A 127,071-nucleotide genomic window follows, 5' to 3' on the forward strand; every position below is an offset into this window, starting at 1 on the left:
CAGGAAACCGCACAAATATCGTGTCCAATTTGCACGTTATTTAAAACCGGCTCCTCCCCCGCCCCCCTGCGCGACCCTGTCATTATCCCGGTGACACCGGCCCGGAGGTCACGGCACGGGGCAGCTGCCGCAGCAGGGGCACCCGGGCGGCTGGGGGGGCACCCCCAGGGCCACGTCACCCCATGTGTCCCCTGTCCTGGCGCGTGGCCAGGGTGGCACCGAAATCCCTCACCTGGGTCTGGCCTGAGACACGACAGCATCATGGCACAGCCGTGCTCCTGCACACAGTGGCACCTGGCACGGCTCGGCATGGCCTGGCATGCCATAGGAGGGTTGGCAAAGTGTGGTGTGATCCGCATGGCTTGTCATGGATTGTCGTGGCACGGTTCAGTCTGCCACAGCCTGGCACAGTTTGGCACACGGCTTGGTATGACCCAGCACAGCTTTATAGTTTGGCATGGCCTGGCACGGCTTGGCACAGCTTGGCACATCTTAGCACGGGTCAGCTCTGCACAAAGCCCAGAACAGCCAAGCACAACTCAGCAGCCTTGCACAGCTTGGCATGGTTTTGCATGGCAAAGGGCAGCTCAGAGCAGCCCAGAACAGCTCAGTGCAGCCGGGCAGAGCTTGGCACAGCCTGGTACCACCTGACATGGCTTGGCACAGCTCAGCACGGCTCGGCAAAGCCTTGAACAGCTCGGCACAGCCTGCTCGGTGCAGCTCATCACGGCTTGGCACGATTGGCACATGGCTTGGCACATCTTAGCACAGCCAATACAGCCTGGCACGGCTCAGCTTGGCACAACACAGCACGGCATGGCCAGGCAGCCTCGCAAAGCCCGGAACAGCTCATTGCAGCTTGGCACGGCTCGGAACATGTTGGCACAGGCTGGTATAGCCTGGCACGGCTCAGCACAGCCTGGCATAACCCAGCACAGCACGTCACGCCTCGGCTCGGCGCGCTGCCCGGCGTGGCGCGGGGTGTCCCAGACGCGGGGGCAGCGGCGCGGCCCTTCCCGTGGGATCAGCTCTGCCCAAACCCGCTCCCCGCCGGGAAAATCACCTTCTAATTCGGGCTGCGCCGGCGCCAGCACCTTCCCCCGGCACCCCCGGGGCACCCGCCGGCCCCCGAAACTCGCCCGGTCTGGGGTCCCCCGGGGCCAGGGGTGGCTCAGCCCATGGGGGTGCCAGGGCTAGGGACGGGGGAGTCCCGCCCGGTACCGGGGACCCCGGACAGGGGCGCGTTGTCGCCTGCAGCCGCCAGATGTCGCCGCGCAGCCGGTGGCCGATCGCACCGGGGGGGCGCCGGGGGTCCTGCCCCGGGAGCGGCGTCGGGAGAGGTCCCGGTGTCCCCAAACATCCCTGACCCACGTGTGTCATCCTTGCCGGTGCTGTCTGAGAGTCGCGGCAGCCCTGTGTGTCACTGGTGACAGTGGTGTCCCCAGCGAGCTGTGATCCTCATGTGTCACCGGGGCTGGTGATGTCCCCAGGGACCTGTGACCCTCGTGTGTCACTGGTGACAGTGGTGTCCCTAGACGGCTGTGTCCGTCTGTGTGCCAGTGCTGGCTGTGTTCCCAGAGAGCCGCGACCCACATGTGTCATGGATGCTGGTGGTGTCTGACAGCCACGACCCTTGTGTGTCACTGGTGACACTGATGTCGTCGGAGAGCTGTGTCCATGTATGTGCTGATGCTGTCCCCAGACAATCGTGACCCTCGTGTGTCACTGGTGGTAACCGGTGTCCTCAGAGAGCTGTGACGCTCATGTGTCACTGAGGCTGGCGATGTCCCAAAGAAGCCATGCCCATGTATGTGCCAGTGCTGGCGGTGTCCCCAGAGTGCTGTGACCTTCGTGTGTCACTTGTGACAGTGGTGTCCCCAGAGATCTGCGTCCCTGTATGGGCTGCTGTTGGCAGTGTCCCCGCAGAGCCACGACCCACACGTACAGCTAGCCCTGGCCATGCCTCAACCCTCGTGTGCCAGCAGTGCTGTCCGTGTCCCCACAGTGCCGTGTCACCTGGTTACACGCGGTGCCAGCCACGCCACGTTCCTGACCATCCCCATCCCACCGTCCCCACCGTGTCCCTGCATCCCAGCGCTCCTGCCCGCTCTGCAGGCTCTCCCAGGCCGCGCGAGGAGCCGGTGGGAAGGGTCCGGTGAATGCGGCATTGTTGCGCGGGGTTGGAGTCACAGATAATTACCTCAATTAGTTACAATGGCAGAGTAATAAATACAGGCTTAGCGGCTCCTTCCCCACTGCGGCTTCTCAGATTAATCCAGCCCGGGCGAGCGGAGCTGAAAGGATTGATGGACAATTCATTAAACCCGCCGAATGCCGCACAAGGCACCCGTGAAGGCCGGCGTTAGCCCCCGGCGGCTCCGCTTTGTCCCTAATTGTTCGTCTCGGGCATTGGTCACCTATCAGGGAGTGGGTGACGGCGACGGTCCCCCCGGGGCTGGCATGCCCGGGGATTAGAGGCCAGCGCTGCCACCGTTGCTGGGCGCGTTGGCCCCGCGCCGGAGGAATGCGGCGGATGGGAGGGGGCGGCCGGACAAGCCGGGAGCTGGCGGGACGTGGGTCCGCATCGACCGGAGGCGAGGGGAGCCGGGACGGGGCTGTGCCGCTGGCGACAGTGACAGGGGATGGGATGGGCACGGTGCCGCAGGTGGAATGGAGCCACCTGAGAGTCTGGGCAGGTGGGCACAGCTCTGTCTGTCCTGCACCTCTGGGTGCTGTCCTGTCCTTCTGTCCCGAATTTCTGGGAATGACACAATCCTTCTGTCCCACACCTCTGGGTGCTGTCCTGTCCTTCTGTCCTGCATTTCTGGGAATGACACAATTCTTCTGTCCCACACCTCTGGGTGCTGTCCTGTCCTGCACCGCTGGGAATGACACAATTCCTCTGTCCTGCACTTCTGGGCACCGTTCTGTCCCTCTGTCTAGCTTCTGGGAATGACACCATCCCTCTGTCCTACACCTCTGGGCATGGCTCTGCCCACCTCTCTGTGTCATCCTGTCCCTCTATCCTGAAACTTTGGGCACTGTCCTGTCCCTCTGCCCTATGCTTCTGTGTGGCAACGTGTCCTGTCCTGAAAGTTTGGACAGTGTCCTGTCCATTTATCCTGCACCTCCGGGCATGGCTCTGTCCCTCTATCCTGCACCTCTGTATGTCATTCTGTCCTTCTGTCCCACACCTCTGGGTACTGTCCTGTCCCAGTGCCCTGCATTTCTGGGAATGACAACATCCCTCTGTCCTGGAGGCACCCCTGTCCCTCTGTCCCGTACTCCTGTGTGTCATCCTGTCTCTCTCTCCCAGGACAGAGCCTCTCTGCACCCCATGCTTGAAGAGGATTGTCTCAGCCCTCATCAGGCCCAGTTTATGGCCACCATCCAGCTGTTAGCCTGCTTCCCAGATGTGACAGCCTGGTGTGGGATGGGACCGCCCTGTCCCTGTTGCTTTCCCTGTCCCAGCTGCTGTCCCTGTCCCTGCGCTGGCCCACAGCAGTTATTTCCAGCACCCAGGAATATTTGTTCAAGCCGGGGAGGTCTGTGCCAGTGCCCGGGGTGCCCCTGCCCGCCCGGGGGTCGCGGCTGCCCGAGGTGCCCAGCAGGACACACAGGAAAAGCTGAGTAACAGAGGTGACTTATAAGAATGTCATTATCTATATTCCTGACTCCTACCGCAGGAAAACAGGCTATTTTCATGCTGGAGCAGGAGCAGAATTTAGCAGGCAGATAACCCGGCAGGCGGGAGATGCTCGGAGGGTTATTTCGGGCTGTGTTCCTTTCCAGGCGTTTTCCTTGCATTTTGGTATTTTACTCTCCACGCTGGGCTGTGTTTTGACCTTGGCGCGGGCAGCGGGGGCCCCCAGGGTGTTTTTCCCCCCCTCCTCTGCGTCTAAACATCAACTTTTCCACTATCGGCTCCGCGGGATATTTCGGGTCGTGGCAGCGTCATCCCACAGCCTTTGATGCGGCAGAGCCCCAGGGGCCCCGAGAGGTTCCCGGCTCTGGGGGAGGAGCCCAGGCTGTGGGGACCCCTGTGACAGGTGGGCACCAGGCTGGGGATCCCCCAGACACAGAGATGGAGGTTTTGATGTCCCCAGGTGTGAAGTCACGGTGCGGGGGGGGGCATATGTGCACCCTGTGCCCACCCCAGGGGTGCCTGTCACAGCGGGATGCCCACCTTGGTGGGAAACGCGTCCCAGTGGGATATTTATCCCAGAAGGATGCCCTTCCCAGGGATGCCATCCTGGGGCTATGCCCACCCCTGTGGGATGCTTATCCCTGGGAAAAACCCATCTCAGGGCATGTCCTGCGTGCAGAATTCCCCTCCCGGTGGGGTGCCCCACTCCAGTGGGAGGACTGTCCCAGGAGGATGCCCATTCTGGTGGGATGCCCATTCCAGAGGGATGCCCATTCCTGAGGGATGCCTAACCCAGGGGGATAACCATGCCGGCAGAACACCTGCCAACCGCGGAGCTGCACCCCACCTTTGCCACGGCCTTTCTCCAGTTGCGGTCAGACCCCACGCATGGATGTGGGGCTTTCTGTGGGGCCAGTGGCCATCCCTGTCCCCTCTGGCCCCTGCCCCGGTAACCCCGCTGCCCTTCCCGGCCCCCCTTTTCCCCCGGAGCCAAGGGGAGCCGTCAGCCCCGGCCGGGAGCGGTGATGGACGATGCTCATTCCCTGTCTGTCGTCTTGTACCTCCCGGGGCCGCTCCCAACGCCCGGCCTCGGCGGCACCAGCCCCACCGCCCCGGCGAATTCCAGCGTCGGAGATGCCGCAGTCAAGGTGCCATGGTGATGGGCGCTGCAGCCGTGGGGATGGACGTCCCGGCCGGGAGCGGCGGCAGGAATGGCTGGGATGGAGACGAGCACAGCGGGAGGAAGAAGAGGGTCTGAGGGGAGGGGATGGCAGAGAGTGGAGGGAAGGGGGAGAAAGATGGACAGACAGCAGCTGGAGGGGCTGATGGACGTGGGATGGGGAGGTGAGGGGATGGAGAGGTGATGGGTGGACAGATGGACATGGGCAGCGCATCCCACAGTTTGGGAGACATTGATGTCCTCCCACAGCTCATCCCCTCCTTCCCCCAGCCCCTCCCCAGACAAGAATTGGGGCAGGACTGATAAAAATATATTCTTTATTCTTCTCTAAAGGCTATCAGTGACACCTGTAACAAAGCATCATTATTATTAATTATTATTAATTATTATTATTATCTTTAATTATAAAAAACAGGGCCTGGGGCCAGCGAAGCAGAGGGTGGGGGCGGCGGCAAAAAACCGTCCACAATAAATATTTTATTTACAGTGAGAAGGGACCCCGTGGAGCCGGGGGGTGGCCGGGAAGGTGCGTGGCACTGAGCCCACCCGTGGCGGGATGGGGGTCCCTAGGACACATCCATACCCCCACCCATGGGCGCCTCCAATCCAGCCAGGCACCCGTCATGGGGGGTGGGTGGCGCAGACCCCCTCCGGGGCTGGGCAGGGTGGTCCCGGGGCAGCTCACAGACACTCGTGCAGCACCTGGGTGTTGGTGCAGTTGAGGCAGCTGACGTGGCAGCACCAGTGGAAGGTGCAGTTGCAGCGCTCGGTGACGCGCTGGGTGCGAGTGCGATACCCCCGCCCGCAGCACAGCAGCTCACACCCGTCCAGCCCCGGAGAGGAGCTGTTGCAGAACCGCCCGGCAGTGCCCGCTGTGCCCGTCTTCCCGCTGTAGGTGCAGAAATTGGGGGATTTCTCGAAGTAGACGAGGTCGTGGGGTGAGGGGGGCTTGTGGGCCGGGTTCTCGGGCTCCAAGTGGTGCAGCTCCACCCGCGACGCCCGGTTGCTGCCCTTGTTGCCATAGATGACGCGGGAAGCGCCGTCGAAGCGATCCTTCAGGACGTCGCCCACGGCACGGAAGGTGGGCAGCCGCATCCAGCAGGTGCGGACGGTGCAGGAGCCTGACATGCCGTGGCACTTGCACTCCTGGCGCATCTCTGAGAAGACCGTCTGGAAGGAAGTGGGAATTTGGAGCCCCGTGAGCAGCCCGGGACCCCCCTGGGGACCACCGTGCTCCTACAGCCCTTTTCTGCAGCATCACATCACGCTCAGATATTGCTTGTCCCAAAGACAAGTGCAAAACCCATCTACAACGGTTCCCAACCCACACATGGCTACAGGCTGAGGGTCTTGGTGGCCATGCTCATGTCCATGCCCACCCCAGTGCTGCCCACAGCCCCCAGTGCCCTCACCATTCCCCCCCAGTGCCCTCACCATGCGCCCGGCCTCGTTGTTGTGCAGGTTCATGAGGAAACGCAGGTCTCGGCCCTTCTCACTGGAGTCCACAAACTCCCTCCCAAAGAGGCGACCGAAGTCAATGTTGTCACTGCAGCCCCCCCAGTGCCAGTCAGGCCCCCCAGGGCCACGGCGCCGGTAGTCACAGGTGCAGGACTCGATGGATCCCTCTGAGCACGATCGAGCCACCGAGTGTGTCACTCCGGCACTGGTGATGGCAAAGATGAATGCCGTCTCCCGGCAGCCTGCGGAGGGGAGCGAGGCTTCAGGATGCTGCCGGGATGGGGAGGGGGCACCCACCAGCACCCCCAACCCTCCACCACGGAGGGCTGATGATGGCCCATGGCAAACCAGGGGCACTTTGCTGAGCATCCCAACTCGGGTGTGCATGGAGGGGGTTTAGGGACCCCTGCGCTGCCCCCCAGCCTCACCCCGGTTGACGATTTTGCCGAAGATGTTGGGGCCCTGGGAGGTGGGACAGTTCCAGCGGCGGTTGCGGAACTGCCACTTGCACTCCTTGATGGCTGTCTGGAGGCCGGAGCTGACGCTGTGCAGGATGCCGGGGTTCTGCCGGATCAGCTTGCGCTGCTTTCGGCTCAGCAGCTGCAGGCTGGGGTCCAGCACCAGCTGCACGTTCTTGGAGTCCGTCAGCAGGTTGGTGGATGAGGCCACGTTGATGATGCCCCTGTGGCACAGGTGGGGATGGTGACCACAGGTGGGGGGTCCCCCGGCACCTCCCTCCTCACCTCAACCTCCCTGCAGGCTCCTCGAGGTGGCCGGAGCATCTTCCTCCCTGGTATCCCTGTAGGGATCCCAACCGGGGGTCACAGCCCTGTGTCCCCCCACGTGTCCCATCCCTGGGGACAGGGCAATCTCTGCTGTGCCAGTGCCAGCCCCGCCCTCCCGCCCCACCACCCCGGTGCCGGTACCGGTGCCGGTGCCGTCCGACTCACCACCACCGCCCGCTGTTGTTCACTGCCAGCGTGTTGGAGAGGGAGGAGAGGGCCAGAGCCCAGAGTGCCCGGAGCGCCAGCCCGAGCGCGGCGGCGCGCATGGCTCCGGCCCCGGGAGCCCCGGCAGAGTGCGCGGGCGAGCGGCCGTCCCGGTATTTATGGTGCCGCAGAGCCCCCGGCCCGGCCGCTACATCCACGCGTGTTTCCGGACGCGCGGGGCGGCTCCGAGATGAGGACGGCCGCGGGGGGACCCGGGGAGCGCCGGGCGGGCGGGCGGGCCGGCACCGCCACCGACACCGGACTGCAGCCGGTGGCCGGGGCGCGGCGTCGGGGGTGCGGTGCCCAGCGCGCACTGACCGGGCCCTGGAGCGCGGCGTCGGGCGCTCCGTTCGCGGTGCCGGTGCTGGGGACGCGGTGCTCCGTGTCCGGTGCTCGGCACTCTGTGCGCGGTACCCGGTGTCAGGACCGGTGCTGGTTCTCGGCGGTCCGTGCGACGTACCCGGTGCCGGTGCTCGGTCCGGGCAGCTCCCCGGGGAGCCGGCACGGCTGGACTCGGCTCGGCGCGGCGGGTGCACAGCGCTCAGCACCCGGGAGCATCTTCCAGCCCCTTCCCTCTTATAGGGGCGGCGCGGAGGGTCCCCGTGGGCCGGTCCCGCCGCGCGGGGCCTCCCCGCGTCCTCGCCCTAACAATGGGGAGCGGCGGAGCTGCGGCACCTCTTACGGGGCGGCGGGAGCGGCGGCGCCGGGGCTGTCCGTCACGGCCGGGATTAGCCCGGCGGGTGGCTGCGCCCCGGCCCCGTGCCCAGAGCTCCCGGCTGCCGCCCCCCGCCTTCCCCGCCGTTCCGCGCACACGTTCTGCAGGCACCGGCACTGGCGGGGGGAGCCCGGCACGGCCCGCGACAGCTCCCGCAGCAAGGAGGAGCTGGTCTCGGAATCACCTGGGACGGCCCCGGACAGCTCCGGGCGCAGGGAGGGAGCGGGGAACGGGGATAGCCCGGGATGTCCCGGGACAGCCCGGGTACACAGGGGCAGGGGTGACGGGATGTCTCGGGCGCACGGGGGAGGCAGAGTTCCTTGACAGCCCAAGGCGCACGGGGACCACGGTGCCGGGAAAGCCCGGGGACACCGTCCCGGAGCCGTTGCCTTTCCGGGGGACACGACGTGCTGTCCCCCGGGAAGGGGACCGTCGAGGCTGCGTCGGTGCCCGTCCGGAGCCCCTCTCGCGTGCTGGTCCGTGTCCGGCGGGACGGAGTGACAGCCTCTTCTAGCCACTCGGGCCCGGGTTGTCACTGGCTGTCCCCGCTGCACCCCGCTGCACCCCGGTCCCCGAACGTACCCGTGGACACCCACGGTGTCCAGAACCCGCGTGGGCGCGGCACGGCTCCCGCTGCCCCGGGGTGCCCGGTCTGGGCCAGTACCGGGTGTCGGAGGTAGGGATGGACCGGCGGGTGGAGGGATTGTGGGATGGGGGCATAGACGGAAGGGCAGGGGGTGCTCAGACGCTGGCGGGGGGCGGCCTGACGTGCCCATGGCCAGAACACGGTCACGCAGGGCCGGTGCTGGCCCGGTCTCCGCTGGGACAAGACTCTGTCCCCATCATCCCCCGCCCGGGCCGGGTGTGGGTGGGTGTGAAGCCCCCAGTGCGGGGCCCGACAGGCCAGGGGGCCTGAGCTGAGCCCCCCGTTGGGGCGGGGACCGGGGGGGGTAATCCCCCTGCCGCGGTTTCCCCGGACCAGTCATGCGGGGCCGGATTAGCCCCGCTCGCCCGTCACGGCCCGGGGCCGCCGCTCACCAGTTCAATTCAAGGACGGACAAAGCCCGGGACGGCGGCGGGGGTGGGGGGCTCACACCGGCACCCCCTTCACCCCTTCCCCCGGCCCGGGAGGAGCCCAGGGCCGACCCGGGGTCTGCTCCAGCACGGCACTCCCGCCCCCCCCGCCTCGGTTCCCGGCCGGGCCGGGCCGTGTCCACGCCCTCGGGCCTCCGCCCCGTCGGGGCTCCCGGGGCTGAGGTCAGCGGCCGCGGGGAGGCCCCGGGGCGCGGCTGGGAGGGCCCTGCCCGGGGTTGTGCCACCAGCGGAGGGACGCAACCACGGCCCTCGCCTCCCCCGCTCCATCCCGGGACTCTCCGGCCCTCGCACCCCCTGCCCGCTGCCACGAGCCACCGTTTCCCCCATCCCCTCTGCTGCAGCCGACGGCTGCTCGGCTGCCCGATGCTCGAGATCCCCCCCAGTCCCGAGGTGTCGGTAGAACCGTTCCCGCAGCCGTCGGGGCGGCCGGTGCTGCCCGGTGCCCCCGGGGTGGCTGCCGGCAGCTGCCTGGGGGCGAGGGGCATCAGTCCTGTCCCGTCGCACCAAGCAGAGACGGACAGACGGACAACGGGGTCAGACGGACGTGGGAAGCAGCCGGGGCTCCCCCGCGCTCGGTGCCGACCCCTGCCCTGCGTGCGAGCATCGCGACGGCCTCGGTACCGACGATACCGGGACGGGGCAGGGGTGCTCCACCTGTTCCCCCGTGCCGGTGTTGGGGTCCCACCCGTGAAGCATAGCGACCCCCCGGTCGGGACTCTGCCTCCCCAGTGCTCATGGCAGTGGGGAAGAACAGGAACCCCTCTCTCCCCGTATCCCCATCCCGCCCCGCCGGTGCAGCCCCTCTTTGGACGAGGCTCTGCCCCCCCGGTGCGGGTCCCGGTGCCCCGGTCCCCCTCACGGCGGGGGGGACACGCACGGGGACTCCCCCTCACAGCGTCCCCCCCCGCACTGCTGCAGCCGTTGCCATGGTAACGCCTGGTGGCTCTCGCGATTGCACCCCCCCCGTTCCCCCCCCACCCGCCGCTCCCCGCGCGCGCCCCCGGTCCCGGGGGGGGTGTGCGGGAAGCGGTGCGGGGCGGCGGGGGGGGGCACCGGGCGCTCTCGCGAGATCGGCGCGATCGGGGCCTCCGCTTCCGGCGGCGGGAGCGGTGCAGAGTCAGCGGCGGCGGGGGCGGCACCGGCACCGGCACCGGCACCAGGTGCGGGGGGCCGCACCGCTCGGGGATGCGGGCCGCGGGCACCGCTGGGGGGTTTGTGGGGGTACACGGGGGGGGTCGGCACCGCACCGGCGCGGGGGGGCTGCAGCGCGTGCGGGGGTGCCCGGTGCGCCGGGGGCGCGGAGCCCCGGGGGTAAGGGGTCGTACCGGGGGGAGGAGGGGGAGATGCGGTGCGGTGCGGCGGACGGGGGCGGGGGGCAATGCGGAGGGGGGGGCGGCGCAGTGCGGGGTGGAGAGGCGGCGATTTGGGGGCGCGCTGTGATGCGGGGGGTGGTAAAGGGGAGGAACGGTGAATTCGGGGCTCCCGGGGGCGCGGGGGCTGCGCACGCTGGGGGGGAAGGGGCGCGCTGCGGTGCGGGGGGGGCGATGGGGGCTTCCCCCTCCGGCGAGGCTGCGGTGATGGGGGGGTCATGCGGAGGTTGGGGGTGCAGTGGAGGGGTCGGATCCGGGGGGGGACTGCTCCCCTCGAGGAGGGTGGCAGCCTTGCCTCAGTTTCCCCAAGTGCAGCGCCCTGGGCTGTCCTCTGGCAGGGTGCAGCGGGGGGGGTGCACAGCATCCCCATGTTCGCGGCCCCCCATATCGAGCCGCACACAGGGACACCCCCATGCAGTGCGTGGTCCCCTCCCCAACCCCTTGCCTGGGGTCCCCCAAGTCCTGCATCCCCCCAAGACATGAGGATCCCCGATCCCCGCAGTCCCCCCGCGAGCACAGGGGTTCCCCTCAGCCCCACCCCTGCAGATTTCAGGGCCTCCCCCAGCCTGCCCCATGCCCCCGCAGGATCCGGCCTCGGAGCCAGCGCCGCCGTCACCATGGGCAACATCTTCGGGAACCTGCTGAAGAGCCTGATCGGGAAGAAGGAGATGCGGATCCTGATGGTGGGGCTGGACGCTGCTGGGAAGACCACCATCCTCTACAAGCTCAAACTGGGGGAGATCGTCACCACCATCCCCACCATCGGTGGGTGGGGTTGGGGGGGCACTGAGCAGAGACCACTCCCCATCAGGGCTCCTTTGAAGGGGCTCACAGCTCCCCGTGCCTCAGTTTCCCTCCGCTGTCGCTCCCTGCAGGGTTCAATGTGGAGACAGTGGAGTACAAGAACATCAGCTTCACCGTGTGGGATGTGGGTGGGCAGGACAAGATCCGGCCCCTCTGGAGGCATTACTTCCAAAACACCCAGGGTAGGTGTCTCAGGGGACACGGTGGGGGGACTCGGGGAGCAGGGTGGCTGTGGAGACCCTGTCAATGCCCACTGCTGTCCCCAGGGCTGATCTTCGTGGTGGACAGCAACGACCGGGAGCGGGTGAACGAGGCGCGGGAGGAGCTGATGCGGATGCTGGCGGAGGATGAGCTGCGGGACGCCGTCCTCCTCGTCTTCGCCAACAAGCAGGTGGGTCTGGGGGTGGGGAGAGCCCTGTGGTGGGGCTGAGATCATCCCCAGGGTGTCAGGGCAGGTGTCCTGTGGGTGGATTTCCAGTGCCTGTGGCATCAAGGCTGGTGTCAGAGGGACCATGTGGCAGGACCATGTCCATCCTCGTGGTATCAGGGATGGTGGTGGCCCCCAGGGCCATCCCTATAGCACCAGGGCTGGTGTTTAACACTCTCTCTGGCTGGACTGTGATCACCTCTGTGGTGCCAGGGCTGGTGTCTCACATGCCTGTGGCAGATTCCTGCTTCTTCCTGTAGCATCAGGGCTGCCGATGATCCCCTGTGGCAGGGTTGTGCCCACTCCCATGGCATCAGGGCTGGTGCCAGCCCCCATGGAGGGGTCGTGTCCATTCCCGGGCCCCCCATGTGACCTCCCTTCTCTGCTCCAGGACCTGCCCAATGCCATGAATGCAGCAGAGATCACGGACAAGCTGGGGCTGCACTCCCTGCGCCACCGTAACTGGTACATCCAGGCCACCTGTGCCACCAGCGGCGATGGGCTCTACGAGGGCCTCGACTGGCTCGCCAATCAGCTCAAGAACAAGAAGTGAGGGGGGGGGCCCCCTGTGCCCCCCCGGCCCCCCTGGGCCGTGCCAGGGCCCCCCCCGGCCGCCCCCTCCCTGCCCTGGTTGGGTTTTGCTTTCTTCTGGCACCGGTTGCTGTGGGGTTTTTCGCCTTTTTTGGGGTCCCCCTGGTTCCCCTCGGATCTCGTGTGTGCGTGCGTGGAATTAGAGCTCTATATAACGCCCAGGGGGGCAGGGGCAGAGCCCCGGGAGGGTGGGATGGGGGCTGGGGAGGCCACCTCGGCCCTGCTCTGCCCGAGAGGGCTGGGGACACCCCGTCCCCATGCATGTCCCTGCACCCCTCGCCTTCCTCTGGACCAAATGTGGGGGCAGCAGGGCCATGGGGGGGATTTGGGATTATACACTTCCCCTCCCTCCCAGCACCCCCTCCCGGCCCCACGTGCCCCCCCGGGGGTCCCACACGTCCCCGGCCCCCCCATGTCACTTCGAGGCAGGTCTCCTCCCCGCAGCGTGACCCCTGCAGAGGGTGGGGCACGGGGCTGCCAGGACCCCTGCGGTCCCCCTGGCCATGCCCCCCCCTCGCCCTGGCCGCCTGCCCCCCCATGCCAGCATAGTGATTGTATGTCCCTGCCCCTCACGGACAGACGGTGTCCCCCCACCCCGTACTGTGCCCCCCTCCCCCAGCACCGTATTTATACCCCCGGTCTGTGCTTGGTGTGACGTGTCGCTGCGGCTCTGCCCTGTCCAGGGACGTGTGTTCTCACCCCCCCCTTCCCCAGCCCCCTGCGCCTGAGACGGTGGGTGACCTCCCCTGACCCCCCCCTTGGATATTAAACATGTTTTATGTAGTGCTGTCCCTCGCCTCTTCTTCCGCAGCCCCCCCAGTGTGGGGGTCCCGCAGAGGGGACAGTGATGGACAGCCCTGGGCTGCCTTTAATTAGAAAGAGCTTAACGGGGCAGGGGGGTTGAGGTGGGGCTGGCAGGGGGTGAGGGGGGCCCCCCCTTCCCAGGCTCATCTTTAGGAGAATATTGGATGAAATGGTAAATCCCATTAGCGCTAATCCCAGCTGGGGCGTGGGGACGGTGCCATTGCTGGGATGGGCGCGAGTGGGGCTCAGCCCCCCCCGTGCCACCCCTACCCCGTGTCACCCCCCCGCATAGATTAAGGGGGACTGAGTTGCATTTGGGGCCAGCACTGCCATCCCATCCTCGTGTCCCCTCTGGACTGGTGGCCGTGGGGTTGTTGGCAGTGTTAGTGACACCAGGGGGCTGTGGTGGGGGTGTCCGGGTTCCCTGGTGGGTGGGAGCTGCAGAGCCAGCACCAGGGCTGGAATGGGGGTGACCAGAGTTCCGCAGTGGGCTAGGGCCGTGGAGATGACATGGGGGGGACTTCAGTGTGAGTGACGGTGGCTACCCAGTGGGTGGGAGCCATGAAGATGATACCGGGAAGCTGAAGTGAGGATGAGCAGATCTCTGGGAGCCGCAGAGCTGCCATCGGGGGGCTGCAGTGTGGATGACCGGGGCTCCCCGGTGGGTGGGAGCAGCGGAGCCGGCACCGATGCGTTCCCACCGGCTGTACCGATGGCTTTGTGTGGCAAGGGCTGACCCGGCGGCCCTAATCCCATTAACGCCCCGGTCCCAGCCGCCAGCCCGGCTTCCCCACCTCTCGGCAACCGAGGCTGGTATGTGGGTGCGCCGGTGGGGCCGGCGTGCCGATGCCGTCGTCCGGGAGCTGCACCGGGGCCACCACCGGCGTCAGCGTGGTCACCATCCTGGAGCTGCACCGGGGCCGGTGACATCACTGAGGCTGACACGGGAGGAGAGATCCAGGCTGCCCACCGTGTGCCGGTGTGACCCCCACAAACCGGGGCTATTCCCTGTGTCCCCAGCTCTGCCCTAGGGGCTGGGTATCCCCAGGCACAGGGATGGGGGATTCCGGAATAGATTAGGTCCCATCGGGCTCCAGTCAGCCCCCCAGTCCGGTCTCGGGGCTCGGCTTCCTCTGTCCTGCACAGCCGGGGCTGGAAGCGCTGCTGAAGTGCCAGGAGAAGGAATGACCTGCACCCGCGGGGTGCTGGAGAAGTATTCCGGACCCGTGCGGGCGGCGGGGAGGGGTCCCGGGCCCCGGTGGGTGCCGGTTTCCCCGGGCTGTGCTGCCGCCTGCTGGCACCGGCGGCGCCAGGACACCGGGGGCTGCCCCCAGCCGGTGCCTGGGACGGATCCCCCGGCCCGGACCCCCGCCCAGACCCTCCGCCTTGCCCCCCACTCTCGCCCTCACCCGGAGCCCCCGCTCGGTGTGGCTCGAAGCCGCCGGGACAGTCCCCGGGCAGGGGTGCACCAGTGCCAGCCGGGCGGGGTCCCCACGGAGCGCGGGCGCACGCGTGGCACCGGTGCAGGGCCGGTCCCGAGAATCCTTCTGTCCCCCGACTCCGCTGAGGCCCGGAGTGGCTGCCGGTGCCCGTCCCGGGGCCGGTCTCGGTGTGGGGGCGGTCCCGGGGGAGGGGCCCGAGGTGGGGGGCGGTGCCGGTCCCGGTCCCCGTTCCTCCGCCGCCAGCCCAGCCATGCCGTTCCCCGCCGCGCTGCTGTTCCTGGCACTGCTGCTGCCGCCGCCGCCGCTCTCCCTCGCCGCCGAGAGCGAAACCGAAACCGGCGCCCGGGAGCTGAAGCTGGAGACGATCGTGAGCCCGGGGGGCCGGGGGAAGCGGGGCTGCGCGGGAGGCACCGGGCACCGGGGACACACGCGGCCCCCTTGGGCAGGGAGCAGAGACCGGGGCGGGACCAGCGGGGAACGGGGGCACCGGCGGGACACGGGGCACCGGCGGGATGGTGTTGCTCGGGTGGCACCGGGGAGCCCGGCCTGGGCACGAGGGGGGAGCACGGGGCACCGGGAGGACCAGGCTGCGGCGGGGGTGTGGGGGGAGCCACGGGGCACCGGGAGGACCAGGCTGCGATGTGGGGACACCGGGAGGACCGGGCTGTGGCGGAGGAACACGGCGCACCGAGGGCGGGGGCCCGGGTGAGACTTCGGCTCTCGGAGCGCTCGGGGGACCCGTGGGCACGGGGGGTGCCTGGAGCCCAAGGCGAAGGGGTCCCGTCCCAGCTCCCCGTGACCTCTCCGTTACAGGTGGCTCCCCCCGAGGGCTGCACGGAGCTGTCGGCGCAGGGGGACACGGTGCACATCCACTACACGGTGCGGGCGGGCGGCGGGAGGAACACGTCAGCACTGAGCTCCGGCGGGCGGGGCGGGGGGCACCGGCAACGGCACCGGCGGGGGAGCCTCGGCCGGCACCGGGGCGGCACCGGGGCGGTACCGGGGGTGGTACCGGGGTGGGCAATGGGGCGGTACCGGGGTGGGCAATGGGATGATAGCGCGGTGGAACTGGAGTGAGCGTAGGGGTGGCGCTGGGGTGAGCAAGGGGATGGTGCCAAGCTGGCACGGGGACTGGAATGGGGACAGTCCCGGGATGGGCTCTGGGTGGCACCTGGAGTGGCAACAGGAGTGGCATTGGGGCTGGCATGGGAGAACCCCAGTATGGGCATGGCTGGCGCTGGGATTAGCCTGCGGATTGCCTTGGGATGGCCCTGGCACTGGGAATGGTGAGGATGTCCCACAGTGGCGCAGAGTGTTCCGGGACTGGGATCAGCACAGGGATCAGCACCAGAGCAGCACTGGGAACACGCTGGCATCCACATAGACGAAATGCCAGGGCTGTGTCCCCAGGGGTGACCGTGGCAGTGACTGTGGCCGTGTCTCCCACAGGGCAGCCTGGAGGATGGCCGGATCATCGACTCCTCACTGAGCCGGGACCCCCTCCAGGTGGAGCTGGGCAAGCATCAAGTCATTCCTGGTGAGTGAGGGGATCAGGGGGAGCAGGGTTGGGGTTAGGGTTACCAGGGTAATCCTGGCCAGCCCCACTCACCCTTGCCTCACTCTGTTACAGGTCTGGAGCAGAGTCTGCTGGACATGTGTGTGGGGTAAGTGCAGACAGGGGACACGGGGATGGGCAGTGTCCCCCCCATCAGTGTCCCTGCCACAATTTGGCACCAACGGTCTCGCCGTGGCAGGGAGAAGCGCAGAGCCATCATTCCCCCTCACTTAGCCTATGGCAAGCGGGGCTCCCCCCCGACTATCCCAGGTGAGAACAGCCCTCAGGGTCCCTGTGGGGTCTCTGTGGGGTCCCCGCTCAGGCTGTGCCCCCCTTGCAGGTGACGCGGTGCTGCGGTTCGAGGTGGAGCTGGTGGGGTTGTCCCGGGCCAGTTACTGGCAGAAAGTGGTGAACGGGGTGGTGCCACTGCTGTGCCTGGGGCTGGTGCCAGCACTGCTGGGGCTCATCGGGTTCCACCTGTACCGCAAGGCCAGCAGCCCCAAGCTCTCCAAGAAAAAGCAGAAGGAGGAGAAGAGGAACAAAGCCAAAAAGAAATAAAACCTTCCCCTCGGCATCTGTGGCTGCTCTTCCTGGGACAGTGATGGGGACAGAGTAGTGGGAAAGGGCTGTGCACCCATCAGTTCCCTGACTGCTGCAGGGCCTTGAGGGGTTGTGTCAGACCTGAGCAGGAGGTGACATATACCCCCTGCTTAATGAATCCCAGAAATAAGACTCTGGAGCACATTTTTGGGCAGTTTTGCTCTTCTAAGCCATACCCAGGCAGTGACAGACCCTGGTGTCCCCAGGCACCCAGGAGGTCTCTGGTCTGCCAGGGATCCTCAGCTGGAGCCAGTGGAGGCAGGAATGGGGTCCAAGTGGTTGACCCCTCCCCAGAGGCTCTTGGCCCTGACGTCCCTGAGAACAGCACCCCCCACAATGTGGGGCTCATTTCTCGGGTTGTGGATCTTCCATGGTGGGGAGGAAAGTATGGAAGTCTCTGATCATCTTCTGGTTGAGTGCAACCCCCTGCAGGTACTGCTGCAGCAGCTGTCGCAGCTGATGGTTCTTGTTCACCAGAGCTGCCAGCGCTCGCTCCAGAGCCTTCTCCTCCAGCTTCGCCTTGTTGAACCTCTGCCAGAAGCGCTCCAGCCCCACGTAGTCCTGCATGGCCTGGGGGGAGGCAGCGGGGAGAGTTGGGGTTTCCAACCTGCCCAAGCATCAGCTGGGTGATCCCCAGGGCCGAATCACAACCCTTGTTCCCTGTGGATGGCAGTGGTGCCCCCTCACCTGTGCCAGGGGCTCAGTGGGGGTCTCCTCCAGGACCCTGCGGGCATCTTGCTGCTCCCACTCAGCCAGTGAGGAGGCGTAGAAGGGCAGCACCTTCTCGTCCTCTGTCTCCAGCCTGTGGCACATCTCGGCCAGGCGCAGGATGCGCTGGGACTGAGGGGGGACGCCAGAAGGGCAGGTGGGAAGGGACAGCAGGACACAGGGCACAGGGACACCCCCACTCAGCGCTGCCCAACTCACCCTCTCCACCAGCTGCTGCAGCGCCTTGAGAGTGGCATTGCACTGGCAGGTGAGTGTGACCAGGTTGGTGTGAGCTGTGGCCCCAGCCTGCATCATCTCATTCCGGAGCTTGTGGAGCTTTTGGAGGACCAGGTCCTTCTCGTCCCTCACACGCTGGATGTACTCCTCACTCTCCCGCAGGTGAGCCGCGATCTGGGCCTTAGTGGTTGCAACCATGTCCTGGTGAAACAGCAGGCTGGATATTGAGGAAAATTTCTTCTTGGAAAGGGTGGCCCAGCATTGGAATGGGCTGTTCAGGGCAGTGGTGGAGGCACCACCCCTGGGAGGGCTCAAAAAACGTGTGGATGTGGCACATGGGGACATGGTTTAGTGGTGGCCTTGGCAGCGCTGAGTGAACAGTTGGACTTGATGGTTTTAGAGACTTTTCCAACCTCAGTAATTCCATGATTTCATGGCTCAGGCACTGCTCCATGAACTCTTGGGGGGCCCCTGCTTAGCTTGCTTAGCCCGTTGTCACCTCTTTGGCAGTGTCGGGTTGGACTTGACGGTCTCAGAGGCTTTTCCAAACTCAACAATTTCATGATCCCATGGAAAATGAGAGGGGAATGCAAGTGACCCCACTCCCACAACCACCCAGCTCCCTGCCAAAACCTGGAGCTTCTGCAGCTTCTTCGCCCGTGTTCCAATCTCCCAGGAGCTCTTCTCACACTTCCTCCTCAGCTCCTCGAACTCCACCTTCTTCTTGTCGGTGGCCTCAGTGTAGCTCCGCCGGGCCTTCTGGATCTGCTCCCACAGCCCCTGCAGCCTGGCGACGAGCTGCAGCCGGCTGTACTGCTGCTCCTGCCAGCTCTGGGGACACACAGGTTACACCCCCAAGCCTCCCTTGCCAGCCCCAAAAGCCCCTCGATGCTCCCTCGTGCCCCTGCCTGGTTTTTGATTTCGTCCCGGGCGCTCTGGAAGTTCAGTAAGGCCTCGTGGTTATTCCTGGCGTGATCCTGCTCCATGGCCAGCGCCAGATCCTGCAGGCAGCAGCTTTCCCAGTCGTTCTGCTCCAGAATGGTCTTTCTGTGGGGACACATAGTGGGCAAAGGAGGTCCCTCCCTGACAGAGGAGCTGCGGGGCTCCCGGTGGGGCCATGAGAGGCTCAGCTCCATCCCAGGAAAGCCCATGGGTGCCACTGCTGCCCTATTCCCCTTAAATTCCTCACCTCTCAGTCTCAAACTCGGTCTTCACGGCGCCCACCTGGGCATTAAACCCCTCCTCCAGGTAGCCCAGGCGGCAGCGCTGGAGCTGCAGCAGTTGGTCTGTGAGGTGCAGGTGGCTGCGCAGGGCTCGGTTTCGCTGCTCGTCCGCCTCCTCCAGGTCCCTGACCAGCGCCTGTGGAGTTTTGAGAGGTCATGGGTGTCCCCTGGCCACCCTCCTGCCCCACCACCCCCGCAGGGACCTGAATGACGCCATCCTTGCAGTTCATGACCCGCGTGAAGGTCTCACTGAGGATCTCGATGTCCTGGCGCAGCTCTTGGTCCTTGGCCTTGCGCATCGCCAAGCGCCAGAGCGTGCGGACCTTGTGCAGACCCCACATGCTGCTCTGCTCCTCCCGGGATAACTTCACCTGTGGGGGAGGAGGGAAAGGGGCAGGAGTGGGGTTGGAGGGACTCTGGTACCAGGGGGTGCAGCAGAACAGGGGCAGCCCCAGCCCTGGTGGGGGTGATGGGGGCATTTGCTGGGGGAAGGTGGTTTGGGGGCTCAGGAGGGTGGGGTTTGGAGGTGATCAGGGGAGGCTGCAGTGGGAGGGTTGCTGCAGTGGGGTACCAAACCTGCAGGAAGTGAGAGAGCAGTTCGTGCTTGGCTTTGGCCGCCTCCTCCTCAGCCAGCGCTTGCCTCTGCAGCAGCAGCAGCTCGGCCTCGGCCGCCGAGGGGGCGGTGGAACGGGATCCCGCCATGGCTGGAGAAGGGGACACGGAGGGAGGGGTCGGGGGATGCCCAGGGTCTGTGTAGCAGCCCCTCCAGAGCCACCCCAAAGCCCGTCCCCCCTGCCCATCCCCATCTCCCCCTCCAGCCCCCCTGCACTATGGGGTACCCCCAGACGGCATCACCTTCTGCCCACCCCCATCCCCCTCCCCAGGCTCCCCCAGGCCCGTTTCCCCTTGCTCACCCCTAATTTCCCGTCCAGAATCCCACCCCCCCACAGGATTACCCCCAGACCCCATCAACCCCTGCCCATCCCCATCTCCCCTTCCAGTGACCCCCAAACCTGTTTCCCATCTCCCTCCTCAGGCCTCCCCCAAGGCGCATTTCCCGCTGCCCATCCCCACCTCCAGAGCCCTACCAGGTTCACCCCCCCTCCCCAGCCCCCCCAACGCCCACCACCCCCTGCCCATCCCCATTTCCCCCTCCAGGCCTCTCTCCCCCCATTTTGGGGTCCCGCCGCCCCCCGTACCGACCCGCTCCCGCGTCCCTCCGGTCTCCTAGCAACGGCCACTTCTGGTCGGGGGCGGAGCCTCCGCGACACTTCCGCCCTGACCCACACAGGCGCCCCCTGGCGGGCGAGAGGGCGCTCTCACCCCCAAGGGGCGGGTCCCGCCGGTTCTGCCTCTTCGCTATTGGCCGGCGCTCCGGGAGTCCCAGCGATGATTGGTGGGTAAGCGCCGCCGTGGGCGGGCCCTGGAGCCGGCGGGGTATATAAGGGCGCTGCGGCGGCGGGGCGCAGGGCGGTGGGCGGGCGAGAGTACGGGGTGTCCCTGCGCGCCGCCGCCATGCGGGAGCGGAGGCCGGCAGCGGCCGCTCCGGCCCGGTGCAAGCTGGTGCTGGTGGGCGACGTGCAGTGCGGCAAGACGGCCATGCTGCAGGTGCTGGCCAAGGATTGCTACCCCGAGGTGAGCCCAGACCGGCACCGGGCATGGCCATCGGGAGCAGCTACCGGCAGCGGGACCGGGCTCTGACCCTCTCCGTGCCATTGCAGACATACGTGCCCACCGTGTTTGAGAACTACACGGCGTGTCTGGCCAGCGAGGAGCAGCGGGTGGAACTGAGCCTCTGGGACACCTCCGGTACCGGGGGGAGACGCGCGCGGTGCATGTTCGGGGGGCTGGTGGGGTACCGGTGGAGTGGGGCGGCGACAGCCTCAGCTCCGGAGGGGTGATCGGGTTGTTTGCTGGGGAAGGTGGTTTGGGGACTCGGGGGTGGTGGCAGGGTTAGGGCTGGGAGGGTGCAGTGAGCCGGGGGGTCGCTGCAGTGGGGTGCATTGGCGTCCCGGGGGTGTTTGGGGCACCTGCGGCGCGGGGGGAAGAGGCGTTGGTGGCCATAGTGGGGTCTCGGGGGTGTATTGGGACCCCGGGGGTGTTCGGTGGTCCCTGCGGCGGCGCGGGGAGGCTCGGTGGCCGCCCTGGGGGGGCTTCAGGTCTAGGGTCGTATCCCTGAGTGTGGGGGGCTCTGGTACTCCCCACGGACCGACCTCACGGTGGGAGGCACAGACACACTGCGGGGGGGTCACAGAGAGCTGACCCCCCTCCTTGGGGACATCCCCACACCGTTGAGCCCCCCGGGGTGGGGGGTTGTGAATTGGGAGGATTATGGGAGATCCCTGTGTTGCCCTTCCCTGGACACCCCGAAGAGTTCGGGGGGTTGGGAGGGCCGGGGCAGCCCTGCCCGGTGCTGCAGTGTCCCCCCCGGCGGGGGGGTCCCCGCCGGTCCCCGGTTGCCATGGCGATGCGCTGGCGCAGCCTCTTTGCTATTCTGTGCACGGAGCGTCTGGGCTGCGAAACCCCTCCGAGGCCTTTGGGGGGTCGGGGGGGGGGAGGAAGGGGACGAACATCCCGGGTCCCCCCACCCCGCTGTCCCCCTCCCTCACTCCCCCGCGCCGCGTCCCCCGCAGTCCCGGGTGCGGTGCTGGTGGCTCCTTGTCCCCGAGGACCCCGAGGGGGTGGCAGCGTGTCCCACCCCCCTCCTCCGGCTACCTGCCGACACCCCTCGATGCTGCCGGGGCTCCCCAAAATAGGGGGCGGGGGGGGGTTGTTACATAAACACCGCGGGAACCATTTCCCGCTGCCTCGTGAAGGCGCGATGCGACGTTAATGGGCTGCGGGGACGGAGGTGGCTTTTTGGGGGGACTCCAGAGCTGTACCCCTCACCCTGGCAGGAGGGGGGGCTGTGTCCGTTTTGGGGAGCCCTAGAGCTGTGTGTCCGCATGTCCCTTTTGGGGAGCTGTGTCTGTTTTGGGGGGCTCTGTGTCGTTTGGGGGCTCTGGAGCTCGGTGCAGCCACCCCAGGCAGGAACAGGGCTTGTCTTTTTAGTGGGGCTCTAGGTCTGTGTGTCCCCCTGTCCCTTTTGAGGTGCTGGGTCTGTTTTTGGGGGTTCTAGAGCTGTGTTCCCCTGTCCCTTTTGGGGTTCTCTGGAGCTGTGAACCGCCATGCTGGGCAGGAGGGGGGCTGTGTCTGTTTTTGGGGGCTTTGTCCATTTTGGGAGGCTCCAGACCTGAGCCCCCCCCCCTTCCCCACAGACAGGGGGTAGGTCTGTGTGTTTTAGGGGGCTGTGTCCCTTTTGAGGGCCTCTAGAGCTGTGTCCCCATGTCCTTTTTGGGGTTCTCTAGAGCAGTGTCCCACCACCCTGGGCAGGAGGGGAGCTGTGTCTCTTTTAGGGGCTGTGTCTGTTTTGGGGGGATCTGTGTCCCTTTTGGGGGCTCTAGAGCTGTGCCTCCCACCTCAGGCAGGAATGGGGCTGTGTTAGTTTTGGGGGGCTCTAGAGCTGTGTGACCCCCACGTTAGGTGGGATGGATCGCTGTATCTGTTTTGGGGATCTCTGTCCGTTTTGGGGAGCTCAAGAGCTCTGTATCCCCCCAGACCTTTTGGGGAACTCTGGACCTGTGTCCCCACTCCAAGCAGGAATGGGGCTGTGTCTGTTTTGGGGGGGCTCTAGACCTGTGTCCCCCACCCCAAGCAGGAGCGGGGCTGTATCTATTTTGGGTTCTCTGTCCCTTTTGGGGGTCTCTAGAGCTGTGCCCCCATGCTGGGCAGGACAGGTGGCTGTGTCCCTTTGCCAGGACCCCTTGCCCGTGTACCTGGGTCCCTAGGGTGGGAGGGCTGACTGGTGACACCCCCTTTTCCCCAGGCTCTCCCTACTATGACAACGTGCGTCCCCTCTGCTACAGCGACTCGGACGCTGTCCTGCTCTGCTTCGATGTCAGCCGCCCCGAGACCCTTGACAGTGCAGCCAAGAAGGTGGGGAGGGGGGTCAGTCCCCAAGACAGGGTCCCTGTGGGGTTTGGGGGGCTCAAGGATGTGGAGATACCGATGTTGGGGGATCCCTAGAAGGTCTGGGGGACTTGGGGACACGGGGAGACTGACCCAGGGGAGTTCCTGTGGGGTCTGGAGAGTCTCAGAGATGTGGGGGTGCCGATCCAGGCAGGTCCCTGTGAGGTTTGGGGGACACAGAGACACTGACCTGTAGGGGTTTGGGGGGCTCAGAATGTGGGGACACTAGCCCAGGGGGTCCCTGTGGGGATTGGGGGTTGTAGGGACAGGGGAACAACAATGTGGGGTGGTTGCTGCAGGGTTAGGAGTGCAGAGCGACATTGTCCTAGGAGGTCCCTGTGGGGTTTGGGATGCAGGGACACTGTACTGAGGGAGTTCTGTGAGGTTTGGAGAGCACAGGGAGACTGAGCCAGGGGGTTCCTGTGGGGTTTGGGGGGTGCAGGGCCATGTGGATACTGATCCAGGGGGTCTCTGTGGGGTCTGTGCTGGGACATGGGGACACCAACCCTCTGGGGTGACTGGGAGAGGGGTTTGGGGTCTCCTGTCCCTGAGAGCAGCTCCGTGCCCCACACCCCACAGTGGAAGACAGAAATCCTGGATTATTGCCCCAACACACGGGTGCTGCTCATCGGGTGCAAGACAGACCTTCGGACAGACCTGAGCACCCTCCTGGAGCTCTCGCACCAGAAACAGGCACCCATCTCCTACGAGCAGGTCGGGGGGACCCTGGGGTGGATTTGAGTGGGCTCTACTGGTCTGATTCGGGGGTGGGTTTGGGGGCATCAGGGTGGCTACAGGGGAGTGGGTTTGGGGGGTCCCAGTGGTCACAGGGGGAAGGTTTGGGGGTGATCATGGGGAGCAGGTTTCGAGGGTCCTGGTGGGCAGGTTTAGGGGTGTTCTGGTGATCTGACGTGGGGGTGAGTTTGGGATGTCCCAGTGGTCGTGGGAGGGGTGGGTTTGGAGATATCACAGGGGAATGGGTTTGGGGGTGGTTTTTGGGGTCCTGGTGGTCTGACATGGGGGTGGGTTTGGGGGGTCCTGCAGGTGGGTGGGTTTGGGGTGTCCCAGTAGTCTGACATAGGGGTGGTGTTTGGGATCCTGGTGGTCTTACATGGGGGTGGGTTTGGGGGTGTCCTGCAGGTGGGTGGTTTTTGGGGTCCTGGTGGTCTGACATAGGGATCAGTTTGGGGTGTCCTGATGATCTGATATGGGTCTGGTTGCAGGGCTGTGCGGCCGCCAGGCAGCTGGGAGCCGAGGGATACCTGGAATGCTCAGCCTTCACCTCGGAAAAGAGCGTCCACAGCATCTTCCGGACCGTGTCCGGCATCTGCCTCAGCAAAGCCCCCCAGCAGCCCCCCCGCAGCCCCCCACGCAGCCTCTCCAAGAGACTTCTGCACCTCCCCAGCCGCTCCGAGCTCATCTCCTCCACCTTCAAGAAGGAAAAGGCAAAAAGCTGCTCCGTCATGTGAAGGGGGGACGGGAATGACCCCACACACGCACCTTTCGGCCCGCCCCCCAAGTCCCAGGCGTGGGGTGGTGGGGCTGGACAGGGCTCTGGAGCCCCCCTGAGGAACGTGGGGGGCTGCTGCCCTCCCATCACACCATTGCCCTGCCAGCCCCATGGGAAAGGGGGGCCTGGGGGGGTGTCTTCACCTGGTCCCCAACCCTGAGGGAGTCCCTGGGAGGTTTGGGGCGCACAGGAACCTGGGGACATCAACCCGGGGAGATCCCTGTGGGATTTGGGGTGCCCAGACCCTTAGGGACATTAACCCCGGGGGTTCACTGAGGGGTTTGGGGGGCACAGGGACACTGTCCTGGGGATCCCTGTGGGATTTGGGGTGCACATCATGGGACTCATCCATGGACTCATCCTGTTTTCTCCCCCTTTACCCCATCCCTCATCTGCTGCTTGGCCCTGGGGGACCCCGTGGGTTGGGGGGAAGGGGGGTTGTTTTATGGACTATATTTGTGGGGGGGGTGTCTCTGTTCCATGTCCGTGTTATTAAAAAGCTTATTTATTATCAGAAATATAACACCTTACCTACGTGCAGCTCTGCCTGGCCTTGTGTTTTGGGCAGGGATCCTGGTTTTTGGAGGGTGTTGGGAGCTGCGGGGGGTGTAGGTGTCACTGGTGATGGTGACACCGATGTGGGGCTGTGCTCCACCCCTGGGTGCAGGTGCAGAAGGCAAAATCCCTTTTTTGGGCTGGGTTGGGGTGTCTTTATGGGGGTACCAAAAAGTCCCCCAGCTCTTTTGCCGCCCCCAGACTCTGCCTGGGACCCCCGGGGATGCAGTGGGGGGCTGGGCCTCCTGCGGGGACACTGATCTGAGGGTCCCTAGGGGTTTGGGGTGCACAGGGCTGTGGGGACACTGACTCGGGAAGGTCTCCCCAGGATTTGGGGTGTTCAGGGCCGTAGGTGATCAGGGCCTCCTTCGGGAGGTCCCTTCGGGATGGGCAGGGCTCAGGGACGCGGGGACACCGTCCCGGGAGACTCGTTGCGGTGCTGGGGGACTCATTGCTGCGCGGCGGAAGGATCGCGGGGCGCGGCGGTTCACCCATAGCGCAGGAACGCTGATAAGGCGCGGGGGGTGCTGGGACTTGTATGCCAATGCCGCGAGGGCTGCCGGGAGCTGTAGTCCCGCGCCGTCCCGTCGTGCCCCGCGGGCCCGGCAGATATGGCGGCGGCGGCAGGGCGACGGCGTTGAACCCGGGGCTGCGGCGGTGAGCGGGGAGCGGCGGGAGGGGACAGAGGGGCACCGCGGGAAGCCCCGGGGCACCTCCTCGGGGCCAAGGGGCTGGAAGGCCCTGCTACCGCGGCACCGGGCAGAGCCCCGCTACTGGGCACCACGGGCCGGGCCTGGAGCGCCGTTACGCCGCGTCCCCCGGGCCTCCCGGAGCACTTTGGGGATCCCCCAGGCTTCACTGCACCCATCCCCGGGCATCTCCGTGCCTTCTCAGGGTCCCCCCTTCCCTCCACGTTCTCTCCTCGGAGCCCCGCAGCCCTTCCCGCTCCTTTCTGGTGTCCCTCTGTGTCCTGTCAAGGGTCCCCCAGGCCTCCCCACTCCCTCCTCAGGGTCTCTCTGCACTCTCCCCGGGTTCCCCAGCTCCCCCTGCTCCTTTCTGGCGTCTCTCTGTTCTCTCCCCGGGTCCTTCAGCGCCTCTCCACTTCCTCTCGGGGGTCTTTCAGACCTCCCCACACCATTTTAGGGTCCCTCTGTGGCCCCTCTGGTTCTCCCTTGCACCCCAAGTCCCCTCCCAGCCCTCCGCGCTCCTTTCTTCTGCACCCCCCGAGTCCCGCCGGTGTCTGACCCCTGCCCACAGATGGCCGGAGAACTGGCAGACAAAAAGGATCGGGATGCATCCCCGGTGAAGGAGGAGAGGAAACGTTCCCGCTCCCCGGACCGGGAGAGGGAGCGAGACCGGGACCGCAAGAGCTCCCCGGCCAAGGACCGGAAGCGACACAGATCCCGGGACCGGAGACGGAGCCGCTCGCGCTCCCGGTCCCGCTCCAAGTCCACAGAGAGGTGAGGGGGGTCCGGGGCTCCCTGGCTTTTTGGGAAAAGCTGTGGTGGCCCCGTGGGGATTCTGGGGTCATGCTGTGATCCCCACATGCCACAGGGATCGGCGGCACAAGGAGCGGGACCGTGACCGCAGCAAGAAGGATCGGGACAGGGACAAGGATGGGCACCGGCGGGACAAGGATCGGAAGCGATCCAGGTGGATTTTGTTGCTGTTTTGAGGGATTCCTGCTCTCCCCTAAACCCCCTGGAGGTTGGGGATTCCCCAGGGCTGTGTTCAGTGTCTGATTCCATGCTGTTTTCCTTGGAAGTTTGTCCCCTGGCAGGGGGAAGGACTCCAAGTCTCGGAAGGATCGGGATGCACGGAAAGCAGAGGAAGAGGAGGAGAATGCCCTGAAGAAGGAGAAGGTGAGGAGGGGGTGGAGGGAGCTTGGCTGGGAGTGGCTCCAGGGGGATCCAGGTCCCTGGGGAATGGCTCCAGGGGGATCCAGGTACCTGGGAGTGGTGCTGACATCTGGGTCTACTTCCAGGCACAGCCACTGTCCTTGGAGGAGCTGCTGGCAAAGAAGAAGGCAGAAGAGGAGGCAGAAGCCAAGGTGGGAACAGGAACAGGAGTGTCTTCTCTCTGGTGGGGGATATGGGTGTTTGGGGGGACACCACAGTGGGGCATCCAAAGAGGGAGCAGGCTGAAAAACTTGGGGATGCAGAGGGACCCCAGAAGGAAGCAGGGAGTGCCAGGAGACACAGGGTGGGACTGTGCAGGGGGTTAAGGGAGGGAACATGGGGGGCTGTGGAGACCTAGGAGGGAGAGGGGTGGTGTGGTATACCCTCAGGAGGGAGCAGAAGGACCTTGGGAGGGAATAGGAAAGGCTGAGGGGTCCGGTGAGGGGCACAGAGGGACCCCAGGAAAGAAAGAAGGAGGACTGGGGGCACAAGAAGGGAGCAGAGAGACCCCTGGGAGGGGGTGGAGAGGTTTGGGGCATCTAGGGAGAGAGAAGAGGAACCCAGGAGGGAGAGGGGAGGCCTGGGGGACCCTGGGAAGGAGCAGAGAAGGCTGAGGGGATCCCCAGCAGCACAGGGGGGACAGTCAGGCCCAGTGTGACCCTTCCTCTCTCCCTCCCAGCCCAAGTTCCTGTCCAAGGCAGAGCGAGAGGCCGAGGCCCTGCGGCGGCGGCAGCAGGAGGTGGAGGAGCGGCAGCGGCTGCTGGAGGAGGAGAGGAAGAAGAGAAAACAATTCCAGGAGATGGGCAGGAAGATGCTGGGTAAGGCATCATCCCTAGAGCCCCCCAGCCCTCGGGGTGAGTGCTGGCTCTGAGCCCCTTCCCCTGCTCCCCAGAAGACCCCCAGGAGCGCGAGCGCCGGGAACGCCGAGAGCGCATGGAGCGGGAAACCAACGGCACTGAGGACGAGGAGGGTAGGCAGAAGATCCGGGAGGAGAAGGACAAGAGTAAAGAGCTTCACGCCATCAAGGTGGGGCTGGGGGCTGGTCTGGGGGGCCTAGGGGAAGATGAGGGAGTCCCACTGAGTCTGGGGTCCTGCAGGAGCGATACCTGGGCGGGGTGAAGAAGCGCCGGCGCACGCGGCACCTCAACGACCGCAAGTTCGTGTTCGAGTGGGATGCGTCAGAGGACACGTCCATCGACTACAACCCCCTGTGAGTGCTGGGATGCCCCCCTAGGGCTGGGGGTATCCCTGAGGGGTGCCAGGCAGCCCCCAGCCCTGCTCCTGATGCTCCCACCCTGCTCCAGGTACAAGGAGAGGCACCAGGTGCAGCTGCTGGGCCGCGGCTTCATCGCTGGCATTGACCTGAAGCAGCAGAAACGGGAGCAGTCACGGTTCTACGGGGACCTGATGGAGAAGAGGCGGACGCTGGAGGAGAAGGAGCAGGAGGAGTGAGATTTTGGGGAAGCTGGGAGGGTGCTGAGGGGTGTGTGGGGTCCTGCTTGGCTTGGCTTGGCTGGGTTGTGGAGCTGGGTTGCAGAAGGTTCTGCAGGAAGTTGACAGAAGAGTTCTAGAGGCATAGGATGAGCCCTATCCCTTTCCTCTTCCTCATCTCCTTCCTTGCTCCCTTTCCTCACCCTGCCCTTGTCTCCCTCTCATTCCTCTATCTTCATCTCTATTTCTCCCATCCTCTTTTCCCTCATGTCATTCCTAATCCCCCTTTCCTTCTCCCTTTTTCCCCATCTCCCTTTTCTCTCCCCCTTTCCCTATCCCCTTTCCCTCACATCATTCCCAATTCCCTTTCTCTCATCTCCTTTCTCTCTCCTCTTTTCTCCATTCCCTTTCCTCCATCCATTTCCCTTTCCCTATCCCATTTTCCCAATCCCTTCCCTGCCTCTGGCCAGGGCGCGGCTGCGGAAGCTGCGGAAGAAGGAGGCCAAGCAGCGCTGGGATGACCGGCACTGGTCCCAGAAGAAGCTGGACGAGATGACAGACAGGGACTGGCGTATCTTCCGTGAGGATTACAGCATCACCACCAAGGGAGGCAAGATCCCAAATCCCATCCGCTCCTGGAAGGACTCCTCCCTGCCGCCTCACATCCTGGAGGTCATTGACAAGTGTGGATACAAGGTGGGCACAGGAGAGGAGGGCTGGGGAAGGTGGAAAAGGGATCATCAGGGATTTGGAGAGGGGGAAGAGGGGAAGCTCTGCTCTGCTCTGCTCTCAACCTTCTCCCCCTGGCAGGAGCCAACCCCGATCCAGCGGCAGGCCATCCCCATCGGGCTGCAGAACCGCGACATCATCGGTGTGGCTGAGACTGGCAGCGGCAAGACGGCAGCATTCCTGATCCCGCTGCTCGTGTGGATCACCACCCTGCCCAAGATCGACCGGTGCGGGGTGGGGACACTGCCTGTGGGTGGAGTGGTGGGGTCAGGACAGGGTGACACTGTGGAGGTGACAGGATGGGCTGACAGGGTGACACTGTTGAGGGATTGAGGCAGGGTTATAGAGTGACATGGTGGAAGGGATGGGGTGACACTAGAGGGCACACACATGGCACTGTAGGTGACACAGCCGTGTCCCACCATGCTGCAGCATCGAGGAGTCAGACCAGGGACCTTATGCCATCATCCTGGCCCCGACGCGTGAGCTGGCTCAGCAGATTGAGGAGGAAACCATCAAATTTGGGAAACCCCTGGGCATCCGAACTGTGGCCGTGATCGGTGGCATCTCCCGCGAGGACCAGGGCTTCCGCCTCCGCATGGGCTGCGAGGTGAGCAGGGGGGTTTTGGAGGGTCCCATGGGGGTGGCTTAGCCCCAGGCTGTGCCCACCAACCCCTGTGCCCCCCCCAGATTGTCATCGCCACGCCAGGTCGGCTCATCGACGTGCTGGAGAACAGATACCTGGTGCTGAGCCGCTGCACCTACGTGGTGCTGGACGAGGCTGATCGCATGATCGACATGGGCTTTGAGCCTGATGTGCAGAAGATCCTGGAGCACATGCCTGTCACCAACCAAAAACCCGACACTGACGAGGCTGAGGACCCCGAGAAGATGTTAGCCAACTTTGAGTCCGGCAAGCACAAATACAGACAGGTGGGTATGGACAAGGAGGGGCCTAGGAAGGCTCCTGTGGGGCTGGGAGGGTATCCATGGGGTGGGGAGGGACAATTTGGGTGTTCAGGGAAGGGGTTGAGGGAATGGGAGTCACATTCCTGCCCTGTGGAGGGATATTCTTGCCCCATGAGTGGATGTTCTTGCCCCACAAGGGGACATTTTTGCCCTGTGGGGGATATTTCTGCTCCATGGAGGACAATCCTACCCCACAGGGAGATGTCACTGCTCTATGGGGATTGTTTCTGCTCCATGGGGGGACATTCCTATGCTGCTCGGGTCATTCCTACCTCATTGGGGGCTGCTTCTGCTCTGTGGGGGATGTTCCTGCCACACCAGGGTCATCCCTACTTCATTGTGGGATGTTCCCTGCCCCACCAGGGTCATTCCTACTTCACTGGGGGGTGTTCTTGCCCCATGGAGGGACATTCCCACCTCACAGAGGACATCACCATCCTGTTCCCTTGCAGACTGTCATGTTCACAGCCACCATGCCACCAGCAGTGGAGCGCCTGGCCCGCAGTTACCTCCGGCGTCCGGCTGTGGTCTACATTGGCTCTGCTGGCAAACCCCATGAGAGGGTGGAACAGAAGGTTTTCCTCATGTCCGAGTCAGAGAAGAGGTGGGGAGCACAGGATTTGGGGGTGGCCTGGGAGTTGGAGGGTGAGGGCGACTTTGTGGGATGCCTCAGCCTCTCTTTGCTCAACTGTCTCTTCCTCCTCCTCTACAGGAAGAAGCTCTTGGCCATCCTGGAGCAAGGCTTCGACCCACCCATCATCATCTTCGTCAACCAGAAGAAGGGCTGCGATGTGCTGGCCAAGTCACTGGAGAAGATGGGAGTGAGTCTGGGTTGGGGGGTCACCCTGAGCCCTGTCCCCCTTGTCCCCACATGGGGACCCCCTGATGTGCCCCCCATTAACCCCTCTCTTCCCACAGTACAACGCCTGCACCCTGCACGGTGGGAAGGGCCAGGAGCAGCGAGAGTTTGCCCTCTCCAACCTCAAGGCTGGGGCCAAGGACATCCTGGTGGCAACAGACGTGGCTGGACGTGGTATCGACATCCACGACGTCTCTATGGTGGTCAACTACGACATGGCCAAGAACATCGAGGGTGAGGGGGCTGGGGGGCACTGAGGGGGCTTTGGGGGGTTGCCCAGCCCTGGTGCTGCCAGTCTGAAGAAGTTGTGAGGTTGCCCAGCCTTGGTACTGGGTGTGCAGGAGGTGCCTGGCCCTGGCACAGCCCTCACTGAGTGGCTGTGGAGGTGCCCAGCTCTGGTTTTTGGGGTGCAGAGGGCACCCAGCCCCAGTGCTGCCACACCCAGGGGGTTGTGGGATGCCCACCCCTGGTACTGGGAGGGCAAAGGGGGTGCCTGATCATGGTTCTGGGGGTGCAGGGTGTGTCTGGTCCTGGTACTGGGAGCGCTGTAGATGCCCAGCCTTGGTACTGGGGGTGTGTGGGGTGCCCAGCCTCAGTGCCACCACTTCAGGGGGACTGTGGAATGTGCATCTCTGGTACTGAGGGTGAAGGGGGAAGCACAGGGTGTGCCCAGCCCTGGCACTGCCCACACTGAGCCCTTCATGCCCCCGCAGATTACATCCACCGCATCGGGCGGACAGGCCGAGCAGGGAAGAGCGGTGTGGCCATCACCTTCCTCACCAAGGAGGACTCCACGGTGTTCTACGACCTCAAACAGGCCATCCTGGAGAGCCCTGTGTCCTCCTGCCCCCCCGAGCTGGCCAACCACCCCGATGCCCAGCACAAGCCCGGCACCATCCTCACCAAAAAGCGGCGGGAGGAGACCATCTTCGCCTGAGGCCCCACTGGCCCCTCTTCATCACCCCTCCAGGGACACTAGGACCAGCAAGGCTGCCAGGACTGCTCTGGCTGTTCTTTTCCCAGCTCCTTGTGCAGCCAGGACTGCCCACAAGCAGAGACTGGGGCTGGGATTATCCCAAAATATCCCCCGTTCTCCTGGTCCCCCTCCCCACTTTCCCCATGGAGCGGAGGAGCTGCTGGAGGCTGTTTGGGGGCCAGTTCCTCCCTGCTGCCGGGGTGGGGCTGGTTTTTGGGCTGTCCTGGGAACTGTCTGCACCTCATCCTTTGGGTTTTTTGGGGTTTTTTTTTGTAGCTGAAGCTCCAGGCTGCAGGAATAAACCGGCAGCGGCGTTACCAGCGTCACCTCCTCGTCCTCTCCCTTCCCTGGGTGACATTGCCTAGCCCCTGGTGCCACCTCCCATGGAGAGAGAAGCCAGCAGTGGCCAAAAGGAGGACTTTCAGGCCCTCAACACCCACCAGCATTGTCCCTCCCCCAGACCTGGTTCCCCCATGTCCCCTCCACAAACACAGACACCACCACCTCTGAGCACTCTTGTGTTTCTGAAACCAATTACAGGGAAATCAGTGCTTTCTACAAAAGAAATTATAACAAATCTGTGGCCCCCACCCCATTCCCCCCCCCACCAGTGCTGGCCCCGGGGGGGGCTCAGCCCACGCCAGGACCCCCTGGCCGAGGGCAGTGGGTGCCGTATTTACAGGACTCTGGTGACGTGCGGTGACAGCGTGGGCAGGGGACATTGGGAACAGGGCGGTGGGTGCAAGCGTGGAGCAACCCCCACACCCCATACAGCCTCCCCACCCTGTCCTCCCCGTGCTGGGGGGCAAGAGCAGTTTGGCTGCAGTGACCGGGGCTGGGGGAATCGGTGTGGAGCAAAGCGAGTGGTGTCACCCACTCCTCCCGGGGGTCCCATGCAGGGGTGGGGAGGGGGCAGGCCAGGTCCCGGGGGGGAGCAGGCACCTTCCCTTTCTTCCTCGGATCTGTGTGGGGTGGGGGACGCTGCTACAACTGCGCCCCCTCCTTACCTCCACTTTTTGGAGGGGGGCACCCACTGTCCATGGCAGCTGCCCTGCAGAGAATGAGCCAACCTGCGATGGCCCGGGGGGGAAACTGAGGCAGGGCGAAGGCGTGTGTCTGTCCCCAGGTTCCCCAAAACGTTAACGGGGTGTCCCAGGGCATTCTGGCCGCCGGCCCCCCCGCCCTGTGCTTATGGCTGAAGACGTGCCCGGGGCCCGGGCGAGAGGAAGCTGCCGGTGCGGAGTTCGATTGTCTGAGCACCCCCAGCGCGGGGCTGGGGCGAGGCAGGGAGCGCCCAGGGTTTGGGGAGGGCCGGTTCCCAGCCGTGCCCCCCCTCCCCACCCCTAATAGCTGTCCTTAGCCCAGGGCCGACTGCGCTGCCAGTTCCTGTCGTGGTTGCGCTCGCTCGGGCGCTCCGGCGTGCCGGGACCGCTGCCGTGGTGCCGGTGGGGCTGGTACAGGTCGGGGTAGGGATCCCCGTACTCCTCCTCCTCCTCCAGGTGTCGGGAGCTGCGCTGGGATGTGGCCCCCCAAGGCTGGGGCGAGGTGTCCCCTGCCTCATCCGATGGCATCAGGCTGTCGTGCTCCAGCGGCGAGTGCTCGCCCCGCTCCCCCAGCAGCTGCTGGCTCTGCGAGGCAGGGAGGGGCTGCGGGGGCGGCGCGGTGCGGGCTGCGTGTGCCCCCCGACCCTGGGACCCTGTGACCCTGTGCTGGGTCCCGGCAGGAAGCAGGGAGGGGTTCGGGGAGCTGCATGTCCTCCCCAGCCTGGACACCCCTGTGTTGGGTCCCCAACAGGAGCGGGGAGTGGGGCTGTGTCCCCAGTCTTGACCTGTGCACCCCACCCTGGTGTGTCGACCCCCATGGATCCCCATAGGGGTAGTGAGGAGGCTCTGGGGACAGCGTGGGGGGCTGCATGTCCCCCCCAGCCCTGGCACCCTGTGCTGGGTACCTCATGGGAAGCAGGGAGAGGCTGCATGTCCCCCCAAGCCTGGACACCCCAGCGCTGAGTCCCCATAAGGAGCCTGGAATGGGACTGTTTGTCCCCAGTTCTGACCTGTACACTCCCACCCTGTTCTGTGGACCCCTGTGCCAACTGCCCGTGGGGACAGTGTGAGAGGTTGTGTGGCCTCCCTGGCCCCAGCATCCTTGTGCTGAGTCCCCATGGGGACAGTGGGGGATTTTGTGTCCCCCCCCACCCCATCTCCCCCTGTCACAGTTGCCAGTGGGGAGCAGTGAGGAGACCACGGGGTTACCTGCAGGCCCGGGAGTCCGGTGGGCGAGGGGACAGCATGGGGGGCGTGTGGTGGGTGGTGTGTGGCACGCCAGTAAACCTCCAGGTACTCAGCCAGGTGCTCACAGGCATCCTCCAGCTGGTTCTCATCCAGGATCACATCGAAGAGTTCCTGGGGGGGCAGGTGAGGGAGGTCAGGAGGGGCTCGGGAATCCCCCCAGGCATCCTGAGGGTGGGGGGACTTGCTGGCTCACCGGGGGACACTGCACCAGCTTGTCAGCTGCCATCATCTGCACATTGAGATGCTTCACCTGCGACTTGCCCCTGGACTTGATGAGCCGCTGCAGGACCTGGGGAGGGGAGAGGGGAGTGATGGCACCACGGCGGGCAGCCAGGTCCCCCCCAGAGCCATGGTCACCCCTCACCTTGGGCGAGGACACCTTGACGTAGACGATGATGGGTGCCAGGGAGGTCTTGGCCAGCTGGGCTGGGTGGTTGATGGTGTCAGCATCCAGCACCACCAGCTGCAGGGACTTGGCCAGCTCGAAGATGCGCTCGATCTCACTCTGCACCTCGGCTGGGGGAATATAAGGGGGTCATGTCAGGCTGGGCTGACCCCTGGGAGGGGTCCCTGCACCCCCGGGGTGAGCCTGGCCCCTCACCAATGCTGGAGCGGGTGGTGGAGCGCTCCAGGATCGCCTGCTTGCCCAGGTTGTTGAGGATGGAGCGCTTGGCCAGGGACAGGTCAGCTGTGATGTGGGTGATGGAGATCCTGGGGGGCACAGGGACACGGTGGGCACCTGGGACCCCCAGGCCAGGGAGAAAGGGGTGTTCTGGGTGGGGTGATGGTCTAACCTGCCATCGAATCTGTGCTTGAGGAAGTCGAAGAGGGCTTTCTGCATCATGTCGGTGACCTGCCACGGGGCCGCCAGCCCGGTGAGCCACGGCAGATGGCACCGGCAGGGAGGTGGCAGCCGCGCAGCACCCTGCCAGCCACCCTCGGCCCCACCATCTGCCCGCCGCCGGCACGGGATGGGCAGGGAGGGGACAAGGGGTACAGGGCACCACCCCGAGGACACAACGAGGCCACCCCACAGGCCCTCCCTACCTCGTATCCTTTCAGTGAAGGCCCCACCAGCACCACGGGCCGCATGGAGGGGACCACGTCGTAGGGTGGAATGTGCTGCGTCTGCAGGGGGACGTGAGGGTGTGTCAGTGTCCTGTGCTGCCACCCCCAGCCAGGAAGGGTCAATGAGCCTATTCCAGAGAGTCACGGCATCCTGGAGCCCTCCCAGCCCCACAATGAGGGAAGAGAGAGGGTCTGCTCCCACCCCACCCCAGAAGCTCGTTGCCCTACCTGCAGCCCCCTCCCCACCTCCCCCTGCCCAGGGCACAGCCCTGCACCTGGGACTCACCTGCTTCTGCTTCTGCTTGGCTTGGGGAGAGAAGAGACAGAGGTTGGTGACAGTAAGGTGGGGACTCCCAGGGACCCCTCCCGACTCGCCTGGGCCAAGATCTGCCCTTACCTAAGGAGGGGGGAGGCGATCGCCGGCTCCCGCTGTCGCCGAGGCCCGAGGCATTGCCAGCTCTCCTGGGGAAGAAGGGAGTGAGAGAGTGTTGAGGCCCCCAGAGTAGGGCCAGGGGGTTCCATCCCTACCTGGCTTTCTGCTCCTGCTTGAGCCTCATGGCTTCCAGGCGCTGGGGGCTGGGGATGAAGGCGATGTCCCCCCCCTCCTTCACTAGGCGCCCGATCCACCAGTCATTGCTGTATTTCTGGGAGAGGACAGGGCAGAAGTGAGATCAGGGGAGATCACTGGCCCTGAACAGACCCTCCAGCACCCCAGCTGACCTCCTTGATGTGCAGGAAATCTTTGGCTTCGAAGTTGATGGCGGCTCCCTGCACTGGGCACTCCTCATCCAGCGCCCCACAGTAGCTGACATTGGTGCGGACAGCGAAGGCGACTGGCTTGTGCTGGGGGTTTTTAGGGGGTGATCAGCACCCCAGGTGCTGGCAGCAAGCCCGGGCCGTGCCCTGGGTGTCTCCCCATCCATACCTTGGCCCTCTCGAGCTGCTGCTGGGCCTGGCTCTCCACCTCGCGCCGGGCACCCTCACGGTCCTCTTCCAGGGACACGTCGGAGTCCAGGGATGGGCGGCTGGTGTAGGAGTCCGCCGAGCCCTGGGGGAACGGGGCTGAGTGCCGGGGGGCTGTGAGGGGAACCCCCACAAAGAGGGACCGCGGGCTGAGGCAGTGCCAGCCCCGGGAGGGGACCCTCCTGACCCCCTTTCAGCTCTTGGGGGTCCACGGTGGCATCAAGCCTAGTGTGTCAGGTGGCATCACCCAGCACGGCTGCCCTGGGCTGCAGCCGCCACGTGCTGCGGGCTCACGGGGGAGACCCCGCAGCCTCAGGGATGGAGAGATGACCCCTGTCACCCTGGGCATGTGGGTCTCGCCGCTGCCGCCCCCCACGCCGGGGTGCTCAGGGCAGCACCCCTGGCTCCCTCTCCCCGCCGCGCCGGTATTTACCCACCGCCCGCTGCGCCTGGAACCGGCGCAGAAGCTGCGGTGAAATATTTATAGGTGCCTGGATGTGGCTGAGCCCCCCCCGAGGCCCCCCGGGCTCTGCCGGGCTGAGCTCAGCGCCGCTGCCCAGCACCGCCCCCTCGCTAACCTGCACATCCCACCCCGCTCACATCGAGGGGGGGCTGGACACCCCCTCCAGCCCCCCCCGCAGGCAATATGGTTTCCCAGCATAGCCCCCCCCAACATGGCCTCCCCAGCACGGCCCCCCCAGCATCGTCACCGCCCCCCGCGCCCCGAATATCCCCCACCCCCGAGCATCCCCAGTATGGCTCCGCAGCATTCCAGTGCGGCCCCCCAGTACGACCCCCCATCGTCTCCAGTGTGGCCCCCCAGTACAGCATCTCCAGCCCCCCCTCTAGCGCGACCCCCCATGCAGCCCCCCCGGAACGGAGCATGAGCCCCCGCGGGGTCCCCGGCCGTGGGGATCGGGATTCTCTTCCCGCCTGGTCCCGGTCCCGGCGGAACCTGCCGCGGGGGACGAGAACGGTGGCGGCGGCGAGGAACAAAGGGCCGGGGGTCGGCGCAGCACCCCCCGCACCGGGCACGAACCCCGCACTGGGCACGGCCCCCCCCGAGGCACAGCCCCCTCGTGCGCCATCACCACCCCGCCGGGAAGAGCTCCCCCCCAACCCGACCGCGGCCCCCCTGGCACGGCCCCCCCGGTACCGGAGCCGGTACCGGAACCGGTACCTCGTTGAGCAGGAAGGTAGCGCTGGAGTCAGAAAACGACATAGACGGGGCGAGCCGAGCCGAGCCGCCCGCGCCCCCCCGCCCCGCTCCACCGGCACCGGCTCCGGTTCCGGCTGCGGCTCGGGCTCCGGCTGGCCCTGCCCGCTCCGCCGCCACCGCCCCTCCCCGCCCCTCCCCGCCCCCGCCTCCCACCGCCCCCCCGGGGCGCACGGAGCCGCCCCCGCCGCTCAGCCCGGGGGGGGTTGGGTGCGTTGGGGGTCGCCGTTCCCCCTTCCCGGTGCTGGCGGTGGGTTCCGGCCCCTCTCCGCTGGGGACCGCCGCGGGGCTGCGCTGGCAGCCGCGAGTCCCGAGCGGTGCCGGTGAGCTGCACCCGGACGAGTCACCGGTGCAGCTCCCGGTGGAGCGGGGTGGGGGGGATAGTTTGCCAAGAGGGCAGCTCTCGTGAGGGGGGAGTCCCGGGGCAGCGGCGGAGGGGCTGTGCAGCCTCCCGCAGCGCGCAGCTCGGGGTTCCGGGCGGCGATGGGGGGTCCCGGTGGGTACCTCCATGCTCCGGTGAGGCGGCTCCGGTCCTGCCCCGAGCCGGCAGCAGCCCCGTCTGCAGGGCGAGCCCTGCGGCGGGGCCGGAGCCGCTCCCGCCCCCCCGCCGCGCCCCCCCCCGCCCCCGAGGAGGGGGGCAGCGACGGGCCCCGGGGGACCGGCCCGGCCCGCCCCGTTACCGCGCAGCGGGACAGGCCCCAGCGGGACCGGCCCGAAACGACTCGCCGGCCGGCCCGAGGACGTCGGGGCAGCGGTCGGCGGGGTGGGGGCTTCGGACAGCGGCGGGACAGACCGCGGACACTTGCACCGAGCACCAGGCAACGGGCACCGGTACCGGGCACCAGGCAATGGGCGCTGGCCCCGGTACCGGGTACCAGGCAATGGGCACCGGCCCCGGTACCGAGCACATGGCGGGGCCCAGCCGGGCCCTCTCCGAGGTGCTGAAGGGGCCGCGCCGGATGCTGGGCCAGGTCAGGGGGTCCCTGGGGGTACCGGGGAGTACCGGAACAGCAGGTGCTATCCCGGGAGGGAAGCGGGATGCTCAGTCCTCTCTGAGCCTCCTGGGGCCGCCCCGACAGGATCCCCCCGCCCTCCGCGGGGCCTCCCAGGTATCCGCTCACCCTCCGGCGGCCGGGGAGGGGGCGCAGCTCGGGGCCGAAGGCAACCGGAGCACCGGGTGGGGAGCGGAGAATCCGTGCCTCTCCCCGGCAGCGCGAGGAGGCGGGCCGGTGCCGGTTGAGAGAACGGGCGGGGAGCCACGCGGACCCCTCTATACTCCCCCCCCAGCCCGTTTCCCTTCCGCTGCCTCAGTTTCCCGGGGCCGCCCCCCGCGCCGCAGTGCCGGTGCCCGCCGCCGGCCCGGCCCTGACGCAGCACTCGCTATTTTTAGCCGCGGGGAGCGGCTGTTGCGATGCCACCGGCGCCCGGTGCCGGCGCCCAGCCCCGGTCCCGCGGGAGCGGTGGGGCGGAGGCGGCCACCCAGCTCCCTCCAGTGCGGAGGTTGGGGCGGGAGATGCTCGGCCGCTCCCCGCTCCCCACCCCAGGTCCACGCTTTAATGCGGAGCCGCAGCAGCGGCGGGCCCGGGGCTGGCGGAGCTGCCCTGCCCCGGTGCCGGTGCTGGTGTCGTTGCCGGTGTAGGTGCCGGTGTTGGTGCCGGTGCCGGCCCGCTCACCTGCCTGCGGAGGATGCTGGAGGTGGTGTCGGACGAGGTGCTGCCGTCCGAGCGCTTGAAGCGGCTCTTGCGCTTCGGGAGCCTCCGGGGGCTCTGCGGCGAGAGCAGGCGGTGAGCACCGGGCGGCCCCGGGCGACGCGCCCCCGCCGCGGCGCTGCCACCGGCGGTCCCCGGCTCGGCGGGCAGAACCGAACCGGGCCGCGCGGGGCCCGCGACGGCCGGGAGGGTTCCGGTCTGCTCACCTGGAAGGAGCCGGCAGCGTCAGGCTGCGCCGGGGCGGACATCCCCGGCAGCACCCACCGGAGCCCCGGGGATCCCGGCGGGGCAGCCCCACACCGGACCGCGGCGCTCCGCGGGGAAGGGCCGCGCCGCCGCCACTGCCGCGCTCCGCATCACACGGGGCCGCCGGGGCGTCCCGGCCGTCCCCGCCCCCGCCTGCCCGCCCCCGCGCCCATCCCCGTAGCGGCCGGTCCGCGCCCCCGCAGCTGGGCAGCCACCGGGAGGCACCGGCAACGGACCCTCCCCGCAACCCGCAGTGCTGCGGGGACCGGCCGAGCGATACCGGGGAAGAGGAGTCCCCCGGGGCCGCCGCGGCCCTGCCCACGCTTTTGCGGGGATGCGGGAGACCGCCGCCCGCATCCCCACAGGGACGGCTCCCCCAGTCGCCGTGCCCCCCGCCACAGATTTTTTTGGTCACCCCCCCTCCGGGACATCGTCCCCCTCCACGGGGTTACGCTCCCAAAGACCCCCGCGTGGGGCAGGCGGAGGCGTGGGGGGGACGCAGCCCACCCACCCCACGCCCCGTGTCACCGCCGTGCCCACTGTGGCAGCCGGTTCCGGTGCTGTAGCATCACCGGACCGGAGCGGCGGATGGGGACCGCGGGCCGGGAGTGCACCGGGAGCCCCACGGAGCCCCAGCACGGGCCCCCCACACCCCGCGCGCCGAGACTTCCGCGTGGGGCCGCAGGGACACGGCCCCGCCGGCGGCTGCTAATTAATGATTAATCAGCGCTCCCCGGGGCCCGGCGCCGGGGCGGGGGGAGGGAAGGGGGAGCACGGGGAGGTTCTGCCACGGGGGAAGGGCAGGGCTTGTCCCACGCACACTCGTGGGGTACAGGGGGGGTGGGCTGGTGGGGACCGCAGTGAGGGGGTGCCCTGTGCCGAGCTGGGCATGAGGGCACGGCGAACTCTGTGTGTGTGTAAGGGGTGTGTGTGTGTGTGTGTGTGCATGCAAGGGGGCTGTGAGTGTGTAAGGGGTGTGTAAGGGTGAGGGTCCGTGCAAGGGGGATGTGATTATGTAAGGGGTGTATTAACAGGGTGTGTGCAAGGACTGTGTGTAGGAAGGTGGGGGGCAGTGTGTGTAAAGGCTGTGTGTGTGTTAAGGTGTGTGTGCAAGGGGTGTGTGTTCGTGTGTGTGCAAAGGAGTGTGTATAGAATGTGTGGGGTGTGGATAAGGGGTGTGTGTGCCCTTGTGTGTGTATATGTGTGAGCAAAGGATGTGTGTGCAAAGGATGTGTGTGCAAGCTGTGTGTGCAAGCTGTGTGTGCACGCCCACTGTACCTAAGGGGTGTACAGGTGTTTGTAGATGGGGATTCGTGTGTTTGCACACACACGTATAGGGGTTTATGTGTGAGTGTGTAACGGGGCTGCATGCGTGTGCAAGGGGGTGTAAATGTGCAAGGAGGGTGTGTATGGGCAATGTGTATGTGGCATGGAAAACCTGTGCGCAGGGGGATTGTTCTCATGTGTGTGCGTGTGCAAGGGGATGTGTGCGCGTGTACGTGCGTGTGCAAGGGCGTGGGTGCATGCCACGGGTGTGCAGGGGGATCCGTGAGCTTGTGAATACAAATGTGCGTGCAACACGCGTGTGCCGGGGTGTGCAACGGGTGCGTGTGCAAGAGGGACACGGGGATGTGCACGGGGCGGGTGTGCAACGGGAAGGCACTGGGGCACTGGGGTGGGTGTGCAAGGGACACACTCAGAGGGTTGTGCGGACACGGGGGGCTTGGGGGGTGCGGACACGGGGGGGCCCAGCCGCGCGTGTCCCCGCTGTCCCCGCCATGTCGGTGCGTGTGTTCGTGTCCGTGTCGGTGCGCGTGTGCGCAGCCCCCGGGGTGCGAGTCCGCCCCCGCCGCTCCGGGCCGTACCGGGCCGTTCCCGCCGCCGCCGCTGCGCCTTTAAGGCCGCCGGCCGGGAGCGCCCGGGAGCGGATCCGGGCGGGGGGGGGGAGGGGGGGCGGGCACCGGCCGGGGCGGGCCGGGGCTGCGCGGCCGCGACCGGGACCGGGGCCGCCACCGCCACCGGGGGCCCGGCCTGGGCGCGGGATGGGGCGGCGGGGACGCGGCGCGGCCGCCGTGTAGGAGCGGGAGGCGGCGGGGCCGTGGCGGGGCGCGGGGCCCCGCGGGCGGCAGCGCCGGAGGCGGAGGTGAGCGGGGCCGACCGGGCGCACCGGGAGCGGCGGTAGGGGAGGGGGGGCGGATCGGGGCGGCGGCGGCGTCGGGGATCGGGACCGGGACCGGGATCGGGACTGGGACTGGAACTGGGATCTGGGCGGGGGGGCGACACCGGGCTGGGCCCCCGGGCGGCGGGAGCTGTGCGGCCCCGGGGGGGCTGCGCGGTGCTCGGAGGGGGTCCGGCGCGGCGGGAGCTGCCGGTGCGGTGGGAGCGTACGGTGCGGCGGCCGGAGGGCGCTGGTGGGTCCCGGTGAACGGGCCGGGCTCGGCGGGGCTCCCGTGCCCGGAGCGGGGAGGGAGCCAGGGAGGGAGGCGGCCGCCGCCACCGGGGCCGGCCCTTCCCGGTGGCCGTTCTCCACCGCCGCTCGCCCGGGGCAGGGAGAGCTGCGGCCACGTCCCGGCTGGTTCCCGGTGCCCCGGGGCTGCCATGCCCGGTACAGCCCGTTGGCCGCCGTTCAAGACAAACAGGGCCAGGACGCCCGGGTCCGTCCCAGCTTTGTCGCAGGTCGCTGCACCGGGAAGGGCGGGCTCGGGGCGGCCTCGACAGGCCACGCACTGGGCACCAGGACACTGGGCACCGGGACAACGGGAACCCAGCACCGTGCACCGGGATTCTGGCACCGGGCACCCAGCACCGCGACACTGGGGCACCGGGAACCCGGCACTGGCCGTTTCCACAGGGGCCATGGGAGTGGTGGGAGAGCTGGGACTTGGAGTCTGCATCTCCCAGGGTGGCGGTGGGGACACCAGGACCCTCCACCCCTTCTTGCACGGCCTTGCACCCCCGTGGACACCAGGGCCCCTCTTGGGGTGGCAGGGTGGGGGACCAAGCGCTGACCCCTCCTCGGTGCCCACAGCATGTCGTGGTTCAGCGGCATCCTGGTGCCCAAGGTGGATGAGCGGAAGACGGCATGGGGGGAGCGCAACGGCAAGAAGGGTCCCCGGCCCCGAGCCGGCCTCTGTGGCCCCCGCTACATGAGCTGCCTGCAGGACCCTGAGATGGAGCGGGGTGCGGGACCCCCCCGGGGGCTGCGCTGCACCTGGCAGGAGGATCATTACGGCAAGAAGGGGCCCGCGGGCGACCTGGGACTCAAATCGGTGGACGCGAGCTTGGAGGACGGCGAGGCCAAGGGGCCGAAGGGCGCCGGAGGACATGGGGGGCGACCGTCGGCCGGCGAGTGCTGGCGGCGGCTGCTCCAGGTTTTTCGCTCCAAACGCTTCCAGTCGGCCAAACTGGAGCGGCTTTACCAGCGCTACTTCTTCCAGATGAACCAGAGCAGCCTGACGGTGCTGATGGGAGTGCTGGTGCTGGTTTGTGGGGTGATGCTGCTCTTCCTCTGCCTGCCCGGCACCCCGCACTTGCCGGCCGCCGCCGCTCTGGCCGGTGCCACGGCCCTGTTCCTGCTCCTCATGGTGCTGTGCAGTCGCAGCGCCTTCCCCCAGGACTACATGTGGGTGGTGAGCTACGTGGTGCTGGGGCTGCTGGCCGGGGTGCAGGCGCTGGGGACGGTGGCCGTGGCTCCCCGAAGCGCAGCCGAGGGTGTTTGGTGGAGCGTCTTTTTCATCTACATCACCTACACGCTGCTGCCCGTGCGGATGAGGGCGGCCGTGCTGGCCGGGGTCCTGCTGTCCGCCCTGCACCTCGCCATCGCCTGGCACCGCAACGCTGCCGACCCTTTCCTCTGGAAGCAGGTAGGGCTGGAGGGACACACCCGAGAGGGGCTGAGCCTGGGGGATCCCACCCACTTGCAGGTGGGACGCTCCCGTCCCTGAATCCCGCTCTGCAAAATTGGGATGTTTTTTGCACTCGATGTTATGTGCTGGTGGAAAATTCTGGATGCAGGAGTGGCCCCTTGGCTGCCTGGGGATAGGGGGGCGCCAGGGAAGGTCCCATGCTGGGGTCCCGTGATGGGGCGGGGGGTCTCTGCAGTGCCGCAGCCTCCAGGGGACAGGATGGGCCCCTCATCCCGACACAGACCCACCATTGTGGGCTGCACCGGGGGGAAGGAGCACCCACAAAGCCCCCGTTGTAGGGCTGGCAGAAACCCCCGAGGGGGGACGCGAGTCCAGGGCACCAGGGCAGGGGAGTGGCTGCCACCCAGGGGGCTGGGACACTGGCAGTGTCCCTTGTCCTGCCCCTCTGAGGTGGTGGGTGCTCCCAGTGGGGTGCTGCTTGTGCCGGGGGTGCAGGGGGGGCTCATCCCTAGGGCTGCGTGTTCCCAGCCCCAGCAGCTCCCCCTCCTCGCGCTGGGCCACTCGTCACCCGTCACCCTCGCCCTGCCTGGCTAGGGCCAGGGCCAGGGCCACGTGCTGTCCCCGCGGGGCACAGGGCGAGGAACACAATGACATCCGAAGCCAGCAGGGTCACGGGAGGGGCCTCCCCGACTGGGTAGGGTTCACCCTCTGCGGGTAGGAGCCATGGGGCTCCGGGTGGATGCGATGGGGTCGGGGGGGCTGTGAGGCCTCTGCTCCCCGTGTCCCAGTGTGTTGGAGTGCTATAAATAGCCCTGGCCCCGGTCCCGGGGGACAGGGACGGGGGAAACCGCAGCTCCCACTGCAGTCATCTCCGCTTTCCGACTTCCTCTGCTGCCCGAGGGCGTCCCCATGACCCCCATGCCCCAGGTTCCCATGTCCCCCTGGCCTCAGGACCCTGTATCCTCATATCCCCCCTGCTCTGGTTTTCTACCTCCCAACATCCCCGTATTCCCCCTGTCCTGGCTCTCCAGGTCCTCCACATTCACCCTCCACATGTCCCCTGTGTCCCCAAGTCCCCTCTGCCACGCTTACCCTGTGTCCCCAGGTCCCTGCATTGTTCCCTGGTTTCCTGCAGCCTCAATTCCCCATGTCCCTGCAGCCCCCTTGCCCTGTTTTCCCATGTCCTTTGGTGCCCCACATGCCCCCAACCCTGTCCTCTGCATCCCCAGGTCCCTGCATCCTCCCTGCTCTGTGTCCCAGCGTCCCCATGTCCCCCTGCCTCGAGACCCCATGTTCCCACACCCACACCCCCCTCCTTGCAGCCCCCTCTTCTCCCCTTAACAGCACCCACCATACCAAAGCCAAGGTTCTGTGCTGCAGAGGAGGGTGGCAGAGCTGGCTGGGGGTCCCTGGGTGGTCACACTGAGCCTGTTTTCCCTCCCAGCTCAGTGCCAATGCCCTGATCTTCCTCTGCACCAACGTGGTGGGGGTCTGCACCCACTACCCGGCCGAGGTGTCGCAGCGTCAGGCCTTCCAGGAGACCCGTGGCTACATCCAGGCACGCCTGCACCTCCAGCGGGAGAACCGTCAGCAGGTGGGACAGGGGAACCTGAGGGTCCCCGTGCCAGGCTGGGGGTCTGTCAGCACCCCAGCCGTGCTCACGGGACTGCTCTGGGTGCAGGAGAGGCTGCTGCTCTCGGTGCTGCCGCAGCACGTGGCCATGGAGATGAAGGAGGACATCAACACCAAGAAGGAGGACATGATGTTCCACAAGATCTACATCCAGAAGCATGACAATGTCAGGTACTGGGGGGACAGGGGTGCAGGTGGGGTTTGGGAGAGCTGTCACCGGGGGCGGGTGTCTGGGGCAGGGTGTGGGCCACCCCCAGCCCATGCTCTTCCTCCCGGCAGCATCCTCTTCGCGGACATCGAGGGCTTCACCAGCCTGGCCTCGCAGTGCACAGCCCAGGAGCTGGTGATGACACTCAACGAGCTCTTCGCCCGCTTTGACAAGCTGGCGGCGGTGAGTTGAGGGGCTGGGGGAGTTTGGGGGGTCCTGGAACCCTCCTAACCTGGTCGTGCCCCCCAGGAGAACCACTGCCTGCGCATCAAGATCCTGGGGGATTGCTACTACTGCGTGTCAGGGCTGCCGGAGGCGCGCGGAGACCACGCGCACTGCTGTGTGGAGATGGGAGTCGACATGATCGAGGCCATCTCGTGAGTGGGGCTGTCCCTGTCCCCAGTGCCATCACAGCTTGGGGGGCTGCATCTGACCCTGCTGTTGGGAGATGCCCTTGGGGAGCTGTGTCCACCCCCTGGGATGGGACATCTGCAGTGCCACCACGGTTTGGGGGGCTGCGCCCAGCCCTGGTGCTGGTGTGTCCCCAGTGCCACCACAGTGCCACCCCTGTGTCCCTAGTGCTACCACAACCCTGAGGGGCTCTGTCTGGTACTGGTGTGTCCCTGGTGCCACTGCGGCTTGGGGGAGCTGCAATTTCCCCAGATTTGGCAAGTCCCAAGTGCTACCACAGCTTGGGCATGGTTCCCATTTCTGGTGCTGGCACATCCCCAGTACTCGCCAGTCTGGGGCACAGTGTCTAGGGGTGCTGTGGGGTGTTTGGGGGTGACATGGAGTACTTGGAGGTGCCATGGGATGCTTGGCATTGCCACAGTGCCTGAGTGTGCTGTGGTGCCTCAGCTGCCTGTAAGTCCAACAGTACTTCAGGGTGCCTTGGGGTGCTGTGGTGCCTGGGAATCCCAAAAGGCCATGGGGTGCTGTGGGGTGCCTGGGAGTGCTGTGAGGTGTCTGGAGATGCCAATGGGGTGCCATGAGGTGCTCTGATGCCTGGGAATCCTGCAAGGCCAAGGGTTACTTGGGGATGCCTCAGGGCACCTGGGGGTGCCATGGAGCACCCGAAGGTGACATGGTGACATTACCACCCACAGGCTGGTGCGTGAGGTGACCGGGGTTAATGTGAACATGCGTGTGGGCATCCACAGCGGGAGGGTTCACTGCGGCGTCCTGGGACTGCGCAAGTGGCAGTTTGACGTCTGGTCCAACGATGTCACCCTCGCCAACCACATGGAAGCTGGCGGCAAAGCCGGGTGAGCTGGAGCAGGGGGGCTGGGTTGGGGTCTGGGGTGGGGGGCACTGGGCAGGGAGGGCTCAGCACCTTCATCCCCCTGTCCCCAGACGCATCCACATCACCTGGGCAACGCTGCAGTACCTGAACGGGGACTATGAGGTGGAGCCTGGCCACGGGGGTGAGCGCAACGCCTACCTCAAGGAGCACAACATCGAGACCTTCCTTATCGTCGGCTGCAGCCAGAAGCGCGTGAGTTGGGGGTCGTCTTGGGGGCAGCTGGGACAGCTGGGGTCACCCCTCATGGCCGTGTCACCCTGCAGAAGGAGGAGAAAGCCATCCTGGCCAAGCTGCAGCGCACTCGTGCCAACTCCACCGAGGGGCTGGTGCCGCGCTGGGTGCCCGAGCGCTCCTTCTCCCGCACCAAGGACTCCAAGGCCTTCCGGCAGATGGTGAGCAGCCCCGGGGAGGGCATTGGGCACGGGGAGCCCCCACCGCGGTGCTATCAGCCACTCGCTGCCTTTCCGTGGCTGTTGGTGGCTTCCCCTGCCCTGCCCGCAGCCCTCGTGGTTTCCTCCTGCTGCCCGCAGGACTCAAGGAGCTCCTGGTGACCCCTGGTGCTCAGCAGACCTTGGGGATCCTCCTCACCAGTCCTGGGAACCCTCGGGGGTCTCCCATCCTCCCTGGTGTTAGATGTCCCCTCTAGACACCTCCCTCCTCCCTTTGCAGACCCCTGGGGACCCTCTTGTCCTTGCCAAGAACCCTTGGGGATCCCCGAGCTCATTCACCCCTGGAACTCTGTCCCACATCCTGGGTGACCCTGGGGGATGTCCCATGTCCTTGTCATTCATGAGTGTCCCCCCCATCCGTGCCAGTGTCTCTGACACCTCCATCTCCCTTGTGTCTCCCAGGGCATCGATGACTCCAGCAAGGACAAGTAAGTGTTCCCATGCTGGGCTTTCGGGGGGTCGTGCCCAACCCCTCCCAGGAGCAGAGCTGGGAGCCTGGAGGGGTCCTGACCCCCCTATTTCCCAGCCGTGGTGCCCAGGAAGCCCTCAACCCCGAGGACGAGGTGGATGAGTTCCTGAGCCGGGCCATCGATGCCCGCAGCATCGACCAGCTCCGCAAGGACCACGTCAAGAAGTTCCTGCTCACCTTCCAGACCCCTGAGCTGGAGAAGAAGGTGGGGAGCTCTCTGATTCCTTTGTTCTGGACCTGCCATTCCCTCTGTCTCCTGAAGTCCCTTCTGTCCTGACCCCATCAGCACCTTTGTCCCTCCCATCTCTTCTCCATCCCTTGGGGTCCTGTCTGTGCTGATTTCATGGTCCCTCCACCTTCTCACCCTTATCCCCTGTCCCCTTCCATTCCATCCTCTGGGGTCCTCCCTGTCGCCTCCCATCCCCTGGGGCTCCCTCCTCCCCCATCATTCCATCCCCTGGGGTCCCCCATGTCCCATCCTGTCCCCTGCAGTCCCCTCCATCCCATTCCCTGCATCCCCTGGGGTTCCTCCATTCCACTCCATCCCTCCCGTTGGTGTTGCCCCTGTCTCCTTGCATCCCATCCTCTGGGATGTCCCCAGTCCCCTCCAACCACATCCCTTGGGGTTTTCCCATTTCCCTCCATCCCATCCCCCAAATTCCCCCCATTCCCCTCCATCCCACTCACTGCTGTCCCCCCAGTCCCCCCTCTACTCTTGCCCTGAGTTTCCCCTGTCCAACTCCATCCCCCTGGAGTTCCTGGGGTTCCCCCTGTCCCCTCCATCCATCTATCCCACCTCCTCCTGTCTCCTCAGTACTCCAAGAAGGTTGATGACCGTTTTGGTGGCTACGTGGCCTGTACCCTCCTCGTCTTCTGCTTCATCTGCTGCCTCCAGATCCTGGTGTTCCCCCAGTGAGTGCCACAGTCCCCCCAAACATTGGCCCTGATCCCCCAACCCCGTCACTCACCTCCCACCTCTCCCCAGCTCCTCGCTGATGCTCGGAGTCTACGTCAGCATCTTCATCCTCCTGGCCACCATTCTCTTCATCTGTGCCATCTACTCCTGCGTCACTGTGAGTACCTGAGGGCTGGGAGGGTTTTGGGGGGACTTGGCCACGCCTGACAGTGTTCTTGTTGTTCCCCCAGCTCTTCCCCACCGCCCTGCAGCAGCTCTCCCGGGGCATCGTCCAGTCCCGTGCCCGCAGCACTGGCATTGCCGTCTTCACCATCCTCCTCGTCTTCATCGCTGCCTTTGTCAACATGGTAGGGTTATGGGGGGCTGGGGGAGGGTTTTGGGGGGCTGTGGGGAGCTGCAGGGCACTGGCTCACCCCTCTGGCCCCTCCAGTTCTCCTGCAGCCGCGTGGCCCTGCAGGACTGCGCTGCCCGTGAGCTCAACGTCACCCCCGGGGCTGTGGGGCCCTGCCAGCTTCGTGCCCTCAACTTCTCCCTGGGGACACCCATGGGCTCCTGCCATGGTGACGGGCTGGTCTGCGACTTCCCCGAGGTGAGTGGGGACCCCCTGTGGGTGCCAAGTCCTCCCTGAGTGCTGACACAGGGTCCTCGAGGGTGCTGGGTGCTGGCAGAGGGTCCCCATGGGTGTAGTGTCCCCAGGAATGCTGGCATGGATCTCTGTAGGCATTGTGTCCCCATGGGTGCAGATGTCCCCCAGGGGTGCTGGCACATGGTTCCTACAGGTTGTGTCCCCAGACATGCTGGCCCTGAGGGTGCTGGGTGCTGGAATGGGGTCCCTGCAGGGACTGTGACCCTAAAGATGCTGGCACAGGGTCACAGAGGGTGCAGTGCCTCCCAGGATGCTGCTACTGGGTCCCCATGGGTGCAGTGTCCCCCGGGGTGCTGGCAGGAGGTCCCCATGGGTGCAGGTGCCACCAGGGCTGGCACCCCACAGACACGGGGTGCTGGCACAGGTCGCTCGGGTCCAAGGTCCTCAGCAGGTGCTGGCACTGAGCCCTTGAGGTTGCTGGGTGCTGGCATGGTGTCTCCAAGGGTGCAAGGTCCCCATGGGCGTGGGGAGGTGCTGGGGTTCTGCTGAGGTTCCTGGGGTGCTGCAGGAGTTCCAGGGGTGCTGCAGGGTTCCCAAGGGTGCTTCAGAGTTCCTGAGGGTGCCATCCAGTGTTCCCAAAGGTCCCTGGAATGCTCTCCAGGGTCCCTGGAGTGCTGCAGGAATTCCAGGGGTCCCAGCTGGTGTTCCCAAGGTGGCAGAGGGTTCCCCAGGGTACCAGTCAGGGGTCCTGGGGTACCACCTGGGCTTCTTGGGGTGCTTCAGTGGTTCCCACAGTGCCAGTTGGTGTTCTCAAGGGTGCCATTTGGGGCTCCCAGCATGCCACAGAGGTTACTGGGGTGTCATCAGGGATTCCCAGGTGCCCACCAGTATTCCCAGGGGCGCCTGCCAGTGTTCCCAGGGTGCTACAGGGGTTTGTGGGGTGCCATTTCTGGTTCCTGGGGTGCCACCTGGTGTTCCAGGAGTGCCTGCTGGTATTCCCAGGGTGCTACAGGGGTTTGTGGGGTGCCATTTGTGGTTCCTGGGGTGCCACCTGGTGTTCCAGGAGTGCCTGCTGGTATTCCCAGGGTGCTACAGGGGTTCCTGGGGTGCCATCCAGTGTCCTCAGGGTTGCTATCCAGTGTTCCCAGGGTGCTACAGGGGCTCCTAAAATGTCAGTTCCGATTCCTGAGGTGCCATCCAGTGTTCCCAGGGTGATACAGGGGTTCCTGCAACGCCCATTCTGGCTCCTGGGATGCTATCCAGTGATCCTGGGGTGCCATCTGGGGTTCCCAGGGGAATCTGCCAGTGTTCCCAGGGTGATACAGGGGGTCCTGGGATGCAATCTGGGGTTCCCAGGGGTGCCTGCCAGTGTTCCAGGGGTGCCTGCCAGTGTTCCCAGGGTGCTATAGGGGTTCCTGGAATGCCATTTCTGGTTCCTGTGGTGCCACCCGGGGTTCCCAGGGTGCCACAAAGACCCCAGGGGTGCCATCTGGTGTTCTTGGGCACCATCCAGTGTTCCTGGGCACCATCCAGTGCTCCTGGGTACCACCTGGTGCTCCTGGGTTGCCCGTGCATCCCACCATGTCCCCCCCAGTACTTCAGCTACAGCGTGGTGCTGAGCCTGCTCGCCTGCTCCGTCTTCCTGCACATCAGTAGCATCGGGAAGCTGCTGCTCATGGTGGCCATCGAGGCCACATTCCTGCTGCTGGTGGAAGGACCTCACGCTGCCCTCTTTGACAACGCCGACATGCTCATCCTGGCCAACGCCCTGTGAGTTGGTGTCCCCCGGGGTCCCCACCTGCGAGTTGTGTCCCCACCCCACTAACTCCTGGCTCCTCTCCCCACAGGCCCTCCTTCAATGTGACCCAGGGAGAGTGGTGAGTGGGAAACTGGGGCCTGTGGGGTCCTGGGAGTAGGGGGGTGAGGGTGGACAGGAGAAGGAAGGTCCCCTGGGGGGGTCTGTGCACCCTTTGTGGGGTGGATGCAGCTTCGGGGTCTCTGATGTGAGTTCAACTTTGGGGTCTGGGTGAAAATTTGGGACTCCTTTGGGGTCTAGGTGCCCATTTAGGATCCCTGGGGTAGGCAGGTGAACATTTGGGATTTTATTCCCAAAATTCTGGGTGCAGAACCCTGAAGTGGGTGAGTCAGCCTTGGGGGTCCAGGTGGATCTTTGGGATCTGGGTGTAGGCTTTGGGTCTCCTGGGTGAGTAGGTGAATCTTTGAGGTTGGCTGCATGTTTGGTGATCCCCTGGGTGGGTGAGTGGAACTCTGGGGTCTGGGTGCAGATTTAGTATCCCTGGAGTGGGTGGGTGGATCTTTGGGGTCCTGGATGCATCTTTGGGGTCTGGGTGCAGATTTGGTATCCCTGGAGCGAGTGAGTGGGTCTTTGGGGCTCTGGGTGCATCTTTGGGGTTCTGGGTGCAGATTTGGGGTCTGGGTGCAGATTTGGTGTCCCTGGAGTGGGTGGATGGATCTCTGGGGTTCTGGGTGCACCTTTGGGGTCTGGGTGCAGTTTGGGCTCGCTGGGTGGGCTGGGCTGGTCCTTCTCCTGTCTCAGGGGTTCTGGGGGTCCTGCAGCCCGGCGGAGGGGAAGGTGGCTCTGCGCTACATGACCCCAGTGGTCCTGGCCGTGTTCGCGCTCGCCCTGTACCTGCATGCGCAGCAGGTCGAGTCCACCGCCCGCCTCGACTTCCTCTGGAAGCTCCAGGTATGACCAAGGCGTGGGGGGCTTGGAATGACCCTTTTTCTGCATCCTGGGATCAGGACTGACCCCGTCCCTGCAGCACTGACCACAGGGTTAGGATTGTGTGTTGGTTTGAAAACAAAGCAGTGGGAGATCACAAGTCCAGACTGAAATGAAAAATAAGTGAAATAATACAAGGAAAAGCACTGACAAAGTCAGATACAAACTGACACCCGGTTAGGGTGGTAGTAGCAGTCCAACTGAAGAAGTCCAGTTGAAGCGGTGATCCTGTGAAGGTCTGGTCTCCAGCTGAAGGTCCAGTGGTAGCTCTTGTCCTCTGGGAACCCAGTAGACAGGGCTAGCTCAGGCAGTTCCAAGGCCAGGTTATATCCAGGTGGGAACACCTGGCTCCTCCCTCCTGGGCAGAGCATCCCACAATGGGACGAGATAAGTCCATGAGTCACACGGTGGGTCCCTGATGGCCCATTGTCTGTCATCCGGAGTGGGTCATTAGCAGGTGATAGCAGCTAACGGCCCACAGCTGGTGGTAATAGAATACTTAAATACATCTATATTGCAACCTAGGACAGATTGACACCTTCCCATGCTCTGGGACAAGACTGACCCCTCTCAGCACTCCAGAACTGGGGTGGTTGTGGGACTGGGATTGACCCTGCTCCCCGGGATTGGGGTGATCATGGGACTGGAACTGACTCATTCCTGCGACTAGGATGACTATGAGGCTGGAACCAACTCCTACCTTGCACCCTGGGACCAGGACTGACCCTTCTCTGCACCTCAGAACTGGGGCAGTCATGGGACAGGGACCAATCCAGGGCCAGGACCAACCCCCTTCCTACACATTGACACCAGGATGGGCTGGGAGTGACCCTTTCCCTGCACCCTGGGATTGGGGTGACCATGGGGCTGGGACCCTGGGATTGGGGTGACCAAACCCCTCCCCACACCCTGATGCTGGGGTGGCCTCAGGGTCCCAAGCAGCTCCCACAAGGCTCTGTGCCCACAGGCAACGGGCGAGAAGGAGGAGATGGAGGAGCTCCAGGCCTACAACCGGCGGCTGCTGCACAACATCCTTCCCAAGGACGTGGCTGCTCACTTTCTGGCGCGGGAGCGACGCAACGACGAGCTCTACTACCAGTCCTGCGAGTGTGTGGCTGTCATGTTCGCCTCCATCAGCAACTTCTCCGAGTTCTACGTGGAGCTGGAGGCCAACAACGAGGGTGTGGAGTGTCTGCGGCTGCTCAATGAGATCATCGCCGACTTCGATGAGGTGCTGGGGTGGAGCAGGGGGTGAGGGGAGGGGTGTGTGGAGGCAAAGGGTACAGAGATGGGGTTCATGGGGTGCTGTAGAGTCTGTGGAGGAGCGTGGATGAGACTGGGGTCCAGGGAATGTGGTCACAGCGTGCTGGAAAAGCTGTGGAGCAGCATGGATGAGGTACAGGATGTACCCCATGCTTGGAGAAGCCTTGGAGAATCCATGGAGCAGCTTTCATGGAGCCACAGGAATGGGTGCAGGGCATGCTGGAGAGGCTGTGGAGCAGCGTGGATAGGGTGCACAAAGATGGGGTGAGGGAAGATGGGGTGTTGGAGAAGCTGTGGAGCACCGTGGATGAGGATGGGGTGCAGGGGATGCAGACATGGGTTGCTGGAGAGGCTGTAGGGCAAGAAGATGGGGTGCACAAGGTATGGAGAGCCTGCAGAGCACCATGTTTGGGGACAGGGTGCAGAAGATGGTTGTGGTGCCCAGGGTGTTGGAGAGTTTGTGGAATGCCACAGGTTGGGATGCAGGGGATATGCTCATGGAGTGCTGGAGAGGCTGTGGAGCAGCATGGATGAGGTACAGGAAGATGGGGTGCACAGAGCCTTGGAGAGGCCATGGAACAGCATTTACGGGATAGGCCGCAGGATTTGGAGTACCCACCACCCTGCCGAGCTGCTGTGGGGTAACCCCACCCTGTCCCCCCAGATCATCAGCGAGCAGAAGTACCGGCAGCTGGAGAAGATCAAGACCATCGGCAGCACCTACATGGCAGCCTCGGGGCTCAACGCAGCCACCTACGACCGCGAGGGTCGCAGCCACATCGCCGCGCTGGCCGACTACGCCATGCACCTCATGGAGCAGATGAAGTACATCAACGAGCACTCCTTCAACAACTTCCAGATGAAGATTGGTGAGCCCTTGCACGCCCCTCTGCACCTCCAGCCATCCCATGCACACACCTGGCTGTTCATGGCTTTGTGCCTGGTGGCTTTTTTTCCCCTTTTTCCTCTCTCACCATGCCTCCAACACCCCCCCCCCACCCACCCCCACACCCCCCACCCCCCCCCCACCCCCCTTTCCCAATCACCTCTCCTTTTTCTCCTCTCATGCCCCATTTTCCTCTCTCACACCCCTTTTCCTTTTTCACCCCCTTTTCCTCTCTCACCATCTTGCCCCCTTTTCTCCCCTCCTGCCCCTTTTTCCCCTCTCACATCCCCTTCCCCCCCTCACCCCTTCCTTTTCCCCTCTCACCTCCCCTTTTCCCTCACCTTTTTCCACTTCACATCCCTCTTTTCCACTCTCACTCCCTCCTTTTCCAGTCTCACACACCCTTTCCCCCCTCACCCCTTCTTTACCCCGCTCACCCCCTTTTCCCCTCCCTCTCCCCTTGCCCTCCCTCCATTTCCCCGGCTTTGGGGGACATCCCTGACTCTCAGCCATGTCCCCCCAGGCCTGAACATGGGCCCAGTGGTCGCAGGGGTCATCGGGGCTCGCAAGCCCCAGTATGACATTTGGGGCAACACCGTCAACGTCTCGAGCCGCATGGACAGCACTGGGGTCCCCGACCGCATCCAGGTCAGCCGGGGTGGGACAGGGACAGCACACCCTCCCAGAGACCCCCAGAGACCCCCCTCACCCCTGTGTCCCCCTCCAGGTGACAACGGACCTGTACCAGGTGCTGGCGGCCAAGGGCTACGTGTTGGAGTGCCGGGGGCTGGTCAAGGTCAAGGGCAAGGGGGAGATGACCACCTACTTCCTCAACGCGGGCCCTGGGGGCAGTTAGGGGGGTCCCCATGGTGTCCCCCCCCACGCCGGGAGCTCCCCCAGCCTGTGCCGAGCTCAGGCTAAAAACAAGGAAAAATCCCCAAATCCACATATTTAAAAAAAAAAAAAAAAGGGAGAAATGGACACAAGGGAGGTGGTTGGGGGGCGCGGGGAGGTGACACCCTGTGCCCCCCATCCGGGGGAGTTTTAGGGGGTGTTTCCCAGCCCTGCACCGGGGTGTTTTTTGGGGGGGGTCACGGTAACCCCCATCCCTTTGCTGAAACCCCCCCATGTGCCAAAGAGGGGAGATGAGGCCCCCCCAGGAAAAGGGGCTGCAGGGGGTTTTGGGGGTGGGGGGGGTCCCCAGCCCCCTCCATGTGCCAAATTGAAGTGCCGCCTGCGGGGGGTGGGGAGGCGCAGGCCCAGCATCTCCGCAGCCCCCTCGCCCCCCGGGGGTCCCAGCTCCCTCCGGGGGGACTGTGGCGGGGAGGGGGGGCAGCCCCTCCCCCTTTTAAATGCAAAAAAACCTAATGAAGTGACTTTTTCTTTTCTTTTATTTTTTTGAAGCAGTTTTGGGGCGGGGGGGGCTCAGCCCGGGGGGAGTGTGGGGGGCACTGCTCCTCTCACCCCAGCGCAGACCTGAGGTACTTTGTCCTTCGTGTGTACAGATAAATTATATATAAAACACTTTGGATACGAGCTGTGGCCTGGCCTGTGGGGCGGAGGGAGGCTGGAGGGGCACACGGGGATCCCGGCTGGGAGGGGGACAGGGATCCCGGTATCCCGGGGGGGCAGAGAACACCGGGATCCTGGTGAGGAGGGGTCTCGGGGGGAGGCACAGAGGGGTCCTTGGTGCCAGGAGGGTCCTGGTGAGGAGGGTAAGGGAAGGGGGGTGAGAAGGTGGGGGGCGCAGGCATTGTCTTGAGGTACGGGGGGCTGCGGGACCTCGGTAAAACCGGGTATGGGAGGGGTGGAGGCAGCCCGGTGCCCCGGAATGGGGGACACACCGGAGTCCCGCGGGGAGGAATACACCCGGGGGACACAGCGCGGTCCCGGGGAGGAGGGGTCCCGGGCGGGGGACACCCCAGTGTTCCGGGGGTCCCCGGGTCTCAGTGCGAAGGGATGCCGGTAAGGGGGAGCTGAGAAGGCGGTGGAAGGTCACAGGCACCGCCCCGAGGGGCGGAGGAGCTGCTGGACCCCCAAAACCAGACCCGTCCCGGGGGTGACCGAGGGGCGCGGGCGGAACACCGCGGTGGGCGTGGCCGGTCGGAAATGGGCGTGGTCTAGCCACAATGGGCGTGTCCTCCACAAGCCACGCCCCCAACGCGCCCTCCCTGCTTTGGAACGCTCGCGCCTCCAACGGCTCTCCCCGCGCCCGCCCACCCGACGCTTGACGTCAGCACGCCGCCGCGCTGCGTGCGCACGCCGCGTCCCCCGCGCGGGCGCAGAGCCGCCATGGAGGCCTCGGCGGGCGGCGGCGGCGCCGGGCCCGGGCGGCGCTGGTACTTCAGCCGCGAGCAGCTGGAGCGGAGCCCATCCCGTCGTGCCGGCCTCGACCCCGATAAGGAGCTCTCGTACCGGCAGCAGGCGGCCAACCTGCTGCAGGACATGGGGCAGCGCCTCAACGTGTATCCGGCCGCGCTAGGCCGCGCTAGGCCGCGGGTGGGAGTGGGGCGGGGCGGCTGGAGCGGGGAGTGGGGAGAGCCGGGAGCGGGTGCGGGGAGAGCCGGGAGCCGGTGCGGAGAGAGCTGAGTGTTTTGGGGATCGAGGAGAGCTCGGCCCCGGAACCGGCAGATCAGTGCTGGGCTGTCGGGAAGGCCCGACCCGGCTCTCGAAGCGGGGAAAGCCGAGCCTGGGTTTGCATCGGGAAATCCCATTTCGGGCGTCAGAAGAGCTGTGCTAGGGTGTTGGAATTGCTTGGGAAGGCCTGACCGGCCCGGGCGCGGGGAGAGCTCTGCCGGGGTGCTCGGAAGGGAGCGGCAGGCCCGTCCCGGGTGCGCCCAGCCCGTTTTGGGATCGAGGCGATTGCGGGAGTCGGGAGGGCATTGCCGGGATGCAGGGAAGGGAATACAGGGCCCGACCTGGAGCGGGCAGAGCCGAGCCCATTTCGAGATCGCGGAAATCAGTTTCAGGAACGGGGAAAGCTGTGCTGCGGTGTCGGGAAGGGCCGGCCTAGGAGTGGGGAGAGCCGGGCCTGCTTTGGGATTGAGGAAATGCTGTTTCAGGAGTGGGGAAAGCTGCGCTGGGGTGTCGTGAAGGCTCGGTAAGGCCGGCCCGTGAGTGCCCGGGAAAGCCGAGCCTATTTCGGGATCAAGGAGATCCCGGAAAGGGTTTCAGGAGCAGGGAGAGCTGTGTCAGGTTGTCAGGAAGGACTGGCCTGGGAGAAGGGAGAGCCGAGCCTGTTTGGGATCGAGGAGAGCCTGTTTCAGCAGTGAGGAGAGCTGTGCTGGGATGCAGGGAACGCCTGGCCTGGGGATGAGGAGAGCCCATCCCCTCCTGGTGCTGTTGACATGTGGGATCTGTGCCAGTGGCTCCCCTGGGCCTGCCTGGGGGGTCTCTGTGTTGTGCTTTTCCTTAACCTCCTTCCCAGCTCCCAGCTGACCATCAACACAGCTATCGTGTACATGCACCGCTTCTACATGGTGCAGTCCTTCACCCAGTTCCACAGGAATGTAAGTGCTGGGATTTTGGGCTGGGGGCTGCTGGGAACCCTCCAAATTCACTCCTGCTGCTGCCTGGGGGTGGGACCCACCTTGGGAAGAGGTTTGGGAAGGGAGAGGGACCCTCTTCTTTCTCCTGGTGGTGACTGGATTTAAACAGCCTTCATTCCCCGAAGGAATATTGGGATTTATTTGCTTTAATTTTGAATTCAGTGACTTTTTAAGCCATGAGAGTGTTTCTCCCCACAGTCGGTGGTGCCGGCAGCCCTTTTCCTGGCAGCCAAGGTGGAGGAGCAGCCCCGCAAGCTGGAGCACGTCATCAAGGTGGCACACACCTGTCTGCACCCCCAGGAGCCTCTGCTTGACACCAAGAGTGAGGTGAGTGTGGGGCTGGAGCCCTGGGATGTGCTGTGAGCACTGGAGGCCCCAGGAATGGGAATGGCATCTGGAATTGTGCGGCTCTGACAGCTCCTTGACCCTCCTGAGGTGCTCAGGGGCAGCTTCTCAATCCAACCTGTCCTGCTGTGGAGAGATTTGGGTTTCCCTGCTCTGGGCAAGCTCTTTTCTCCTCTGCTGCACACCTGGATCCAGCTGTGCTATGTGCCAGTGGCTCTGGAATGCAGCTGAGGAGGTGTGGAGCAGTTTGTCCCAACCTGTCACAGTGGGTTGAAAACATTGCTGATGCCTCATCTCTCCAGATAGCCCCTTCTGCCTGCAGCTGAGCAGCCAGTCCTGCTGGAAGGGGCAGCTTTTTCCAGGGAAACTTAGTGAAAATTAAAAAAAGCAGGAAAAGCAGATGATTCCTGCTAATTCCTTTCCTGCACTGCTCGTGTGCCACGCCAGGAGTGTGGGGGACCAGCACCCAGGCCCCCCCAGCACTCTGCCCACCCTTTCTTAGAATCCCTGGATATTTTGGGTTGGAAGGACCTTAAATCCCATCCCATTCCACCCACCTGCTATGGGCAAGGACATTTTCCAGTAGCCCAGGTTGCTCCGAGCTCCATCCAGCCTGGCCTTGCATACTTGCAGGGAATCCCTGCCAGGGAGATTCCCATTTTTGGCCCAGAGAGAAGGGTGTTAGGAATGTGCAGGCTTGATCCGAGTGCCTCTCCGTGAGTAACCTGCCTGTCCTCTCAACCCCAGGCTTACCTGCAACAAGCCCAAGACCTGGTCATTCTAGAGAGCATAATCCTCCAGACCCTGGGTAAGTTCCTCGAAGCGGCCGGACTGCCACACGAATCCCAGAGCCAGGAGAATTCCACAGGCTGGAGAGCCTCACCCCAGTGTCTCTTCCACAGAATCCGCACAACAAACTTTGTTTTTCACCCCGACTCCTGTTTTGACATCAGTTTTTCAGGTGTAACTTGTGCCAGGCTCAGTGCTCAGAGAGATTTAAGTATGGTTTGTCTCTGTTTTTTTTTTCCTGAAAAAAACAGGATTGGTGCTGCTTGGACATTGGCCCCTCTCCTGGGTTGTGCTTTCCAGTAAAGTCATAGAATCATGGAATGGTTTGGGTTTGAAGGGACCTTAAATACCATCCAACTCCTAATGCTCCAGTTCTGTTGCAGGAAGCAGTTTGTACTGAGAGATGTCTTAAAAAATGGGTTAAAAGTGAATATTTTGATCAAATAATTAAATGGGGGAAAAAAATCCCCAAAACCCAACAAGCCAGGAACAGTTTCTGGGTGTTTTTGGAAGTAGGAGTCTCCATGCTGGGCTGTGGCTGGTGGAGTTGGTGCCCTGTTTCTTTATCAAATGTACTGTTAACAGTTGTTTTCACTAACAAATGTTCTGTTTCAGAGGCAGTTTGTAGGTAGATTTTTCCCTCCAAAAGAGCAGGATTTGTTATTCCTGACTGGATGCAGAGCAGACACCTCATGTCCCTCCCTCAGCAGGGGCACTAGAGCTGTGGGCCACAAGCCTATGGCTAAACCAAGCCCAGTTCTGCAGCCTCTCAATTCTCCAGTGGCCTTTTTAAACATCCCAATTCTCCCACAAAATTCTGCAAATCTGCTGCACACATGGACCAATTGGAATTCTTTTTTTCCGTTTCAAGCATAATTCCCAAACTGAGGAGGAAACCAGAGGGAGGATTAAACTCAGTTGTCCTCAGTTCTTTAGGCCCATTCAAAGGGAAAACAATCTGCTTCCTCTCAGCTTTTTGGTTGAGAGAAAATTCCTTGGAGCAGATGCCATTGTCTTCGCCTTCCTCCCAGCTGCTTCAAGAGGCTTTGTCCTGCTATTTTTAAAATCCTTAATAGTTGTTTTGTTTCCAGTGAGGCCTTTCAGATGTTGGAAGGTCTGGCAGCACAAGAGACCTTCAGGGTTTGTAGCTGGAGAACTTGAGGCTTCTGGATACAGGAAAACAGGCTCCTCTATTCCTGCCCAGCTCCAAGCAGGGCTGTAGGAGGGAAAGGGTGCAGGAAATGTGGATTTGGGGTTGTGCTGCTGGTTCTGATGGTTTTTTGTCTGTGTCCTTCCAGGGTTTGAGATCACTATTGACCATCCTCACACCCATGTGGTGAAGTGCACCCAGCTTGTCCGAGGTGAGAGGGAGTTGGGAGGAAAGGGGTGAGAAGATATGGGGGAATGTCCAGGTGGGATTGCTGCAGAGCTTCCCAGAATCTTGGAATGCTTTGGGTTGGGAGGGCAAGGACAACTTCCACTTGCCCAGGTTGTTCCAACCTGGCCTTGGACACTTCTAGGGATGGGGCAGCCACAGCTTCTCTGGGCACTCAGGGCCTTCCCACCCTCACAGGGAGGAATTTCTTCCCAATATCCCATCTAAATCTCGCCTTTTCCAAGTGAAAAACCATTCCCCTGTGTCCTTCCACTCCAGGTCTCATCCAGAGTCCCACTTCAGCTCTCTGTGAACCTGAAAGGCCACAATAGGGTCACCCCAGAGCCTTCTCCAGGCTGAACAATCCCAATTTTCCTAGCCTTTATTCCCAGGAGAGCTGTTCCATCCTTCTGATTCACAAAATAGAGGCAGTTTTAGATGATCCTGGCTCTGCTGAACCGCACAGAGCTCTCAGTGAACAGAAATTCCCAAAATCCTTGTTGCTGTGCCCTGCAGCTGGTCAATCTGTGGGTGGTGGTTCTTGCAGTAAAACATGATAACATGAAAATAATGCAAATAACATCCTGATTTTTCCCTTTTTTTTTTTTTCTTGCAGCCAGCAAGGACTTGGCACAAACTTCCTATTTCATGGCTACAAACAGGTTATTATTTTATAATTTTATAATTGATTGATAATTTATCTGCTGCTTGTGACTCTAGAGGCAGGGAGCAGCTGGGGATCCCGCAGGAAGAGCCTTAAGAAAGGGTTTCAGCCATTTTTCCTGCTGGCTGCTGGGTAAAACAAGCTGGAAAATAAGGCAGATGGGATACTCAGGAGCTTCACTGCTTATTTGATGATAGGAATTTAGTTGTGAAAGTTTAAAAAAAAAAAAACCAAAACGATGGAGGCGAAAGGAATATATAAATTTTTCCTTGCTTACTTCTGGGTGTTTGAGAGTTTTCACTCAACAAGGTGCTGTGGAAATTATCCATGAATATGGTTTGTACCCCAAAAAAGGCTGATTTAGGGCATAAATGAGAAAAAATCAGCCCTAAGTTCTTTGTTTAGGTTGTTTTGCCCCTAAGTTATCCCTGGAAAGAAAAATCAGTTCTGAGTTCTTCATTTTGGTTTTGTCCCTAAATTTCCCCTGGAAAGGAAAATCAACCTCAGGTTCTTTGTTGGGGTTGTTTTGCCCCTAGATTTTCCCCAGAAAGAAAAATCAGATTCTTCTCTGATTTGTTTTCTCCTTAAATTTTGAAGTGCCAGCCTGATACCAGCACTTTTGTTGGGATTCATTTTAAATTTAATTTCCTGGATTATCAGCTTCACCCAAATCGTGGAGTGAATGTTTGGAACAGACACAGACATGGAAAATGTTGAATTTTGGGGAAATTATGGACGGAAAAGTGGTTTAGGTGCACAGGTGATGCTGCAGGGCCAGAGATGCCTCCAAGCCCTGACTGGGAATGTCTGTGGTTTCCCTCTTTCCCACCTGGGAGGTGTTCCCTGCTCACCTGCACTGTTTGTTGAAGGTGTTTCGGGCTCCAAAGGGCACCCTGTGGATTTCCGGCGTTGGTGATGTTTGGGTAAACACAGCCCTGAAACCTGTTTTATCCCTGCAGCAAGAATTTCAAAGCCATGGAATTAGGAGTTAAGGCTGTAATTGAGGGAAATCCAGGCAGAAAGTGTGAAGTAGAGCCTCAGTTTTGCCTTGAACTGGTGCCTGAGAGAGCCAGTTTTGGGATGAACTGGATTTTATCCTTGTGTTCCCTTTGATTTCAGTCTGGCATTGTTATGGGGCAGAGTTGAGGCTCTTTGCTATCCTCGAGCTTGCTGTCCCAATACTCTGAATTTCCTGGGTTTGACTTCTCTGGATAAATCAAATATCCATGAAACTTCAGGATTTTTGGCTGTAGATGCCAAACTTCAGCCTCTTTACTTTTCACTGATGGAAAAGTGTTGAATAGGGTGGTGGGGAGATGGTGCTACATGAGAGCTCAGTGGCATAGTTCCCAAAGAGCCCATTCAGGAATGGGCAAATCCCACACTCAGGACTTCCTTCTGTGTTTCCTAAAGCTCTGGTGTTCCTGCAGGGTCCTTGTAGTCCCTCAGTTCTCCTGGTTCCAGTGCTGCCCACACCTCCCAGCACTGATGGCTGAGCTGCCACGTGGAAAATGAATTTATTAATGAAAATACTTGATAGGTCACCTGGCTCAGGTTCTCCTGAGTCACTCTTGCATAGAGTGTATTCCTACAAATCCTTTGGGAAAGATCAGACTCTTCCTAAAGCTGAAAAGGGCAGGTTTGCTTCTTGAATGCTATCCAGGAATTGTGCTTGGAAGTTTCTCTCCAGACCATAGGTGGTGGGGCTGGCAGGTGACCCCAGTACTGACTTTGGTCCTTGGAGATCCCAAATTTTCTGTAGCAAAACAGGGATGAACAAGGAAACTGGTGGAGGAGATGGCAAATTTCATGTAGCAAACCGGGAATGAACAAAGTGGTGGAAGAAATCCCGAATTTGCTGTAGCAAAACAGGGATGAACAAAAAAACAGATGAATTTCTCTTCAGGAGCAGAGGTATGGGGCTGGTCCCCAGTGACCTTCCCCATTGGAGGGGAATCCCAAATTTCCTGCATCAAAACAGGGATAAAGAGGGAAATTGGTGGAGGAGATCCCAAATTTCCTGTGGCAAAACAGGGATGAGTTTCTTCTCAGAGCAGAAGCTGGCGGGTGACCTCAGCGCTGATTTTCCTCCTTTGGAGAAGATCCCAAATTTCCTGTAGCAAAACAGGGATGAGTTTCTCCTCAGAGCACAGGTGGGGCTGGCAGGTCCCCAGTGACTTTCTCCCTCAGAGAAGCTGCCAAATTACCTGTACAAAAACTGGGATGAGCAAAAACTGGTGGAGGAAATCCCAAATTTCCCGTAGCAAACCAGGCCAGAACAATAAGAGCTGTACCAAAGCCCCGCTGTGCTGGAGCGGGATGGAGCTGCCTGTGCCCCAGGGTCGTTCTGGGGAGGTCCAGAGGGCCACACCCCCACATTCCCCCCGTGTCCCGCGTGGATCTGCAGCTCAGGCGTGGGAGTTGATGGCTTTTTGTTTTCTCTCCCGGTGACGTCAGCCTGCACCTGACCACCTTCAGCCTGCAGTACACCCCGCCCGTTGTGGCCTGCGTCTGTATCCACCTGGCCTGTAAGTGGTCCAACTGGGAGATCCCAGTCTCCACGGACGGGAAGCACTGGTGGGAATACGTTGATGGCACTGTAACTCTGGAGCTCTTAGATGGTAAGTTTGGGAGAGAGGTTTTTCCCCTGCAAAAGGCTCTTGAAATTATTTTGGTATCGCTGGTCCTGGGTCTGATGTTCCAACACCGCCTCATGGGCTCCAGGAGTTCAGGGCTTGCTGAGGTTTTCCAGGGCAGCAGCAGCTTCTGTAGCACCACAGAGAAATGAGTTTAGATGGGTCAGTGATTGCAGTTGTCAGAATTCCCTTCCTTGAGCAGCTCCATCCCACCAGTAGCTCCATCTATCAGATGAGGGGGTTTGTCCTGAGGAACTGGGGCTACTCTGACCTTCCCACTTGGGTTTGTGTCTCCTCTGCAGAACTGACCCATGAATTCCTGCAGATCCTTGAGAAAACTCCCAGCCGACTGAAAAGGATCCGCAACTGGCGGGTAAGAAACTTGGACACGGGCTGTGATTCCTTTGGGAATCACAATGCAGGACAGTGAGGGAGGGAGTTGTGTGTGGAATTGAGATGCTGTGTGGTGCTTAAGTTCATCTGTTGTGAATTAACTTGTACAGAACTTAGGGTTTCCAGCTGCATTAACAGCCCTTCTTCCAGGGGTTGGGAATTTTCCCACCAGGAGGGATGAGAGCAAAGTGGATCTGTCTGTAAAGAAGACCTTGCACTGTCCTGGTGAGCTGCTTGAATTGAACCAGCTCCAGCGACATCCCAAGTAAAACCCCTGTGATTTGTTTAATTCCAGGCCTCTCAAGCAGCCAGGAAATCCAAGACTGACGACCACGGCGACGATGAGAGCCTGTCAGAGCAGACAATCCTCAACATGATCTCCAGGAACAACAGCTCGGACATGAACATCGCTGGGCTCATGAGCATGTCTACATCCTCCACTGCCGGAGCAGGGCCGGCGCTCCCGGCCGCGGCCGATTCCCCCGGAGAGCCGAGTGCTGCAGATCCGTCCCAAGCGGATCACTGGCATCCCCCGGCCAAGCTGGACATCCACAGGACTAGCGAGAGCTCCTCGGCTGCTGAGCACCCGCAGCAGGACGGTGCTGCCTACCCCAAGCAGAACACCAAGAACGCGCCGTCGGCCAAGGTGTCCCTCAAGGAATACCGGGCCAAGCACGCCGAGGAACTGGCGGCACAGAAGCGGCAGCTGGAAAACATGGAAGCAAATGTTCGCTCCCAGTATGCCTACGCCGCTCAGAACCTCCTGGTCCAGCAGCAGCGGGAGAGGGAAGGGCAGCAGGACAGCAACCCCTCCCCGATCATCCTGAAAATCCCCATCGCGGGGCAGGAGAACCCCGAGCGCCCGCCCGGCGCCGACAAGGGTGACAAAGCGCTCAAGATGAGGATCCCGGCGGTGGGGGGAGGTGGGGAGAGGCCGATCCCCTCCAAGCAGGAGGAGATCAAGATGCGGATTAAGGTGCCGGGTCCCGGAGACAGACACAGCTCCGCGGACGAGAGCGGCGGGAAGAGCCGGGAGTACAAAGAGAAGCACAAGGGCCACTCATCCAACCACCACCACCACCACCACAACCACCACTCGCACAAACACTTGCACGCCCAGCTCGGCGCCGGCCCCAGCACCACGGCCAAGCGCCCGGGGGACTCCAAACACAGCGCCCAACCCGGCGCCACCGCCACCCCCCACAAGGGCTACGGGCCTCTCGCCCCCACCCGCAAAAGACCCCCTCCCGAGGAGCCCCCGGCCATGGCCCACGAGCACCAGCCCAAGGTGGGCAAAGTCTCCAAAGGCCCCGGAGTGCCGTTCCCGTACGCCCACCTTCCCGGGGCCGCCCATCTCCCGGGGCACGGCTCGGATTTATCCCAGCCCAGCAAAGCCCGGGGCGCCCACAAATCGGACAAGGGGCCTTCGGGGGCCAACGGGCACAACGCCAGCCAGGCCAGTGACTATCAGGACACGGTGAACATGCTGCACTCGCTGCTGAGCGCGCAGGGCATGCAGCCCACCCAGCCCCCCGCCTTCGAATTCCACTCGTATGAGCTCCTGAACCCCCGGGCTTCCAGCGGCTCCAGAGCTGCCACCAACACGGACAAGCCCCGACCGCCCCCCCTGCCCTCGGAACCGCCCCCACCGCTGCCTCCCCTCCCCAAATAACCCCCTTTTTACTACTGAGTCCGGAGCCCGAGCCCAAACCTGCGGGGCTTTTCTAAGGGCTTTTTGATCTCCACTGCCTCACGAAGAACTTATTTTATTATAATATAACTTTTATTATTGATATTTAGTTGTTAAAGCTGTGAAAGGATAAGGAACCCTTTCTCTATTCCTCCCTTTCCCCCATAGGCTCCCAGTTAGTGTTGGGCTTTGACCCCCCTCTGGGGAACTTGGGGGATATTTAAAATATGTCACAGAAAATTTAAGATGTTTTACAAATAATTTAAGCATTAACTTATATCTTAGTGGTTTGGTTCCTTTTAATTCTGAGGGGCTGTGGCAGAGCCCAGGGGGGCTTTTGGGGAGGTTCCACTCGAGGTGTTGGTGTTCAGGAGTTTTTGGGGGATGGAGGGATGTGGGGGGGCTGAAGGAATGCCAGGTGATGGGAGCTGTTTTCCCTACCATGGGTCTTGTTTCCTTGCCCCTGGACCCGTTCTGGTTTGGAATCCAATCTCCATCCCTTGCTCCCTTCCTGCAGATCCTGGGATTTCCACTGGAAACCCTGGGGGGATGGGGGTACTTGGGGGGCATATTCCTGGTGGGATGTGGGGTGAGCAAGTGCCAGGCTGGTCCTGCAGTCACCGTGCCCGGGGCAGCTGTTCCAGTGCATGACATTGGCACATGGCTGTTCCCAGCTGAGCTGGAAGCAGCTTCTGCTGGAATCTCAGCCCAGGAACAGCAGAGCTGCTGGGGTTTGGGTTCAGTATTTGGGAAAGCCCTGTTTCCTTCCTTCTTAGACTTGACTTTTCTGACCTTCAATAAATGGGTGGTCTCTGGATGGTTTTGGGAAACTCTTGTTCCACATCTAGCTTGTTTTCTGGGGGAATTGCTGCTGCTGCCACCCCTCCCCGCCCCCCCCCCCCCCAAGAATTTGGTCCAGTTTTGGGACCATTCTTTGATTTCAGGCTCTGGCCAAGACCCATCGCTTCCATCCCCGCCCCTTTTGGAGGCGGCTGCTCTCGGGATGTCGAGGCTCCCGGTGGGGAGCAGTGTCGGTTCGTGGCCCACTCGGGGACAGAGTGATGCCAGAGGAGCTTACGACCCCCTTTCTGGTGCTCTGGGACAAAGACGGGCCTACCGGGAGCGTCTCCTGCCCCGGAGCCGCAGTCCACACCAGATCCCGGGCCGCCCACGCGACTCCGTGCCCGGAGAACCCCCGGGATCCCCCCGGAACCCCCCGAGACCCTCCGGTCCGGCCGCGCCCACGTGTCGCGTTCCCGCCGCGCCGCCCCCACGTGACCACGGGAGGGCGTGGCCGCTCCCTGTGTGAGTGACTGCCGGTTCAGCCAATAGTGCGCGGCACCGCCCCTGCGCCCGCCGCTGATTGGCTGGCGGGCTGTCCAGTGAGCCGGCGGGGCGGGTGCACGGCGCGGCAGCGCGGAGGCCGCGGCGGTAGCGAGGTAAGATGGCGGCCGCGCCGCTTGCTCGCAGCGGGGCCCGGGCAGCCCTTCAGCGCGGCCCCCGGGGGCTTCTCCGGGACTTCTCCGCCCTGCACCGTCTCGGAGGCGGGTTTCCTCCCGCTCTCCGCTCCGGCAGGGCTGTCCGGGCGCCCCTCCGGGATTCCCCTCACACCCGCCGCCCGCGGACAAAATGGCGGCGCCGGGGCGGTGGCAGCGCGCATGCGCGGGAGAGCGGCGGCAGAGCACGTGCGCTGGGGGCGCGGCGGGACAGAGCAGGATGGGCACCGGGATAGAACCGGGGATAGAGCAGGATGGGCACCGGGATAGAACCGGGGATAGAGCAGGATGGGCACCGGGATAGAACCGGGGATAGAGCAGGATGGGCACCGGGATAGAACCGGGGATAGAGCAGGATGGGCACCGGGATAGAACCGGGGATAGAACGAGCTGGGCACCGGGATAGAACCGGGCATGGAGCAGGATGGGCACCGGGATAGAACCGGGAATAGAACGAGCTGGGCACCGGGATAGAACCGGGGATAGAGCAGGATGGGCACCGGGATAGAACCGGGAATAGAACGAGCTGGGCACCGGGATAGAACCGGGGATAGAGCAGGATGGGCACCGGGATAGAACCGGGGATGGAGCAGGATGGGCACCGGGATAGAACCGGGGATAGAGCAGGATGGGCACCGGGATAGAACCGGGCATGGAGCAGGATGGGCACCGGGATAGAACCGGGATAGAACCGGGGATAGAGCAGGATGGGCACCGGGATAGAACCGGGAATAGAGCAGGCTGGGCACCGGGATAGAACCGGGGATGGAGCAGGATGGGCACCGGGATAGAACCGGGAATAGAGCAGGATGGGCACCGGGATAGAACCGGGGATAGAGCAGGCTGGGCACCGGGATAGAACCGGGGACAGAGCAGCATGGGCACCGGGATAGAACCGGGAATAGAGCAGGATGGGCACCGGGATAGAACCAGGGACAGAGCGAGCTGGGCACCGGGATAGAGCAGGATGGGCACCGGGATAGAACCGGGGATAGAGCGAGCTGGGCACCGGGATAGAGCAAGGTTGGCATCGAGATAAAGCCGGGGATAGACCGGGATAGGCACTGGGATACACCGGGGTGGAAGTGGGAGTAGACCGGGATGAGCACGAGAAAAGACCGGGATAGACCGTGGCTGAGGCAGGATGGGCAGCAGGACGCACTGGCATGGAGGCAGGGATGGACACCAGTAGTGGGGCAGGAAGAGTCACCGGGATCCATCGGGACAGAGGCGACAATGGACACAGGGAGCACCGAGGAGATGCACTTGGGGGGTCCCACACAGATTTCTGCAGGGCTGAAAGTTCCCTCGAACATTCTGGGGAGCCACCTCCATAAATGCAGCCTCATCTTCTGCTAAAGGGGTCAGACTTTTATTCAAATCAATCTCCCGCTGCTGCATTTCATTTTATCAGCGTTTTATTCCATTCCCTTTCCCTGCTCTGCATCCCTCCCGCAGCGCCGGCATGAACAGGATCCGGATCCACGTGCTGCCGACCAGCCGAGGCCGCCTGACCCCAGTGCCTCGGCCTCAGGAGCCCCTGGCCTGCGCCTTCGCCCCCCGGCCCTGCTCCCAGCCCCGCCTGGAAGGACAGGAATTCTGCATCAAGCACATCCTCGAGGACAGGAATGCTCCTTTCAAACAGTGCAGCTATGTGTCCACCAAGAACGGGAAGCGTTGTCCCAACGCTGCTCCCAAACCTGAGAAGAAGGATGGGTGAGTGGCTTTGCCTCCTGGTTTTTCAGTTCCAAACTCTGTGGAATTAAAATGGGCAGGGGGAGGTTTTTCTGTCTGTCTTCCCTGTTGAAGGAATGAATGGCTGGAGCTGTGTTAGGGGAGATTGATATTGGATTTTGGGAAAAGGTTCTTTCCCCACATGCGCATTTGGACACTTCCTCAGGGCAGTGGTCACATTCCCAACCCTGCCAGAGCCCAAGGAGCATTTGGATAATGCTCCGAGGAATATTATGGGATTTTAGGATGTCCTGTGTAAGGCCAGGAGTTGCATTTGGTGATCCTTGTGGGTCCCTGTCAGGATATTCCATGATTCTTCTCCTTCAGCTGCTGCATTTGGGTTACCTCTGAGAAGCATCTCCCTTTTCCAAAGTGTTTTTAAGCTGGAAAAACACTCCACAGAGTAATTTTGGGACTGTGGGCTGTGCCCTGGCTCAGCAGAAGGTGGCTGCAGTGCTCCAGGCCCCGTGCTGCATGTGCAGTCCCTCCCTCATCCCAGCACAGAGCTTCCAGCTGCCTGTGCCAGTGGATAATCCCCAGCATAGCCACTCAGGTCCCTGTGGAGCTTTGACCTGGTTGTGCTGCTGGTTCCTTGAGGCCTTTAAAGTGCCCTGAATGCTGGGGATGGAATAGTTGTGGACACGTTGATAGAGCATGGATTCTTCACAGGAGCGTTGCTTCCAGGGATTTATGGGATATGATTGTCTCCACCCTGGTCCCTGTGCCATAAAATGTGGGGAAGGCAGAGTCCAGTGAGAATGTTTGGAAGCAAAAGAGTTCAAAACCTCACCCACCTCCCTGGCTTTAATGGAAAGCTCTTTTCCCTCCCTGCTGCTGGTGGCAGTGGTGACATTCCCACAGTGGTGACAGGGCTTTCAGCATTCCCAGGCTGGAGCTGCAGCCTGAGAGACATTCCAGGTGCCAGGGGGTGTTCCTGCCCTTCTGCCCTGCTCAGGTGAAACCTCACATCCAGAGCTGCCTCCAGCCCTGCCTCCAGCACAGGAAAAGCATGGAGCTGTTGGGAGTGAGTCCAGAGAGGCACCAGGATGATCAGAGCAGCTCTCCTAGAAGGAAAGACTGAGAGAATTGGGATTGTTCTGGAGAAGTTCATAGGTGACCTAAGTGTGACCTTCCAGTGCCTGAATGAGCTGCAGGAAAGATGGAGAGAGACTGTCAACAAGGGATGGAGTGCTAGGGCAAGGGGGAATGGCTTCAAACTGCCAGAGGGCAGGGATAGATGGGATATTTGGGAAGAAATTCCTCCCTGTGAGGGTGAGGAGACACTGGCACAGGGTGCCCACAGAAGCTGTGGCTGCTCCTGGATCCCTGGAAGTGTCCAAGGCCAGGTTGGAGCAACCTGGGGTAGTGGAAGGTGTGCCTGCCCATGGTATGGAGTGAAACTGGATGACCTTTAAGATCCCTCCCAGTCCAAAGCATCCTGGGATTCTGTGAAAATGCAGGAATGCGGAAGGTTTGGTTTGAGAGTTATTCCAGGGTTGGTGGCTGCTCCTTGGGAATGGCTGTGCTCATTTAAATCCCTTCAGGGGGCCTCTTAAAAAGAATTTCCCCCCTGTGCCCCCCCATTATCTCTCCCGTGAGGAAAACATGAAGATTTTAATCCCCAGATTATTCTGGCATCCTGCATTTAAAGCCACTACGTTTAAAAGCCTCAGCAATGTTGTTGAGCCAAAAGCAAAGCACCACAATCCACGGGAGCTGCTCCTGTGAGTGAGGTGTGCCCTTGGATGTTCCCAGGATTCCTGAGCAGTGGTGCTGGAGGCCAACCTGGGATCCACTTTGCAGTTTGGTGATGGAGGAGCAGTGGGGTCAGCCTGGGAGGGGGCTCAGATCAGCTTTTAGGTTCTTCCCACCCAAATTACTCCATAATTCCTCACCTGGCTGAGGTCTGGGGGTTGTAACAAGCCCATGGTTTGTCCCACAGCACCTCATTCTGTGCAGAACACGCCCGACGGAACGCGCTGGCACTCCAGGCTCAGGTGAAGAAATCCAACCCTGGGCCCATGGGTGAGACCCTGCTGTGCCAGCTGAGCTCCTATGCCCGGGCAGAGCTGGGATCCCAGAGCACGGAGAGCAGCCGGAGCGAGGCCAGCCGCATCCTGGGTAAGGATTGAACCCCAAGGCAGTGCCAGGCTGCTCTGTTTCTGTGGGGGAAGGCCAAGAATATCCCATCTTGAGTCCAGTGGGAGAAAGATCCCAATGTCTGGGAGTAAAAGCTGGTGTTCTGTAAAACCTGGTGTGTCACTGTTGAGCCGCTAGCAGATAAAAGACCCGGATTCTCAGCGTGGCAAGAAAAGAGAGCTTTATTATTTTGATTCTAACCTGTATAGACTTTTCATAGGTCACCCAGATTGGTCAGTCAGAAACCTCCCCCTAGGCCTGATTGGCCAGGCCTGAACTGTCCAAATCTCGAGACACTGTTTTTAATAACATCCAAACTTTATCTTTGTTTATAAAACACAGGAGAAAGTTCTCATGGGAAAGACCTGTGCTAGCCACACTGGTGTATCTAGCCTGCAGAGAAATCATGCTGGCAGACTCAAATTCTGCAGGTTTAGCATGGAAATGTTAGTGGGGCTGATAAATAGTACCACTGCAGTTCTGGGGTTCCTGGGAGGGCTGGAGCATTGCTCCTGGTGTGTTCTGGCTGTGCCAGGCTGGGAGGTTTCCTGTTGTTTCCTGCTCCATGTCCCTCAAGAGTTTTGGGGTGGACAATTCCCTCTTGGCATGAGGCAGAGCCAGCTCAGCTCCTCAAGGCCGAGCTCCAGGGTGTCCCTGGCCATCCTGGGACGTGGGACAGTGGTGACTCCCAGTGCTGTGTCTTGCAGACGAGGACAGCTGGAGTGACGGCGAGCAGGACCCTGTCACCGTGGAGCAGACATGGCGTGGGGACCCTGACAGTGAGGCTGACAGCATCGACAGCGACCAGGAGGATCCCCTCAAGTAGGTTGGGGAGTTAAATCTGTGTTATATTCTGGGGGGGCTCAGCCTGGAGAAAAGGAGGCTCAGGGGACCTTCTGGCTCTGCACAACTCCCTGACAGGAGGGTGCAGCCAGGTGGGGTCAGATCTGCTGCCAGGGAGCTACAGGACAAGAGGAAATGTCCTCAATCTGCACCAGGGGAGGTTTGGGTTGGACATCAGGAGGGATTTCTTCATGGAAAGAGTTGTCAGGCATTGGAACAGCCCAGGAAGGTGGTGGAGTCCCCATTGCTCTGAGAAGTTCAGGGAATGACTGGATGTGGCACTCAGGGCTCTGATGGGAGTTGGTCACAGGTTGGACTTGATCCTGGAGAGCTTTTCCAGGGATTCTGGGATTCCATGGTGGCTGCTGCCTGCTACACACATGTTCTATGTTCTGGCCTCACTGAGGTACATTCTACATGCAGGTTACATGTTTTGGGCTACCTGAGATACATTTTACACACATATTACATGTTCTGGGCTCACTGTGGCTCCAGGGGACGATGGTTGTGTTAAAAAGGTGATGATATCAGTGGTTTTTCGTGGATTTGTGCCCAAGGGATTTGTTGGCTGTGGATACTCTCCAGTCCTGGATCTGGTGTTTTCTGGGAAGCATTTGCTGCTCATCCTCTTCCAGAGTGGAGTGGATTGTTTGACAGCTTCTCTGGGTGATCCCTTCTCTTAAAAAAAGCCTGAAATTGAGTATTTCAGCTCATCACATGTTGATGGTGTATCCCAGAGTGTTCCCAGTAACATCAGTATTGTCTGGGGGTGTGAAACATCCCAGAGGGACCTCCACAACCTTCAGGGGAATAACCCTGAGGGACCCCCACACCCTTTGGGAGAATAACCTTGAGAAAGCCCCACACCCTTCAGAGAATCAAGCCTTGAGGGACTCCCAAATCATCCCAATCCTGAGGCATCCCCAAACCCTTTGGAAGAATAATTCTGAGAGACTTCTCCCCAGCTTTTGGGCATTCAGCCTTGAGAGACCCCCACACCCTTTGGGAAAACAGCATCATGTGGGACTTGCTGCATCATTTGGGGTTTAACCCTGAAAGACCTCCACACCCTGAGGGGGATCAACCCCAAGGGACCCCCACACCCTGAGGGAGATCAGTCCCAAGGGACCCCCACACCTGTGGGGTTTCAGCCTTCAGAGACCCCCACACCCTGTGGGAGAACAGCCCCATGGGACTTCCCACATCTTTTGGGGTTTATCCCTGAGAGACCTCCACACCCTTTGAGGAAACAACCCCATGGGACCCTCACACCCTTTGGGGTTTCATCCCTGAGGGACCCCTCAGGGGAAAAAAAACCCATGGGACTCCCAGACCCTTCAGGGATCAATCCCCTTTGAGGCAACAACCCCAAGGGACTCCCACATCTTTGGGGTTTCAGCCTTCAGAAACCCCCACACCCTTTTGGAGAACAGCCCCAAGGGACCCCCACACCCTTTGGGGTTCATCCCTGACGGACCCTTAAGGGGAAAAAACACACAGGATCCCCATATCCTTCAGGGATCAACCCCGATGGGCCCCACACCCTTTGGGGTGATGATTCTCCAGATACCCTCCCAAACAGAGCCTGTTCCATGGGTTTTCCAGGCATGCTGGTGTGTACACAGCTGAGGAGGTTGCTCTGATCATGAGGGAGAAGCTGATCCGTCTCCAGTCCCTCTACATCGACCAGTTCAAGCGGCTCCAGCACCTGCTGAAGGAGAAAAAGCGCAGATTCCTGCACAGCCGGAAGGTAGAGCACGAGGCCATCGGTGAGCTGGGACCTCCTGCCCAAGGGTGTGCACAGAAATTGCTAAAAAAAGGGTGGTTTTGGCCTTTCTGGAGGCAGATTTCTGAGCAGGGGAAAGGGAAGGTGCCACTGGAAGGGACTGGAGCACAAGGAGAAGGGGCTGGAAAACTGAGGAGATGAGGGAGTTGGGAGGGCTCAGTCTGGAGAAAAGGAGGAAGGTATTTTTGGAGCTCCTGGGTTTGTAGGAGCTCGTGGGTTTGTGGAAGCTCGTGATTTTGTCAAGGCTGTTGGGTTTTTGGGAGCTCCTGAGTCTGAGTGAGTCCATTCCAAGCCTAAAGGAGGCTTAATAAAAAGGGGAAGAGGAAGTTTCTACTCAAAGTGTTTCACTGAGGGACTGGAGAATATCTGGAGCTGGGGAAGTGAGGTTGATCACAAGGAGAAGGGTGTGGAGAACTGAGAGAGCTGGCAGGGGCTGAGCCTAGAGAAAAGCTCAGGTGGGACCAACTCACTCTCCATAACTCCCTGGCAGGAGGGTGCAGCCAGGTGGGAGTCAAGATCTGCTCCCATGTAACAACTGAACAAGAGGAAATGCCCTCAATCTGTACCTCAGTGTGTACCAGGGGAGGTTTAGGTTGGACATCAAGAGGATTTCTTTAAGGAAAAGGTGGTCAGGCATTGGAACAGCCCAGGGAGGTGGTAGAGTTACCATCCCTGGAGGTGTTCAAGGAACAACAGGACGTGGCACTCAGTGCTCTGGTCTGGTTGACAAGGTGGGGATCAGTCACAGGGTGGACTCTGATCCTGGAGAGCTTTTCCAACCTGAGTGGTTCCATGACTCTGTCCTGGTCCAGTGCCCAGAGATCTGTATCGTTGGGGTTCCAAAGCTTGTGCATTTCTTTGCTCTTCAGAGCTCACAGCGTTGGCAGGAAATGAGCTGTAATGTTAATTCTGAGACAAAAGTGCTTATTTTGTACTGGGATTTCCTGTTTTTTGCTTTTACGAACAAAAAATATTCATCCGTAAGGCTCTTGGTGTGTGGACAGGAGTTGGTTCCAGTAACACCAGTGCTCCTGTACTGGCATATTCCTCCTTAGCATGGATGCAGCTTTCCCTCTGCCTCTGCTGGCATTTTCCCTGTGCAGAATATGCTCTTGGAAGCAGGAATTCCCAGTTCAACAGAGGCAAAATGGAGTTGTATAGCTGATCCCAAGTGTTGCAGAGCAAAGGACACTTTTTTCCAGCATCATCCTTTAATAGCTGATCCTGGAAAACGCCATAATTCAGCTCAGGCTCAAGTAAAAATAACCAGGATTTTGGTACATACCAATTTTGCAGAACTCTTTTTAGCAAACGAGTCAGAGAAAAGCAGATCCTGAGCGTTGCCCTGTAATTACACTGGGAATGCTGGCAGGAAGCTTCCAGAACTCGCACAGGAGTGACCTGGAATTCGACAAGCTTCTATTCTGCTGCTGAAATCACAACGGACGGGAGTGGCCGAATTATTTTTAAAGGAGGTTTTAAAAATACTCCATGGGCCCAAGTGTTCCTGGTGTGTGCAGAGAGGTCAGGATCAATTTTGGGATGGAACCTGCACCACCAGGCTCACCCAAAGCTGCGCTTCCTGTTGGTCCTCTGGATGGAGCCCTCGACAGCTGATTTGGGCTCTTCATGCCAAAAAAATGGGCAGCTGGGTGGAGATTTCTCACTCTTGCTTTATTCCTGCAGGCAGCAGCCTCCTGACAGGGCCGGAGGGGCTGATGGCCAAGGAGAGGGAGAACCTGAAGCGGCTCAAGTGCCTCCGGCGGTACCGGCAGCGCTACGGCGTGGAGGCTCTGCTGCACCGGCAGCTCCGGGAGCGCAGGGTGCTGGCCACTGATGGTGCAGCCCAGCAGGTCCGTGGGGACATCCTGGATGGGTCTTTGCTCTTGTCTCTTTCTGGGAGTGATCCCAGGGCCTGGCAGATTGCCCCATGTAACACCCTTCCTGGAAGGACGGCCCTGGCTGCCACCCTGCTGGGTTTGGAGAAGCTCCTGGGTTTGTGGTTTGTGGGAGTTTGTGGATCTGTGGTAATTCCTGGGTCTGCAGGAGCTCATGGTGTCCACACCTTGAATAATCCTGGAGTGAGTTTTGGGCTCCTCACAGCAAGGGCATTGAGGGTCAAGTTCAAGGAAGGGACTGGAGCATAAAGAGAAGGGGCTGGAAAATTCCTGAGGAGATGAGGGAGCTGGGGGGGCTCAGCCTGGAGAAAAGGAGGCTCAGGGTATTTGGAGGCTTGTGGATTTTTGGGAGTTCCTGGGTCTGTAAGAGCTCATGGGTTTGTGGAAGTTCATGGGCTTCTCAAGACTCAGGTTTTTGGGAGCTTTTGTGTCTGTGGAAGCTCCTGAGTCTGAGTGAGTCCATTCCAGTGCCTAAAGAAGGCTTAATAAAAAGATGGAGAGTTTTTACATAGACAGGCAGTGACAGGACGAGAGGGAATGGTTTTAAACTAAGAGATGAGAGATTTAGGTGGGGTATTGGGAATAAATTCCTCCCTGTAATGGTAGGGAGGCCCTGGCACAGCTTGGCTGTCCTGTCACTGGAAGTGTCCAAAACCAGGCTGGATGTGATCAGAGCACCCTGATCTAATTGAAAGATCCCTACCTATGGGGATAGGAGCTTAAGGATCTTTAAGATCTCTCCCAAACCAAACCATTCCATGATTTCAGGCACACACCACCCGCTCCAGCCAGCGCTGCTTGGCCTTTGTTGACGACGTCCGATGCTCCAACCAGTCGCTCCCGATGACCCGGCACTGCCTCACCCGTATCCTTTGATCTGCCTGACTGTTCCCGACTGTTTGCTGGCACTTTGCCCCGTGGCTGTGCCTCCTTTTTCCCTCTCTGGCCCTGAATCAAGGCCATCGGTTTGCTGTAGCCATTGGTTTCAAACAGGAGCCCAGAGGAAGTGTCTCCCTGTCTGTTGGTGCTCCCATCCTGTGGAGCTGCCAATTCGTATGGGAGCAACAAAGGTTCCCCAGGGGTGGTCCTGCCATGACTTCCTTGGTCCAGAACATCCAGATGGGGTAGGCAGTTCGCTTGGAAGCAGAGAACCCAGGCAGACCCGAGATGGAGACTCCACCACCTCCCTGAGCAGCTCTTCCAATGTCTGACCGCCCTTTCTGTGAAGGAATTCCTCCTGATGAATTCCCAAATTCCTGAATATCCCCTGGCAAAGCTTAAGGCTGTTTACTCTTATCCTGTCCCTTGTCCCCCACCCTGAGGACACACACCAGAGCGTGGCCTTGGGGATTTTTGGGAGGATCTAGAGGGGTAGTTCAAGCCTGTTTGGAGCTGCTATGACCCAGCTGAGTCTCTGTGACCCCTCAAAAGGTTCTCAGGTGTGTGTGTGTGAACAGCCTTGAGCTGTTCCACTTCCCAAATCGGCCTCAGCTATTGGAGAGGCAGCACTGAAAGTTCCACTGGGATCTCCCATCTCAGGAATAACCCCCCAACATGAGATCAAGGATCCCCCAGCTCAGGGATCAGCCCCCAACATGGGATCCTCATGACCTCAACATTGCCCTGGGTGCATCTGCTCCATCCACTGCTGTGGGAGTGTTGGATGTGTCCAGGTTTGGATCATGGTGGAACTGCAGGAGTGAGCAATGGGGTGAATCAGGACAAATTCTGGCACTGGGTCCCAGGGCTGGATGAGGAGGAGCTTCTGGATCTGTGGGAGATCTTGGGTTTGTGGGAGGTGCTGGATTTGTGGGAGCTCTTGGGTTTATCAGAGCTCCTGTGTCTGTGGGAGCTCCTGTGTCTGTGGGAACTTCTGGATTTGTGGGACCTCCTAAGTCTGCAGGAGCTCCTGGGTTTTTGGGAGCTCTTGGGTGTGGAGGAGCTCTCAGATTTCTTGGAGATTCTGGATTTTTGAGAGCCCCTGGAGTTTGCTTTGTCCCTGGAGTTGTTAGACTCCCCCAGCCCTGTGCAGGGAGCAGGAGCTTTGTTTCTCTCTAACCACCACAGATCTCAAAATAAAGACAGGAGAAATCCCATAAAACAGCCGGGGAAGCTGCTGTTGGCAGCTGGCGCTCCCGGGAGGGAGGGGGAGAGCTGGGTCTGGCGGGAGCTCTCAGCTGACTCTCACTGACACAAACAAGCTTTTCCTCGGGCAGCCGATAACATCTGATAACATCTGCATCTGCGGCTTTTCGGGAGGCTCTTGGGCTCTGTTTGCTTCCAGGAGCTGGATTGTTTGTGACAGGGCACTAAAGGGATGGGGAAAGGCTGGGAGGCTCCAGATGGAGCCTGGGATTTTTGTCCTCTTGGCAATCTGTGCTTTTCACTACCAGTGAAGTCGGTGCTGGAGCTGGGAGTTGCTCCAGGAGATGAAAATCTGCCTTCCCCACCCCCTGTTCCCTCACCACATCTGCCCTGGGGTGTCCCAGGTCCCTCTGTTGGGTTGGGCTGTGACATTGCTGCCAGCCTGGATTATGGCTCCCCATGGCCTGCTGTGAAGTGGATTCATGAGAAGTCCTTGGAGCAGGGAGGAGAGGAGGGAAGGGTGGGTCTCAAACCTAGCCAGCTTAAGAAACTGGCTTAAACTTGGTGTCTCTTCCTGGTTTATGTGGGTTTGGGAAATTTTCCCCCTGTCCCACGCTGTGGTGTGTGAGGAAATTGCAGCACAAATCCTCCAAAGCTGGAGAGCAGTTGGGACAATCCTGATAGGAGGGGGAGAAAGCAGGAAGGAAGAGGAAGGGGTTGAAAGAAAAGGTTGGAAGAAGTGGATGGGGGGTTGAAAAAGGATGGTGTAGGAAGAGGGAAAAGATCAGAAGAGGAGGAAGAGATTAAAAGAGGAGGAAAAGGGTGGAAAAGGAGGAATGGGGTCAGAAGAGGATGGAGTTGGAAGAGGAGGATGGGATCAGAAGAGAATGGGGTTTGGAAGAAGAGGATGGGTGTGGGAAGAGGAAGAAGGAATGGGAAGAGGAGGAAAGTCTTGGTGATGGGATCAGAGCAGGATGGGGTTTGATCTGTAGCTCCTCTGCCTCTGGATTGCTCTGCAAGTGTGATGTAATTGAAGCCGAGTTTCTGTTTGGGATTAAAGGCAGGAAATCCCATTTACACCTCTGGCAGGAACAGGTTTTCCATTGGGAAGGAAAATGCAGTGGGAAGATAGAAATACCATAACTAAACTCCTGGCTCTGGAAAAGGCATTGTGTGAGCTGGGATCTCCCTGCCTGTGGGGCTGGAGCTGATCATTTTCCATGGATGTCTGCAAACAAAAGTTAATCCTGTGCCTTTGTGACATCCAGCTGAGGATCTGTGAGTGCTTTACAGGGATCCAGCCACATCTCCCAGCCCCCACGGGGAGGCTGTGGCTGTTGTCCCAGTTTTCCATCATGGAAATTGTGTCACCCACATCCCTGGCCAGTTGGGGTGCAGCTCTGAGCTCCTGATTCCTGACCTGGGAGAAATGGGGGGAGGCAAACACCATTTGGTGAGGGAATTGGGAGCATTTATCAGCGTTTATCCCTCTGCTGCTTCCCTTGACCACCTCTTCCCAGATATCTGCCAGGATACAAACCAGACGCTCTTCAAGCCATGCCAGGGCTCAGAGGAAGTTCCCTGCAACAAACCCGTGCCTGTGAGCCTCTCTGAGGAGCCCTGCTGCCCTCTGCACCTCCGCCTGCCCCCCCAGATGTATGTCCCAGAGCAGGTCCTGGCTGTGCCCCAGGAGCTGGGAGCTGCTCCCACAGATTTGTACCTGAGTGCAGCAGAGCTCCAGCCCACCGAGAGTTTGCCTCTGGAATTCAGCGATGTAAGTGGGAAAGCTTCCCCTCTGCCCTGCTGAGAACCCACCTGGAATATTGCATCCAGGTTTGGGATCTTCAGCGCAGGAAGAGCTGCTGGAGTGAGGCCACAGGAGGCCACCGAGATGCTCCAAGGGCTCTGAATGCAGGCTGGGAGAGCTGGGGATTTCCAGCCTGGAGAAGAGGAGGATCCAGGGATCCACCTTAGACCCCTTTCCAGTGCCTGAAGAGTGCTGGAGAGGGACTTGGGATAAGGGATGGAATGTCAGGACAAGGGGAAATGTCTTCACACTGCCAGAGGCAGGGTTAGATGGGATTTTGGGAAGAAACTCCTCCCTGTGAGGGTGGGGAGACACTGGCACAGGGTGCCCAGAGAAGCTGTGGCTGCCCCTGGATCCCTGGAAGTGTCCAAGGCCAGGTTGGACAGGGCTTGGAGCAACCTGGGATAGTGGAAGGTGTGCCTACCATGGTGTGGAGTGAAACAAGATTATCTTTACAGTCCCTGCCAATCCAAAGCATCCTGGGATTCTGTGAAAATGCAGGAATGCGGAAGGTTTGGTTTGGGAGTTATTCCAGGGTTGGTGGCTGCTCCTTGAGAATGGCTGTGCTCATTTAAATCCCTTCAGGGGCCTCTTAAAAAGAGGATTGCCCCCCCTGCCCCCCCCTCATTTTCTCTCCCATGAGGAAAACATGAAGATTTTAATCCCCAGATTATTCTGGCATCCTGCATTTAAAGCCACTACGTTTAAAAGGCTCAGCAATGTTGTTGGGCCAAAAGCAAAGCACCACAATCCACGGGAGCTGCTCCTGTGAGTGAGGTGTGCCCTTGGATGTTCCCAGGATTCCTGAGCAGTGGTGTTGGAGGCAAACCTGGGATCCACTTTGGAATTCGGTGATGGAGGAGGGATTGCAGCAGCAGGAGTTGGGAGACCGAGTGGTGTCGGGGTTGTGGGGGCTCAGATCAGATCCCAGGCCCTTCCTGTTCAAACAGGAGGTGGTTATTTGGGTTAGAAAGGAAACACAGGACTGTTGTCCCTGATCCTGCCCTTTGAGAGCATTCCGAGCTCCCTCTGGAGCGCTGAGGATTCATGGAAGCTGCTGGGGGCATCTGTGTTGTGTCTCACGTCGTGCCAGGCTGGGGAAAGTGCCACTCGTGAGTCACAGGAATCTCACCCTCGTGTCAAACCCCCTTTGGAGCCAAAACAAATCCCAGCCTCTCCCCTCACCAGGGAGGGCAGATGGAGGAGTCCTCAGAGCCTGTCCATCCCCATCTGTGGTGTCAGGGCAGGCGGAGGAGGTGTGACATCCTAGGAGAGGGGAGGGGATGTTCCAGGTGTCCCCAGGAATGTGTGACATCCCAGAGAGCAAGGATTGCTCCGGGGGTCCCCAGGAATGTGTGTGACATCCTGGAGAGCAGGGATTTCTCTGGTGATCCCCAGGAATGTGTGTGCAAACCTGGAGAGAGGGAGGAGCTGATCCCTGGGGGTCTCCAGAAGGGTGTGTTTACATCCTATCGAAGCCATTCCAGGTGCTGGAGGGACACTTTGGGGACAGAACATCACACTGGGCTCCAGATGGTTTATCCCACACCTTGTGACCTCAGCAGTGCCAGCTGGGATCATGGAATTCCAGCAGGAGGAGGAGGAGAAGGGGTTATGTTGTGGCTGCAGGCTGGGGGTCCCGCTGGCGTGGTGCCAACTCCCCCTGCCTTCCTCCTCCCTTTCCTGCTGCTTCAGAGCACTGGGGTCTCCTCATACTCCTCCTGACGAGCTGTTTTCCCTGCCAGGACCTGGACGTGGTGGGTGATGGGATGCAGTGCCCCCCGTCCCCTCTGCTCTTTGACCCTTCTGTGACCCTCGATCCGTCCCTGCGGGACATGGCCGAGGCTCCCATCGACATCCTGGCGCTGGAGGAGACAGACAAGGGCAGCTCCTCCACCCCTCTCATCCCTCCAGCCGAGCTCCCTGCGCAGGTACAGCCGGCTGGGAAAAGCCTGGGATGGATTTTTCCCAGCAGGAAGCTCCCCTCCATTTCCTCCCACCAGGCCCGGGGGGCTCTTCTCCCACTCCTCTCCCACACAGCAGCTCCAGAGCTTGGGTGTGCCCATGGTCTGGATGGCATTAGGAGTGCCAGGGTGGGGGTGGCAGCCAGAGCCCAGCCTGAGATGGCTCTGTGGGTGGCTCAGTGCCACCCTTGTCCTGTGTGGGGATGGATGTCCTAGGAATGTCTGGGACACTGGGGATGTCTGGCCAAGGGGGTTGCCTGCTGTTGGAGCCTCTTAATCCCAGCTGGGGGTTTTAGGAGAGTTGTTTCCCTGGCCAGGCATTCTGCTTTCTTCCCTGGGGTCTTACTTTTCACTGGAATAACTGAAGTTTGGTTATTTTAGTTATTCTGCCTGGAGCCTGGGGTGTCCTTGGGATGTCTCCACAGGGTGTCCCCTTTGGTGATGTCACCCAGCCCTCTGTCCTGCCTCCCCTGCCATGACTTCTGGAATGAGAGCCAAGTTTTGGGGTGGGGTTGAGCCCAGGCTCTGACTGAAGACCCCCGGTTTGCTGTAGCCGTTGGTTTCAAACAGGAGCCCAGAGGAAGTGTCTCCCGGTCTGTTGGTGCTCCCATCCCATGGAATGACCAATTCGTGTGGGAGCAACACTGTTCAAACCATGTCCCACCACAGCCAGCTCACTGTCCCTGTCCTGTCCCCAGCAGGGTCACCTCCCATACCAGCCAGGACCTCGGGATGACCAACAGCCAGAGGAAACTGCTTCGTCCACCCCAGCCCAGGGAGCAGCTGCCAACGGGAGCCTGGAGCCAGGAGCTGTGAGCTGAGCCTGGCAGCATCGAGGTCTCCACACCCGGGGGACCCTCAGCGTGGGACAGGAGGGGTCTTGGGGTGCTGCTGTCCTGGTCCAGTGCCAGGATGAGCAGCAGCTCTGGTTCCTCCACTGAAATCCCAGAGTGGGGACCCTGAAATCCCAGCATGGGAACTCCAGACCCTCCCCTCCTCTGTAGGGATGCAGCAACCACAGAAGACTGGGGAAATCACCGAAGTTCTGGGATCATTTGCCACGCCCTGATTGCCCTGGGGGGGGCGGGGGAGGGGTGACGTGGCCCTGTCACATTTTGAGGGGACAGAGGTTGCCTCCCACCGGTCCCCCCACAATAAATGAGGTGGGTTCTGAATGTCCTTGTGTCTTGCGGATAAACGGAAATATTGGGGTGTTCCAGGGGTGACCTGGGGGGCTGAGGGTGTTTCCGGGGAGGGGAGACCCTCCTGCTGCTGTTACCGGGGGTCGCTTTGGGGGTCACCCCTTGATTTCGGGGGGGAACAGGCGGGGGAGCTCCGTGGGGCGCGGGTCGTGCCGCTCCCATCACGGGGCAGCCGCGATCGGTGTCTCGATCGGTACCGATTCCCGCGGGAGGGGAGGAGGGGCAGGGGGTACGGGCTCAGTCTCGGGCGGCTCCGGGGATCACGGGAGAGGGGGGTGCTCGGGGCGGGGATGCGGCGGCGGCACCGGGACTCCCCCACCACCCCCGGGCGCCGATTGGCGGCGGCGGGGGCGCAGGGCGGGGCCGGCCCGGTGGAGCCATGACGTCACCGCCGCCGCCGGTCCCGCCCCGGCCCCGGTCCCGGTCCCAGCCCCGGCCATGCCGTCCCGGCCCCGGCCCCGCCGTAGCCCCCGGTGAGTCCGGTCGCGCCGCGGCGGGGGGCAGGTGGGGGGGCCTGGGGTCGGCGGCACCGGCGGCGGGGGGGCATCCGTGGCCTCCGGGCACCGGATCGTGCCGTGGGAGGGTGGGGGTTGACCCCGGGGAAATGGCGGGGGTGGCCCGCTCGGTGCTCCTCCGCATGTCCCCGGTGCCCCTCCGTGCATCCCCCTTGTGTCCTCGGCTCTCCCCGCTGTCCCCAGTGCATCCTGGGGTGTCCCCGGTGTCCCCAGAGCATCCCGGCTGTCTCTGGGGTGTCCCCACTGCATCTCGGCTGTCCCTGGCGTGTCCCCAATGTCCCCAGTGCATCCCAGCTGTCCCCAGTGTCACCACTGCATCCTGACAATCCCTGGTATGTCCCCAGTGTCCCCAGTGCATGCCGGCTGTCCCTGGGGTGTCCCCAGTGTCTCCAGTGCATCCCGGCTGTCCCCAGTGTCACCAGCGCATCCCGGCTGTCCCTGGGGTGTCCCCAGTGTCCTCAGTGCTGTCCCCAGTGTCGCCAGTGCATCCTGACTCTCCCTGGGGTATTCCTAGTGTCCCCACTGCATCCTGACTGTTCCTCAAATGTCCCTACTGCATCCTGACTGTCCCCACTGCATCCCGGGTGTCCCTGGGGTGTCCCCCACTGTCTTTCATCCCACCCGCCTGTCCCCAGTGTCCCCAGTACAAGCCAGCTGTCCCCTGCTCGTGTCTCTGTTGTACCCACCACATCCTGACTGCTCTCAGTGTCCCCACCACATCCCTGGCTGTCCCTGTGTGTCCCTGGCGAGTCCCAGCTGTCCTCGATGTGTCCCTGTACCCCGAGGCTGTGTCTCTAGCACATCCCACTTGTCCCCGGTGTATCCCGGCTGTCCCCAGGGTGTCCTTGCTCTCCCTGGTGCATCCTGGCTGTCCCTGGACTGTCCCCAGAATGTCCTGGCTGCCCCCAGAGCAGCTCAGCAGGGTTGGGGACGCTCGGGGCTGTCACCCCATGTCCCCGAGCTATCCCCAGCGTGTCCTGGCTGCCCCCAGAACAGCTCAGCAGGGTTGGGGACACTCGGGGCTGTCATCCCACGTCCCTGGTCACACAGAGTGGGGACCCTGCTGTGGGGCAGGCCAGGGCCAGCCTGTCACGGCCACGCTGGCGTGTCCTCGGCTGCGGCTTGGGCACGTGCCTTGTCCCCACGCCGTGTCTCCACAGTGCCCGGGGCAGCGGGGACCGAGCGACTGGGGGATATTGGGGAGGGGACACGGGCTCTGGGTGGCCCTGGCTGTGCCGGAGCTGTGTCCCCCTCCCCACAGGGACCCTCGCGCTGCCCCCGCGGGGCCCCACGCTGGGGGAGGGGATGGCCGCGCTGTCCATCTGTCGGGGCCCCCCCGGCTGTCCCCGCCGGGGGCTTGGGGGGGCCGCGGGCTGCTCTTCCCCTCCAGACAGAGCCTCACTTCCCCCCGTGACGCAGCCGGAGCCGCCGGCCCCAGGGCCGCTTCCTGCGCGGGGGGCAGGCGAGGGGCCCACGGGCACCTCGGGGACAATGGGGACCACAGGGACCCGCGTGGGTTCTCCCCACGGGCTGCAGGGAACGGGGACAGCACTTGCGAGGTCTGCCCGTGCCCCCCCAGACCTTCTCCTTGTCCCCTCCATAGCCCCAGACCATCTTCTTGTCCCCTGCATCACCCTCAGACCTTCCTCTTGTCCCCTCCGGTCTCCCTAGCCCTGCCGAATCCTCCCTCTCCCCGCCGCGGTGCCGTGGGGTCCGGGTGAACTGGGGACGCGTGGCCCCGTGTGAACCCCAAAACCCCAAACCTCACCCTCGTGGGGTGGGGGGTGGCGGCCACGGCCGGGGGTCACGGCTCGGCTCGGCGTCTGCAGCCCCCGGAGGGCTCCCCGAGGGGTCCCCGGGCTGCGGGGGTCCCTCCAGAGGGTCCGGGATGCCCTGCGGGGATCCCTCTGTGCGCTGCCCTGTCCCCCCCGGCCGTGTCCGGTTCCACAGGGGATTCCCGGTGCTTCCTCTCCCCGGATGCCTCCCGGCGTGCCGGTGCCGCCGCTCCCGGGGGCCCCAGCGCCGGTTCCCCGGGGCTGGCGCTGGCGGAGCCGCGCACCGGGGGAGGCGGTGGCTCCATCCCGGCTCCTCCCCGGCCGCGGCGGGAAGGCGGAGCCGCCGCCGCCGCCTCCCAACAATAGCGCGGCCGGGCCGGGCCGGGATGGAAACGCCGCCGCCGCCGGGACCGGCCCCAGGGCCGCTCTGAGCCGAGACTGGCGGCGCCACCGGGAGCCCCGGGCGTGAGTACGGAGCCGGGGCCGGAGCTCAGCGCAGGGACGCAGCGGCACCGGCGGCGGGGGGAGCCCGGGGCGGAGCGGGGGGTGTGCGGCGCTGGGGGGGCCGTTTGAACGCCGGGGGTCCTGTGCACCGGGGCTGTGCATCCCGGTGCCGCGGGGCCGGGGTCAGCCCCGGGGATGCTGCATATCCCTGTACCCTGTAGGTGCTGCACATCCCGGTGCCCCGGGGCTGCTGCCGATCCCGGTCCCAGCGGTCCTGCGCATCCTCGTGACCCTGTGCCGGTGGTGGTCGCGGTGCTGGGGGCACACCGCTGCCCCGGGGCTGATGCCGGTCCCAGTCCCAGTGGTGCTGCACATCCTGGTGCCCCAGGGCTGGTCCTGGTCCCGGTCCCGGGTGTGCATCCCGGTGCCATTCTGGTTCCCCTGCACCACCGGGAAGGAGCTGGGCAGCAAGAGGGTTCCCTGAAGCTCTTGGTGCCAGTGGGGTCAGGACTCAGCCCTGGGGGTCTTCCAAGGCTCCATCCCCCTTCTCAACCCAGTCCTCCCCTGCAGGTGACACCACACAGGGACGGGGCTGGGGACACCCGAAGCCAGGTAAGGGAGGGCCGGGCTCTGCTGGGCCTGAGGGTGCTGCAGGCCTGGTGTCACAAGCCAGGGGCCAGCAGGGACACTGCCATGACTCATGTCCCCCACAGCAGTGATGTCGGAGAGCGTGGCCGAGGCTCCAGGACCTGGGAGCCCTGCGGCTCTGGGCGAGACTGGCACCAGCCATGAGCTGCTGCAGCGCCTGCGGGAGCTGGAGGTACGCAGGAATGGGATCACCGGGACACAAGACCACCAGGCAGCCGTGGCCAATGTGAAGCTGTGGCCATGGCCACCACGCAGCCGGTGCCAAGAGCCAGCCATGGCCTGTGCCATGAAGTCCAGACACCATGGTGCTGGACTTCCAGCTTTCCATGGCCCTCGTGTGCCACTGCTCCTGGGGCAGCCCCGTCCTGCCATGAGTGGCCCTGAGTCCCACCAGGAGACAGAGGGTCTCCTTGGTGCCATGGCGATGTCCACAGTGTCCCCTGAGCTGTCCCTGCTCTGTTCTAGGCAGAGAACTCAGCCCTGGCCCAGGCCAATGAGAACCAGCGGGAGACATATGAGCGCTGCCTGGACGAGGTACTGGAAAACACACCCACATGCATGGTACATGTGTGCACATGTGTGTGCTGGGGCATGAGGCTGTGTGTGCCCTTGTGCCCCACCCCAGACCTCCCCTCTGCTCCCCAGGTCGCCAACCATGTGGTGCAGGCGCTGCTCAACCAAAAGGTGGGTGTCAGGAGGGCAGGAGGGTGTCAGGGGGCTGGGAGGATGTTTTGGGGCTCGGAGAGTCCTGGCTGACCCCTTTACCCCCACACCTTGGCCAGGACCTGCGTGAGGAGTGCATCAAGCTGAAAAAACGTGTCTTCGAGCTGGAGCGGCAGAACCAGGTGCTGAGCGACCTGTTCCAGCAGAAGCTGCAGCTCTCGACTGGCTCTCTGCCCCAGGTGTGCCCAGGGCTGCATCGGAGCTGGGGGGTGGGCATGGGGCAGAGCTCCCCTGAAGCCTAACCCACCATCTCTGTCCTGTCCAGCTGCCACTGCACCCTGTGCCAGTGCCCCCGGATGTCCCTGTCACCCCCCAGCCGGCCTGTGCTGAGCAACAGCCACCCCCACTGCTCCCTGGGCTCTGTGTGCCCCTGCCCGAGGTGGGTACTGGTGTCCCCAACCCCCTGCTGTCCTAGTGTCCCCCTCTCCGGGCTGTGTCACCCCCTTCCCCATTGTCTTTGCCCAGCGTGTGGTGTCGCCAGGCCTGTGACACATAGCTTCCCAGGCCCATGGTGTCCTCTTCTGTCCCTCACCCTGGATCTGTGGTGTCCCCATCTATGTGCCTATGGCGTCATACTTTCAATGGTGTCCTTGTCCCTGTGGTCACTGTAGTGTCACCTCTCCAGGTTCATAGTGTCCAACTTCCCAAGTCCCTCCCCATGTGTGATGTCCCTGGCTCAAATATCCATTGCCCCAGATGTCCCTGTCCCCATCCCAAAGCCTATTGTGTCCCTCTGTGTGTTTCCCCTCTGGTACCAGGGGGCTCAGTGCCAGCTGCTCACAGGGTGACAGTGCCCTGTTCCCACAGGTTCTGCCACCAGTTCCATCGGGCAGCCCTGGGCTCAGCCCCGGTGCCCCGCCCCTGGACGCCCTGTCCCCCTTCTTCAAAAAGAAAGCTCAAATCCTGGAGGTGCTGCGCAAGCTGGAGGAGACAGACCCACTGTTGGGTCCCCCCCCAGCCTCCCCCGGCTCCCCCGAGCCCTGCGCAGCCCCGGGTTGGCCCCCCTGCCCACTGCGGGGTCCGGGGGCTGCGGGGGGCTGGCGGGGGACCGAGGGCAGCCCCTGCTCCTCGCCGGAGGAAGGGGGGCCGCCACGGGGGGCTCTGCTCAGCGCCTTGGCCGAGCGGCTGCTGCGAGGTGAGGGTGGAGGCTGCTGCCGGCGCAATGGTGAAGCCCCCGGGGGACCCCCCCGGCAGCGGCGCGGGGAGCACCCCGCCTTCCTGGGACTCTACACGCCGGGCGAGGAGAGCCCCGAGGGGGGCTTCACCCCTCTCTCTCCTGGAGGTGTTCCCAACCCCCTGCCCTCCCCCACCAAGGTGCTCAAGCTGCCACCTCCCCCCGGGGGGCTGCGCCTCAGCCCCCAGCTCGCCCACCCCTCCAAGATCCCCTGTCGTGGCTCCCACCCCGAGGCCTCACCGGGGCTCAGCCGCCGCCCATCCCCCGAAGCTCCCCCAGATCCCGGCTCCCCCGAGCCCCCCACCTTCCCCCCCGCCCGCACCTTCGAGGCGGTCGAGCAGCCCCCGGGACCACCGGGACCCCTGGCCAGCGGGGAGAGGGCAGCCGCTTCCCCCCCCAGCTCTCGCCGTGGCACAGGCTCGGCCCCCTGTCGCCGCCCTGGCAAGAAGCCCCCCGAGCCAGGCTACCTGCCCTTCAAGGAGCGCCTGGCCGCCCTGGGCAAGCTGCGGGGTGCCGAAGGCCGCGAGCCCCCTGGCCCTGGGCGGCCCGAACGGGGTCACGGAGCCGAGGCACGCCCCCCGCCCCGGGGAGGTTTGGGGGGCAGCCTGAAGCACCCCGAGCCAGCGCACGGCGCGGAGCCCTTGGCCCGCTGCTACTCCTCCGGCTCCATGGGCGACCCCGGCAAGGCGGGGGGCAAGGGGCGCCCCGTCACCGGCCGGACCCCCTCACGGCCTCCCCCCACGCCCCCTGCCAAAACCTCCCGCAGCCCTCACGGCAGCCCCACCAAGCTGCCCACCAAGGCGGGCAAAACCGGGGCGCAGCGGGGCGAGGAGCCAGCGGGCGCCAAGGCGGGCGGGGGTCCCCACAAAACCCCGGCGGACCTCGAGCCCACCGGGCCGGCGCCGAGCGCCGCGGGGCACTCGGCCATCGAGGAGAAGGTGATGAAAGGCATCGAGGAGAACGTGCTGCGGCTGCAGGGCCAGGAGCGGGCGCCTGGCGCCGAGGCCAAGGGCAAGGCGGCCGGGCTGGCGAGCTGGTTTGGGCTGCGGCGAAGCAAATTGCCGGCGCTGAGCCGGCGCGGGGACGGCGGGCGAGGGCGCGAGTGGGCTGGGACCCCCGCGCCCCTGCGCCGAGAGGTCAAGTTGGCCGCCCGCAAGCTGGAAGCCGAGAGTCTCAACATCTCGAAGCTGATGGAGAAGGCGGAGGATCTGCGGAAGGCGCTGCGGGAGGAGCACGCGTTCCTGCAGGGACTGGCGCTGGAGAAGGGGCGTCCCCGTGGGCCCCCGCGAGGCCCCGGCCCCCTCCCTGTCATGTACCAGGAGGTGACGGCCGAGACCTTCATGCAGCAGCTGCTGGACAGGTCAGCGCCCAGCTGGGTCCCCTCGGGGTAGGGGTGAGGGTGGGATGTCCCCCTGATACATCGCCTGCCCCCAGGGTGGACGGGAAGGATGTCCCCTACGAGACCCGCCTGGAGCACAAGCGGGAGCTCTGTGACCTCCGGAGAGTCCCCCCCGATGCCAAAGACCCCCGGCTCTGCCGCCCGCCCCGCAACGGCATCGTGGGACACCTGCGGGAGCCCTCGGACAAGGTGAGGATCCCCGGCCAACCCCCAGGCCTCCTCTCCAGCAGAACCCCGCAACTCTTCATCCTCTGCATCCCCGCAGGTGCCGGACGTGGGGCTCCGGGATGAGCTGCCATCCGACGAGAGCTTGTCCGAGTCAGGGACATCGCAGCATTTCGCTGGTGAGAGGGTAGCGGGGGGATTACGGTGGAGAGGGGACACCAGGGTGGACTCCCCGACACTGACCCCTCCCCTTGTGCCGCAGCCTGCGGGTCGCTGACGCGGACACTGGACAGCGGGATCGGCACCTTCCCGCCCCCTGACTATGGGGGGGTGCCAGCCAAGAGCACCCCCAAACCGCGGGGCCGCCCCGAGCCGCTGCCCGGGGCTGTGCCAGCCGCTGTCACCAAAGTGCCGCGCAAGGCCCGGACGCTGGAGCGGGAGGTGCCCAGCGCCGAGGAGCTGCTGGTGGCCGGGAAACACCGGAGCGCTCCGGGGTGTCGCCTCCCGGCCCCGCCAAGCTCGCACGGCCACCGTGCTGCTCCCCAAGGTGGGTGTCCCCCCATAACTGCACCCCAAGGTGGGTGTCCCCCCCTCACTGCACCCCAAGGTGGGTGTCTCCCCCTCCGTGCCGGGTGTGCGCCCATCCTCGTTAAGGTGCAGCAGGGGTTTTGCCCCGCGGTGGGGATTTGGGGGGCATGGGGGGCCCTGCAGGTCAGCGCTGACCCCCCGTTGTTGCTGCAGACACCGGGGATGACGCCAGGAAGCCGCGGCGTGTCCAGCAGAGCAAGAACTGGACCTTCCCCAATGCCAAAGCCTGCGGTGCTGCTGACCCCTTCGTGTGCCCCCCCGGGGGGCTGGAGGGGCTGCATCGGCCTGCGCAGGTAAGGACAGGCTGTGGGAGCCCTGAAATCCCGGAGTACCCCAAAACCTTGGTGTGGGGTCCCCAAAAGTCCAGAGTAAGGACACTAAAACTCTGGAACAACACCCCAAAATCCCAGCAACAGGATCCCCAGACCCTCCTGCCCTCGCAGTAGGAATGGAGAAGCCATGGGGAGAGGATGTGGGGGGGACACTGGCCAGAGTTCTGGGATCATTTGCCACATCCTCGTGTGCCCCAGGGGGGTGGGGGAGGGGAGATTTAAAGTGGCCCTCTAATAATTTGGGAGGGGCAGAGGTTCCCTTGCACGGGGGGGTGATAGACATGGGTGACACTAGCACAACAACCCCCCCTGCCCACACTGTCCCTCCCCAGGCCCCCGTGTGCAGCCCGGCAGGGCATCGGGGGGCATCCCCGGAGGCTCCCCCACCGCTGCCCCCTGCCCTGAGCACTAGCAGCAGCCGGACCCCCAGCGCCTCGGATGTGGGGGACGAGGGCAGCACGGAGGCACGGTCCCGGGATGGGGGGCACGGCCCCGCCGGGCTGGAACACTCCGAGTCCCTCAGCGATTCGCTCTACGACAGTCTCTCCTCCTGCGGCAGCCAGGGCTGAGCTGCCCCGGTCCTGCTCCCACGTCTTCCACCCTGTCCCCGCTGCTCCCTGCTCCTGCTCTGAGGGTGCTGCCTGGATTGGGGGAGTCTGGTGTCCTGTCACCCCCTCTCCTGGCTCTCTCCGATGGTGCTATGGCCCTGTACAGCCCCCGCAGATGGGTTTTTAACTCAATAAAGCCACCCCCCCAGCCTGGGTTATTTATATATGTGATGGTGCTGACGCTGTGTCCCTGTGCCCGAGGGAGGGTCAGATGGACTTGGGGATGGAGGGAGGGATGGACGGACATGGGGGATGGAAAGAGGGGGACGAGAGTCTGGAGTTTGAGCAATTTATTGAATCATCCCGGTGTACAAAGAGCGGAGACGGCGGGACTGGGAGCGCTGGGAATTGCGATGTCCCCACGGCTCCCTCCCAGCACACGTTCATTTCTTGGCACTGGTGCTGAAGGGGAGGCTCCGCCAATGAGTTTGGCTGAGGGGGGAATCCAACCAACAACCCCTCGGGCTGGTTTTGGGATTTGGTTTTGGGGCCTCACGGCTTCCCAGGGAAGGGTAACACCCTGGGTGCCGGTGGGGCTGGGAACAAAACTCCAAGGAAAAAGGACACGTGGGTGACCACTCCAAGGGTCACAGGCCAGGGGGGGCCAGGGGGAGCCAAACTCCAGCAGGATTCACAAATTGGCTGGTTTGTAATCAAAAAAAAAAGCTGAACGAGAGAAAAACCCACGAGGTGCGAAAGCTTCTGGCTGCTTCCTCGGCAGCAAAGCGCAGCCCCTTTAATGACAGAGAGGGACGGGAGGGGACATGGGGACACAGGGGTGGCTCCGCCTCAGCCCAGAGCCACTTCACTTCTTCTCCTTCTTCTTGTTCTGCAAGAGGAAAGGCCATGGTCACTCGTGGGCTCTATCCCTCTGTCCCCCTGCCCTGCCCAGAGACCTTCACCCACCTCAGACATGCCCAGGATCATCAGGAGCTCCCGGAAGATGTTGACAAAGTCCAGGAAGAGATCGATGCAGTGCCTGGGGGAGGGAGGGATGGATGGATGCTCAGTGGGTGCCACCCTGCCCCCTGTGTCACACCCCCCACGTCCCCAGCACCCACCAGATGTAATCCTTGTCCCCGCTCTCCGCCTTCTCGATGATGAGCTGCGTGTCGAAGAGCACGAAGCCGCACATGATCATCAGCGCCAGGTACAGGTTGGCCTGCAGGAGGTAGAAGGGCATGAGGTGGGGACAGTCCCTTACTGGTGTCACCTGTCTGTCTGTCCATCCTCAGCGGGGTGCCAGCAGGTGGGAGGGGACTCACCGAGAAGAGCCAGGTGGATCTCACAAAGGCGTTAATCAGGGAGGAGAGAAGCATCAGGGTGAGGCCGGAGAGCAGGAAACCTGCAGGGAGAGGGCAGGGAGTGAGGGCCAGGCCTGGGGAGCCCCCCACACCCCACAGGGAGCCCTCAGCCCCCCAAGAGTCCTCCCCAAAGCCCCTCTCACCTCCCAGGTAGAGGTAGCTGCGGCGCCGGGCGTACAGGGCGCTCAGTGAGAAGCAGGCGAAGATGGTGGCAGTGCCCAGGAAGGCAGTGGGGATGATGCTGGGGGGGCAGGAGAAAGGGGTCAGAGGGTTTTGGGGGCAGCTGGGGGGTGTCAATGGGGTTTGGTGGGCAGCTGGGGATGGGGAACAGGATCTGGGTGGCAGCTGGAGGTGGGGGACAGGGTCTATGGGGGCGTCACGTACCTGGGGTTGATGGAGATGCACATTTGCAGGAGGGGTCCCAGGTTGATGCCTGGAAGGACAGAGCTGAGTGTCACCAGAGCCGTTCACGGGGGCTCCATCCGGCCCCTGTGCAGGGTTTGGGGTCCTGTGGGATGTGGGGGGCACTCTCAGTGCCCACCTACCCGTGAGGAAGGCGAAGCCAACGAGCATCCCCAGCCGCTTCTGCTCGGTCTCATGGCTGTGTGGGGTGGCCGTGAGCCAAACCATCAGCCCCAGTGCGCCCAGGCCAGTCAGGAGCCCGAACTGGGGGAGTGAGAGACAGATGAGGGTTGGGCATCGCCTCACCTGGGTGGTGCAGGGCTGGGAGTGCCCCGTGCAGCCCTGCAAAGGCCCCTCACCTGGAAAAGGTGGGTCACCACATTGATGTAGGCGCCCGCAGCCGCCACGAACATACAGAGGGCAAAGCTGCCATAGACCCTCTTCAGGTGCTCCTGGGTGGAGGCCGAGCTGCAGGTGAGGTGGGGATGGTGAGGGGGGCAGGGAAGGCTGGGACAGCCCCCCAAACCTCCCGCCCTGCCTGTGTGTCACTCACATGTGGGAGAACTTAAAGAGGGCATCGAAGTTGATGTTCCGGTCGAAGACGTTCATGGTGCCGGGCTGGGAAAGGCCCACGGCCACTCCACAGGGGTGCAAGCTGCGAGGGGAAGCGAGGTCAGGAAGGATCTGGAGTCTACCCTAATCTCTCAAACTTCCCCCAGGAACCAGGTGCGAGCTCAGGAGCTGCTGGGGCTCCGGAGCCTTCCTTGTCCAGCTGGTGCAAGCACTGCCGGCTGTTGCAAGGCTGGGGAGGCCCGTGGGGTGTTGCAGGGCTGTTGCAAGGCCAGGGTGGCCCTCAGGGATCCCGCGGGGGGGCTGCTGTGAGCCTGGGGGAGCCTCTGAAGAGCTGTGGGAGCGCTGCTGGCAGCTGGAAACGTCTTTGTGCCAGGTGACTATTAGTGCCCGTAATGACGTCCCCAGAGGTGGCTCCGGCAGCAGGAGGCTCCCAGCAGGGCCTCCTCCTCCTCCTCCTCCTCGTCCAGCCGGCTCGGCCGGCTCTGTCCCCTCTGGCACCTGCTGGAGCCCGACCTGCCCAGCCAGTGGCACGAGCCACCTGTCCCCAGGGGATGGAGGGGACCGAACGGGGTGCAGGCTGGGGGGCTTCAACCAGCGGCCCTGGCGGAGGGGAGGGTCTAGGAGCGAGGCCTCATCCAGCCACACCAGCACAGCCAGGGGTGCCCAGGTTACAAACCACTATGGGACAGTGACAAGGGGTGGCACCGGGCTGGTGCCACCCCTAGGCTGGTGCCACCCCTAGGCTGGTGCCACCCCTAGACTGGTGCCACCCCTAGGCTGGTGCCACGAGGCCCTGGGGAAGCCTTAGGTCAAGGGGCAAGGCCAGGGAGGAGGTGCGGCCACGGGGACAGTCGCCACCGGGGTGTGGCGGCGGGGGTGTGTGTGACAGGGCTGTGACAGCCCCCCCGCGGGTGCGACACCCCTCCGCTCCTGGCCACAGCCGGTTCCATTAGGCAGGCCCCGGTGAGTGCCGGTGCCAGGCCGGCAGCAGGACCCGGGGCGAGGACCGGGACCGGACACCGAGCTGCCCCCCCGCCGGTTTCGCTTTCACCAGCGCCGGCCCTGGTCGGGTCCAAGCGACCTTTACCCGCTGCTTCCCGCACCCTGCCCCGCCGCTGCCCCGCCGCTCCCCCTCACTCCGCCGCCCCGATTCCCCCCGATCCTCCCGTCAGAACCGGGCGGAGACCCCCGGGCCCGAACCCGTGCGCGCCCCCCCCCGCAAAGGGCCTGCTGGGGGCGGCACCCTCCCGGTCCGCTCGGGGTGAGTTCCGGGGGTGCTGTGGGATCGCCCAGGGTCCGAAGCCGCTCCGGATCCCCCCGGGCTGCCCCGGGCCCGCCCCGCCCGCGCCCCCCGCCCGCACCTGCGCCGCGTCCGCCGTCCGTGCCAGGCCGCGAGCTCTGCGCCACGCCCCCCGCGCTCATTGGCTGAACCCCCGCGTATTCCCGCCTCCCGCCTCACCTTATTGGCTCTCGCCAGCGCCAGGGGCGGGGCTCGTCTCGAGACGCCGTCACGGCCCGGGCCGCGCCCGAGCGCCTCCGTTGGACGAGCAGCGCCCGCCCCCGCGCGCGAGCCCGGCGCTGATTGGTCAACGTGAGCACGGCCCGGCCAATCGGAGCGTCCCGCTCGCTGCCGGCATTCGGGCGCCCTCCGGTGGTTCCGCCGCGGAAGTGCAGCGGCAGGGCGGGACCGGGCGGGGCCCGGCGGGGCCCGGCGGGGCGGGGGGGCGGGACCGGGAGGCGGTGGCAGCGCCGGACACGACGGGCTGAACCTCCCCCACCGCCCCCCGGTGCCTGGGCCGGGGATGGGGAACGTGGAGAGCGCGGACGGGGAGGCGCTGCCCCGGGGCCCGGGAACGGCGGCGGCCCCGGGGGGACCCGGACTGTTCGCCCCGGGCAAGATGCCGATGCCGGAGCCCTGCGAGCTGGAGGAGCGCTTCGCCCTGGTGCTGGTGAGAGGCCGACCCCCGCAGCACTCGCCGGTTCCCGGTGCTCACTCCCGGTTCCCGATGTGCCTCGGTTCCAGATGCGCTTCGCCTGTTCGCTCCGTCCCTGTTCCCGCTGCGTTCCCTCCGGTTCATCCCTTCCCGGGACCCCTCCCGATGCGCTCTCCCGGGCCAGTTGGCGGGCACCGGGCACCGCCGGGACGGCACCGCCGCCCGGAGCCACCGGAGGCGGGCGGGGAACGCCGGTGCCCGCGGGGATGGGCAGGGGCCGCGGGGGACACCCCACCCGGGACAGCCCCGGGGGTGACGCCACTCCCGATACCACCGCGGGGGCCCCTGGGGCCCGGGGACTTTGTCAGCCGGGAAAGTCCCGTCGGGTCTGGGGTTGGGGTTCTCCGTGGGTGCGGGGACCCCAGGGCTGGGATTCCCCTCCGGGTGCGGGGGTTCCCGGTGGATGCAGGCGTTCCCGGTGGGAGCGGGTGCCCTACGCGGTCCCCGGTCCGCTGTCACAGCCGGGGCGGTGGCCATCCCGGCGGCTGCCCGGGACATGGCTCGGCAGTGCCCTCGGTGCCACCGGGGCCACCAACACCGCGGAGGAGTCCCACCGGCGCTTGGGCGGCTTACGAACCGTCCCGGTGGCCCCTCCGCGGCGCCGGCTTTGTTTTGTGGGGGACACCGCGGGGACACCGTGGCTGGGTGACACCGGTGCCCCCCGACAACCGGCCCCGCCATCCCGGTGGGAGCAGCCGCCAGCGGAAGCCGCGGCCGGGCAGGAAATGCCGAGTGTGGTCCCACGGGGCTCTGGAAGCCGAAATCGGGGGCAACGGGGGGCACCGGCACCCCCTGCGTGGGCGCGTCCCGCCAGTGACGAGCGGCTCCCGCCCGCGGCGGCGCTGCCCGTCCCGCATCCCACGCGGGGCGGATGGGGCCGCCGGTCTCCGCGGGGCCTCTGGCGGGGGGCCACGTCCTGCCGGGCGACACCGGTGCCGGGGAGGGGGTCAGTTGGCAGGGTGGTGGCATCCCCCCAAAATGTCCCCGCGGCCGTCGGCGGAGCCCGGTGCCGTCCCGGCTGCTGCCGGGGGTGGAAAACATTCCATCATGGGATGGAGCTCCGGCGGTCCCCTGAGGCTAGGATCCGCCCCGGAGCCCCCCAGCCCCCGGGCGGACTCCAGCCCCGGTACCGCCGTTCCCGGGGGGATTCAGCCCCGGGACAGCCGTGGGGGTTCCCGGTGGGACTGACTGCGGAGGAAGTGCCCGGCCGGGAGCGGCCGCGCTCCCACCACAAAGGCAGGAAACGAAGCGGCGGGAACGCCGGGACGGGCGGCTGCGCTTCAAAGCCCCCCGCGGGTGCCCCTCGACCCCACCCGGGGTCTCTGTGTGTCCCTTCCGCCTCCATTCCCAGGGGGCCCCGGGATTTTACTGGTGGCCACGGGGGAATAACCGCAGCCTTTTGGGGAGGGGATGGTGCCTCTTTTGGGGGAGGTTTTGGGGGGCCCCGTGCTGGTGGTCGGTCTCGTGGGAGTTTGGGGGTCCCGCGGGACTCCCGCCCAGGGGTGCTCAGTGTCGCCCACGCTCTGTCCCGGTTTCCTGCGGCTCCGTGGGATCGGGATGAGCAGGGGAGGGCTAATTTTAGCTGACACAGGGTGGGTGGAGTGGCAGGAGTGGACCAGCGCCTGATAACGGGGCTGCCCGGAGCTGCGTCACTGGGGTGGCATATCCCACCAGGGTGGCATCACCCAGCAGGATGGCATCTCCCACCAGGGTGACATCACCCACCTGGGTTGGCATCTCTCGCTGGGGTGGCATTGCCCACCGGGGCAGTCCCAGTCCCATGGCCCTCTGGCATCCCTGGCGCCCACTGTGGCACCCCATTTGTCCCGTGCCACATCCCGCACTGAGGATCCATGGAGCTTCCTGGTGACCCGACGGGCTAGCACGAGAGCCTGGCCTTGTGCCCGGTGTCCCAGTGAGCAGCCACCTGTGCTGGGACTTGTGTCCGGCGTCCTGGAGAGCTGGCTCCGGTGCCTGGCCTCGTGCCGCGGTCGGGAGCGGAGTCTGCGGTTTGCCGCACGGAAGTGGGTGCAGACAGGAAGGATGCGTCAGGCATGGGGAGATTTGGTGCTGCTGGCAGCTGGCGTGTGGCCCTGGTGGCACTGCTGTCCCCGTGCCACATCTGGCAGCATGCTGGTGCCACATCTGGTGGATGCTGATGCATCCTGGTGCCAGTGACCCTGGCTGTGTCATGAAACTGGGTGTCCTTAAGAGAGACCCTGGCTATGCTATGGGTGCTTTTTGGGGGATCCAGGCCATGCCACGGGTCTGGGTGCCTCTAGGGGGGCATTGTCCCCATGTCCCCCAGGGTGACACCCTTCCTCTGTCCCCAGAGCTCCATGAACCTGCCCCCAGACAAAGCCCGGCTCCTGCGCCAGTATGACAATGAGAAGAAGTGGGACCTCATCTGTGACCAGGTGCGGGCTGGGTGGTCCATGGGGTTTCTGTGGGGGGACTGTGCTGCTGTCCCACTGTCACCAACACCCTTCTGTCCCCCCCCAGGAGCGATTCCAGGTGAAGAGCCCCCCCCACGCCTACATCCAGAAGCTGCGCAGCTTCCTGGAGCCGGGCGTCACACGGAAGGTGAGGGGCTGGGGAGTTCGGGGGAGGCTTAGGGGGTTTGGGGAGTCTGGATGAGCACGGCTCAGCCTTGCTCTGCCCCCAGAAGTTCAGGAGGAGGGTGCAGGAGTCGACCAAGGTGCTTCGCGAGCTGGAGATTAGCCTGAGGACGAATCACATCGGGTGAGTGTGGGGTCCTGGGGAGGGGTTGGGAGTCCTGGGGAGGGCTTGTGGGGTCCCCGGGACGGCTTGTGGAGTCCAGGCTAGGGCTGCAGCGCCGCGGAGTGGGGTGCAGAGTTCCGGATGAGGTGTGGGGTCCCGGGGGGGCTGTGAGGTCCTGTCACCAGCCCCGCACAGCTGCAGGGGAAGCCGGAGGCGCTGCAGGAACTCGGCCGGTTCCTGCCCCGGCCCGCGGGCAGGTCCCGAGGGCGAATGCCGGGGCGGATGGGCCAGCGATGACGCCCTGAACGAGGCAGCGTGGCCAGATCCCGGCCGGCTCCTCCCGACCAACCGGAGGGCTCGGTTGGCATCATCCCCGAGTCGGTGACACCCCGACCCGCATCGGGATGCCCCGGAGCTGCGCGGGGCGTCGGGCGGGACGGGGCCGTCCCGGGGGTGTTGGGGACATCAGCGGTGGCACGCTGGTGCCCAGGGCGGCTCGGTGGTGCCCGGCGCGGCTCGTGCACGTGCCGGCTGTTCCCCGCCGCCGGCCCCGCTCGTCCCTGCCCACGGACCCAAAATAGCAGCAGCCGGAGACAGGAAACGGGCTGAGGCGAGGGGCTGGCGGCGGCAGGAAAGGGGCGGCCGCGGCTCCCGTGGCTCCCTGACGCGCGGCTGTGGGCTGGCGTGGGGACCCCCAGTGCTCCTGGGTGAATCCCCCACTCCGTGCACCCCACTCCGTGCACCCCTCCTTGTCCCGGGGCACAGCACTTCACAAGCGCACCCCAACACCCTCCCGGGGGTCAGGGCACCCCGAATCCTCTCCTTGCCCCGTAAGATTCCCAGGGTGGGAGTGCAGCCCCAGCACCCACCTCTGCTTCCCGCCCACACCAAGCCCTCCCTGCCCTGCACTCCTGAGATAACCCCGCGCTGGCGCTGGCACCAGTGATAGCGGAGGGGCTGCAACCGCCACTGCAGCCCCAGGGTGTCCCCACCACCGCCTCACTGTCCCAGTGCCAGGACAGGGGTCCTCATGGTGGAGGGGGCTGTGCCGGGGGGATCCCCGACCGCTGCGGGCTCTGATGGGTACCTGGTGCCGCAGGTGGGTGCGGGAGTTCCTCAATGACGAGAACAAGGGGCTGGACGTGCTGGTGAACTACCTGTCCTTCGCCCAGTGCGCTGTCATGTGAGTGGGGTCGGGGGTCCCTGGGGTGAGGGGGGACCCGGGGAGTCCTTGGGGGATGTGGAGGCTCCTGACTGCTGTGTCAGCTCCCTGCTGCTGACGCCTGATACAGCTCGGTCCTTTATCATCCCTAAGGCACCGTGTAGGGACTCATCTTCACTGGGGTCCTGAGTGACACGGGATTTTCAAACCCCTCCTGCCTACTCTGGGGGTTCCAGAGCCACCCTCGTGCCTCTCCCCACCCTGCCACTGCCCACTCGCCCCCTGCCTCAGTGCTTGCATCTGTGCTGGAACTGTGTGCCCCCCGCCAGAGCCATGTGTCCCCTGCCAAAGCGGTGTGCCCCCTGCTGCGCGCGTGTCCCCCCACCAGGTTGGATTTTGAGGGCCTGGAAGGCGGCGAGGATGGCGCACTGGAGAAGCTGCGTGCCTGGAGCAGGTCCATCGAGGATCTGCAGCACCCCAGCGCCCTGCCCGCCCCCTTCGCCAGCAGCCTGGCCCGCTCTGCCCGCCAGACCGCCCTACGGTACGTGCCCGGGGGGATGTCCCACCGCGGGGGGACGTCCTGCCATGGGGGTACGTCCTGCTTCAGGGCTCTGGCTGGCCATGGCGGTGCTGCTTGCTGCCTGCTGTGCTGTGTGCCAGTGTGCCACGGTGTGTGCCGGTGTGCCACGGTGTGTGCCGGTGTGCCACGGTGTGTGCCGGTGTGCCATGGTGTGTGCCGCTGTGCCATGGTGTGTGCCGGTGTGCCATGGTGTGTGCCGGTGTGCCACGGTGTGTGCTGGTGTGCCACGGCGTGTGCCAGTGTGCCACGGTGTGTGCCGTGCCAAGCGCTGTTCTGCCGTGGCTTGTGCCGTCGTGCCCTGTGCCACTCACCGCCCTGCCCTGTGCCACGCACATCACCCACATGTCACACATGGGGTGCCTGGAGCTCAGGCTGTGCCTCGCCCTTGGCGTGGCTGTGCTGTGGCACGTGCCATGCGTGCTGCATCGTGTCCTGCCTCACATGCCGTGTCCCACGGTGCCATCACTGTCTTGCCATTGCCGTCCTGCCTGTCCTCTGCCCGCCGCGGCTCCGCTCACCCCTGCTCCCGCTCTGCCCCCACGCCCCGGGGTAATGCGCCCCGTCTTTGCTTCCAGGGCCGGGGTTCCCCTCTCTGGCTGTGCTCTCTCTCTCTCTCCTCCGCGCCCACCTCGCTGCTCGCCCACCCGCCGGGTAAGTACCGCTTGTCCAGGGTCAGCCCAGTGCTCGCGGTGGCTTCGCTCACGTCTGCAGACTCTGTCCCTCTCACCCTCCAACCGCTTCTCTCTGCCTTTGCCCCTCTGAAATCCCTGCTGTCCCCACGCTGTCCCCACACTGTCCCTCGGTTCTGCCCCGGGTGAGCGCTGGCGGTGCAGCGAGGATCGCACTCACCGTGTGCCATATCCTACAGCTACGGGACACTGCCCAGCCGCAGGGCACTGAAAAACTCCCGCCTGGTGAGCCAGAAGGATGACGTCCACCTCTGCATCATGTGTCTTAGGGCCATCATGAACTACCAGGTACTGTCACCTCATGGAGGGGACACTGCTGTCACCACTGCCACCATGGCTAACGCCGTCCCTGCTCTGTCCCCACAGTACGGCTTCAACCTGGTCATGTCTCACCCGCATGCTGTCAATGAGATTGCCCTGAGCCTCAATAACAAGAACCCGAGGTAAGGGAGGGTCTGGTGGGGGGGGTAGGAGCCCTGGTGCTGGCTGAGGGTGACACTGATGGTGACACTGTGCCCAGGATGAAGGCGCTGGTGCTGGAGCTGCTGGCGGCTGTCTGCCTGGTGAGGGGTGGCCATGAGATCATCCTCGCGGCCTTCGACAACTTCAAGGAGGTATGAGGGGAGTGGGAACCACAGCTCCAGGCTGGGATGGGGAGAATGGGGGCACAAGAACAAGGCTGGGATTGGGAAGCAGGACCCAGGGAAGAGAGGAAGGGAGGACCCCAGGTCCAGACTGGGATGCAGAGGGTCACTGGGGGCACCAGAATCAGGCTGGGATTGGGGAGCAGGACCCCAGGAGTGGAGAAACTGGGGACCCCAGGATCGATCTGGGATGAGGGGAAACCCCAGAAGGCTGGGATGGGGACACCAGGGACCCCAGGATCAGGCTGGGATGGGGAGTCTGGAGTGCAGGGGATGGAGGGATCAGAGAGGATGAGGAATGGGGGGTCTGGGAGCACCAGGAAAGGACTGGGATTAGAAAGTGGAGTCCAGGAGATGGGGGAGGTCAGTGGCTAGCGAGGCCATTATTAACCCTATTTCTGCCTGCTCAGGTGTGCAAGGAGAAGCACCGCTTTGAGCGGCTGATGGAATACTTCCGCAACGAGGACAGCAGCATCGACTTCATGGTGGGACACCCTGTCCTGAGTGAGGGGGAGGGTCTTTGGGGGGCAGGAGAGCTCCCAGTGACATTAGCCCTGCCTGCAGGTGGCCTGCATGCAGTTCATCAACATCGTGGTGCACTCGGTGGAGGACATGAACTTCCGCGTCCATCTCCAGTACGAGTTCACCAAGCTGGGGCTGGAGGAGTTCCTGCAGGTATGGGGGGTGGAGGGTCAGGGAGGCCGTGCCAGGGGTCCCCCCCAGTCCTTGACGATGCCCTCGTGCCCACAGAAGTCGAGGCACACGGAGAGCGAGAAGCTGCAGGTGCAGATCCAGGCATACCTGGACAATGTTTTTGATGTGGGGGGTCTGCTGGAGGATGCTGAGACCAAGAACGTGGCCCTGGAGAAGGTGGAGGAGCTGGAGGAGCACCTGTCCCACGTACGTGAGCATGGGGGGACATGGGAGAGCATGGGACTCCTTGCTGGGTCCGGGGGAGATCAGCGGTAACACCAGGGGGGTCCCTGAGCTGCTGTCACAGCCCTGTCCCCCTCCCCAGCTAACAGAGAAGCTGCTGGACCTGGAGAACGAGAACATGATGAGGGTAGCGGAGCTGGAGAAGCAGCTGCTGCAGCGAGAGAAGGAGCTGGAGGTGGTCAAGGTGTGCTGGGGAGCCCTGGGGGGCTGTAGGGAGCAGGGAAGGCTCCCTGCTGATGTCCCCCTGGCCTGACGCTCGCTGTCCCCAGGAGACCTACGAGCACACGAGCCACCAGGTGCACACGCTGCGCCGGATGATCAAGGAGAAGGACGAGGCTTTCCGGCGGCACTACGGTTCTGAGCCGCCGCCGCCGCTTCCCAGCGCCGAGCCACCTCCCCAGCCCGAACCCTTGGAGGAGACCCTGCGACTCCCAGTCCCGCCCCCCGCGGAGGCTGCACCTCCCCCGCCACCCCCGCCTCCCCCTCTGCCGCCCCCCGCGCCCCCACTCCCAGGTGAGGAGGGGAAACCCCCTGGGCACCCCAAAACTGGGGCATCTCAGAGCTGGGCTGTCCCCAGGGGTGGGAGGGCTCCCAAACAGGGAGGTCCCTGGTGCTGGGCCACTCCCAAAGCTGGGTGGTACCCAGAATTGGGGTCTCACCCTCTGATGGCTTCGCAGGGAAGTGTCCCCCGGCCCCGCCGCTGCCTGGGGCTTCACCCTCCATCGCCCTCACCGTCGGGCTCTCAGGTAGGTGGGGATGAGAGGGGACCGTGGGGATGGGGACAGGGGACAGGGGACAGGGAGGGTGTAGGGACCGTAAGGATGGGGATAGAAGCCAGGGAGGATGCGGAGGCTGTGAGGACAGGGGATGGGGAGGATGTGGAGACTGGGACAGAGACAGTGGGGACAGGGACAGGTGACAGAAAGGATGTGGGGACCATGGGGACAGGGACGGTGTAGGCACTGTGTGGACAGGGAGAACATGGCAACTGTGGGAACAGGGACAAGGGACAGGGAAGGTTGCAGGCACAAGGCTGTTGGGGTTGCAATCCCCAAGGAACACTTGCTCAGGGACCCCATTACAGGCATGGGGTGGCCCAGGGGATGGTGACACCAGGCTCGGGTGGCTCAGGGTGGCACAGGACATGTCCCCCTGCCCTGGGGATGCTGATCTGGCTCCCACCCCGCTGGCAGCCATCCGGATCAAGAAGCCCATCAAGACCAAATTCCGGTTGCCTGTGTTCAACTGGACGGCGCTGAAGCCCAGCCAGATCAGTGGGACAGTGTTCAGCGAGCTGGATGATGAGCGTGTGCTGGAGGTGAGCCCAGGACCCCCTTCCCCCTTGGGCACCACCCCCACCCCCAATTCTGACCCCCCTCGTCCTCCCAGGACCTGGACCTGGAGCGCTTCGAGGAGCTGTTCAAGACCAAGGCGCAGGGCCCGGCGCTGGACCTCGTGTGTGCCAAGAGCAAGGCGGCGCAGAAAGTGGCCACCAAGGTGACGCTGCTGGAGGCCAACCGTGCCAAGAACTTGGCCATCACCCTGCGCAAGGCCGGGCGCAGCGCCGACGAGATCTGCCGGGCCATCCACACGTATGGCTCCGTGCCAGGGGAATGGGGAGCTGGGGGGACAGGGTTTGGGGGTCTGGAGGGGGGCAAGGGGGTTGGTGGGGGTGCAGAGGGTTTGGTTGGGGGTTCAGTGGGCTCAGGTGAGGTGTAGAGGGGCTAGCTGAGGTGCAGAGGGCTTGGACAGGTGGTCTGGTTGAGGTTCTAGTGGCTCAGAGTGCAGGGGGGTCTGAATGGGGTGCGGGGCACAGGGCCTTGGCTGGGGTACAGTGGGAACAGTAGGGGTGCAGGGGACCCAGCTGGGGTGCAGAGGGACCAGGCAGGGCTCAAGGGGACTGGCTGGGTTGCAGAGGGGTTGGCTGGGGGGCAGAGGGTCTGCTTGGGGTTCAAGGGCTTGGCAGGGTGCAGAGAGACTGTCCAGACTGCATGGGGCTTGTTGGGCTGCATGGGGTCTGGCCAGGGGGAAGGATGGTCTATAGGGAGAGCCAGGCAAGATGCAGAAGGGCTTGCTGGGGTGCAGAGGGCTTGACTAGGTCAAGGTCTGATCGGGTTTCAGGGGGTCCAGGCAGGGTACAGAAGCTCAGGCAGGGTGCAGAGGGTTTGGTTATGATTCAGGGTGGCCAAGCAGGCTGGGGAACCAGGCTGGGGTCCAAACTGGGCACCACGGGGAGCTACTCCCCAACGTTGTGCTGCGGGGCAGGTTCGACCTGACGACACTGCCGGTGGATTTCGTGGAGTGCCTGATGCGGTTCCTGCCGACGGAGGCTGAGGCCAAGGCGCTGCGGCAGTACGAGCGCGAGAGGAAGCCGCTGGAGGAGCTGGCGGACGAGGACAGGTTCATGCTGCAGTTCAGCAAGGTGGAGAGGCTGCCGCAGCGCATGGCCATCATGGCCTTCCTCGGCAACTTCGCTGAGAACATCCAGATGCTGACGCCGGTATGGCGCTGGGAGGGGGATGCTGGACCTGCTGGGGTCTCCCTGCAGCCCCAAGCCCCGGCTGAGCCCCCCTGTCCTGTCCCCCTGCAGCAACTCAATGCCATCATCGCAGCCTCAGCCTCTGTCAAGTCGTCCCAGAAGCTGAAGCACATGTTGGAGGTGGGGATGTGAGGACAGGCTGGGTGGGAGTTCTGCTTTCCAGCCTCACCGTAGCTGGGTGAGGGGGATCCTCTGGGGCTCTTGTTCCCTCCTGACCCTGCAATCCCACTGCTTTGCCCCTGCAGATCATCTTGGCGCTGGGCAACTACATGAACAGCAGCAAACGTGGTGCAGTCTACGGCTTCAAATTGCAGAGCCTGGACCTGGTGGGCAGCCCCTCCCCAGCTCCCTGAGACCCTAAAGCTCCCATCCCACAGCACTGACCCCCTCCCCAAATCCTCCTGCAGCTCCTAGACACCAAGTCAACAGACAGGAAGATGACGCTGCTGCACTTCATCGCGCTGACGGTGAGGGAGAAGTACCCCGAGCTGGCGACCTTCTGGCAGGAGCTGCACTTCGTGGAGAAGGCTGCGGCAGGTGCCCCCCAACCCGCGCCCGCGGCCCCACCTCGCTGTCCCAGCCCCACACAGCCACTGACCCGTCCCGTGTCCCCACAGTGTCCCTGGAGAACGTGTTGCTGGATGTGAAGGAGCTGGGCCGGGGGATGGAGCTGCTGCGGCGGGAGTGTGGGCAGCACGAGAGCGCCGTGCTGCGCGGCTTCCTGGGTGGCAGCGAGGGGCAGCTGGAGCGGCTGCAGCGTGATGCGCGCATGGCCGAGGTGAGGGCGGGTCACACCTGGCCTGGCACTGACCACGGCATAGCTGCTCAGCCACGCCTTGCTCTGCCACTCCTCACGCACAGCTGTTCATCCACACCTTACTCTGCATGGTCCTCATGCACTCCTGCTTTCCTTTGCGTACTCCACTTCATTCCTGGTCATCCACATCTTGCTCTATGCAGTCTTTGTGCTCATCTGATCATCCACACCTTGTGCACACTCCTTGTGCACATCAGCCCATCCACACCTTGTTGTGCATGATCCTTGTGCATTCCTTGTCATCCACAGCTTACTTTGCACACTTCTGGTGCACTCCTGCCTTTCTCTGCACAGTCCTTGTGCATTCCTTGTCACACTCACCTTGCTCTGCACGCTTCTCCTGCACATCTGCTCATCCCCACCTTGCTTTGCACGGTCCTTGTGCACTCCTGCCTTCCTTTGCATTCTCCATGTGCATTCCTTGTCACACACACCTTGCTCTGCACACTCCTTGTGCACTCCTGCCCTGCTTTGCCCACACCTGATGCCCGCCATGCCTTGCACACCCCCCATGCCGGACACTGCCCGTCCTTGACCACCAGTCCTGTGCCAGGACGCCTACAACACCGTGGTGCGGTATTTCGGCGAGAGCCCCAAGACGACACCCCCGTCCGTCTTCTTCCCCGTCTTTGTCCGATTCATCCACTCTTACAAGGTGAGGTGGGGCTGGGAGGGGATACACGATAGGTGGGTCACACCACGGTGGGGGAAAGCTGACACCCCCCACCTGTGTGCCCTGGCAGGATGCAGAGCAGGAAAATGAGACACGGAAGAAGCAGGAGGAGGTGATGCGGGAGAAGCTGCTGGCACAGGAGGCTAAAAAGCAGGAGAAGGTGAGTGGAGGCAGGCATGGCATGGGCTGGGGAGGAGGGGGCATGGAGAGGACCCCTGTGTCCCTAACCTGGCCCCCCATGCCTCCCTCGCAGCGAAACAAGTGGCAGCAGCAGGAGCTGATCGCGGAGCTGCGGCGGCGCCAGGCCAAGGACCACCGGCCCATGTACGAGGGCAAGGATGGCACCATCGAGGACATCATCACTGGTATGGTCCCCTTGCCTCCCTGGCCCCCTGCCCTGGCCCAGCCGGTTATGGTGGCTGACTTGTCCCTGTTCCCCCCATTCCCTGCCCATACCCCCGCAGCGCTGAAGAGCGTCCCCTTCACTGCCCGCACGGCCAAGCGGGGCTCCCGCTTCTTCTGCGACCCGTCCCACCACGACGAGTCCAGCTGTTAAGACCCCAGGTACCACCTGCATGCCTGGATCCCCCTGGATCCCCCTGGATCCCTCTGGATTCCCCCTGGGTTCCCCCTGACCCCGCATGCCCCCTTCTGCATGTCCCCTCCCTGCATGTCATCACCCGAGGGTACCCGGTGTGCCTCAGTCCCTTGGACCGGGGCAGGATCATAATGCAAGGTTGGATCCCAGCACAGGATCCTGGCACAAAGCTGGATTCTGGCACAGGATCCTACTGCAAGGCTGGATCCCAGCACAGGATCCTACTGCAAGGCTGGATCCCAGCACAGGATCCTACTGCAAGGCTGGATCCCAGCACAGGATCCCAGTGCAAAGCTGGATCCTGGCACAGGATCCTGGTTCAAGGCTGGGTCTCAGCATGGGATCCTAGTTCAAGGCTGGCTCCCAGCAGGGGACCCTGGTGTAAAGCTGGGTCCTGGCACTGAATCCCAGCACAGGATCCTGGTGCAAGGCTGGATCTCAGCACCAGGCTGGATCTGGGTGCCAGGCTGGGTCCTGGCACTGGATCCCAGTGGAATGTTGCTACCCAGCATGGAGTTCTGGCATAGGATTCCAGTCCAGGATCCCAGTGCAAGGCTGGGTCCCAGCACAAGATGCCAGCACTGGATCCTTGTGTAAGGCTGGGCCCTGGCACAGGATTTCAGTTCAAAGCTAGTACCCAGCACAGAGTCCTGGCACAGGATCTCAGCACTGGATTCTGGGGCAAGGCTGGATTCCCGCATGGAGGTTTTGATGCAATGCTGGATTCCAGCATGTGATCCCAGTGCAATGCTGGATTCCAGCATGTGATCCCAGTGCAATGCTGGATATGATATGGATATGGATATGGATATGAGTGCATATGATCCTACTGCAATATTGGATCCCAGAGTGGGGTCTCAGTGCATCACTGGATCCCAGGGCAGGATCCCAGTGCACCACTGAGTCCCAGGAGAAGGTCCCAGTGCACTACTGGGTTTCAGGGCAGGATCCCAGGGCAGAACTGCATCCCAGTGTAGGGTCCCAGTGCACTACTGGAGCCCAGACTGGGATCTCTGTGCATTACTGGGTCCCAGCCCAGTGCCTGGAGGACTCACCCTGTGCTGTCTGTACTCTGGGGGGGTCACCTGGGGCCCCCCCAGGCCAGGCCAGGTGTCCCTGGCTCTGTTCCTGATTGTCCCTTCCATCCCACAGCCCGAAGGTGGATCCGCCTGTAGCCGAGCAAGGCTGAGGAGCCCGACCGGGGGGCAGGAGAGGACTGGGGCTGCCTCAGTTTCCCCTCCTCACCCCCCTCTGCCCCTCAGGTGCCCAGAGAGGCTCCGTCCTGCCCTGACACCATGTGGGGACGGGTCCAAAATGTCCTCGTGCCACCATCCTCGCGGGTGACATCCCTGTGCCCGGGGAGACCTTGTGCCCAGACCACTCCCTGCCCACCCAAGGCAGAGGCCAAATCCATCTGGGCTGGGACCCCAGCATCAGGAGCTGACCCGTGAGGTGTCCCCTCCCCATCGGGGTCCCCTTGTCCCCGGGGGGCTCACTGCCTCAGAACCCCCACCCCCACTACAGGGACCACGGGGACCCTCCACCCCGCGCTCGACACTTTGACCACTGATATGAACACTAAGTGCCAAAAAAAGGGACCAAAGCCAGGCTGGGAGGGTGCCGGGGGAGGGGCAGGATGGTGCCTCCCACCCCAGGACCCCCCTGCCCCTTCCCCCCACAGTGACTTTTTGTACATGTGAAATATATGGAATCTTTTACATGACCACTGCCTGATTTGGGGGAGTGTGGTGGGGGCGCAGGGGCAGCCCAGAAGTTTGGGGAGCCTCCCAGGCCAGAGGTCCTGTGTCCCGGGGGGAAGGAGGGGACACACAGATGTGCAGGGACCAGACGTTTGCGAGGGCTTTGCAGTGCTGTTATTAAAGCTGTGGGATTAAAGAGAGGGGGGTCCTGCTTTTGGGAGGAATTGGGAGCCCTCCCCACATCACCAGCCCCACTCTAGTGTGGGGTGACCCCAGCTCACCCCACTTTTGGTGACTATGGGGGGCTGGGAACAGATTCAAGACTGGGAGGGGCTGCAGGAGCAGCAGGATGAGGTCCTAGGAGCAAAGGAAAATGGAGCAGAGGAGCAGGATGGGGCCAGGAGGGCAAAAAGGGCTTGTGGGGGTGAAATATGGCCATTGGGGGCTGGGAGGGGCAGGATGCAGCCCCAGACCCCAGCAGTGGTACAAGGGCCTGGCCTCCCTCGCTGAGCCCCACCAGCCCAGGGATTAGCCCTGAAACAGGGAATAAAAGTTTCCCCTAATCCTCTCGGGGGGATTACCAGCACTGCCACGCCCAGGGTGGGATCTGGCCTGGCCTCAGCCCCCCCAGTGCCGCTGCTGACCTGGGACCTTTTAACCCACCCACATGAGCCCCCTGCTCCATCCTGGGGACCCTCAGAGATACTGTGGGCAAAGATGCTGCTGTCCGGCCGTGTCCATCCGTATCATGCCATGTCCAGCCATCCATCCATCCGTCTGTCTGTCTGCCAGGCTGAGGCAGGTCCCTACCTGCCCTCAGTGACATTGTCCCGTGTGAGTCCCCAGCGCTCGGGGCAGGATCCCAAATCACATCCTGCTCTGTTCCCAAGGGTCACTGGAGATGCTGCAGGTACAGTTGCTGCTGCTCAGCCATGTCCATCCGGGTCGGTCCACGTCCATCCATCCATCCATCCATCCATCCGTCTGTCTGTCCATCCGTTGGGCTCCACCTGCCCAGTCCCTACATGCACTGAGTGACATCCATCCATGCAATCCCCCAGTGCTGTCCCACTCCCTCAGAGATGCTACAGGCGAGGACGCTGCTGTCCATCCACATCCAGCCATGCCCAGCCATCCACCTGTCCATCTGTCCACCCACGAGGCTCCAGCTGTCCCCTACGTGCCCTCAGTGCCACCGTTGGGCTCGGACAGGCGCCGCTCGCCCTGGGCAGTGGGAGCTGCCAGGCTCTCAGCCTGCAGGAGCAGGTTGCATCCGAGGAAGAGGATGGCAAAGGTGACAGCGAGGCAGAGCACCAGGACCACGGCAATCTGGGCAGCCTCACTCACCCCTGTGTCCTCGCGGGTGGCGTTCATGTCCCCCTCCTCCTGCTCTTCTTCCTCCCGGGAGCCGAGTGTGCAGCAGTGACAGACGGGGAGGGTTTAAGTGATGTCAAGAACTGTCTTATCCCCCCTCCCATGGCCCCCCTCGTGCTCGGTGGTGCTGGGTGCCCCCCCGGGAAGGGGCAGCAGCTCTGCCCGGCCTTGGAGCCTTCCTGGAGGGGTGCAGAGCCCCACAAGGAAGGGGGAGTCACCTCAGCCCCCTCCCCAGGTGGCCTTGAGGGCAGCTGGGGCTGCCCCACTGTGCATTCTGCCTCTCCTCACTGTAGGCACTCAGCCCCACGGCACTGGGGTGCAATGGGGACCCCCAGCTCAGCCCCACAGCACTGAGTTTCCCCATGTATGAGTGTGCAATAGGGTCCCCAGCTGAGCTCCACAGCACAGGGGTGCAATGGGGACCCCAGCTCATCCCCTTGGTTTTGCATTTGATGGGGACCACCAGCTCAGCCTGAGCATCCACTCCCCCTCCCATGGCCCCCAGCCCCCCCAGCCAGGACACGACCAGGCTCCATGTGAAAGCAGAAATACTTTATTTCTGGGGAAGCTCTGCCCCACCAGGGACAGGGGTGACATCAGGGGACAAGTGGTAATAAGGGACACGGCCAGCACTGGCTGTGTGGCACCAAGTGTGCTGTCGAGGGCTGGGGTTCAGGTGTTGCCCTGACCCCCAGCACCCTCTGCCAGGCCCCAGCACCACGCTGAGCTGGTGCCACATGTGCCCTGAGGACTCACCCAGTCATCAGCCAGGCCGGAGCTGCCAAGCCAGTTCTCCAGGATGGACAAAACCCCACAGCATAAACCAAGGAGGAGCAACCTCCAAATTACAGGCTAGGCCAAGCCCAGCTCCTCCCAGAGGCGTTTTGGAGGTGAAGGAGGGGATCCAAGCAGAGTCGCTGTCCCAGAGAAGTGCCATTGCCCAGGGTGACCCTGCCTGGGTGACACCAGCCCTACAGCGCCAGCGTGTCCTTGATCAGGCGGCGCATGGTGGTGGTGACTGAGGTGCCCAGGGAGTCCGTGATCTGGTAGGAGATCTTGTACAGGTAGGGCTGCACGTCCTTCAGGCTTGTGTCGAAGACGTTGTCCACCTCGGACTGGGTGGGCATCTTGGGCAGGTACTCGTGGCGGTTCATCACCTCCACGATGTTGATGATCTTCTCACAGAGCTTCTCACCCACCTTCTCGCGGCAGATCTGCCGCTCTTGCTCGTTTGCCAAATTCACCACGTTCACCTTGATGGTCCAGAGCTCCCAGGGGATGCACTCGTCCGAGAAGGGCCACCGTGACTTCTTCTTCTGGTAGAACTCCAGGGAGATCTGCCCCATCCCGTCGGAGCCAGAGCCTCGCAGAGCATCCTGCGTGACAGCATGTGGTTCATGGGGGAACAGGGACTGACTGACCCCTCCTCAGGCACATCGCAATGGATTTTACAGAATCCAAACATCCTGAGCTGGAAGAGACCCCCAGGGATCACCCAGTCCAACTCCTGGCCCTGCACAGGACACCCAAACGAGAGTGTTGTCCAAACACTCCTGGAGCTCTGGCAGCCTTGGGGCTGTGACCATTCCCCCTGTTCAGTGCCCCACCACGCTCTGGGAGAAGAACCTTTTCTTAATATCCAACCTAACCCTCCCTTGACACAGCCCCCTCTACTCTCTTGGGTCCTGTCACTGTCCCAGGGAGCAGATCAGAGCTGCCCTAGGGATGAAGCTGCAGCCCCTGAGGAGTCTCCTCAGTCTCCTCCAGCTGAACAGATCTAGTGCCCTCAGCTGCTCCTTGTGTGGCTTCCCCTAAACACCCTTTACACTCCCACTTTCATCCCTGCTGGGCCCCCCTACCTTGAACTCCCCGACAGCCTTGCGGAGAGCCCGGTCGAGCTCCTCGGAGGAGACACGGACATAGGCAAAGTCGATGAAGTCGCAGTCCACGTCCTGGGTGCCCACGGTGCCGATGGAGTAGGTGCCCTCCTTCTTGTAGTGGAACTTGCCGGTGCTGCGGTGCAGCAGGATGGTGTGGAGCACGGCCAGCATGGCCTCCTCCACCTGCCGCCCCTCCACCGACACCTCCAGCACCTCGGCGCGGCAGTTCATGGCAGGGGCGGTGCTGGGGTGGGCACAGCAGCGGGTGCTGAGGGGACAGGAGGGCGGGTGGGGGGTGTTGGTTGCACCTCTGCTTGGGTGACCCCTCTGCCGACCCCCTGTATGCTGGTGTCCCAGGGAGTGTCCCTGCACAGGGACCTGGTGTGGTCCCCCCGGTACTCCACAGGGACGCAGATGTCCTAACCTCAGTCCCTCACATGCCACAAGGATCCAGACATCCTGGCACAGGCCCCCCAGAGCCCCACAGGGACCCAGATGTCCTGATTTGAGTACCTCACATCCCACAGATAGGAACCCTCCCACACATCTCGTAGCAGCTCAGGAGGGTTCAGGTCTCGGTGCCCCACAGGGATCCAGGTGTCCCAGTACGGGCGGACTTCCTCCACAAGGACCCAAACAGCCCGGTCTGGTCTCCTCACACCTGACAGGTGTCCCAGCCCGGCTCCCCGCCCACCACGGGGACACCAGGAGTCCCACTGCGGGCTGCCCAGTACCCCAGAGAGACGCGGGTATTCCGGTACAGGCCCACCCTCACCTCACAGAGCTCCCGGTCCGGGCGCTCCCAACACACCACACAAGTCCAGACGTCCCGGCCCGAGCCCACCGCAGTCTCTCCCGCAGCGCCTCAGGTTCCCTCGGGGCTCGAGGCTCCGGATCCCGCTCTGTCCCCGGATCCCCCCAGCCCCGGTCCCGGTCCCGGCTCCCGTCCCGGTCCCGACGCTCGCCCCGGCCCCGCTCCCCACTCACCGCCCGGGCCCGACCATCTGACGGCGCGGAGGAGGGAAGTGGATCATCCCATCTGCGCAGGGGGTCAGAGCACACCACCGACCACCATAGTGGCGCTTCCCGTCATAACCGCCCTGTTTCATCACTCCGAACTTGATCCCGTTAACACTGTGACACTTCGGTGCCGTTCCCTGCCGCGGCGCATCCCCGGGGGCGGAATTGCCGGTCCGAGTCGGCGGATTCCCCTCTCCCCGGCTTGGTTCGTTCCCGTGGGGCCATAGAGCTGCAGTGCGGTAGGGCAGAGCGGCTCAGCGGCTCTATTGCGCCCCCTGTGCTGGAGGCTCCGCGGCGGAACTGCAGCGGGGCGGGCAGTCCGGTGTCCCCCGGTGACCCCTGCGGGGACAAGGCGACAACGGGGGGACATGCGTTGGGACAGGGGTACGGACCGGGGCTATGGGGACCACGGGGGCACGGGGAACGCCTATATGGGGACAGACGGGACACAAGGATATGGGACAGCAGAGGCATAAGGAAAGGTGGGACACAGGGGCAGATGGACACAAGGGACAGAGTGACACAGGGATATGGGGACACAGGGGATACTGGATAAAGGGACATGAAGATTAGGGAGACAAAGGGAGAGTGGGATGGCTGGATATGGGTGGATGTGGGGGACACATGGATATGGAGACACAGGGCACAGGGTATAGTGGGAACAGGGACATGGGGACTCGAGGGACACTGGAACGGGGGATGTTTGGACATGGGGACACAGGGCCTAGGGGATACTGAAAACAGACATGGGAACATGAGGGATATGGGAACAGGGGCATAGATGGATGGATGGTCACGGGAGACACAGGAATAGTGGGATGGATGGACACGGGGACAGAGGGATGGATGGACAGACATAGGGGACACAGGGAATGGTGCCATGGGGATTTGGGGCACTGATCAGCCACGCTGCCATGGGGACACGTGGCCTGGTGTAAACAGCAGCAGGAATGTGGCCGTGGTGTGTCGTTGGGCGGGGAGCCGAGCACACACCGGGACACCCCTGTCCGAGCCGTGCAGCCCCGGGACCACCGGCCTGGCCAGAGCTGTCCGCGGAGCTACTTTTAACTTGGCCCTGCTGGTACCATCTCCGCCCCCCCTGCAGCAGCCCCTGCCAAGGGAACGGGGACAAGTTGGGCAGAGGCCAGCCCTGAGCTGTGGAGAGGGGACAGAGACCTGTGGCACGACCATTCCTGCGCCGCAGCCGGAGCAGAGCCGTGCCGTGCCGTGCCGAGCTGTGCCGTGCCGAGTTGTGCCGTGCCGGCTGTCCACCCCGTGCCCCCCGTGCCCGCTGTGTGGAGCTCCGCTGTTCCCCACCCCGACCCCGTTCGCGGCCCCGCCGTGCGTCAGCGCTGTCCCTGTGGCGGGGGCGGCGGCGGGGGGGACAGAGGGACCCTTGTTGTGTGTCACCGCGGGGCGCCCCCGGCCCCGCGCCTCAATGTGGCCCTTGTTCCGCACCGGCCCGGCACGGTCCCCGTTAATGCTCGCTCCGGGGCCAGGCTGTCCCCAGCAGGAGGAAGGGGACAAGCCGGAGGACACATCAACCCCGCGTGTCACTGCCTGCCTTGGGACCTCCGGCTCTGTCCCCAGCTCCTGGAATCGGGACCCCAAACGCCATCACCCCCCCCGCCAGGGCTGGCCCTGCCAATGGCCACGTCCCCAGGAACACGAGCGGGGGACCCGGTCACGCTTCCCGGTTATTTTGGGGAGGATAAATCAGGCAGGCGACAGGTGCGGGGCCGCCACCGCGGGGTGAGTGACGGTTCAAGGGCAGCGGCGTGGGCAACGTGCGGCTCCGGAGCCCCGGCTGTCCCCAGCTCCGGAGCCCCGGCTGTCCCCAGCTCTGGAGCCCCGGCTGTCCCCAGCTCTGGAACCGCGGCTGTCCCCAGCTCCGGAGCCCCGGCTGTCCCCAGCTCTGGAACCGCGGCTGTCCCCAGCTCCGGTGCCCCAGCTGTCCCCAGCTCCGCCGACCCGGCTGTCCCCAGCTCTGACATCCCAGCTCCCGTGCCCCAGCTGTCCTCAGCTCCATCGCCCCGGCTGTCCCAACTCCAGTGAACTGTTTTTCCGGCTCCAGCGTCCTGTTTTTATCCAGCCCAAGTGTCCCAGCTGCCCCCAGCTCCGACATCTACACTGTCCGAGCCCCGCCTGTCGCCAGCTCCGGTCCCCAGTTCTGACTGTCCCCAGCTCCGGGGTCCTGTTTTCCCCCAGCCCTCCGGCTCTCCCCTTCCCCAGAGTGCCCCCAGCTCCAACATCCCCACTCTCCCCAGCTCCAACATCCCATTTTTCCCCATCTCCAGCGTCCCAGCTGTCCCCAGCACCATCGCTCTGTCCCCCTCCCCAGTCCCCGAATATTAACTAACGGGGAACACAGGGACAAAAGTCCCTCTCAGCAGCTCTCACTGTACATACAAGTTTATATACAGAAAATGGCCAAAAAGAGGGAAACCCAGAAAAATATATATAAAGGGGAGGGGGCCGAGTTTGGGGGGACCGAAGCCCCCCCTCGCCCGCGCCCCTCACTCTGTACAGGACCCGGCCGGCGCTATTTACATCGGGGGCGTTTTTACAGGGGAAGGAGGCACCGCGCCGGCGATGCCCCCGGGGAAGACGGCACCGGGGCTGCTGTGGGGCTGCGCCCTGGGCCGTGAAGGCACATGGGGCACCCCCGAGGGTGCCCCCAAGAAGACTCAGGCATCTGAGGGGGGACCCAGATATCCTGGGAGTGATCCAGAGGGGATCCCAGGCATCCCTGGAGTGATCTGGGGGTGCCCAGGGGATCCCAGGCATCCTGTGGGTGACCCAGGGGAGGTTTCAGACGTTCTGGGGGGATACAGATGTGCCTGGGGGGGATCCAAGGAGTCTTCGGGGTGAGTTCAAGAGGGCGTTCCATGTGTTCCGGGGGTGATCCAGGGGTGTACATGGAGTCTTAGGGATGGCCCGGGGGGGTCCCAGGTGTCCCAGAGGTCATTCAGGGGTCCACAGGGAGGTCCCAAGCATCCCAGGACTGATCCAGAGGTGCCCAGCGTAGGTTCCTGGCATCCTGGGAGTGATCTGGGTGGTTCCTGGGCATTCTGGGGGTGACCCAGGGGGGTCTCAGACATCCCAGGGTTAATGTAGGGGTACCCAGGGTATGTTCCAGGCATCCCAGGGGTGACCCGGGGGTGCCCAGGGGGTTCCCAGGCATCCTCAGACTGAACCAGGGTTGCCCAGGGTGGGTCCCAGATGCCCCCAGGGGGGTCAGGGGCCGGTGGCAGCCCCTTCGCCCAGGGCTCAGAAGGGCAGAGTGTCCATGAAGATCTTGTCAACGATGGGTGGTGGCGGCACCAGGTCCTCCAGCTTGAGGTAGAAAATGCGCTGGAGGCCCTGGGTGCAGAGGCTGCGTAGCTCCGGCAGCTTCCCCAGCAGCTTGGAGAGGCAGCTGGAGCGCCCAGGCTCAGCCCCTGCTGCTGCCACGTGGTCCTTGAGGCAGCCCACGATGCGGTTCTGCAGCTCCTCCACCCGCCTGGGCTCCTTCAGCCCGTGCCGGTCTGCAATATACACAGGGTGTGAGGCTGCGGGGACAGGCACGAGGTGGGGACAGGGACAGCTGCAGGTCTGGCGGTCTCACCTGTGATGATGACGAGGGCGGCGAGGCAGGAGAAGGAGGGGACATCGACATTCATGCGGTGCAGGCTCTGGGAGAACTCGAGGATGGCGTCAATCCACTCCCCGAAGCCGCGCACGCACTGCTGCCGGTGCAGCACCACCCCGTTGCAGAAGATGAGTTTCCCTTCCTCTGGCTTGGAGCTGCCAGCACAAATCCAGGTGTCACCCCTCAGCACATCCCCACTTCGTGCATCCTCCCCCTGCTCCACACTGCCCCGGGGCTCACCGGTACGCCAGGCGCAGGATGAACAGCTCCAGGAAGGCTGACTCCAGCAGAAGATCCTGGTCCTCCTTGGGCAGCTCGGTGAATCCCTGGATCTTCTCGGCCCACTTGCGGATGACATCCATGGAGCCGGTGAGAAGGTCATAGAACTGCTGCACGTCCACTGAGTCCTCCTTCTCGAATGGGCATGGTGCTGAGTCCTGGAACTGGGGTGGGGATGGGTCAGGATTGGGATGGGTGTGGGGGAGAACTGGGATGGGGATGGGATCAGGATCTGTGGTGGGGTGTGGGTCAGGAACTGGAATGGGTCAGGCACTGGGACAGGGATGGATCAGGAATCAGAGATGGGTGAGGAGTTGGGATGGAGATGGGATCAGGAGCTGGGATGGGGATGGGTCAAGAACTGGGAAAAGGTTGGATCAGGAATTGGGACAAGGTTGGATCAGGAACTGGGATGGGGACAGGATCAGGATCTGGGATGGGGATGGAGATGGGCAGGGAACTGGGACAGGGAGAGGTCAGGATCCAGTCCCAGCCCTGGCATGGCCCTGAGGAGGGCATGGAGTGGCACCAGCCCTACCTTGGAGTAGTCGAGCTTGGTGGCACTGGGGATGGAGTCAATGTGTGCTCGCACCAGCGAGGTGATGAGGCTGACGGGGGATGCATCTGGTGGCTGTTTGGGTTTGGAGGGGAGACGACCCCGCCGCCCCTTGAGGCTGTCGGTCCGGACCACTGTGGGTGGGAATTGCAGTGAGTGTCTCTGTCCTCGGTGCAGCCAGAAAGGCTGCAGAGTGGGGACTCCCCAAATCCGCTGGGTACCCCCAACCCGGGATGGGACCCCAGTACCTTCTTTGACCATGCCGACGGCCAGGCACTTCTGGAAGCGGCAGAACTGGCAGCGGTTCCTGCGCCGCTTGTCCACAGGGCAATCCTTGTTGGCCAAGCAGATGTACTTGGCATTCTTCTGCACTGTGCGCTGCGGGTGGGGAAGGAGCGGCCGAGCTCAGCCTGGGGCGCCGAGCTCCAAACAAAAGCCCTTCTGTCCTCCCCTGCCTCCCGCTCCAGCCCGGCATCCGGCTCCATGTCCGTGGGGAGGGCTCCGTGGCCCCAATCCCTGCCCTGCCCCTCCCTGGGGCACCCCGCAGCATCCTCCTGCTGCTGCAAAGCATTGTGGGAACATCCAGGCAGCACGTGATGGGGTGGGGGGTCCCCTTACCTTGAAGAAGCCCTTGCAGCCCTCGCAGGTGCGCACGCCGTAGTGCTGACAGGACGCGTTGTCCCCGCAGACGGCGCAGCGTCCCTCGCCTGCCCCAGGGCTGCGCACCTTGCTGGGCGCCAGCGCTGGTCCCTCCAGCAGCGGTGAGCTGGGGGCCAGGGGCAGCCCCGCAAAACCCCTGGGGGCACCTTGGGTCGGGGAGAAGGCGTCCGTGTCCAGCAGCCGCGGGTCCACGCGGGGTGAAGGGCCCGGCTGACCTTTCAGGGTCGCGGGGGACCCAGCAGGACTGGGGGCCGGGGGGCCGAAGGCGAAGAAGGGGGGCTGCGACCCCCCGCCCTTGGCTGGCTCAGCCCAGGGCTGCCCACCCTCGTAGTTCGGCAGCGGTGAGTATGTCCCGAAGGAGCCCTCCCAGCCCGGGGCCTGTGGAGGCTGGAAGCCTGGCGTGGCTGGCGAGGGGATGGAGCAGGGGCTCCCGTAGCAGTCCGAGCCGCTGGAGGAGAGGGTCTCATCCGGCTGCCCACCGAAGGCGCTGGGATAGCAGCCGTACACCTGGAAGTCCTCCAGCTTGAAGGCGGTGGCGGCGCTGGACTGGCCGCTTGCTGGCAGCTGGTAGAGGAAGGCGTCAAACTCGCCGGCGTAGCCCTCCATGAAGGTGCTGAAGCTGGGCAGGGCGGGGGCGGCAGCCAGATCGGCTCCAGCCACTTCCATGGGGAATCGGCTGCCCTCGGGGCTGAGCAGCTCGGCTGGGCAGCGCTCACAGGGGCCAGCGGCCGTGGTGCCGTACTGGGCCTGGATGCAGGGCATCTCTGCGGGGAGAGAGGGGCGTCAGTGGAGACCCCGACATCATCCGGGCAGAGGATGGAGACAGGGCGAGAACCGTGGAAACTTCTCCACGATTCCTCTCGTGCTGGAACTGGACCCCCATAGCCACGGGCTGGCTGGTGGCGGCCACCACTGTCCCTGAGCAAGGTCACGGCACAGCCAATGGGTGCAAAGGACATCCCCAAAAACGCTGGCTTGGCAAAAGCCCCCGAAAGGGAAGGAGGGAGGAATGTGGCCAGCAGATTCCCAAGCCCTAGGGCTGGCCAAGGGAAGCCAGAGTCAGGGCTGAAACAGGTTTTGAGGATCCCACTTCCCCCATAACCACTTTTGGGGCTTTTTTGGGGGGGGGTCAGTGCGGGCAGACCCCCCGGGTGCAGGGGGAGAGGAGCCGATCCTCTGTCTCTGAAGCCCCTTGGGGCTGCACATGGATCCGGTGAGACATAAGACAACCGGAGTCCCATGTCCAGCTGAAAGCCAAGCCAGAAGTAGCCCCGATGGCAAGACGATAATGTAATTCATCTCGCAGACCTTTAAAGGTCACGCTGCACTGGCCTCCAGCCACAGTCCTGGCACGGCCCTGCTGCCAGAGCACCCGCCGGCCCCCGGATTCCCCCAGCCAAATCTGGGCAGCTCTCACGGGCACCAAGAAAGCCGACACCCGCCAGGAGCTGGGTTTAAAAATACCCAGCGTGGGTCCAGCCCTGGCACCCACCGGGTGGCACCAGCCCCCAGCCCGCTGCTGGTGTCCTGGTGGAGTTTGTGCCTGTCCAGCTGGGCTCAGAGGGGACAGTGACCCCCCAGCTGCCTCCCGTCCCCGAATGAAGCAGAGGGGACCTGAGGCCGTGATGGGGACACGGCCCCGGGGGACACTGTCTCTGCCGGCGGCAGTTTTCCTTGCCGACATGGAAATCCCGGCGCATGCAATGCCTCGACCCTTCCTGTGCTCCCGGTTATTTAAATGCTTTTGCTCTCACCTACTCGCTGACAGCTTTTGGGGTCCCCTGCCGGTACCGGGTACAGATTCCCGCAGCAGCCTCCGCGCTGCCCACGGCCGGGCTCTATTTGCAGATTCCTCGTTTGGGAGTGCAGGCAGCTGCCTGTGCCTAGCCCCGAGCCTGCTGCCTGCACGGGCGGGTGGCAGCCGCTGGCACCGAGCCCCGGGCCGCGGGCGGGCGAGAGCAGCCGGTGGCACCGAGGGTGGGTAACGCTGCCCACATCCCTGCCGGCACCTGCTGCCCGGTCATGCCGTAGCGGCTGCTGCCAGCCCTGCGTGGGCAGCGGGGGGTTTGCCTGCACATCGCTGTCTCCGCTGCCAGCTCCTGATGCTGCCTGCACATCCCTGCTCGCACTGCCACGTTCCCGGTGCTGCCCACATGCTGCTGCCTGCCCGCTTGCTGCCCACGCCAGTTCCCTGACCGCTCTGCTCGGGGATCCCGGGGTGATGCCCGGTGTGGGGTGACTCTGTCCCCGCAATCCCCAGAGCTAGGGTTTTCCTGCGTATGCAGCTGGCCCCGGTTGGGGTGCCGTGATGGGGGAACCAGCCCGGTCTCCCATAGCCCGAGCAGTCGCTCCCGGTCCTGCGCAGCTCCTCACAGAGGAGTGGGTGGTGCCGGACTCTTCCCGGGACCCCCGGGATCGAGACCTCTCGCTCTGCCAATTCCCGCCAGGTGCGCGACCCCCGGCTCCTCCCGGGACTCCTGATCCGGTTCCTCCCGGTGCCACGGGGACGCCCGATCCCGTGCACCACGCGCGACGCCCGACTCAGCTCCCGCCGTGCCACCGGACACCCCCAAGGGACAGTCCCGCACAGCGCACACCGCCCGGTCCCGTCCACCGTCACCCCCGACTGTCGCCGGTGGCACCTGGTGCTCTTTCCACAGCGTCCTTTGGACAGGCGAGCCCAGGCTCCCCACGGTTCCACCGGGACGCGCGACCCTGTCGCCCGTTGTGCTACCGGGACACCCGACCACATACACCTTGCAGGACGCGCACCGCCCTGAGCCCCCGGTGCCACCGGGATGCCCGACCCGAATCCCCCCGGTGCCAGCTGACACGCCCGATCTGAATCGATCCGTTCCCCCCGGTGCCACCGGTACACCCGACCCCATGCACCTCCCGGTGCGCGCAGCCCGCCCCCGCTGCCAGCGGGACCCCCCGCCCCCGGTGCCCCCCGCCCGGTCCCCGCATCCCGGTGCCGCCCGTACCCGGGTGCCGGCGCGGCGGCGCTCCGGTTCCTGCTCCTGCCACCGCCGCTCCGCGGGCTCCGCCGGGCTCCGGCCCCGCCACTACTTTCTCTTAAGCACTCGGTGACGGGCGGGGCGGCGCGGGGCCCGTGACGCACGGGGGGGGGCGGCCCCGGCGGGGGCGCGGCCGTGACGCACGCGGGGTTCCATTGACGCACCCGCGGCCCCGGCTAAAAATACCCCCGCGGCCCCGGCTAAAAATAGCTCGGGCGCCCCTCGCTTCCCCACATATCCCCCCCGGGGCTCCGGGGGCCGCCGGCGGGGGGAGGAAGGCCCCGGTGTCAGGGGTATCCCCGGTGTCCCCAGGGCGGGTGCCCCTTCACGGTGTCTCCTCGCTGTTGGTACTCCGGGGTTGGCATCCCCCGGTGCCTCCATCCCCGGTGCTCTCTTGCTGCTGCTATTTCCGGTGTCCCCTCGTTGCTGCTGCTCCGGTGCGCCCACCCTCGCTGACCCCTCGATGCTAGCATCACTTAAGTCCCTACCCCCGGTGCCCTCTCGGTGTCGGTATCCCCGATGTCCCCTCGTTGCCTGTACCCTGGTGCCCCCATTCTCGGTGCCTTCTCAGTGTCAGTATCTCCGGTACCGTTATCCCCCGTGTCCCCTCAGTGCTGGTATCCCCGGTGCCCCCTCTGTGTCGGTATCTTCAGTGCCCTCATTCCCGCTGTCCCCCCGGTGCCGCTCTCCCCGGTGGTCTCCCGTACCCCCGGTGCCACTATGCCCAGTGCCCATCCGAGCCGCTATCTCCGGTGCTCAGCGGTGCCGGTACCCCCGGTCTCCTCCCGCTCGGTGCCCGGGTGCGGAGGTAGTGACGCGGGGTCCCGCTCCCGCCCAGTCCCCGCGGGGAGCCCCTGGCCGGGGCGATGGAAAGAGCGGCGGCTGCTGGCGGGCGCCGGCGCCGGGAACAGAGCCCGCGGGCTGGAAAGATGAGCTCAGCCCGTGCGGAGCCGGGCCGGGCCCGCGGGAGGGCGAAGGGTGAGCGGAAGGGACGCAGAACTCCCCAGTACCCTTCGGTACCACGCCGGTATCCACCGAATAGCCTCCGGTACCATCCCGGTACCCTTCGTTACTACTCCATTGCCTCCCGTGATACCCTCCGGTATCTTCCCCCCCGGTACTCCCTTGGTGTCTTCCGGTACTAAACGATACACTTCGGTACCACCTCGGTTCCTTCCCTTGCCGTACCCCCGGTACGATCCACTCCCGGGAACGAACAGGAACGAACGGGCCAGGTCCCGCTGTGCCCGGGTTGGCAGAGCCCCGGGATTGACAGCCCCGTTAGTGCCCCCAGCAGCGGCAGAGCCCCCGGCACGGTCCCACCGGGGGACTGGAGCCACCCTGGGTGCCCCGGTGCCCGGAGAGCCCCGGGTACAGCGGGACCCCCGGTACCGGGATTCTGTCAGTCTCACGAAACGCCCGGCCCCGTGAGGAGCGGCGGGGCGGGGGGCAGACCGGCACCAGAGAGGCCCGGAGGGCGCACGGGGGTACCGGAGGTGGCGGCCCGGGGCAGTCGCCGCCTCTTTCCGTTTGCCCGTTACCTCGGTCCGGCCCCGCTTCTCGCTGCCGCCCGCCCCCGACGGGCTTCCGTGACATCACACCTTCCCGCTGACGTCACACCTGCTCACTGACGTCTTGGGGATCCCGCGGCACCACCGGGGCTGTCCCCAAAGGGATCCCCCGGGCCCGGCGGGACTTGCCGTGGTCCCTGCAACACGCGACGAGCGGCACGGCTGCTGCCAGCCCGGAGATACGGCCAGGAGCCCTCGGGACAGGTCAGGCAGGTCCCGGAGCTGTCGGGGGTCTCAAAGCCACCGGGGACACGGAGCGGGGTGGCTGCAGCTCCCCGCATCCCTCGCTTGGCGGCGGCGTTACCGGAGGCAGGAGGGTGACACCGGCAGCCCCCGCAGCCGGGATTAGCTGTACCCCGGGAGAGGTCGCGGGGACTGGGATGGCTCCGGGGGAGGAAACCCGAGCCCAGCCACCCTGGCAAGGCCACGGGGCTGCAGGGGGGGACCCCGGTTCACAGCAGCCCCAGAGATCCACCCCGACACTCCGGTGGAGCACAGTGGCCACCAGGCAGTCCTCTCCGAGCCCCGGGGTGGGCGTTGGGGCTAGCAGAGTGCCCATGACCGGGCGGTGATTAGCCGGTGCCCACGGCTGGCGCTGGCTCCCTGCCCCGCGCCTATACTTGTCGGTAATGACAGGCTGCTCCGGGGCGTTCCTGGTCCGTACCCCACAGCCTCAGACCCCCGGCCCTGCCCAGCTCAGCCGGTGCCACGCGTGACCCCGGTGTCCCACGGCCACCTGCCCATTTCCGGGCACACGCAGCCCCAGGTCGGGGCTATAAAAAGCTCAGCGTGGGGTGGCAGCTGCGACGGGGGTCCCGTGATGGCCTTGACAGGAACGGGGTGCTCCGACCCTGGCAGCACGCGGGAGGATGCCGGGAGCCGCCGGGGCCGCGGGAGCCAGACCATAAATGTCCAGCAGAGAGCTGTCCTGGAACAGGGACAAGGCAGGAGAGTGTCGGGGAGCCAGCTGAGCCCCCCCAACCCCCCCATGGCACACCCTTGTGCACAAAAATACACCTGCAGCCTTGGGGTTCTCACCTCCAGATCTCCAGCAGACTAACCTGGGTACCGGGGAGGGGGAAAGGGGAGAACTGAGCCATGGGACACCCCAGGAGCTGAGAGCTGGGGTCCCCAAACATGCAACAGCCCAGCCAGAGGGGAAACCGAGACACAGAGCAGAGGGCTGGGGGCTCTCGGTGCTCCACAGGGCACCTGAACAAGCGAATCTCCGTGCAAGGGAATTCCCATACACATAGCAGCGCTGCAGCAGCAGCTGGGGGTGCTTTGTGCCCCCCAACTCCTCTGGATGTCGCTTCAGGGGCTCTGGGAGACACTGAGGCAGGGCGTGGGGGGACCCCAGTGCCCGTCCTGCGAGGGCACCCTGTCCCCCGCAGGCGGAAGGGCTCGGGGTGGGACTCGCTTCCCGCCGGCTGCCGGAGGAAATGGGGCAGGAAGGGCCTGGCCGGGGCCCCGCAGCGCCGGGACGTGGCCTGCGGCACCGGGGGCTGCGGCAGGCGGGGGGACACGGGGAGTCCCCGGGAGCTCACACACGTCCAAGGTGACAGTAGTTGGGCACCCCAAGGCCACCTAGCCCGGAGCCCAGCGAGGAGGCCCAAGGGGGCAGCGTGGGGGCTGTGGGGGGCTGGTGGGGTCCCCCAGGGACCTGGCCCCCCCCAGGCACTCCATCCTGGTCCCCACGGGGCTCTGTCCCCCCTCAGTCACAGCCACACATCGCTGCAAATCGTCTCTGTATTGGCGAGCACTGGCGTAGTACAGCAGCCCGGGGGGAGCAGGGGGTGGGACCCCCATAGCCCCCTGACCCGGGCAATGCGGGGCTCCCCCGGTGCTCCCCTCCAGGGAGGAAAGCACCCATTCCCGAGAGCAGGAGCTGCCTCAGGAGGATCCTCATGTCTGTCCCTCGGTGTCACGTCCATCCCTCAGCGTCACAATCCCCACGGCCCGGAGGGGCCAAACCGGGACCTTTGGGGCCAACCCAAACCTCCTTCCTGCAGCCCCGGGATGGGGGCCAGGGGAATGAAGCCCCTTGCAATAAATAAATAAATAGTCCTGGGGGCCTGCCGGCTAGAGGTGACTCTCCTCCTCCTCCAGCGCCCGATTCAGACCCGGGATGAACTTGAGCAGCCGCCGGCGGAAGCTGCTGTGTCTGCCCTTGCGGGGGGCGGCTGCTCCCTCCCCCGGCTCCCCGGCCCGGGCCCAAAGCCTCCCCGCAGCCCCCGGTCCCCCTGCGCACTTGAGGCTGGCGCTGCGGGCCAGGGCAGGTCGGGGGCGCGGCGGGGGGGGCGCGGGACTCCCGCTGTCCTCATCCTTGTCCTCATCCTTGTCCTTGTCCCCATCCAGGGAGCTGGCAGAGGCGAAGACGCAGGTCTGGTACAGGGAGTCATCACTGCCGCTGGCACGGGAGGAGCCCCCGGCCAGCCCCTCCTCCCCCTGCAGGCACCAGCGGATGGATTCCAGCGTGTCGTAGATGCTGGGGTCCTTGGCCACCACACCTGGTGGGACACACGGCGGTGTCAGGGGGACCAGGTGGTGCCCCAAAGCCCTCCCCTCTCCCCCCGGCCCCCACTCACCCCGCACCAGCCGCTGCTCCTGCACCATCAGCGAGCGAAACTCCCCCCACTTCTCGTAGAGGGTTTGCTGCGGGGAGGGTGAGGGGGTGAGGACCCTGCTGAAGGTGTCCCCAACCCCCCGTGACCCCTGCCAGCCCCCCACTCACCTTCAGGTACTGCAGCCGGGCCTCCAGCTCGGCCCTCCGGATGGATGTCCCATAGAGTGTGTCGAGCCTGTGGGTCAGCAGCTGTCAGGAGGGGGGGCTGCAGCCACCCGGGCCCCCCCTGCATCCCCAGCTCACCGGAGTACATTGCCTGAGCTCTTGATGATCTCCACGATCTCCCGGTGCCGGATGCCCTCCACGTTCAGCCCGTTCACCCCTGTGATGGTGTCCCCTAGAGTACGGGGGGAGCACGGGGTCAGGGATGGTGTCCCCACTGCCGGGTCCCCGCGGCTCCCCCAGGATGTGCTCACCAGCCTTGAGCCCCGCGGCCTCAGCCGGGCTCCCGTCGTGCACGCGGCACACGAAGGTGAACATCTCCACGCTGTTCCTGTCCTGGTGGTGCAGCCCGTAGGTCTGGAATGGGGGTCTGGTGAGGGGTGTGGGGACACCCCGACCCCCAGGGACACCCCAACAGCAGCCGCGGGGCAGCGACTGCAGTGTTTAACTGCTGCTGGGTGATGTGGGGCAGCACCCCAACCCCTGGGTGGGGGTCTTGCCCTGATGGCTGCACCCCAGCATGCCCCCCCGGCTGCCCCCCCTGGCACAGGCAGGGGAGGCTCAGTAACATGTCATCTCTGTCACCGCTAAAAATAACCCCAGGCTCAGAGACAACTTAAAAATACCCTCGATGCAAAGCAAGGTGCGGGTTGGAAGGGTGGGGAGCAGGGCATGGCATGGCTGGGCACGGCTCAGCTCGGCTCAACACCCACCTGGATCTCAAAGCCGAAAGACTCCTCCGCCTTCTTCTCTAGTGTCACCACCCTCCTGAGGGACACAGGGATCAGGGACAAGCAGAGCCCCTGGCACCCCCAAACCCACCTGTGCAGGCCTTGGGCACTTCTCAAAATGCTGCTTCAGGGTCCCCAAGGGCAGGACTCCTATCCCACCCCCAGGAATGGGACCCCCCCAGTTTGCCTTGGCCAGAGCCCTGTCACTTGCCCTGTGGATGCCAGGCAGGATCCCACAGGGCCTGGGGCTGTCTGAGCCCACCAGGGAGCTGTGACCCCATCGCTGCTCTCACCTGCCGCAAGTTTCCCCAAAAAATCCCCCTATTTCCAGGAGTACCCAGGGCGGAACTACTAGCCCAGGGCCAACTCCAACCCTCTGGGACAGGGACCCCAGCCCCACTCCTGTGTCCCCCGTCCCTACCTGTGCTCCTCTGGGGACTGGCTGGGGGATGCCCACTTGAACCCTGCGTCCTGCGGCAAAGGAAAAGCCATCAGCAGGGGACACCCGAGGGGACATGGGGATGTCCCCAACTCCCCCAGGGACAGCCAAAACAGGGTGTCCCACCAGGACAGCACCAAAGCCTGGGGGAGCACCGTGCCAAGGCGGCACCGAAGCAGCACCCGGGTGCCCCCCGGGCGGCAGGGCATAACGGGGCTTTGATCGGTGCTCAAAGGCAGCCTCAGAAGTGCCCTGCACTCTCCCCACGCTTTGACGTCAACCGCGCCGCACCCACCCCACGCCACGCTCCGAGGGGCCTCGGCACAGAGGGGCCCTGTTGTGGTCACAAAGTCGGGTTTTCTCATGCAAAATCCACTCCCCCCCGGCCCAGACAATGTCGCTGTTGTGGCAGGCGCAGAGGCGTGGGCGGCTGGAGGGACCGGCCGGGCAAGACAGGACCCTCACCGCAGGGCAGGAGGTGACAGGGCTGTCCCCAAATGCTCCTCTGGGACTGCTGGGTTCCGGCAGCCTCAGTGCAGTGCAGGTAGTGTCACCATAAGCTGCACCTCGAGTGACACATGGCATGTCTTGGTGGCAGCTGGGTGCCAGTGGTTTCCTCTGTGCTCTGCCACGTGGGTGTCACCAGCCCTGCAGGTGTCACCAGACAGTGACCGACCATCCCAAATGCATCCACGGGTGCAAAACCACCAGAACTGGGTGTGTTCACCATAGGGAAAGTTCCTAACTGTCACACTGGGCCCCACGTCACCACAGTGACGGGAAGGTGACATGGGACGTCCTGGACCCCTCAGGGACATCTCTGGTGGTGGCCTTGGCTGTTGAGCAGGAGCCAGGCCACCATGCATGTCTGGGCTGTGGCAGTGCAGCCGTGAGGCCACTTCTGCTCCGGATGTCGGCTCTGCTTTCGCTTCCCCACTAGGCTCAGGAAGCACCACGGGGCCGGGGGGAGCGCCAGGGCGGTGTCAGTCCCAGCGTCACCACACAGGGGCTTTTCCAGGGGTCCCAAACCACACCCGGGTACTTTGTGACCTGTCCCCTACCCTCCCTAAACCAGACCCGGGGTACCCTGTGTCACATCCCCTTGTCCTTCTCACAGGACAGAGCCCCGGGGGGCTGTGGGGTCACGGCTGTCCCGGTGACAGGGACACATACGGCAGGGTGGGGGTCTGGCCCTATGCCCAGCTGGGGCAGGGCAGGACAGGGAGAGGGACCAGGACAGGATGTGGGGCTTGGGGGGCACTGAGAAGAGGCACGGGGAAGATACCTGAGAGAATGTGGGGAGGAACCTGAACGGGATGTGAGGTTTTGGGGGAAAACTAGGGTGGGGATACAGGGATAATGCCGTGGCAGGACGCGGGGAGGATCCGGGACAGGATGTGACGCCTGGGGGGACAACATGGAGCGGGACGGGGAC

The 127,071-nt window shown here is 63.6% G+C and overlaps 16 protein-coding genes and 2 non-coding genes across 39 annotated transcripts in view; 11 read left to right on the plus strand and 7 right to left on the minus strand.

Moving 5' to 3' along the window:
* Window positions 1-5,188: 5,188 nt before the first annotated feature.
* On the minus strand, window positions 5,189-9,306 carry WNT1 (Wnt family member 1). Its single transcript, XM_085041017.1, has 4 exons — window positions 7,235-9,306; window positions 6,713-6,966; window positions 6,261-6,526; window positions 5,189-5,996 (listed from the first exon to the last, which is right to left on the minus strand). Exons 1-4 carry the CDS (start codon window positions 7,333-7,335, stop codon window positions 5,508-5,510), a joined length of 1,110 nt encoding a protein of 369 aa, XP_084897143.1. The 5' UTR covers window positions 7,336-9,306; the 3' UTR covers window positions 5,189-5,507.
* Window positions 9,307-10,092: 786 nt separating this feature from the next.
* Window positions 10,093-13,058, plus strand: ARF3 (ARF GTPase 3). 2 transcript variants are annotated; one of them, XM_085041055.1, is made up of 5 exons: window positions 10,098-10,243; window positions 11,039-11,218; window positions 11,329-11,439; window positions 11,524-11,648; window positions 12,076-13,058. In XM_085041055.1, the coding sequence occupies exons 2-5, from the start codon at window positions 11,071-11,073 to the stop codon at window positions 12,235-12,237; spliced, it is 546 nt and encodes a 181-aa protein (XP_084897181.1). In that variant the 5' UTR covers window positions 10,098-10,243; window positions 11,039-11,070; the 3' UTR covers window positions 12,238-13,058. The 2 variants fall into 2 exon arrangements, with proteins under 2 accessions (XP_084897180.1, XP_084897181.1); XM_085041054.1 differs by having other exon boundaries at window positions 10,093-10,243; window positions 11,329-11,648.
* A 1,662-nt stretch (window positions 13,059-14,720) lies between these two features.
* FKBP11 (FKBP prolyl isomerase 11) lies at window positions 14,721-16,650 on the plus strand. Its single transcript, XM_085041059.1, has 6 exons — window positions 14,721-14,888; window positions 15,335-15,400; window positions 15,971-16,058; window positions 16,152-16,185; window positions 16,276-16,346; window positions 16,417-16,650. The coding sequence occupies exons 1-6, from the start codon at window positions 14,772-14,774 to the stop codon at window positions 16,632-16,634; spliced, it is 594 nt and encodes a 197-aa protein (XP_084897185.1). The 5' UTR covers window positions 14,721-14,771; the 3' UTR covers window positions 16,635-16,650.
* A 170-nt stretch (window positions 16,651-16,820) lies between these two features.
* Window positions 16,821-20,182, minus strand: DRC2 (dynein regulatory complex subunit 2). 3 transcript variants are annotated; one of them, XM_085040993.1, is made up of 9 exons: window positions 20,048-20,182; window positions 19,421-19,548; window positions 19,048-19,215; window positions 18,811-18,980; window positions 18,530-18,668; window positions 18,255-18,452; window positions 17,604-17,822; window positions 17,364-17,516; window positions 16,821-17,246 (listed from the first exon to the last, which is right to left on the minus strand). In XM_085040993.1, the coding sequence occupies exons 2-9, from the start codon at window positions 19,544-19,546 to the stop codon at window positions 17,022-17,024; spliced, it is 1,398 nt and encodes a 465-aa protein (XP_084897119.1). In that variant the 5' UTR covers window positions 19,547-19,548; window positions 20,048-20,182; the 3' UTR covers window positions 16,821-17,021. The 3 variants fall into 3 exon arrangements, with proteins under 3 accessions (XP_084897119.1, XP_084897117.1, XP_084897118.1); XM_085040991.1 differs by having other exon boundaries at window positions 17,364-17,822; XM_085040992.1 differs by having other exon boundaries at window positions 17,364-17,822; window positions 20,044-20,117.
* A 105-nt stretch (window positions 20,183-20,287) lies between these two features.
* Window positions 20,288-24,902, plus strand: RND1 (Rho family GTPase 1). Its single transcript, XM_085041050.1, has 5 exons — window positions 20,288-20,479; window positions 20,566-20,653; window positions 22,710-22,819; window positions 23,432-23,566; window positions 24,076-24,902. Exons 1-5 carry the CDS (start codon window positions 20,360-20,362, stop codon window positions 24,319-24,321), a joined length of 699 nt encoding a protein of 232 aa, XP_084897176.1. The 5' UTR covers window positions 20,288-20,359; the 3' UTR covers window positions 24,322-24,902.
* A 549-nt stretch (window positions 24,903-25,451) lies between these two features.
* DDX23 (DEAD-box helicase 23) lies at window positions 25,452-32,096 on the plus strand. Of its 2 annotated transcripts, none has more exons than XM_085040959.1 (17): window positions 25,452-25,574; window positions 26,175-26,377; window positions 26,472-26,570; window positions 26,683-26,779; window positions 26,902-26,967; window positions 27,495-27,633; window positions 27,708-27,841; window positions 27,913-28,025; window positions 28,120-28,263; window positions 28,717-28,942; window positions 29,057-29,202; window positions 29,408-29,585; window positions 29,666-29,908; window positions 30,397-30,548; window positions 30,657-30,765; window positions 30,863-31,037; window positions 31,517-32,096. In XM_085040959.1, the coding sequence occupies exons 2-17, from the start codon at window positions 26,175-26,177 to the stop codon at window positions 31,738-31,740; spliced, it is 2,448 nt and encodes an 815-aa protein (XP_084897085.1). In that variant the 5' UTR covers window positions 25,452-25,574; the 3' UTR covers window positions 31,741-32,096. The 2 variants fall into 2 exon arrangements, with proteins under 2 accessions (XP_084897085.1, XP_084897086.1); XM_085040960.1 differs by having other exon boundaries at window positions 27,711-27,841.
* Window positions 32,097-32,284: 188 nt separating this feature from the next.
* Window positions 32,285-39,412, minus strand: CACNB3 (calcium voltage-gated channel auxiliary subunit beta 3). Of its 2 annotated transcripts, XM_085040987.1 has the most exons (14): window positions 39,233-39,412; window positions 38,991-39,083; window positions 36,064-36,186; window positions 35,859-35,981; window positions 35,667-35,782; window positions 35,536-35,600; window positions 35,425-35,444; window positions 35,118-35,198; window positions 34,865-34,923; window positions 34,672-34,781; window positions 34,435-34,586; window positions 34,264-34,359; window positions 34,032-34,181; window positions 32,285-33,407 (listed from the first exon to the last, which is right to left on the minus strand). In XM_085040987.1, the coding sequence occupies exons 1-14, from the start codon at window positions 39,272-39,274 to the stop codon at window positions 33,123-33,125; spliced, it is 1,515 nt and encodes a 504-aa protein (XP_084897113.1). In that variant the 5' UTR covers window positions 39,275-39,412; the 3' UTR covers window positions 32,285-33,122. The 2 variants fall into 2 exon arrangements, with proteins under 2 accessions (XP_084897113.1, XP_084897115.1); XM_085040989.1 differs by lacking the exons at window positions 38,991-39,083; window positions 39,233-39,412 and adding an exon at window positions 37,282-37,435.
* A 1,832-nt stretch (window positions 39,413-41,244) lies between these two features.
* ADCY6 (adenylate cyclase 6) lies at window positions 41,245-55,129 on the plus strand. The gene is made up of 22 exons (XM_085040935.1): window positions 41,245-41,415; window positions 42,301-43,135; window positions 44,583-44,732; window positions 44,820-44,941; window positions 45,050-45,161; window positions 45,228-45,355; window positions 46,085-46,243; window positions 46,332-46,473; window positions 46,545-46,673; window positions 47,133-47,158; window positions 47,257-47,404; window positions 48,014-48,111; window positions 48,185-48,272; window positions 48,346-48,462; window positions 48,546-48,704; window positions 50,296-50,471; window positions 50,549-50,578; window positions 51,279-51,408; window positions 52,412-52,675; window positions 53,372-53,576; window positions 54,117-54,241; window positions 54,321-55,129. Exons 2-22 carry the CDS (start codon window positions 42,302-42,304, stop codon window positions 54,447-54,449), a joined length of 3,471 nt encoding a protein of 1,156 aa, XP_084897061.1. The 5' UTR covers window positions 41,245-41,415; window position 42,301; the 3' UTR covers window positions 54,450-55,129.
* Window positions 55,130-55,844: 715 nt separating this feature from the next.
* On the plus strand, window positions 55,845-65,312 carry CCNT1 (cyclin T1). The gene is made up of 9 exons (XM_085040961.1): window positions 55,845-56,058; window positions 57,021-57,102; window positions 57,340-57,468; window positions 58,234-58,294; window positions 59,574-59,636; window positions 60,267-60,312; window positions 62,772-62,935; window positions 63,253-63,323; window positions 63,639-65,312. The coding sequence occupies exons 1-9, from the start codon at window positions 55,886-55,888 to the stop codon at window positions 65,013-65,015; spliced, it is 2,166 nt and encodes a 721-aa protein (XP_084897087.1). The 5' UTR covers window positions 55,845-55,885; the 3' UTR covers window positions 65,016-65,312.
* A 1,088-nt stretch (window positions 65,313-66,400) lies between these two features.
* Window positions 66,401-81,960, plus strand: KANSL2 (KAT8 regulatory NSL complex subunit 2). Of its 5 annotated transcripts, none has more exons than XM_085040983.1 (10): window positions 66,401-66,472; window positions 67,988-68,245; window positions 70,206-70,384; window positions 71,110-71,224; window positions 72,851-73,014; window positions 74,718-74,884; window positions 75,698-75,794; window positions 78,535-78,788; window positions 80,567-80,752; window positions 81,484-81,960. In XM_085040983.1, exons 2-10 carry the CDS (start codon window positions 67,995-67,997, stop codon window positions 81,604-81,606), a joined length of 1,536 nt encoding a protein of 511 aa, XP_084897109.1. In that variant the 5' UTR covers window positions 66,401-66,472; window positions 67,988-67,994; the 3' UTR covers window positions 81,607-81,960. The 5 variants fall into 5 exon arrangements, with proteins under 5 accessions (XP_084897109.1, XP_084897110.1, XP_084897106.1 ...); XM_085040984.1 differs by lacking the exon at window positions 66,401-66,472 and adding an exon at window positions 66,974-67,084; XM_085040980.1 differs by lacking the exon at window positions 66,401-66,472 and adding an exon at window positions 67,477-67,525.
* Window positions 75,872-75,999, plus strand: LOC146425924 (small nucleolar RNA SNORA2/SNORA34 family). The gene has a single exon (XR_014846438.1). It is a non-coding gene; the product is annotated as a small nucleolar RNA SNORA2/SNORA34 family (small nucleolar RNA).
* LOC146425925 (small nucleolar RNA SNORA2/SNORA34 family) lies at window positions 81,305-81,432 on the plus strand. Its single transcript, XR_014846435.1, has one exon. It is a non-coding gene; the product is annotated as a small nucleolar RNA SNORA2/SNORA34 family (small nucleolar RNA).
* Window positions 81,961-82,336: 376 nt separating the features above from the next.
* Window positions 82,337-90,524, plus strand: NCKAP5L (NCK associated protein 5 like). Of its 4 annotated transcripts, none has more exons than XM_085040942.1 (13): window positions 82,337-82,460; window positions 85,292-85,333; window positions 85,435-85,541; window positions 85,835-85,903; window positions 86,015-86,053; window positions 86,152-86,271; window positions 86,358-86,471; window positions 86,900-88,626; window positions 88,701-88,854; window positions 88,931-89,009; window positions 89,093-89,377; window positions 89,572-89,711; window positions 90,083-90,524. In XM_085040942.1, exons 1-13 carry the CDS (start codon window positions 82,367-82,369, stop codon window positions 90,317-90,319), a joined length of 3,207 nt encoding a protein of 1,068 aa, XP_084897068.1. In that variant the 5' UTR covers window positions 82,337-82,366; the 3' UTR covers window positions 90,320-90,524. The 4 variants fall into 4 exon arrangements, with proteins under 4 accessions (XP_084897068.1, XP_084897069.1, XP_084897070.1 ...); XM_085040943.1 differs by having other exon boundaries at window positions 85,438-85,541; XM_085040944.1 differs by lacking the exon at window positions 82,337-82,460 and adding an exon at window positions 82,592-84,742.
* A 109-nt stretch (window positions 90,525-90,633) lies between these two features.
* TMBIM6 (transmembrane BAX inhibitor motif containing 6) lies at window positions 90,634-94,153 on the minus strand. The gene is made up of 10 exons (XM_085041049.1): window positions 93,999-94,153; window positions 92,618-92,719; window positions 92,424-92,532; window positions 92,208-92,328; window positions 92,047-92,095; window positions 91,806-91,903; window positions 91,624-91,703; window positions 91,420-91,520; window positions 91,265-91,337; window positions 90,634-91,187 (listed from the first exon to the last, which is right to left on the minus strand). The coding sequence occupies exons 2-10, from the start codon at window positions 92,671-92,673 to the stop codon at window positions 91,164-91,166; spliced, it is 711 nt and encodes a 236-aa protein (XP_084897175.1). The 5' UTR covers window positions 92,674-92,719; window positions 93,999-94,153; the 3' UTR covers window positions 90,634-91,163.
* Window positions 94,154-94,354: 201 nt separating this feature from the next.
* On the plus strand, window positions 94,355-107,713 carry FMNL3 (formin like 3). Of its 6 annotated transcripts, none has more exons than XM_085040946.1 (27): window positions 94,355-94,586; window positions 96,965-97,048; window positions 97,134-97,214; window positions 97,297-97,373; window positions 98,452-98,535; window positions 98,903-99,055; window positions 99,963-100,071; window positions 100,150-100,226; window positions 100,304-100,397; window positions 100,838-100,912; window positions 100,992-101,102; window positions 101,178-101,327; window positions 101,446-101,547; window positions 101,633-101,876; window positions 102,041-102,109; window positions 102,557-102,681; window positions 102,753-102,955; window positions 103,629-103,863; window positions 103,954-104,022; window positions 104,148-104,228; window positions 104,310-104,439; window positions 104,520-104,680; window positions 105,273-105,374; window positions 105,463-105,552; window positions 105,646-105,757; window positions 105,857-105,956; window positions 107,143-107,713. In XM_085040946.1, exons 1-26 carry the CDS (start codon window positions 94,440-94,442, stop codon window positions 105,946-105,948), a joined length of 3,057 nt encoding a protein of 1,018 aa, XP_084897072.1. In that variant the 5' UTR covers window positions 94,355-94,439; the 3' UTR covers window positions 105,949-105,956; window positions 107,143-107,713. The 6 variants fall into 6 exon arrangements, with proteins under 6 accessions (XP_084897072.1, XP_084897073.1, XP_084897075.1 ...); XM_085040947.1 differs by having other exon boundaries at window positions 101,181-101,327; XM_085040949.1 differs by having other exon boundaries at window positions 97,300-97,373.
* A 1,888-nt stretch (window positions 107,714-109,601) lies between these two features.
* On the minus strand, window positions 109,602-113,062 carry ATG101 (autophagy related 101). Of its 3 annotated transcripts, none has more exons than XM_085041039.1 (3): window positions 111,932-113,062; window positions 110,924-111,212; window positions 109,602-110,440 (listed from the first exon to the last, which is right to left on the minus strand). In XM_085041039.1, exons 1-3 carry the CDS (start codon window positions 112,051-112,053, stop codon window positions 110,036-110,038), a joined length of 816 nt encoding a protein of 271 aa, XP_084897165.1. In that variant the 5' UTR covers window positions 112,054-113,062; the 3' UTR covers window positions 109,602-110,035. The 3 variants fall into 3 exon arrangements, with proteins under 3 accessions (XP_084897165.1, XP_084897166.1, XP_084897167.1); XM_085041040.1 differs by lacking the exon at window positions 111,932-113,062 and adding an exon at window positions 111,714-111,857; XM_085041041.1 differs by lacking the exon at window positions 111,932-113,062 and adding an exon at window positions 111,720-111,853.
* A 1,296-nt stretch (window positions 113,063-114,358) lies between these two features.
* Window positions 114,359-120,207, minus strand: NR4A1 (nuclear receptor subfamily 4 group A member 1). Its single transcript, XM_085040970.1, has 7 exons — window positions 120,075-120,207; window positions 117,049-117,854; window positions 116,679-116,808; window positions 116,413-116,564; window positions 115,836-116,038; window positions 115,572-115,750; window positions 114,359-115,491 (listed from the first exon to the last, which is right to left on the minus strand). Exons 2-7 carry the CDS (start codon window positions 117,850-117,852, stop codon window positions 115,235-115,237), a joined length of 1,725 nt encoding a protein of 574 aa, XP_084897096.1. The 5' UTR covers window positions 117,853-117,854; window positions 120,075-120,207; the 3' UTR covers window positions 114,359-115,234.
* Window positions 120,208-123,409: 3,202 nt separating this feature from the next.
* The window catches only part of TAMALIN (trafficking regulator and scaffold protein tamalin), a 4,148-nt gene continuing 486 nt past the window's right edge, over window positions 123,410-127,071 (minus strand). Inside the window, exons 2-9 of one of the 3 annotated variants that reach the window (XM_085041025.1) lie at window positions 126,102-126,284; window positions 125,619-125,668; window positions 125,180-125,234; window positions 124,721-124,823; window positions 124,548-124,641; window positions 124,413-124,479; window positions 124,267-124,333; window positions 123,410-124,188 (exon numbers count right to left, since the gene is read on the minus strand). In XM_085041025.1, coding sequence (XP_084897151.1) covers window positions 123,761-124,188; window positions 124,267-124,333; window positions 124,413-124,479; window positions 124,548-124,641; window positions 124,721-124,823; window positions 125,180-125,234; window positions 125,619-125,668; window positions 126,102-126,221 — 984 coding nt within the window. In that variant the 5' untranslated portion in view covers window positions 126,222-126,284 and the 3' untranslated portion in view covers window positions 123,410-123,760. The remainder of the gene's footprint in view (window positions 124,189-124,266; window positions 124,334-124,412; window positions 124,480-124,547; window positions 124,642-124,720; window positions 124,824-125,179; window positions 125,235-125,618; window positions 125,669-126,101; window positions 126,285-127,071) is intronic. The other 2 variants (XM_085041024.1, XM_085041026.1) reach the window with 2 other exon arrangements.

Source organism: Lichenostomus cassidix, chromosome 29, assembly GCF_008360975.1.
Source record: "Lichenostomus cassidix isolate B80296 chromosome 29, HeHo_3.0, whole genome shotgun sequence".
NCBI lineage: Eukaryota > Metazoa > Chordata > Aves > Passeriformes > Meliphagidae > Lichenostomus > Lichenostomus cassidix.

Excerpts from the sequence above, each read along its gene's own strand:
- WNT1 (XM_085041017.1), bottom strand. The coding sequence starts at position 7,335 with ATGCGCGCCGCCGCGCTCGGGCTGGCGCTCCGGGCACTCTGGGCTCTG. Across the intron at positions 6,967-7,234 it reads AACAACAGCGGGCGGTGGTG|GGGCATCATCAACGTGGCCT; the intron begins GTGAGTCGGACG and ends CCTGTGCCACAG. Across the intron at positions 5,997-6,260 it reads ACAACGAGGCCGGGCGCATG|ACGGTCTTCTCAGAGATGCG; the intron begins GTGAGGGCACTG and ends ACTTCCTTCCAG.
- ARF3 (XM_085041054.1), top strand. The coding sequence starts at position 11,071 with ATGGGCAACATCTTCGGGAACCTGCTGAAGAGCCTGATCGGGAAGAAG. Across the intron at positions 11,219-11,328 it reads CACCACCATCCCCACCATCG|GGTTCAATGTGGAGACAGTG; the intron begins GTGGGTGGGGTT and ends CGCTCCCTGCAG. Across the intron at positions 11,649-12,075 it reads TCGTCTTCGCCAACAAGCAG|GACCTGCCCAATGCCATGAA; the intron begins GTGGGTCTGGGG and ends TCTCTGCTCCAG.
- FKBP11 (XM_085041059.1), top strand. The coding sequence starts at position 14,772 with ATGCCGTTCCCCGCCGCGCTGCTGTTCCTGGCACTGCTGCTGCCGCCG. Across the intron at positions 14,889-15,334 it reads AGCTGAAGCTGGAGACGATC|GTGGCTCCCCCCGAGGGCTG; the intron begins GTGAGCCCGGGG and ends TCTCCGTTACAG. Across the intron at positions 16,347-16,416 it reads CTCCCCCCCGACTATCCCAG|GTGACGCGGTGCTGCGGTTC; the intron begins GTGAGAACAGCC and ends CCCCCCTTGCAG.
- DRC2 (XM_085040991.1), bottom strand. The coding sequence starts at position 19,546 with ATGGCGGGATCCCGTTCCACCGCCCCCTCGGCGGCCGAGGCCGAGCTG. Across the intron at positions 18,981-19,047 it reads GCAAGGATGGCGTCATTCAG|GCGCTGGTCAGGGACCTGGA; the intron begins GTCCCTGCGGGG and ends AAAACTCCACAG. Across the intron at positions 17,247-17,363 it reads CCACTGAGCCCCTGGCACAG|GCCATGCAGGACTACGTGGG; the intron begins GTGAGGGGGCAC and ends GCCTCCCCCCAG.
- RND1 (XM_085041050.1), top strand. The coding sequence starts at position 20,360 with ATGCGGGAGCGGAGGCCGGCAGCGGCCGCTCCGGCCCGGTGCAAGCTG. Across the intron at positions 22,820-23,431 it reads TTGACAGTGCAGCCAAGAAG|TGGAAGACAGAAATCCTGGA; the intron begins GTGGGGAGGGGG and ends CACACCCCACAG. Across the intron at positions 23,567-24,075 it reads CACCCATCTCCTACGAGCAG|GGCTGTGCGGCCGCCAGGCA; the intron begins GTCGGGGGGACC and ends GTCTGGTTGCAG.
- DDX23 (XM_085040959.1), top strand. The coding sequence starts at position 26,175 with ATGGCCGGAGAACTGGCAGACAAAAAGGATCGGGATGCATCCCCGGTG. Across the intron at positions 26,571-26,682 it reads AAGGATCGGAAGCGATCCAG|TTTGTCCCCTGGCAGGGGGA; the intron begins GTGGATTTTGTT and ends TTTCCTTGGAAG. Across the intron at positions 28,264-28,716 it reads GAGGAGAAGGAGCAGGAGGA|GGCGCGGCTGCGGAAGCTGC; the intron begins GTGAGATTTTGG and ends GCCTCTGGCCAG.
- CACNB3 (XM_085040987.1), bottom strand. The coding sequence starts at position 39,274 with ATGTCCGCCCCGGCGCAGCCTGACGCTGCCGGCTCCTTCCAG. Across the intron at positions 35,982-36,063 it reads AGCAGCTCGAGAGGGCCAAG|CACAAGCCAGTCGCCTTCGC; the intron begins GTATGGATGGGG and ends AAAAACCCCCAG. Across the intron at positions 35,445-35,535 it reads ATCGCCTCCCCCCTCCTTAG|CCAAGCAGAAGCAGAAGCAG; the intron begins GTAAGGGCAGAT and ends TCTCTCCCCAAG.
- ADCY6 (XM_085040935.1), top strand. The coding sequence starts at position 42,302 with ATGTCGTGGTTCAGCGGCATCCTGGTGCCCAAGGTGGATGAGCGGAAG. Across the intron at positions 46,244-46,331 it reads GAAGCTGGCGGCAAAGCCGG|ACGCATCCACATCACCTGGG; the intron begins GTGAGCTGGAGC and ends CCCTGTCCCCAG. Across the intron at positions 53,577-54,116 it reads CAACTTCCAGATGAAGATTG|GCCTGAACATGGGCCCAGTG; the intron begins GTGAGCCCTTGC and ends ATGTCCCCCCAG.
- CCNT1 (XM_085040961.1), top strand. The coding sequence starts at position 55,886 with ATGGAGGCCTCGGCGGGCGGCGGCGGCGCCGGGCCCGGGCGGCGCTGG. Across the intron at positions 56,059-57,020 it reads ATGGGGCAGCGCCTCAACGT|CTCCCAGCTGACCATCAACA; the intron begins GTATCCGGCCGC and ends CCTCCTTCCCAG. Across the intron at positions 57,469-58,233 it reads TGCTTGACACCAAGAGTGAG|GCTTACCTGCAACAAGCCCA; the intron begins GTGAGTGTGGGG and ends TCTCAACCCCAG.
- KANSL2 (XM_085040980.1), top strand. The coding sequence starts at position 67,497 with ATGGGCACCGGGATAGAACCGGGGATAGA. Across the intron at positions 73,015-74,717 it reads GGTAGAGCACGAGGCCATCG|GCAGCAGCCTCCTGACAGGG; the intron begins GTGAGCTGGGAC and ends TTATTCCTGCAG. Across the intron at positions 78,789-80,566 it reads TGCCTCTGGAATTCAGCGAT|GACCTGGACGTGGTGGGTGA; the intron begins GTAAGTGGGAAA and ends TTTCCCTGCCAG.
- NCKAP5L (XM_085040942.1), top strand. The coding sequence starts at position 82,367 with ATGACGTCACCGCCGCCGCCGGTCCCGCCCCGGCCCCGGTCCCGGTCC. Across the intron at positions 86,272-86,357 it reads CGACTGGCTCTCTGCCCCAG|CTGCCACTGCACCCTGTGCC; the intron begins GTGTGCCCAGGG and ends TGTCCTGTCCAG. Across the intron at positions 86,472-86,899 it reads TCTGTGTGCCCCTGCCCGAG|GTTCTGCCACCAGTTCCATC; the intron begins GTGGGTACTGGT and ends CTGTTCCCACAG.
- TMBIM6 (XM_085041049.1), bottom strand. The coding sequence starts at position 92,673 with ATGAACGTCTTCGACCGGAACATCAACTTCGATGCCCTCTTTAAGTTC. Across the intron at positions 91,704-91,805 it reads CAGCTACCTCTACCTGGGAG|GTTTCCTGCTCTCCGGCCTC; the intron begins GTGAGAGGGGCT and ends CTCTCCCTGCAG. Across the intron at positions 91,188-91,264 it reads TGATCCTGGGCATGTCTGAG|AACAAGAAGAAGGAGAAGAA; the intron begins GTGGGTGAAGGT and ends TTCCTCTTGCAG.
- FMNL3 (XM_085040946.1), top strand. The coding sequence starts at position 94,440 with ATGGGGAACGTGGAGAGCGCGGACGGGGAGGCGCTGCCCCGGGGCCCG. Across the intron at positions 97,215-97,296 it reads AGCCGGGCGTCACACGGAAG|AAGTTCAGGAGGAGGGTGCA; the intron begins GTGAGGGGCTGG and ends CTCTGCCCCCAG. Across the intron at positions 100,072-100,149 it reads GGGCCATCATGAACTACCAG|TACGGCTTCAACCTGGTCAT; the intron begins GTACTGTCACCT and ends CTGTCCCCACAG.
- ATG101 (XM_085041039.1), bottom strand. The coding sequence starts at position 112,053 with ATGAAACAGGGCGGTTATGACGGGAAGCGCCACTATGGTGGTCGGTGG. Across the intron at positions 111,213-111,931 it reads CAGATGGTCGGGCCCGGGCG|CACCCGCTGCTGTGCCCACC; the intron begins GTGAGTGGGGAG and ends CTGTCCCCTCAG. Across the intron at positions 110,441-110,923 it reads AGGCTGTCGGGGAGTTCAAG|GATGCTCTGCGAGGCTCTGG; the intron begins GTAGGGGGGCCC and ends GCTGTCACGCAG.
- NR4A1 (XM_085040970.1), bottom strand. The coding sequence starts at position 117,852 with ATGCCCTGCATCCAGGCCCAGTACGGCACCACGGCCGCTGGCCCCTGT. Across the intron at positions 116,565-116,678 it reads CGTCGGCATGGTCAAAGAAG|TGGTCCGGACCGACAGCCTC; the intron begins GTACTGGGGTCC and ends TCCCACCCACAG. Across the intron at positions 116,039-116,412 it reads CCAAGCTCGACTACTCCAAG|TTCCAGGACTCAGCACCATG; the intron begins GTAGGGCTGGTG and ends TCCCCACCCCAG.